The following is a 125677-nucleotide window of genomic DNA, read 5'->3' as shown; positions in this document are numbered from 1 at the left end:
TCAATCTATTTCTTCTAGGGCAGATATGGAAGTATTTCCCTTCTGGGAACATGTAACTCTGCAGCACCACGTGCAACATAAATAGTTTCTCCACAGACACAGGGAGCACTTTATCATGTGGAAATTAGGCACTGGTTCAAAAGGTGTAGAGGATCGCAGACTTCTATGGGAGAAAACTAAAAAAAATATGTGGATTAATATGAATAATAACCTTCACACAGCAAGGTTTGTCACGTGTTTGAGAAATTGGAGAGGAAAACGACAAAACAAACAAGATTTAGCTTGTACTCACAGGAAAGTTCAATCTGATAAGATTGGACCAGTATGTATCAGCGTTTGCTGCTTTGTTGTTGTTGGAGGAACACAGTGGTGGCTCAAGTATGTGACAAGAAAAATGCAAGCATGCCATTAACAAACTAGTCGACATTATCGCAAATCTCTCAAGACTGTTGTTAATCAGTGTTGTCATGCCTGTAGTCGGGTCAGATCAACGTCTTGACCTCTATAAGGTCATTACATTTCAGGAACCGTCTCACTGCTTTAAACATGAAAAATAAGACTAATACGATTAAGTCTGGAGTAGTTGGACGTTCATTTACTGTTCTTGAAGCTGCAGTGTTGTTACAGCAATAGTGGCACCATGGCGCCATCTGCTGGTCGTACTGCAAAAACTGGCTGTGCAGCATTTGGGTTCTGATTTTTGTCTGAGACTGAAAATTACAGTATTCTCAAGAAAGGAGAGTGTGGCTCAAGTGGATTGTCTGCTAAATAATGTTTGCCCCATTTAATAAAAAGGTGTTTTGAAAGAGCTTCACACTTTATTTTTAAAAATAGTTATTTAAGGTAAACAACAAGACAGTCATTAATGCGTTGCGTCATTGCACCTGCACCACGATCATCATGAGTTTGCAGCCATGGAGCCTTTATCTCCCTCTAACTGTACATGCACATTATCTTCTTGTTTAACTTCACACTACACCAAGAACAGGAAACGAACCAAAGTTCACAAACCACATGGCCTGTTTGCACACTGCTGCCAAACCAAAAGGTTATCTGATGTCATCGTCTGAAAAGCCTTTGATCAAACGGCCTTGATGATGAGGTTTCCTGGCAACACATGCACAGCTGAATGGCCCAGAAGTGCTGAGGTTGAGCTCAGCCAAGTAAACCACAGGCCAAATGGCCTCCGACATGGTTTGATCAATATATTAATTTTTTGTTGGATCCATCATTTTCAACATGACCACAAGAGGGTATGCAATGGGGAATGCAGTCATGTCCATAAGTAATTGGACAGTGACACAGTTTTTAGTCACTGCCTCTGTACACCAGCAGATTGGAGTTGTAAATATAACGTAAAATACCCTAGGCCGTATGAGAATAAAATAGGAAACAGAATGCAACCTTCTGATCTCTTAAAATATGTCAAGGTCAGTCTTCTTTGAACTTGTCCAAGGACCATGTCCCAAGAATGCTACATGTGAATTTGAAGGCCGTGGCAGTAATAGGACTGGACTTACACTGTCGGGTGTTTGAGTATAATATTAGGAAACAGAATGTGACCTTTTCACCTCTTAAAATAGGTCAAGGTTAGACATCTTTTTACTTGTCCAAGGTCTGTGTCCCAAAAATGTTTCTTGTGAATTTGAAAACCATGGCAGTAATAGGACTGGACTTATGCTGAGCACAGACAGACTGACGGATGTAAGGCCTTTGCAAAACCTGATGGTCATATTTTGGCCTCGAGTAATAATCAATCAATATATGATTTTAGTGTAGAAATTTTACTTTAATTCAAAGTTCATCCAGGGTATAGCATGAATTGTGCACTGACAACTTGATGGGTGTGTGTGTGTGTGTGTGTGTGTTAGCTAGTTAATAGCTTGTCTTACGTTGTTCAGCATCATCCAAATTTAACAGACAAACACATTCAAACAGCTGTTAGCAGCAGTGAGAAAATTATATTGTAATAATTACAATTATAGGTAAGAGGGATCAGAAAATGTTTCACTCCCAGTTGTTGATTTTATGTCTTTTGGAGAGTTCCATGTGTAATTACGGGGTTCAGAACCCTTGTATTATTTGAACCATGGCCATAACTATTCATGAATTGCGGCCAAAAAAAACACCCAAGACAACGCTGAAGGAGTTATTGGCTGCTGTGATTGTTATTGGAGAAACTGTACTTTGTGTAGCTTTTGTTTGTTGTGCCAGCAATCACTTCTTCACGGTGGACTGAAACAGAAAATGATTTTCATACAAGAAAGACCAAGTCTCCCAAGCGCCTTCTGGAAATCTGTAGCTCTAATTTCACAAAACTGATAATTTATATTAAAAATCATTATATTTACTTTGCCCAATTACTTATGAGCTTTGAAAATGGAAGGACTGTGTATAAAAATGTCTATAATTCCTAAATGGGTAATGCAATAGTTTTGTTATGCCCTTTAAATTAAAGCTAAAAATTCATTGCGTTGATGCACAGATTCAAAATTACATAGGTAAATCAGGCTGTGTCCAAATACTTATGGATTGAACAATGTCAAGTCATACTTACAAAAATCCGTTTTCTCCATCGGCTGTGAATTTTTGATTAAATTTGTTTTGACAGAATAAGCGACACGATTGTGTTTACTTGTCTTTAGGGGAAACCAGGACACGGTGAGTCATGGGGCACAGTGAATCAGTAGCTATATCTGCAAAACTACATCTGTATTTGCAGCAGTTATGCCATATTTTTATACATAACGACATCCCCCTTACAAATTAGTGTTTTGTTTTTGATACATTAAGGGTAAAAGTAAGTGGCAAGTGAAGTCAGTTTTTTCCTATCAAAAGTCAATTTTATGGACAGTTTCAGTTTCTTTGTATTTATTTCTCACAACAGAGGAAAGGTGGCCCAAAAATTATTTGTTAGCTACCCTGTCCAACTGATGAGTATGTGTTATGTCTTCTCCAGTCAATCAGTTATTTGATAACATGACTCGTGTGTCACATGCACCTGGGGCACAGTGAATCGGGGCACAGTGAATCAGTCTAGAAAGTGATTTACTGAGCCCCAGTATCAAGTGGATGACAAATGTTACTTGTTGAAGCTTATGCATTTATTTTTCCATGAATTATTTCTATAATTTGTGTATATAAACAACTGTTTTCACGTTTGAACAGAAATTATGACAGCTGTATTTATATAGTTTCACTATATAATACACTCACACATTACATAGCTAGTTTGCTCGATTATAGTTTTCATATGCATTAGCATATATTTAATAATTCTGAAGAAATCTTTATAATCATGTGTTTTTTCATTATATTCTAAGTGGATTCACTGTGCCCTGTGAATTAGTGTCCGGGGCACAGTTAATCAAAAAATTTTAAATTGATTTTAAACACCTGTAAATTACACTTGGGGAGACATAAATAACACAAACTTATAAACAATAACTTGCTGAATTAAATCCACAATAGAATGACCTAAACCTATACATAATCTGTTTATGATGCCACAAAACAACATTTCTGATCCACTGTGCCCCTTTGATCCTGCATCTTCAGATGCGGGACCTTCATCCTACCCAAAGTTTTTACACGAGTTTCTCAGTCTAACAGGAATTTTGCCACACTGCTGAGAACATATCTGCCAATCCATCTTCTTTAACGTGTCCACAGAACACATCGGCAGAGTGTTCAGACTGTACTTTTAACCACCTGGATCAGATATGAAGCTACAAGAAGAGAAGGGTTGGCTGACTGGTTAGAATGTTATGAAATGTTCCTCAGGATTCCTCTTTGCTTTGCCAAAGGCCGCCATCCTGGAATGCTGCAGTGCTGTCTGATATCACTGTGATCAAGCCTGAATAGATGTCTGGTCTTGTCAGCTTTCATTGTTCCATTTTTTAAAATCAAAATTCTTAATTTCATGTGTTCACAGACCCATTTGTTTCTATCAGACTCATATGTCGATACCAAAACACAGTCACACATTATGAATGAAATAATTTACTGTGAATTAATTTTGAAGAAATAAAATTTTCAGCACACTTTAACCTGATATATTCATGGTAGTACTTTTTTTTTTGATGAAAAACACAATACTTGTTGATTCTATAAGCAAGACAGACACTGACTTTTTGTTTTGTTTTGACATTTGTAAAAAACCTGTAACTTCTTGCAAAAATCCTCTCTTTCATGTCATCTGTGTCACCAAATCTTGATAACTCATGATGATGACTCAGGATTGCACAAAACATCACAGACGACCTAATCCATAAACCTCTGTGGAAAAATATAAAAAAGAAAACATCACATTGAAACATAAATTAAAAAAAATATATATTTTGTAAAAGTTCTTTTGTTTTGAATTTTATTAAGTTTTTGCATATATCTGTTTTAATAGGCTTTATTTATTTTCATTTGTGTGTATGAGAAAAATCTCATTTGAAATGTTAATATATATCATCGTATTTCCAACAAAGGTCAAATGTGAAATTTTTTTTTCACCCATTTTCATTACAGAAACTAATCATTTATCAAGATGCAATACTCAGAAAAAAATGTTCCATTATAGCTGTATTGCTCAGTTCACAATAGTTACTGATGATTAGTCAGTAAATAAATAAATAAATATTGCAAAGACTTGATTAAGTACCACCGTATCTTTAACAAACTGCTGCATATAACATGAATGAAATTAATCACCATGAAGAAATTATGAAAAAGTGGTCACATAACTGACTAATTAGTACTGTTTTTCATATAGGTATACAGTGGTATGTAAACGTTTGGGCACCCCTGATGATTTCCATGATTTTCCTTTATAAATTATTGGTTGTTTGGATCAGCAACTTCAGTTAAATATATCATATAGCAGACAAACAGTGATATTAGAGAAGTGAAATTAAGTTTATAGGATTTACAGAAAGTGTGCAATAATTCTTTAAACAAAATTAGGCAGGTGCATAAATTTGGGCACCCCAACAGAAAAAAAAACATCAATATTTAGTAGATCCTCCTTTTGCAGAAATAACAGCCTCTAAACGCTTCCTATGGCTTCCAATGAGAGTCTAGATTCTGGTTGAAGGTATTTTGGACCATTCTTCTTTACAAAACATCTCAGGTTTGATGGTTTCTGAGCATGGACAGCCCGCTTAAAATCACACCACAGATTTTCAATAATATTCAGGTCTGGGGACTGATGGCCATTCCAGAACACTGTACTTGTTCCTCTGCATGAATGCCTTAGTAGATTTTGAGCAGTGTTTAGGGCCGTTGTCTTGTTGAAAAGATCCAGCCCCGGCACAACTTCAACTTTGTCACTGATTCATGAACATTGTTCTCAAGAATCTGCTGATATTGACTGGAATCCATGTGACACTCAACTTTCACAAAAAATCCCAGTACCTGCACTGGCCACACAGCTCCACAGCATGATGGAACCACCTCCGAATTTTACTGTAGGTAGCAAGTGTTTTTCTTGAAATGCTGTGTTCTTTTTCAGCCATGCATTCCACCCCTTGTTATGTCCAAATAACTCAATGTTAGTTTCATCAGTCCACAGCACCTTATTCCAGAATGAAGCTGGCTTGTCTAAATGTGCTTTAGCATACCTCAAGCAACTCTGTTTGTGGCATGTATGCAGAAAAGGCTTCCTCTGCATTACAGCATCATACAGCATCTCTTTGTGCAAAGTGCGCCGTATAGTTGAACAATGCACAGAGACACTATCTGCAGCAAGATCATGTTGTAGGTCATTGGAGCAGGTTTGTGGGTTGACTATGACTGTTCTCACCATCCTTCACTTCAGAGATTTTTCTTGCCACTTCGGGCCTTAACTAGCACTGTGCCTGCGGTTTTCCATTTCCTCACTATGTTCCTCACAGTGGAAACTGACAGTTGAAATCTCTGAGATAGCTTTTTGTATCCTTCCCCTAAACCATGATGTTGAACAATCTTTGTTTTCAGGTCATTTGAGAGTTGCTCAGAGGCTCCCATGTTTCCACTCATTAGAAGAGATGCAAAGAGGGAAATCATTTGCAAATGGCCACCTTAAATACCCTTTCTCATGATTGGATTCACCTGTGTAAGGAGGTCAAGGGTCAGTGAGCTTACAAACCAATTTTGTGTTCCAATAATTAGTGCTAAATGTATTCAAATCAATAAAATGACAAAGGTGCCCAAATTTATGCACCTGCCTAATTTTGTTTAAATAATTATTGCACAATTTCATGTAAATATTAGAAACTTAATTTCACTTCTCAAATATCAATGTGTTTATCTGCTATATGATATATTTAAATTAAATTTCTAACCCAGACAACCAATGATTTATAAAGGAAAATCATGAAAATTATCAGGGGTGCCCAAACTTTTGCATACAACTGTATATGTGCTGATTCTGCATCAAATGCTACTGTCTGGTGTCTAGATAGTGTTTGGTGCATATTTGGTCAGCATTATACTTAACTACACCAAACACTAGGTGATATCATCAATTTCTAAGCAGATACTGGATACTATACTAGCTAGTATCTTGTGTTCAGAATTTTTTTTTAATTTTATGTCCAACTGTAGACAGATATTTTTTCTGCTTATAGCAGCTGTTTTCATTATTTTGAAAAACTTGACGCATGTAAAACATGTTTTGCATTGTACTAGTTTGTATAGTAGCCAAGACAGAGGAAAATGAAACTAAACCCACATTCTTCACAACAGGCAGTTGCATAAAAAATGCCTTGCAAATTGGAAAAAAACTGTTGTAAAGACAAATAATCCAAACAAATATAACCTACATCACGTACAATTTAACTGATAGCATGTTTGCTGCAAATTCACACAATGCACTCAAAAACATAGACCTACTAACAACACAAACTGCTTTTGCTATCATATCAAATTGTTACAGGTACTGTGGGCTATATTTGTGATCGCTACTATGACAACTGCTTTCTCAATTTTTAACACATTTTTAATGCACCTACCTGTTGTTGAATTGATGCAGGTTTTTTTGTGTTTTTGTACGTGTTTTGGACATTTGCCTGACTCTAAATGTTGTGGCCTTTCTCAGCCACTGTACTTCTGGCCCGTAGTCCAAGAGAAGAATTTACCATTCCCATGTCCTACTTTCAGAACACCACTGGAGTGTCGACCTTCAGATATATTAATTCCAACTGCTATTCCAATCCCTCACCCATTAAACAAATAAATATTGAAGTTAATGCACAATTTTTTCTATGTCTAGTAATGTTGGCGAAAGTGAAAAAATTTCTCTGGATTTGGATTAACATCAAGGTTTTTTTCTTTCTCTGTGCACGTCCTGTCCCTTAAGCCAATGTTATCACCAGTGACACTCAGGCTTTTGCATTTTCCCGCTGACAATTGAACAAATCAACATATACAGGTGCAACATAACCCCCTTGGCGGTGGTAATAATGGCAAATGTAAATGGACACAATGACCCAGGTAAGTACTGAGGTGTTTAATAAATAACAACATGAACAACACAACAACAATAACAACATTAAAAGCTTGATTTCATTTTGTATATACACACACATACCGTATATATTTTCATATTTGACTGTATAAACCATAAATATGACATGCGGTCCTCATAATTTAAAACAACCAGGACTTCTCGGGCTGAGGTAGGGTCGGGGGGGGGGGGGGGGGGGGGGGGGGGCAAAGGGTTTGGATAGATGGATGTTGTGTGTCTGTTGTGAAAGCTTTGGAGGTGATGATGTTTAAGGCTGTGTTGTGTGGTTGTGTGTCTGTGACTGTGTATTTGGAGCTGGGGGTTGGGGGGGTTACAGTATTGGCAATAAAGCTGCAGCTGCTGTTTATGAGAAATATGTGTTTGGTTTATAGTTCAGTGGTCAGGAGTTGTCCTCCCCCATTAGCCCCTCGGAGTTCGTCCCCCCCAAGACTTCCGGCTTAGAACACACACACATGCGGCGTTGATCCGGATGAAACGCCAGGCTGTCCGTTCCTTGAAGGTGGTCATGGCGCTTACGAATATGTGTGTGTTGGTGCAGTAGGAGTTCCAGTGGCGACTGTCGATGCCCAGACAACCTGAAATGCCTGATTTGGAGCCTGATTTTCCACCTCGGCCCCCTGACTTTCCCCCACTGGTAGTCCCGGAGCCCCTGTGCGTGGGGGACCGGCAGGTGGTCTCGTAGAAGAACTGTCTCTTCACCACATTGTTGATTGTAACGTTGGGCAACACTGTGACCTCATTCCCCGCTAGGTCTGTGGCTTTGGTCATGTTGCCCACCCAGTTGTTTATGCTGTCACATACTGAGTACTCTCCTCGGTGCATGGGGTGAGACCCTGCCCTGCGCCGTACCCTCACCCCTCTCACCCCCTCAGTGTCATAGCCCTCTCCCTCGAGGGCATCATGAGATGGGGGCACCTCACTGAAAACAACACGGGGTGAATATCTGTAACGTTTCTTCGAGAACAGCTTGGGGTCCACTGCTGGAATGGAGGGGTCGGAGGGTAAATCTGATGTAGCTGGCTGGGAGTGTGAAGCTGCGCGGTGGGTTCGCCGGGTCCTGTGGTGCTCTTGTGAAGACTGGTGTTCAGAGAGGCGGTCCCCAGCTGCTGTCGGCTGATGTCCTGATCTGTGATTGGCTGTCATCTGCTGTCCTGCTTTGTGGTTGGCTGCCCGAGCCCATCCACCTCCCATGTTCAGTACAGCCTGGACGCCGATCAGGAGGAGCAGGACCAGTGATGACGACCTCATGGGCACACGTCCTGAGCCAGAGAAAAGCATGTTACCATGTGCAATGTGTATATACTCTCTTTTAAAAGCACAGCCTCACTGGACTCACATCTAGAACATATGGCCAGTACAGCTGTAGTCGACTCTGTGTTTCAGAGCAGCTCAGGATTAGGGCTTTACTCGAGGGCACTACAGTGGTGGTAATGAGGATGGAATACTGCAATTTGTTCACGTTCCTAACTCAAATGATAGGGGTTGCAGCGATAACTCTTAAATCCCAGTCTCATTTCTTTGACCTTTTGACCACTGTTCTTGAAAGTGGAAATTTGTTTTTGTGATCTGTGGTTATTTTTGTTTATTTACATAAAAAATTTAGCTACATTGGAAAAGTAATCAGGTCGTAGTGTAACATTAGTTGAGCTTGGCCTCATAGAACGTAGGTCAATATAGGCCACCGCAGTCTCATTTGAACCCCACATCATATCGCAGGATTTGACCACTTATGGGGACCTCTGCTCCGTTGTGTAATATATACACAGCATAACTTCATATGGAAAAATGGTGCACTGTTTTATTTTCAATTGCAATCACAGAAGTAGCCGCAAAATGTATTTTTTTTGGTTCCCAGTGGAGAAGAAAAGACGAGTGCCTAAATGTTAGCCTACACCACTAACCAGAGCAGCTATGTTCTCTCACCTGTAAAACTGCCTCAACACATTTGTGCTCCAGGTCATAAACAAACCGCAACACATATCCACTTTCCCACTGCGTCGTCACTTTTTCTTTGCATTTTCACTTTGTTTGCGTGAAATTTGCTGAAAAACCCATTAAAAATGCAGTGGATTCTCCCTGGAAGTAGAGAAATTACATCATATGCGTCATATTTTACCCCTTTACACTGAGTGTGAAACTACTGGGATGAGGGTCAGAATCTCCAAATCTGAGACCATGATCCTTTCTTGGAAAAGCATGGATTGTCTCCTCTGGATCAAGGGAGAGTTACTGGCCCAAGTGAAGGAGTTCAAGCATCTTGGGTGTTGTTCTTGAAGAGGGGCGTGAGATTGATAGCTGGATCAGTTCTGCTTTTGAAGTTCTGTATATATTGTACTGGACTGTCATATTCTGAGTACTGTGATGAACAAAGAGGTAAGCCATAAGGCACAGATTTACCTACCTATCGTCACGTGTTTTGGGTAGTAGCTGAAAGAATAAGACTGGGAATACAAGGCCATGTTAAAATGGCCTAAACAGTGGGTCACCCCTTTGAGTCTGGTCTGCTTCTTCCTCAATATCATCAGAGGGAGTTTTTCCTTACCACTGTCACCTGTGTACTTGCTTTAGGGGTTGGTAAGGTTTGACCTTATTTGTGTGAAGCGCCTTGAGGCAGCTTCATTGTGATTTGGCACTATATAAAATGAAAAAAAAAAAATTTAAATTGATAAATGCAAGCAACAGAAATGAGATTCCTCAGTAGGGTATGTGGCCTTTCACCCAGGGTTAGGGTGAGAAGCTCGAATATAATTGAATGAATGACTGAAGGAATGAATTTATTCTGCACACAGATCAACAATAACAAAAACTCATATACAGAACAACTTAACAGTGTACTTGTGTGGCTGAAAGGGTGTAAGCAGAAACAAAGCTTATAAATACCCACCCATCAGTGGTAAGCAGTAAATAGTGTAAAGCATTTATGTTCATGAACAAACCACAGATATGAATGAAAATCATCTCAAATCTGGAGCTCAGTTTTGTATCCCAGTTATAAAGGTTCATGATGAAGTGGTACAGAGGCGGTTTTCTTTCACCAAAACATTAAATCTGGGCTTACATATCAGATGCACCTTCTGGCAAACTGTCGCTGAACTTTTCAGGTCTTCATTTTAGTAAAACCCTCCTCTATACCTCATACAAAATGCAAAACATGCACTGTGCACAATTTCTCCAATCACAGTCACAGAAGCCTATAACTTTTTCTGGGTTGTCTGGATGTCTTGGTGGCTTTCCTCACTCTTCTCCTTCTTGCACAGTCACTCAGTTTTTGAGAACTGTCTACTCCATGCAGATTTACCATAGAGTACCATACTGTTTGTATTGCTTCATAACTGATGTAAATAAAGTTCAAGACATATTCAGTGACTTGGAAATGTTCACGTATCCATCCACTGACTTGTCTGAAGAAAACTGGCAATTAAACTGATTATTTACAGGTATTACACCAAAGGGGCTGATTACAAATGCAACCCATCATCTTGGATTTTATATTTTTAATTAATTTATATCATGTTGTGGAGATTTACTTTCACTTCGACTCTAAGGAAGATAATTTTAGAAATTTTTATATTGAGAAGCCTGATTTACTTTTTGTATTTGAAACACCATAAACAAATTAAACTGCGTGAAATACCAAGGGGTTGAATACTTTTGCAAGCAACTGTATTAGTTACAGACTTTCCTGTTAGTTGCATACAAATGTTTTTTCAATTTTCACCACTAATGGAAACTCTTTTTGTCCTTGAACTATACGCGTGTGTTGCTGTAGTTTGTGTTTATGTGTACCTGTGGAATGTGTCCAGTTGAAGTGTGAGCCCCTGTGGACTCTATAGCCAGACTCCAGTGCAGGCCGGGCCCCACATGCCTACCATCTGGACCCCGTGAACCACAGCCCTGTAACACACACACACACACACACACACACACACACACACACACACACACACACACACACACACACACACACACACACACACACACACACACACACACACACACACTAAAGCCTTAAGTTAAACAACAGACTACACTTAACCTTGAAAAGGCTTCACTTTACCTCCGTGTGATCTACATTTACACAGTTTTCAAACAACCTGAACGTCACGTTTTAATGTACGAAGCCTACAAGTGAAATGTCGGCGAAAAAGAAATATGAAACGCATTCATCAGTGCAGATGAAATCAGTCTGTGAGAACTGCAAAACCCTACTGCTTTCACAGACATTTACCTTTATCTGACCTTATCTCACACCCAGAACACACAAACACTCATGATGTTTAGCTCTTGCAGCTTTGCATGACATAACTTGGAATGTTTGGTATTTATACATATATCCTGAAAAATACAGCGTGTATTTATATGGCATGTGCACTGGTCATGCATGCGAGGTTGCTTCCATGAATGGTCTGCATGCTCAGATCAGACGCTGTGGGAATACACACACACACACACACACATACACACTTTCATTCATATATATATATATATATATATATATATATATATATATATATATATATATATATATATATATATATATATATATATATATATGAATGATAATGTGTAATGGTTGTTTTTGAGCTTGTATTCTTTAATAAATTGCATTGCATATAACAACCAGAAGAGGGCAGTGTTGCTTGCATGCTACAATTCAGACAGCTTCATGCAGCTGAGATGTATCAACATGTCACTGGCTCCATTCCCATCAGACATACAGCACCATATATTTCAAAGGTTTTTCAGGTAATTTTCCTACAAACTGAGAACACTCACCTCTGTGACATGATCAGTGGATCAGTTTTGTGTCAAGTCTACACAAAATCTAATAATCACAGGCGATAAGAGAAAGTGTAGAGAAACTGATACCCTTCTGGCCGTAGTCACGTTGCGATTTAGATGTTCACGCACATATGGAGCTGATCCAAACAGGCAGTGCGTTGACTGATCCAAGCTGATGGGCAGCTAACTATTTACATGGCTCGGGGTTAACCAGGAGGATCCTAATGTTAAAAATATGTGGTTTGTGTTAAATGCCAGTGAACTCGGTGTAAATACTTGCAGCGCAGGAGCACAGGGGTCAGAGCAGTTTAGAAAGCAACCCTGACTTACAGGATCATTTTAGTGCTGGATCACAATCTAACCAGCTCTCCCATTAAACATAATGCGCAAACACTGTTAACGCACACATCACCGTGCACGTGCAGACACTTCACAGTTGGGTTTTGCTGTTTGACTTATTTATAACAGCTTTATGAAGCAAGATTTAGCTGAACTGTAAAAAGTGAGGCCTAGAAAGTTGTAGATTTGAGCCAAATTGAAAAGGTGCTGGCTGAGCTGGAGTTGAAAAGGTAAAATGAAATGGGGCAATGAATTTTACATACATTCAACTGCTGAGGAAAGGTGATCCATATGGTACTCATAAAGCCGCAGGCTCACAGCACGTTGACTCACACAGGGTGGTGAGCACATTTCCTCTCTATAGTTCTTGTACAGTACTAGTTTAAAGTCAGGCATTTTTACGAGGTCTATTAGATAAGAAACCGACACTTTTATTTTTTTTTTAACTATATGGATTTGAATGACGTGCGATTACACCAATCATGCTTGAACCCTCGTGCGCATGCGTGAGTTTTTTCACGCGTGTCGGTGACGTCATTTCCCTGTGGGCAGGCCTTGAGTGAGATGTGGTTCAGCCCTCTCGGCTGAATTCCTTTGTTTCACACGCTGCTCGAGACGGCGCGCGTTGCTTTATCAAAATTTTTTCTGGACCTGTGAGGAATATCCGAGTGGACACTATTCGAGAAATTAAGCTGGTTTTCGGTGAAAAGTTTAACGGCTGATGAGAGATTATGGGGTGTTTCTGTCGGTGTAAGGGCTTCCCACGGAGCGGGACGTCGCGCAGCGCTTCCAGGCGCCGTTGTCGGCCTGTTTCGACCTGAAAACATCCTAATTTAAGGCTTAATTCACCCAGGACGTCGTGAGAGAACAGAGAAGATTCAGAAGAGGCCGGCATGAGGACTTTATGCGGACATTCCACTGTTTAAGGACATTTTTTAATGAAAGACATGCACGCAAATTCGCCGAGTTGTTTCCGTGACGACTCGGCGAATCTGTGTGCACCGCGACAGGAAAAACACCTCCGTGTTGAAAACCATTTGTAAAATTCAGGCGGCTTTTGATGGCTTTCAACAAGTGAGTAACTGAGAAATTGTTTAACAGCTTGGGCATGTTCCAACTTGCCCGTTAAGGTTTCCAACGGAGGTGTTTTTCCTGTCGCGACCCCCCGCGGTCGGGTCCAGCCCAACATGCGACTCTGCCCGCACGTTCTTTCATTACAAAATGTCCGTTAACAATGGAATGTCCGAATAAACTCCTCATGCCGACTTCTTCTGAAAGTTCTCTGACGACTTCCTGGGTCAACAGAGCCTGAAATGTGGAAGTTTTCAACTTGAAACGGCGAGATGCTGCCGCCTTGAAGCGCAGATCGCCGCCAGGCGCCGTGGGCCGTCCTTAAAGCGACACTACCAAACCAAAATCTCTCATCAGCTGTTAAAATTTTTTACCGAAAACCAGCTGAATTTATCGAATGGTGTCCACTCAGTTGTGCCTTACAGTTTTGAAAAAATTTTGATCAAACAAAGCAACAGTCTCTGAGCCATTCCTAAACAATGAAAAAATCGACGAGAGGGTGGGCGACTCCTCACTCAAAGACTGCCCACAGGCGAATGACGTAACCGACAGGCGTGAAAAAACTCTCGCATGCCCACGAGGGTTCAAGCATGATTCAAATCCATATGGTTTTTGAAAAAAATAATAAGGTCAGATACTTTTCTAATAGACCTTGTACAATCAAGTATTCTGCTAATTATTTTTATGATTATTTTGACCAATCAAATAATAATCTGGTTTCCACCAATGATCTATCACACATCAGTTCAATGTCATACCACTGCTCCACATTGGCAATCAATGAGAAAAATGGTTCAGAACTATATGAAAATCTATATGTTTGGCCATCTTCAATGCTGCAACAATTTGACCAGTTAACGCTCAGCCTCGGCTCGTGTGTCATACATCACAATGACAAACTGCGGAACCTTGGGGTAATTTTTGATCCTACATTGTCCTTTGACCTCCACATTAAAAATATTACTAGGACTGCTTTCTTCCACCTGCGAAATATAGCAAAGATTCATTCCATCCTGTCTGTGGCTGATACTGAGACCCTGATCCATGCATTTATCTCTTCTAGATTGGACTACTGCAATGTTCTATTTTCTGGTTTACCGCAGTCCAGCTTTAGAGCTTTCCAATTGGTTCAAAATGCTACTGTCAGATTTTTGGCACGAAGCAGAAAGTTCAACCACATTACACCCATTTTGGCATCTCTTCACTGGCTTCCTGTCCCAGTGAGATCAGATTTTAAGGTTCTGCTACTAGTCTATAAAATTGTTCACGGACTGGCACCTCCCTACCTAGTTGACCTAATTAAACCTTACGTACCGGCCCGGGCTTTGCGTTCTCAGGGCGCAGGACTACTTTGTGTTCCTAGGGTGAATAAGAAGTCTGCGGGTCATAGAGCTTTCTGTTATTGTGCCCCTGTTCTGTGGAAAGATCTCCCTGCGTCAATAAAACAGTCAAGCCAGACTTAAGATGCACTTATTTTCCCTTTTGTATGGGTAGCATCCTGGTATAGTATAGTTCTACGCTTTTCACTCTTTTAATTCATTTTATTAGGAAACGGAGCGTGCCACAGCCTCAACTTTACCTAAATTCTGGGTCTTTTAGTGAAGTTAGGGCGAGTGGCCGGTGATCACCTTAGTATTTTTTCTGTTTTTCTTGTTGTTTAAGGCTGACAAATTATACTGTATTTCTTGTTTTTCTGATGCCTGATTCTGTTTTTTCTCTCTGTTTAAGGTGCAGCTCCATCCAGAGATGGGTGTGGTATTTGTGCTGGAAACCCTCCTGTCCTGTGCACCAACAGCATTTCCTGTATATTCGTTTTGTGAATTGTTCTGTACAGCCCAAGCAGAGGGTCACCCCTTTGAGTCTGGTTTGCTTGAGGTTTCTTCCTCAGAGGGAGTTTTTCCTTACCACCGTTACTCAGGGGGTTGGTAAGTTTGACCTTACTTGTGTGAAGCGCCTTGAGGCAACTCTGTTGTGATTTGGCGCTATATAAATGAAAAATTGAAACTGAACAAATTTGTAGTGAAACTACAGAATGATTTTATGGCCATGTTAAACGTCCACCAATATATAACATTGCATTTACACAGTGTGTCTGCTGGGCTTACAATAGCAGGCCCCTGTCTACTTATGTACAGTATTCCTGCAAAGTGATTTACCTGTTTTTCCTACAGGAATGATGCACTGTAGACTACATTACTCGATGCTCTGTCCTTTCAGGTGCATGTATGGATGTCACAACACGATCAACAAAATGACACCATAATGTCACGATTCAACATCAGTACATCATTTTTGCATGGTGTGCATTTATATAGTGCTCTTCCAACTGAATCAGAAGTTAAATGGCTTTACGTTGATGCCTCACATTCATTCACACACACAGACCTGTGTGTGTGTGTGTGTGTGTGTGTGTGTGGATGAATGGTGCTGTTTTGCAAGTCGCTCAGCTGTACACTGGGAGCGTCTGGGGGTCTAAGGACCTTGCCCAAGGGCTCTTAATTTTCCTGGTCTGGCAGGGATTTGAAACAAGGAGTGTCTAGTCTTAAGCTCACTGCTTAACCACTAGACCATCACCTCTCAGCAGAGATGCCATGACATGACTAAATCCAAACCAAAACCCTGATGTCCTTTAGCCATCACATGTTTGCTGGGCAGGAATACTACTTGCAAAAACTGTAAACTGTGAAATGCTTTATGCCACGTCACACACCAGACCAGCTGATGTCTGACAGATTTGCCATGTCTGCTTATCATATATGACTTTGGGCTTTACTTTTTGTGATGTCATATGGTAGGGGGAAAGAATCACAAGTTGTGGGTGGTGAATTTGGATTTTGTGGCTTGTATTTAAAAATACAGTTGCTTGTTGCTGATGTATTTTATCACTAACGTGACAATTACGGTTCCACACATAAGATGATATAATCATTTATTTTTTTTAAGTAAATGCTGTTTTTGCCTTTCAAACTCTGCGTGGTTTCAGTTTAACATGTTTTTAACATATTAACATTGAGCCCATAACATAGCGTAAAATAACAGGCTTGTTTGGGGCTTCCATTTGAAGCTGTGGTTACTTACTGGTATTTCAATACCTGACAATACCAAGTTTAGCAAAGCTGAAATTAGCGCATGAAGCTAGCTTGTCACTAGTTTGATAAATAAATATGCAAGTGTTTGTTCCCAGCTGTGGTCTATGCAAAGCCCTGGAGTGGTTGACAGCAAAAAACCCAAGAAGCGCTGGAAATGCTTCTGTTTGTTTGCATGATTTCATTAAACAGTTGCCACATTTCATTTGTTTAAGCACTGTGACACTGAGTGTGCACAGGCATACAGAATGCACTGAATTGCTTGACACTGACTGACTGTGTGTTTATGTGGATAATACATGTAGCTTTATACACCTGGAGACATAACCAAGTCCTACGACAACTGGCGATTGCACAACAAGGAAGGACAACTACCAACAATGCTCTCCCTCCCCCAGAGCCCAGACACTCAAACATCACCTCTGTCATGAGAGCAGAACAACATCCAGTAAAACCACCTGCAAGAGTGGAAGCAACCCTTCCAGACACAGCCAGGGACTGGAAAATGCAAGTTGATTTAGATTGGAAACGTGTTCTCACCTGAGAGCATAGCAATGAACCTCAGGCTAGACCTGGTCTTGGGGTGAACCTCCCAGAAGTTCATTGTTGAACTAACTGTACCATGTGAGGCTGCAGTTCGGGAAGCAAACAAATGGCAGTGACTGAAGAAAGCCGACACAGCCGCCGAGGCAGAACAATGTGGCTGGCTTGCCCAAATTTTTCCGGTTGAGGTTGGATGTAGAGAGTTTGTTGCCATGTCCACTACCAAGCTCCTCAAGGGAATGGGAATATGAGGACAGGCTTACCAACAAGCCATCAAATCACTGTCGGAAGCTGCCGAGCAAAGCAGCAGATGGCTGTGGATCAAAAGAAAGGACCCCATCTGAACTGCAAAATGATGACCAGGGGGTAAAAGCAGAGGGGGGCACACCTGGAACACCAGATGTCACCGTTGAGCCCTGTGGAGGTGTCATGGGCCTATCAATGAAACACCAATGAAGCAAGGTGCCCACCTGAAGACCCCAGTGAAGCGCTTACCCCTACCCCACTCAACACCAAGTGCTGATTAATATATAAGGGATTGTACTACCAAATCCTATGTACTACTAAATCAATTCAATTCAGTTAAATTTAATCAATTTATCACATGCCAAATCACAACAAAAGTTGCCTCAATGCGCCTCACACTAAACAGTTCAAAATCAAATTTAAAATAAGTGAGTGAATTAAAAGATTCAAATACACAATTAAAAGACACAAGTAAAATAATAAAACAGATAAAAAATAAAACTATTCATAAGAAAGGGAGTTAAAAATATGTTTTTAATCTTGACATAAAGATGTCCACGGAATCTGAGTGCCTCACGGTCGTAGGGAGACTGTTCCATAGAGCGGGTGCACGATAAGAGAAGGCTCCCTGACCTGCTGACTTCTTCTTCACCCTAGGAACACACAGTAGTCCCGCATCCTGTGACTGCAGAACCCGAGCTGGTACGTAGGGCTTCACCAAATTGGCTAGGTAAGAAGGCACCAATCCATGAACAATTTTATAGGTTAGCAGCAACACCTTAAAATCTGCTTTACAGAGACAGGAAGCCAGTGCAAAGAAGCCAGAATGGGTGTAATATGTTCAAACCTTCTGCTTCGTGTAAAAAGACTGGCAGCAGTGTTCTGAACCAGCTGGAGACCCCAAATGCTGGACTGCGGTAACCCTGAAAATAGGACATTACAATAATCCAATCTAGAAGAAACAAAAGCATGAATCAGAATCTCAGCATCAGTCATAGACAGGATGGGATGAATCCTTGTTATATTTTGCAGATGGAAAAAAGCAGTCCTGGTAATATCGCTAATATGGAGGTCGAAGAACAATGTGGGATCAAAAATTATGCCAAAAATATTAGTTTAACAATCTTTATTCACTCTAGCGACCCTTCTCGAGATATGAGAGTACACAGAATAAAATATACCAGGGTTCATAAAACAAAATGGAACTACAAAATTAGAATTGGTATAACACCCAGTTCTAATTAGCAGTTATAAGTTAATAATGGTGTCTTAGTGTGCTTAATCATTTTCCTTTAGCTTGTTAAAAAATGCACATGTGCTGCTGGTCAGGCTCACATACTCAAAAGGAGAATTATGATTCACACCTGCAGGGGGAGGCCAAGAGTAACTGTTACGAAGAAGTGCTTTAAAATTTCAGCTCTTTAGGCTAGTATTTCAGGCTTTTAGAGACAAAAAGCAAGCCAAAACTAAATTCATGTAATAAAAGTTAGTAGTAAGCAGTAGTTCTGCTAAATGTTTCATCCATGTATCAGTTTAGTCCTCTCACAACTTTTCAGTTAGCAGATTAGTGGTTATCAAAGCTAAATTTTAGGTTTGCTGTGCCACCACTGCCCATAGTTTATTGAAAAACTGAAAGTAGTGCTGTAGCCAGTCCAGAATCAAGTGGGACATCTTAGTTTACATGAAAGTGTTTTTCCATGTATTAAATACATTTAATACCTAATGCTAACAGTATCCACTGAAGTTGGACTCCTGAGTGAGTGTTCTAAGCAAATATGCCATATACTATATTGTACTACATTAAGTGCACCACATCAGGTGGGTTTTGGTTGGTGCTTCTCTACTGGATGTTACCACTATGCTAGTGATGAGTTCTTTCTGGCCAATAAGTAAGCTGCAGTATTTTCCCATCACCTTTTAGTATCTCCTCAGTTCACTTGGAACCGTGATGAATGGAAAACCAATAAAGGTGGGTACGGTCTAGTCATGAAGGTACCATGTAGTGGGAAAGCACCATGTGCAGTGTCCACCCCAGTCTTGCGTTTTTTTTTTGTTTTTTTTTTGTGCATCCCTTACAAAATGAGTGACATTTTCATGACATGGTTTCTAATTTTATTTTACTATTTCTAACCCTACCCCTTCCCCTAACCCTAACCCTAACCATAACCGCCACACTCCCCCCGTGTCACCCACATTTTGCACTCCCGTCACAAAAATGAGCTCCACATTTTCGTGATGGGCATGAACCATAGATTAATTTACTTTTTGTGATGCCATCATGAAATGGTGTGAAATAGGATTGTGTTAAAACTGTGTTAAAATTGTGTCAATGTGTTAAAATCACCACAAGAGGGAACTACAAGTCTGTGACCACCAAAAAACAAACAAACAAACAAACAAACAAAAAACACTGCTGTCACATTTTAATGATCAGACTGTTCGGGAAAAAAATGATTTCAACCATTTGGGGAGGTGATGGTCTAGCAGTTAAGCGTTGGGCTTTAGACCAGAGAATCCTCGGTTCAAACCCCAACCTGACTAGAAAATCATTAAGGGCTCTTGGGCAAGGTCCTTAATCCCCAAGTTGCTCCCGGTGTGTAGTGAGCACCTTGCATGGCAGCACCCTGACATCGGTGTGTGAATGTAAATGGGTGAATGTGAGGCATAATTGTAAAGCCCTTTGAGCATCTGATGCAGATGGAAAAGTGCAATATAAATAAATTTACCATTTTTCTTTATTATTTCCTGTTTGGATTATTGTGTTTAATTTTGCATTGTTCAGTTACCATTTTATGTCATCGCTGTTATTCAGTATTTAGTAGAATGACAATTATAAACCAGTCTTAGCTGCAGTTCAATAGGACAAATAATTTCCAATGGTGAAAGATAGCCTATTATTTTAGAATTATTTCAACAATTCAAGTCCACAGGAGAAACCCAAAGTAAGCACGTGGTCAGGCCTCTCTGATTCTGTATGAACATTTTGGAGAAAGTGGAAAAAATTGGGTGCGCACAGGTTTTAAATTCTAGTTACTTATAGGGTTGTGGTAGGATCACAAAGAAAGTTAAAATGTGTTGGCCAGCACCAAGCTAAAGCAGTGTGCCTAATTTCAAGAAAATGCACTATAGAGAAGTTAATGAGGGAAAAAGACATTAAACCCAATAACCTTTAATGCTCTGCAGGACCGATACAATAACTAAATAGGCACTGGCCAACACAGATCAGTGTCAGCAAACCATGGATTTTATATCTCCCCATCTAGTTATCTACTTCATACCATACAGGGCACATGGCAACAATGCAATTAAAGAACAGTTAAAAAAAAACAAAAAACAGCCTTATTCACACATGGAGGCTTCCGACATATATGACATTTAATTTGAGCAAATTTGCCATAAGTGACAGGGAGTGTATTCATCACGTTCCCAGACACACACATGTACAGTATTACACATTGCTGTTATTTTATCTCCTGTTCTGCTTCATGCCTTTTATAGCTCTCCTGCAGTCACCAAGAATGATGTTCATGTGAATGGGTTTGGTGTGGCTCAGCATCCCCTGGTCTAAGGAGGATCGCTTTCTCACAATAGGCTGACTGTCTGCCAAACTGTAAATCTAGACCTTTTGTGTAGAGACATTCATCACTGTCAAAGGGGAGGATGACTTGAGCATTCGAGGCAATACAAGGCACTCAGTGGTCAAACAAGATCATTGAAATTGATGAAAGCACATGGAAAGAAGGCGTAAGTCAAACAGCTGTGAGGTTGTGACCTGGAAAAACCAATCATTAGGCAGCATGAAGGGAAAAAAAACTAATTACTTTGCCTTGAGCAACATCGCACAGCCAAGCGTGTGCTGGCGCTGGCTCATTAAACAGCGACACATCTGAATTTAGTTTTAACCCTATCTAGACTGGGGGGCTTTAAAAGTGCCCGCGCCAACTTTCACATCGTGTAATATCTTAACAACTTATGCTAGTACTACAAAACCTTTCCTACAATTTAGTTGGCTACAATTTGGTACCAAAACCTTAAGTCCATCATCTTTGCCGTTTCCATGGCAACAGTTTTCTGACAGGTATGGCTAACCCAAAATCACCAATATAAGTTTCATTAATGTACTTTCCATATTTTCTACTTAACATATTCTTATTCCACTATATTAACATAACTTTGTATAAGGTTATTCTATAATGACTGTTTTAGTCAATAAAATAGAATATGTGACATCATTATGACGTCTAAATTAGTAGTAATAACACCAATATATCTGTAGTGATTATGTGTTTGTACATCATAACCTGAAAATTTGGTAGTAATATATCATGTTATTAAGTACTTACAGTTTACGGTGATGTTATGAGAAATTGAAGCCACTTTGCCATATCTATGACGTCATTTTGATATTTTTATTGTTGACATTTGCAGCAGAAATCATTGTGAACATTTAAGTGCTCTAAGGCACAAAATCAGTAAAATTGAGATGCATAACCTAAATTTGTAGGAAAATTGTAGGAAAATACATTATGATATTTTGGGCAATAGAATCAGATTATGACATCATAATGACATCATATTACATTATAATGATACCAAAATGGCGCTAATGATTAAGTTTCATGTGTAGATCATCTCCTGCAAATTTGGTGGTCATACGCTATACCGTTCACTAGTTATGAGGGGGGAGCCGAAAGAGCCTCCCTAGGAATCCCCAAAAAGCACGGTCTAGATAGGGCTAAAATATGTGCAACATACCCACAAGCTCCCAATTTTACGGTGTGTGGCTGCAGAACAGCGTGTCAGCTGTGACAGAGTTACAAGGAGACAGGTGAGCCAGAACACGAACAGGATAAAGAGCATCGCCTGCCGCCACAGCGAGGTTAGTTTACAGTAAGCAAAGGCTTTTTTCCGTTCCGTGTCATGTTAGTCATTAGTTACAAAACCTTGCGAAAAGATGTCCAGCAGCACCGTGTCAACAGTTCTCTCCAACAAACACACATTTCTCTCACTGAGTGTTGACACCGGCATCAGATTATGAAGGGGTGAGAACACGAGGCTGACAGTTGCACAGATACAGAAAGGAAGAGAGAAGAGAGACTGACAGAATAGAGATAAATAAAAGTAAACACTGTCTCTGTGTCTCTCATCACTTTAGTGTAGTGCAGTTCCTGCTGCTGTCATCTACTGGAAATAATTATCAAGAGGGAGGACGTGCAGGTCAGGTTGCTCTCTTTTTAGTTAACACATGTCCAAATGTTAAGTTTATCTTATTCTTTTAAAAGTAATCTGTTGGCTTGTTGGTGTGTTAACAGCAGTACTCAAAAACCTTCACGCCAATCTCATTTGAAAGTCAACCTACCATCCCTGGTTCTCAAGTCCAGGCGCCTAAGTGGCTCTACTCTTCATTTTTTGTTTTTTTGTTTTTTTTAGAAGATATACCTTACTGAATTTTCATGGCTTCACATCTGCAGCCCCAAATCAGAAATGGAGAAGAAATTGAAAATGAAAGAAAACACCTTTTTTCATTGATGCTTTCATTTCTATTTCATTGCAAACAGTAACATAGTTAATGTTTGTTTGTGGTCAAATTATTTCATTTGTTAAAATACAGTTGTGTTCAAAAGTTTACATACTCTTGCAGTTTTTTTTTTTTTTTGGCCATTTTTCAGAGAATATGAACAATAACACAAATACTTTTTTCACTCATAGTTAGTGGTTGGATGAATCCATTTATTGCCAAACAACTTTTTAAATCAGAATGATGACAGAAACTACCCAAATGACCCTGATCAAAAGTTTACATACCCCTCTTCTTAATACTGTGTGTTGCCCCCTTTAACATCAACGACAGCTTGGAGTCTTTTGTGGTAGTTTTAGACGAGGCTTTCTGATGGTAACGTTGGGACTGAATATGTTTGGACTTTATTTACGTTAATTACAAAGAAATATGAAAGAATATGGCAGTTTATGGTAAATCTGCATGGAGTAGACAGTTCTCAAAAACTGAGTGTTTGTGCAAGAAGGAGAAGAGTGAGGAAAGCCACCAAGACACCCAGACAACCCAGGAGAAGTTATAGGCTTATGTGACTGTGATTGAAGGAATTGTGCACAGCTCTATTGAGCCGAGTATTCCTTTAACTTTAACTAGTAATGACTTCATGACTTTCTTTGCTAATAAAATTTTAACTATTAGAGAAAAAATTACTCATAACATCCCAAAGACGTATCGTTATCTTTGGCTGCTTTCAGTGATGCCGGTATTTGGTTAGACTCTTTCTCTCAGATTGTTCTGTCTGAGTTATTTTCATTAGTTACTTCATCCAAACCATCAACATGTCTATTAAACCCCATTCCTGGTAAGTATGATCAATCTATCTTTATTAGTTGGCTATGTACCACAGGCTTTTAAGGTGGCAGTAATTAAACCATTACTTAAAAAGCCATAACTTGACCCAGCTATCTTAGCTAATTATAGGCCAATCTCCAACCTTCCTTTTTTCTTAAAAATTCTTGAAAGGGTAGTTGTAAAACAGCTAACTGATCATCTGCAGAGGAATGGTCTATTTGAAGAGTTTCAGTCAGGTTTTAGAATTCATCATAGTACAGAAACAGCATTAGTGAAGGTTACAAATGATCTTCTTATGGCCTCAGACAGTGGACTCATCTCTGTGCTTGTTCTGTTAGACCTCAGTGCTGCTTTTGATACTGTTGACCACAAAATTTTATTACAGAGATTAGAGCATGTCATAGGTATTAAAGGCACTGCGCTGCAGTGGTTTGAATCATATTTATCTAATAGATTACAATTTGTTCATGTAAATGGGGAATCTTCTTCACAGACTAAGGTTAATTATGGAGTTCCACAAGGTTCTGTGCTAGGACCAATTTTATTCACTTTATACATGCTTCCCTTAGGCAGTATTATTAGACAGCATTGCTTAAATTTTCATTGTTACGCAGATGATACCCAGCTTTATCTATCCATGAAGCCAGAGGACACACACCAATTAGCTAAACTGCAGGATTGTCTTACAGACATAAAGACATGGATGACCTCTAATTTCCTGCTTTTAAACTCAGATAAAACTGAAGTTATTGTACTTAGCCCCACAAATCTTAGAAACATGGTGTCTAACCAGATCCTTACTCTGGATGGCATTACCCTGACCTCTAGTAATACTGTGAGAAATCTTGGAGTCATTTGTGATCAGGATATGTCCTTCAATGCGCATATTAAGCAAATATGTAGGACTGCTTTTTTGCATTTGCGCAATATCTCTAAAATTAGAAAGGTCTTGTCTCAGAGTGATGCTGAAAAACTAATTCATGCATTTATTTCCTCTAGGGTGGACTATTGTAATTCATTATTATCAGGTTGTCCTAAAAGTTCCCTGAAAAGCCTTCAGTTAATTCAAAATGCTGCAGCTAGAGTACTGACGGGGACTAGAAGGAGAGAGCATATTTCACCCATATTGGCCTCTCTTCATTGGCTTCCTGTTAATTCTAGAATAGAATTTAAAATTCTTCTTCTTACTTATAAGGTTTTGAATAATCAGGTCCCATCTTATCTTAGGGACCTCATAGTACCATATCACCCCAATAGAGCGCTTCGCTCTCAGACAGCAGGCTTACTTGTAGTTCCTAGGGTTTTTAAGAGTAGAATGGGAGGCAGAGCCTTCAGCTTTCAGGCTCCTCTCCTGTGGAACCAGCTCCCAATTCAGATCAGGGAGACAGACACCCTCTCTACTTTTAAGATTAGGCTTAAAACTTTCCTTTTTGCTAAAGCTTATAGTTAGGGCTGGATCAGGTGACCCTGAACCATCCCTTAGTTATGCTGCTATAGACTTAGAGTGCTGGGGGGTTCCCATGATGCACTGAGTGTTTCTTTCTCTTTTTGCTCTGTATGCACCACTCTGCATTTAATCATTAGTGATTGATCTCTGCTCCCCTCCACAGCATGTCTTTTTCCTGGTTCTCTCCCTCAGCCCCAACCAGTCCCAGTAGAAGACTGCCCCTCCCTGAGCCTGGTTCTGCTGGAGGTTTCTTCCTGTTAAAAGGGAGTTTTTCCTTCCCACTGTTGCCAAGTGCTTGCTCACAGGGGGTCGTTTTGACCGTTGGTGTTTTTCCGTAATTATTGTATGGCTTTGCCTTACAATATAAAGCGCCTTGGGGCAACTGTTTGTTGTGATTTGGCGCTATATAAATAAAATTGATTTGATTTGATTTGATAATGTTGCATTTTGCATCATCACTTTTAGCTTCATAGTGGAGTAGAGCAGAGGAGGATATTGTTTCACCAAAACACACACACACACACACACACACATATATATATATATATATATATATATATATATATATATATATATATATATATATATATATATATATATATATATATATATATATATATGTATGGTGCAGCCTGAAAGTATTCACAGCACTTCACTTTTTCCACGTTTTGTTATGTTGCAGCCGTTTTCTAAAATGGAGTAAATTCAATTTCCCTGTCAAAATTCTACTCAGCACATAATGACAATATGATTATACACTCATATTCAACCACTTACGCCAATTCAGGGTTGTGGGGGGATGGAGCCTATCCCAGCAACCATAGGGTGTGAGGCAGGGTACACCCTGGACAGGATGCCAGTCTGTCACAATGACAACATGATTTCTTTTTTTAAATTTTGCTAATTTAAATTAAATCAAAAAACAAGAAATCACATGTACATTAGTATTCACACCCTTTGCTCAATATCTTGTTGACGTACCTTTGGCAGCGATTATAGCCTCAAGTCTTCTTGAATATGATGCCACAAGCTTGGTGCACCTATCTTTGGGCAGTTTTGTCCATTGTTATTTGCAGCACCTCTCAAGCTCCATCAGGTTGGATGGGGTTTGTCGGTGCACAACCATTTTCAGATCTCTCCAGAGATGTTCAATCAGATTCAAGTCTGGGCTCTGGCTGGGCAACTCAAGGACATTCACTCCTTTGATATCTTGGCCTCTTGGTTGTGTGCATAGGGCCATTGCCCTGCTGAAAGATGAACTCTCCCTCAGTCTGAGGTCAAGAGCGCTCTGGAGCAGGTTTTCATCCAGGATGTGTCTGTACATTGCTGCATTCATCTTTCCCTCAATACTGACGACTCTCTCAGTTCCTGCTGCTGAAAAACATCCCCATTGCATGATGCTGCCACCACCATGCATCACTGTAGGGATGGTGCCTGGTTTCCTCCAAACATGTTTTCTGACATTCACGCCAAAGCGTTAAATTTTTGTCTCATCAGACCAGAGAATTTTGTTTCTCGTGGTCTGAGAGTCCCTCAGGTGCCTTTTCCCAAACTCCAGGTGGGCTGCCATGTGCCTTTTACTAAGGAGTGGCTTGCGCCTGGTTGCTCTACCATACGGGCCTGACTGGTCAGTTGCTGTAGAGATGGTTGTCCTTCTGGAAGGTTCTCCTTTCTCCACATAGGAAAGCTGGAGCTCTGACAGAGTGACCATCAGGTTCTTGGTCACTTCCCTGACGGAGGCCCTTCTCCCTCAATTGCTCAGTTTATACATGCGGCCAGCTCTAGGAAAAGTCCTGATGGATCACAGCATCTTCTATTTATGGATGGCGGAGGCCACTGTGCTCATTGGGACCTTCAAAACAGCAGGAATATTTCTGTACCCTTTCCCAGATGTGTGCCTCAAGACAATCTTGTCTCAGAAGTCTACAGACAATTCCTTTGACCTCATGCTTGGTTTGTGCTCCGACATGCACTGTCAACTGTGGGACCTTTTATGTAGAGAGGTGTGTGTCTTTCCAAATCATGTCCAATCAACTGAATTTACCCCAGATGGACTTCAATTAAGTTGTAGAAACATCTCAAGGATAATAAGTGAAAACAGGATGCACCTCAGCTTAATTGTGAGCTTTTTATTTTTTAAGCAATTTTTAATAAATTTGCATTTGTCATTATGGGGTATAGAATTTTGAGGAAAAAAAATAATTGGAAATAAATGGAATAAGGCTGTAACATAACAAAATGTTGTAAATTTAAGCTCTGTAAATGCTGTCTGTTACACGCATATTACACACACATATATATATATATATATATGAGGCATATGATTTCCCACAGATGTTGCACGCACACATGCATACGAGGTCTGTCAATAAAGTAAGGGTCCTTTTTATTTTTTTCAAAAACTATATGGATTTCATTCATATGTTTTTACGTCAGACATGCTTGAACCCTCGTGCGCATGCGTGAGTTTTTCCACGCCTGTCGGTGACGTCATTCGCCTGTGAGCACTCCTTGTGGGAGGAGTCGTCCAGCCCCTCGTCGGAATTCCTTTGTCTGAGAAGTTGCTGAGAGACTGGCGCGTTGTTTGATCAAAATTTTTTCTAAACCTGTGAGACACATCGAAGTGGACACGGTTCGAAAAATTAAGCTGGTTTTCAGTGAAAATTTTAACGGCTGATGAGAGATTTTGAGGTGATTCTGTCGCTTTAAGGACTTCCCACGGTGCGAGACGTCGCTCAGCGCTCTCAGCCGCCGTCGTCAGCCTGTTTCAAGCTGAAAACCTCCACATTCAGGTTCTATTGATCCAGGACGTCGTGAGAGAACAGAGAAGTTTCAGAAGAAGTCGGTTTCAGCATTTTATCCGGATATTCCACTGTTAAAGGAGATTTTTTTAATGAAAGATGTGCGGACGGATCCACACGTCGGGACGCAGCCGGCGTGGTGCGGCGGCACAGGAAAAACACCTCCGTGTTGATAACCATTTGTAAAATCCAGGCGGCTTTTGATGGCTTTCAGTGGAGTGAGTATATGAGAAATTGTTTAACAGGCAGGACATGTTCCAACTTGTCCTTAAGGCTTTCAACAGAGGTGTTTTTCCTGTGGCGGAGCGTCGCGGCGGCAGCTTTTCTTTCTTAATCTGCAGATCATTTTTTGTAATTAATTTGTAGTCTGGTTGATGATGATCCATTCATTTTCTATACCCGCTTGTTCGAAATAAGGGTCACAGGGGTGCTGGAGCCTATCCCTGCAGTCACTGGACGTGAGGCAGGGTGCACCTTACTGGGGCCACATACTGACTAACAGACACACTCAATCACACCTATGATCAATTTAAAGTTACCAAATGGCCTAACCAGCATTCCTCCAAGTGGGAGGAAACCCATGCAAACACATACTGCACACAGAAAGGACAACTTCATGCATTCAATCATTTTACATGGGGAAAGTACAAAAATATCATACAGAGCCTTTTAGTGGCCACAATGAGAAATAACATATTTATTGGGACCACATTTAACTATACTGATCATTGGAAATGCTACTGCATGTGTAGAAGATACGAATTGTTCCCACGAGTTACCAACACATTTGAAAATTACAATTACCAGAGCAGGTGCAGATACAGTGAACTTTTTTGGGGTGTGTGGGGGGGATGCTCGTTTTATAGAGAAATATTTTGTTTTCCACATTTTGTTATGTAATGGCTCTATTCCAAAATTGAGTAAATTCATTTTTTTTTACCCTCACAATTTCTCCAATCACAGTCACATAAGCCTATAACTTCTTCTGGGTTATCTCGGTGGCTTTCCTCACTCTTCTCCTTCTTGCACAGTCAGTTTTTGAGAACTGTCTACTCCACACAGATTGACTATAGAGTGCCACACTGTTTGCATTTCTTCATAACTGATGTAAATGAAGTCTGGCTATTAAGATAAGATAAGATAAGATAATACTTTATTGTCAGATCAGAGATCTGAAATTTGTCTTACATATTCAGTACCTCCGTTACAACACAATACATAAACCTAAACAAGAAAATGCACATTAGTGACCAGATGATCTAGTCTAAGCCCCCTGTACATATCTCCTGAAGTCAAACCCCCCAAATCATGCAATTACACTCCAAAATTCTGCCTGGCAATGACAGAGCCTGAAAACTAATAAAGAAAGTGCTTTTAGTAATATTTTCTTTAATCACACACAAAAATTTTCAATTCAATTTATTCAATTTGTAAAGCGTCAACTCACAACAGCGTCACCATAAGGTGCTTCACACAAAACAACACAAAAATAAATTAAAATGAATTAAAAGATTAAAAAGCACAATTAAAAAACACAATTAAAAGAGAAAAGAAATATTAAATATTAAAATAAATTAAAAGCATAATGACAACAATATAAAGCATAATAACAAATATGCTAACTAAATGAGAGGGAGAATAGATGCATCTTCAATTTGGCTTTAAGTGTCCACAGAATCTGACTGCTTTATAAACACTGGAAGACTGTTCCACAGAAAGGGAGCACGATAAGAGAAAGCTCTTTGCCCTGCTGCACACTTTTTATTCACCCTATGAACACAAAATAGTCCTGCATCCTGTGAGCGCAAGACCCAGGCTGGAACGTAGGTTTTTACTAAGTCAGCCAGATAGGAAGGTGCCAGTCCAAAATAATATTACATGAACATTGTAGATATTGTGAGGTTCAAATCATGTGAGTATTTATACCCATAATGCTCTTTTTCTCAACTTCAGAAACAAAGTACAGTATATTTGGGGGGTTTCAACTTCAGGGGGTATGTTCAGGGGGGTTAGACTAGATCATTTGCTCATTGATTTGTTCATAATAACCGTCCTCATATTTTTAAGGGGGTAATAAACCACAATGTTGAATTATACAAAATAATACCCCCTATTTCCAACTGCAAGGATAAACACTTTCATAAAATCACTGTAGCAGCCTTACATGACCCAGTGAACACATATTAAGACAATGTATTATATTTTTACATTTTAACAGACTCATTCCTAATTGAGACATTTTTACTAGTTAAGCTAGCATGGAGAGCCACTGTAGCGACTGGGCTAAGATAATACAACTGGTTTCCAGATAAATTATCAGTTACATGGATGAGTGCAGTCAAACTATCAAGTATTGTCTTAAAAATGTAAGTAGATTAAGGCCTTGTGTACTGTAAACCCACTTTGGAATCACATTGTTAATGCAGGGACAGTTCATGTTTAAGCCTGTATGTGGTACTGCTATATATATGTCTGCCTATTGCATAAATACTGTACTTCGCACACACAGATAGCATCAGAGCTCAGGACTTGACTTTTGTAATATTGAGTAGCAGCTTATACTGTCTTCTTTCCCTTGATATTCACATTCAAAAGACATTTATTGTGAGAAGCAAAGCACCTGCTGTGCAGATGCTTCCAACAAGAAACTGTGTTGCTCTGGCATGAGGACAGATGAAGAAAGAACGGACAGCCATACCAAAGATGTTAAATCACTTGACTCCATTCTGTGAGAAATGAAGCAAGATAGCAGGGAACAAAATTATAACTGCACAAAAAATTGTGCTATTAAATTAACTTGTGTAATATGGACAAATTGGCAGCACGGTGGCTTAGTGGTTATCACTGTTGCGTCACAGCAAGAAGGTCATGGGATCGATTCCCACATGTGGCCTTTCTGTGTGGAGTTTGCATGTTTTCCCAGTGTTTACGTGGGTTCCTTCCAGGTGCTCCGGCTTCCTCCCACATCCAAAGACATGCAGGTTCGATGGATTGGAAACTTTAAATTTTCCGTAGGTGTGCATGCAGGTGTGAATGTGTTTGTTTGTCTATATGTGGCCATGTGACAGACTGGCATCCAGGGTGTACCCTCACACCCTATGACTGCTGGGATAGGCTCCAGCCCCTGTGACCCTTAACTGGAGTAAGCATTTGAAGATGAGTGAGTAAGTGAATATGGAAAAATAACAGATGCACATTGTTTCACATCAGCTTGTATTAATACGGCTGTGTACATGGCGCAAAACCATTTAGGGAGTGTCCGAGTGTAGCATTTAAGCACTGGAAAATACTATGTGCAAAAGGTTGGATATACCACGTTAATTATTGATGGGTGATTGTTGTCTAAAAATGATAGTGAATCACAGCTGCACAGTGGCACCTATCCTTCTCTTTAAAATCGTGTGTAACGTAGGCTAGCAGGAGATGCTGTGCAAAAGAAGTTTGTAAATCCTCACTCTTCAAGGCCAAAAGCCACTTTAGCAACAGCCACTGGAGCCCATGGGTTCCAACCTCGTGGTTGGAGTGCCGGCAAGTGCACCGCGCTGTGGTATCTAGTAAGTGAAAGTATTTCTGGTTCAGTAATTGGCTTATTGGATTAGTGCCAATGGGCCAGAGTGCAGAGGCATGACTGTGGCTACCATAGCTCCCTGAGGTGAAGCATGGTGAGATTTTTTCTTGCTGGGTGTTTATTTTTTTCCTTTTTGATGTTTTCAGTTCACTTTGTGTATCTTATGGTTATAATGTCACCTCTCTCTGAGGTAGGGAGGGAGAGAAAGATGGATGGAGTGAAAGAAAGAGAGAAAGAGGGAGCAGTTGTTGGTTGATCCACCTGCCACCTCCTGTGTGGGAAACATTTGGGTTCCCCATGAGCTTAGGTGGCAGTGGAGTGCGAATTCTGGATAACACAAACAGACATACCTTAAACTCGTTATCACACACCCAAAGGCATCACCCAGATGTAGCTGTCACTGGATTGAGGGAAGAGAAACCTGGAACACTATTTCTTACTGTAGTTGCTTTTAAGCAGCCATTAAATTTATGAGTAACACAGATCGGACAAAAACAAAACAAACAACCCCCCCCCCCCCCCCCCGCCATAAAAAACTAACAAACAAACAAAAAACAAAACAAAAAAACAGTTGCTGAACTCATACAAGCTATTTTCATTTTCCAGGATCAACAACACCCCCCAAATGGAGCAAAATTGACATTTTTATCAGGCTCGATGGTCAGGACTTGCAGGACACGAATGCACGGCTCAAACAAACAGCTCTGTTTTTTAGAAGGCTTTACTGTTGAGGATAGCAGAGGTCGGTACACAACTAAGCAGTGCAGGAAAAGCAGCAGTACAAAAATTATCAGGCAAACAGGTGTGGTCGAAACAACAGACTGGAGGTCAGGTACACACAAAGAGGCAGGCAGGACTATGGAACACAGGAACAGAGCTGGAATGAAGGCACAAGGCATGACAAACTGGTGAGGAACAAACACACCCAGTGAGTTTAAATAACCGCAGGTGGTAATCAGCAAATCAGGAACAGGTGTGCATGGAAAGCACCAGAACCAAGGCGTGGCCACAGAGATAGAGAAACACCAACCACCAAGACCCAAGAGAGAGAGAGAGAGAGAGAGAGAGAGAGAGAAGAGAAATAAAGACAGGCAGACCCAAGCAGAAAAAACCCAGCAAGAGAAGAAACCAACCAAACCCAATGAAATGCAAAAATAACTAACAGAACAAGAGAACAAAATAAAAAAGAACACCTTCCAAAACTCAAACACTGACAATTTTCTTTGTGAGGGACTTTCCACTTCTTATCCAATGACAGATAATTTTGGACATTTATGTATAGAATGAAGACAGCAATCATCTAACTGGTGAGTGATTTGATTTTACATGATTTTACATTTATTTTCTTTTGGTAAACCCATCTCTACCACTAAAGCAGTTCGCCCACATGAATAAAGGTGCATTTTCAATAAAGATTTTAATAATTTTCAAAAACTGAACTTGTTATCAAACCGTGATGTCTAAATCAGGGAATGAACTGAACCGTGACTTCTTTGTTCTATGACACCCCTAATATGTACAAGGAATGTAATTGCAACTTTCAGATATATTCTTCATGAAACAAGTAAAAGTAAGTCCCTTTGGCTGGTCGCTTGTTTTCATGCAGGGTCACCACAGTAGTTTCAAGGTGGGTCTGCATGTTGATTTGGTATGTTTCACACCGGATGCCCTTCCTGATGCAACTCCATATTACATGGAGACATGTGGCAGGGGTTGGGTTTGAACTGGGAACCTCTCCTGTGAAACCAAGCACACTAACTAAGTGACCACCACCCCTGCACATTTCTTATGAAACAAGTATTTTCCAGTAATATATTTTTCTTTCTATTAAATTGGCTGCTGTCATTACCAGTTTCCAACGGACAAGTCGTCATTTTCACACCAAGTGCCGATGACATGCAGCTACCACATACAACTGTATTCATCTGTGCGTTCATGGGCATGTTGGACTTAAAATGAGGTGCAGTCTGGTACATTGGTATCACAGGGAAGCAGAAAGCAACTACACCAGGCACCAAAAATCTGATCTAAATTCAACTGCAGGTTTTATTTTTTTTATTTTGCCCTTCATATGGTGCAATGTTCATGTTGCATTGGTGGGTTCACAGCGCACATGCACTCTCCTTGTACACAAGTGATGCATAACAGCACTTAGATTCCACATCTTCACTCATCAAACTAAAACTGAATTGAAATGAAAAACCAAAAATTTTAAATAAAACTAAAGTCTCACTGCAAAAAAAAAAACAAACTCAAATAACTCTGGTGTGCGTCAGTTTTTATTTTTTGTGTTGGTTTTCTATGTCCCCATGTTGGCAGGTGGATAGCATTAAGACCGGATTGGCCACAGTATCCAGATATCCAGATGTAGCGAGGATTAATGATTGTGGGATGTCTGTGCCCAGTGGGACATGGAGGAGGATGATGAGAAGGAGATGTTGAAGGAGGCTCAAATGATTGACCTTAGGGAGCAGTGGTGGATGACAGCTGCTCCCGTGTTGTCACGCTTTCAGAATAGAAACTTTTCCAAGCAGGAAAACATCTAATTTCTGAGTTTTCCATCTAAATAGCAGTGCTGGCACACCTGCCCCTGCCTCTTAATGGGAATGACAGATGGTTCATTTCTTCTCCTTTGGTTCTGCTTCTACCACTTTCTCTGGATCACCACAACAAATGGATCTGATTGCTAATTTGGCACAAGGTTTATACCAGATGCATTTTGTCACAGAGCTTCCCATGTTTATGGGTGAACAGGTAAGGTTATGCCCTAAACACCCATAATTAATTGAACAAATAGAAACCTTTGTGCCTGCCTCCATACTTTGCACTCAGATTACAGGTCATTCAATCATTCATTCATTTTCAGCCACATATCCAGGTCCAGGTCATGGTGGCAGCATAGCAAGCAGCTCATCCCGCACTTCCCTATTCTCAACCAAGTCCTGTGGCATTTCCCGGAGGATCCCAAGGTGTTCTCAAGCCATTTGGGAAATATCATCTCTCCAGCAAAATGGAGTTGGACATGCCCCAAATTTATTTGCACTTCATGCTATAAATTGTACAATATATCCTCAAGGTAGAGGAAAAATCACCCGTGTGAGCTGAAAGAGGTAACAATGGTGCATTATTACCCTGGTGGTGGAATACATTGTCTGAAGGGCCTTTTGTTTTTTCTCCAGAAGATGAAATTTAAAATTTTCAAATAAATAAGCTTTTGACTTTTTTTCTGTAGAGATGGTTAATAATAACAACAACGATTATTATTTGTCACAGCAATTAAAACAATAATTAATAATACAAAAATGAAGATGTGAAACTAAACCAAATGATGAATTAGCCTAAAGAAAAAAAAATACATGAATAAATCAAATCAAAAACTATTAAAGATTTCTGATAAACCAGGTAACAATTTAAAGAGATAATACATTTTGCTTCAACCTTTAAATCAATGCAAATGTATCTATTGGACTAGCACACCAATCCAGTGCCAAGCCTATAGTTGACAGTTTGTAAAACCTGTGCTACCAGTATTTTACAAAGATTTGTGTTAAAATAAATCACCAGTGTTTTTATGTCTGTGTTTTTGTGTTAAAATTAAACTATCTTTTTTAAGACTCCAGATATAAGATGAGCCATCTTGCTGTTAGTCGATCTTGAGAATACCAGGAAAACAACGGTGCAAACAGTAAAGTTATCACAATCACAGCTCTTTTGTGACTTATTTCTGTTTCTCTGTCTGTCTCTGTTTTTGTAACCAGAGAGGCTGATTGCACGTGGTTCTTTACTCACAGGACAAAAACGTGGACGTATCACCTTGGATATGTTACTCTTTCAAACTGAAAACTGATTTCTGCACTGTGGAAGTACAAGGATGCAGGTGCAGAGTGTTTCTCTTGGTGACCAAACCATCTCTATTAAATCCTTGTGTTTGTCTCTGGAAAAAAATACACAACCGTTGTGTGATCAAAGCCGTAGCCCCGGACCTGCAGATGTGATCCCGTCTTCTCGATTTCATCTTGGTGCATTTGACATCAATTGTGCATCTGTGTTTGTTTGTGTGTTTACAGGTCTACAAATAATTGGCTACTTCTTCAGAAGCTGTGAAATGATTCTTCTAAAGGCATGCCAGACTCAGGGATTACAAATTAGCAATCTCTATGGAAAGAATTTTCATTGGAATACTTTAAACAAGAGGACTGTCTGCCTGCATATGGATCCACTTTTAATATGTTGCTTCACGCAACGTTCCCAGAAAAGTACATAGATATCAAAGTCAAGAGGGAGAAAACTGCTCCAGTGCAGCTAAACGGAACACAAACATGTCCAATGTAGCTCCAAAGCAATGGTTTGATTCATGCCTACTTGCAGTTCCCTGCACATGCACTCTTTATACCTTTCCTTCTGGATTTAATGTGGCAAACCTCAAAGGTTTTTTAGCACTGACAAGCCTCTGATTCCCATCCAAGGCACTAAAACGCAATGCCAGTAACCACAGGCCTCATGCTTGGCATGTCTCTATCTCTAACCGATCAAAATCTTATTTGCATTTGAATGACGTTATCACACATCTTCACCAATGCACAGTGCAATTTACGGTAAAAAGAAAGTGAGTCCTTTTCCAGTTGTTCCCGAGTCACTTCTTATTTACAAGCATAACCACGAGACAAAACAGACATGACTAGAATGTAACCTCAGTGTTTCCCTACTGTCACCCATTGTCCTGCAGGCGCACCAAGACGAACAATGATTCATCACAACAGGAGGACCGAATCTTTGTAGTGTTTGTGGCAAGAATCGAACACAAACAATATTTAAACTGAAAACAGGATTTCAGAGATAATGACATTTGGAAGTGGAGGATGAGTAGTAAATGAAAACTCCAAAATGAAACAATGTAGCTCTTTGTTCTCAAAGAGATTTTTTTTCCAGATTTTTTTTCACAGATAAATTACATTTGTTTGAGCTTATATTGAGCTTAACCCTTTCTGGAAGTGTGCTTGTATACAGGCTTTATATTGGTTTAACACAAAGAAAAGTTTTTTGTTACCTTTTTTCTTTTGGCTGCTTGAAAGTGAAGTGAAAGTAAAGTGTCACTGAAACATAAATGAGCTGGTTTCTGCACAAATAAACTGATGCATTGGATGAGCTCAATTCAATTATGTGCAAGATTTCTATCTAATAAATATATGTAGCCCCAACTCGAATAAAGCATGCCATCCATGCAAGATAATTCAATTTAATTTAGTTGGGACTACATATATTTATTAGATAGAAATCTTGCACATAATTGAATTGAGCTCATCCAATGAGTCATTTGTTTGTCAAAAAACTGACTCATTGATTGGATTCCATCTACATAGTGTAACACCACTCTGACGTTTTATTTGACTTTCATTTTCATATTTCCATTGAAAGTTGGGTTCACTGAATGTGTGCTTCAAACATTGTTGGTATTCATCTCCAGAGGTGTACACTGACTTTTTTGGTAAGCCACACATATGTCTGGAGAGGTTCCATGTGTCAGTGTGCTACAGGTGTGTAAAATCCATGCTCTTTTTGTGTAAAATCCATGCTCTTTTTGTATTTTTACAATATTGAGGGATGGTGTTAAACTGAAAAATGTTATATTCAGTCAGATACTTCAGAACATTTTTGGTCAATTTTGTGTTGTCTATTGTATATGGCGTCTGTTGTAGAGAAAAGTCTACCCGGTTAACTGGCAAATGGATTTCTATAAAATTCTTTGTTCCCGGAGTTCTGACTTTTTGCATTGTGCTGATAAATTCTGCTACCTGCATCAACTGGCAGCAGGAACTGACAAAGATGTTCTGCGACCGCATATGCTGATGAAATAAATGTGCACACAAGCATGTGTTAATATTAAACCCACAAAACAACAAAAATGTCACTGAAAAACAAGGGAGACTATGAATTATTTGTGTCTGACTGGACAAACATAACTAAAATATTTTTACTCAAACCTTTACTTTGGGCAAAGCCTAATGTTGACACCAACTGAAGGGGGCGACACAAACTAAATGTTGCCACATTTCTCTATGCAGGAAAACCATTGTTCAACTTTGTGTGGAAAAAAAATGCCAAGAACATCAGGTAGTAAAAATAAACAACTGAAAAAAAAAAATCACTGTTTGATCATTAAAAAAATAAATAAATAAAAAAGAAAGTTGTGTTGAGTATGACAACTCTTGTTCATGCATACTTAATACTTCATAATTTCCTACTACAATGAATCTCAATTCTGAGGCTGTTCAGTTATTCATTCATACACTTTTTCATGTTCTGAGTTGATAAAAAAACTTGTTCTGCAACTATTTCTCTTACGTTCGTGATCAAAATCAATGATTTTAATCTCAATTTTGAGGCTGTTCTGTAAATATTCACTCATACACTTAAGAATATTCATGTTCTGAGTTCATACAAAACTTGTGCTGTAAATAGTTCTCTTACTTTTGTGATCAAAATCACTGATTTGAATCTCAATTCTGAGGCTGTTCAGTTATTCATTCATACACTTATTCATGTTCTGAGTTGATAAAAAAAAAACTTGTTCTGCAAATAGTTCTCTTACTTTTGTGATCAAAATCAATGATTTGAATCTCAGTTTTGAGGCTGTTCTGTAAATATTCATTCATACACTTAAGAATATTCATGTTCTGAGTTCATAACCTACCATCCCTGGTTCTCAAGACCAGGCACCTAAGTGGCTCTACTCTACTCTTTTCTACTCTTCTTTTTTAGATAATTAGACATACCTTAGTATACTAGCATAGTTCCACCTTAGAACTGGAATATAATATATAAGATTTACCTTACTGAATTTTCATAAAAAAAAAAAAAACCTTCTGCAAACAGTTGTCTTACTTTTGTGATCAAAATCATTGATTTGAATCTCAATGTTGAGGCTGTTCTGTAAATAGTTTTCAAATAAACAATAAATATAGCAACTTCTGATCAATCCATATCAATTTCAGACTTAAAATAATGTACCGATTTAAGCCCCACCCATTTACAGTTAAACCATGCCCACTTCCTGTTTAGGCCCTGCCCACTCCGAGTACAGATACAGATAGAGATCATTTAGATGGCTGAACAGATACAGATACAGATACAGATAGTGGTGTACTCGCTGATACTACTGATAAAAAAGCAAACAAATATTGCATGCATGTATAAAATAATTCATGATTTATTTATTTTTTAATTGCCCATGCAAAACAAAAGTTATTGTGGGTCACCCAGTACAATTACAGAACTTGAGAAAGCCAAGCCCACACTGATGACATTGTCACAGGTAAGGGGCCCTTCACAGATAACCCGAAAGACGCAGAAACTGGAAGAAAAGCCGCAAACCAAACACGAAATTGGGAACCATGAAACATTCCACCTGCTGTTGTGAGGGATGCATGGTCGAACAGGCATGCGCGACACACTGGCGACAGTTTTGTGCATGCGCACGAGCATGCACAAACACAGTGGGAGCAGCTGGAACGTGTTGCATCACATCATGCCACTGCTGTGGAGAAAACAAAATAAAACCACACACCATAACAAAACACCGCATTTTATTGAATCCCTCTTATCAAGCAGACAAAACAAGTATGAACCATCTGTTCCTCTGTAGATGACCAATGGTCACAGACGTACAGTCATGACATGACATGAATGAAGCAGTGCGCTCTGATCATGTCCACATCTACTGGCCTAGCATGTCCCCTCATGTGTGTCCAGCCTGACACACATGTCCTGTGGGCAGCGCACCACAGGACAGACACCGTGTCATGTGGAACAGAGCTCACGTGCATGACGTGACATTCAGATCGCCCGCTGCATGTTATGATCTGATGGTCCATTTCACCTTGGACGACCTGTCAATGTGCACGCCATGCGCTTGTTCGCTGCAGCCCGTTGCAACAGCGATATATGTTTTTATGTATTTCCATGTGAGGGCAGCAAGCAGACACACAGGCGTCACAGTGGGCACTTGTAAGTTCATGTCCGTCAAAACACGGTATGTGTTCTCCAGCCATGACATCCAGAACCAGAGATCTCAACAGCTGTGCTGTCTGCGGCCATGCCCCCTGTCTGTTCAGCGCACACACCAACGTGTCACTCTCTGTTTCTGTGTTATGTGATCATTTTTTTTAGTTATTTGTTATGTAATTTTGTATGTAGTTAGTGTAGTACTTATCAATATACCCGTCCTGGCTGTGGTCTGTTTTTTAATGTGACACGTCGTGTGCACTGAGTTGTCATTTGCAGCTGTCAGTGAGTCTCTGGTCAGTGATCAGCTGGGAGGCGGCTCGCCGTGCTGTGTGCGCTCAGACGTGGCTGGCCAGTCCCCATCTGTACATACATGTCAGCAGTTCATGCAAGTGCACTCCCTGGCATTTTCTAAGCGTCCAACGAGCGGTGTTGGATGTTCGTGTGTGTCACCTGGAACTTGGCTGACACCTGCTGCGATAGGTCTAGAATGAGCACTCACAGGGCACTCTCAGACCACTTTTGGCCACTTGTGTGCACAAATAGTTGCAGTGAGAGGTGTACGAGGCATTAGAGGTAGTGCCGATTTTTCACGACTGGCATGCAATTCCTCCTTTATGCGCTAGTCGGCTTCAATCGTGTAATATGTGAAGGGGCCCTAAGATATGGATGTGATGAGAAAACCTTTGTGAAAACATTATTTTTGCTTTTAAATAATGTGTTGGGGGTCACAAAATGTATTTAATCTAGGGTAGGCGTTTAAACAACTTCATTAAAAAAGGGGGTGGTCGTATACTCAAGGGACGGTGTTCCAGTGTGCGGATACGGATTAGGCTCTGCAGGCAGCGAATGACCTGGACCAAATGGTTGGAAATAGTTGCTGATGTCATCACAACTTAGACGATGCCATGGAATGAAATCCTAAGACATTTTTATTCCTCTACCGAAAAGGACAGGGGCATTGGGCCTCATGTATCAATGCTGCGCACTTGAAATACACCAAAGTCGACGTGACGTATCAAGCAGTGCGCACCTGCCCATTTCTGGCATACGCCTGACATGATCTTGATAAATGCGGTGGGTGGAAACGATCGTAATTATAATAAACATGCCCATAAATATTCAGACTCCGCTTCAGACACACCCTCATTTTACGACATGGAAGCCGGGAAGACGGCAATGAAAAAGAACTCCACCAATCACGACGCGTGCCAATAGAGCGTCAAAAGCGGCTGTCGTATCAATTGTTTTGTAGTATATAATCAATAAAGTGTTACAGTGGTCCCTCATTAATCGCTGGAGTTACGTTCTAAAAAATAACCCGTAATACGCGAACCGCGACGTAGTCAGCGTTATTTTTTACATTATAGACGTTTCAAAGCTGTAAAACCCATCACTACACAGTTGATACACTTTCTCAATCAGGCATGAACATTTTCTCACTTTTCTCTCGTGTGTAAACACTCTCAAAGTTCAAACCTTAGTAGGAAAATAAGACCAAACTGTTTTCAGGCCCAAACATTTGTTTGAGAAATAAAAATAGAACTTTTTCCTATAAATAATTATGATGGCATTTAGAACTAACGAATTAATTTTAACGATCAACGAACGAGGTCGGACACATAAGAAATTATTAATAGTGACTCACCAGTATTTCACAGATCGGGCCTCTGCGTCCTGGCGCTGCGCCTTTTCCCACTCACATCTCGCTGCAGCAGGTGTCTGTGTCCGTGTGACAAACACAGTTATGAGTAGATGTTGGCTCTCTTTTCTCTTCTGGGCAACATGATTCTTATAAACAGATACGCAGAACACAGAACACTGTAAAAAAAAAGGCATGCAAAATTGGACTAAATACTCCGCGAGACTCCGAGGCCACGACAGGTGAACGGCATTATAGCGAGGGACCACTGTATTCTCTTTTCACATGTCAATAATTCTTGACATGTGGATATTTGCTCGCTCAATTAATAAGACACGCCTAATCTGTCAGATTTCTTTATTTTTTAAATGTATTTCTGTATTTATTTTATTGTGACAACCGAATGGAGACGACAAAACCTGGTTGCAGCACGGACGAATTAAGGGAATGACGAAACTACAGTTGTTATTATCAATTTCATTGTCTAAAACAATCACACCACATGAAGTTAAGCTCAGCACTGCTCTGGCTCCAGGCTCGAAGTCTGGAGAAAAAGCCACGGATCGTGCTCCATAACAATCCTGCAAAGGAGGGATTTGTATTGATTATTATGTAATATAATCAGGAAAGTGTTATTTATGTAACATATGCATTGATTTGTATAATGGCACTGTTTATCATGTTGATCATCTTCATTTTTATGTGGATTCCAGCGCTGGTTCATTTTGGTGTATAATTTACACCACCTCTCGACCTGGTGTATATTTTCAGCGCAGCATACGCCAACGACCACATTGATAAATGCCAAGTAGCGCAGCCGTTTTGGTGTACACTCCATATACGCTCAAATATCGCTGTACGCAACGTTGATACATGAGGCCCATTATGCCAACATCCATTCATCTGTCTGTCCATTTGTTCGGCAGTCTGATGGCATATTTTGTCTGTGCAGTATCACACAAACTGCTGTTGGGATTGTTTTATTCCTTATTTATATCATCTATGACATTATGAGAGGTGTATTTCAAAGTTTCATTCAATTTTATGTTTCAATTTTTTTACTTTTGTATATCAAATTTTAAGAATTTCCAGAAAAATATATCCATCTGATTTTACAAAAACTATTCAAGCTATTCTTTTCAAATAACACATAATCTTTGCCAGCAGAGGTGCACAGCACATTACATATAATTTTATGAAGGTTTGTAATTTTCATTTGTCTTCTCTTTTTCAGATTGTAAACTCATGAATTTTCTGATAATTAAATTTGTCCACCTGATTGTATCAAGCAGTTCTTGTTCAATTAAAGTAAGATAATATGTGGCATTCGATGACGTGCGCTGCAAAGTGTCTTTCAATTTTATGAATATTTGACCTGGAATATTCTTGAAAGTTCAGGCTCATTTCAAGTGGCTATTTCGTGGACTTGGTAACAAATACCATTATGGTTACTATTAAACACCAATATAAAGTCATATATCTCCTTAGTGCTTGTCACATGACCTTTGACTTTTAGTGACCTTGAAAGGTCAGACTCTTTTAAATGGGCTATTTTGAGAAAGTGGATAAAGATATAGCTCCACTTCCTCCTCGTGGTCACGTGGGTTCCCTTTGGGTCCTCTGGCTTCCTCCCACTTCAAAAGACATGCCAGTTAGGTGAATTGGAAACTTTAAATTGACCATAGTTGTGAGTGTGAATGAGTGTGTTTGTCTATATGTGGCCCTGCAACGGACTGGTGAAATGTCCAGGGTGTACCCTGCCTCAAGCCCTATGATTGCTGGGATAGTCAAAGTCAACTTTTTACATGACATTTGACCTTGTTTGGCCTTCAAAGTTAAAATTCCAAGTGAAAATGGTTTATCACAAACTGCTGGATGTTTGTGTTTGCATAAATTAAGGTACTTATAAATTTTGACCTATCAGGGGAGATACCGAGTTGAAAATTTTAGTGGATTTGGGTATGAATCAACCCCACTTACTTTTCTGCTTATTCATTTTGAACAGGGGAAAATTGAGGTATTAACAAAATACATCTCAGTCTACTAATGTTTACAACTAAAAAAATGTTTAGTGTTGACTATACATCAGCAGTGGTGGGTACAGCTAACCAAAAAGTTAGCTTTGGTAACCGCTATTCAGCTAACTGAAAAGTAAACTTTTATACTGCTAAACCACTAAAAAAGAAATAGTGGAAGCTACAGCTAACTTTCAGTATTGTCTCCAGTACACTCTCAGCTACTGACAAGCCGGTTTTGAGGTTAAGCACTGCCAACGCTTCTGATTACAATTAAAGACAATCACAAACCCAATACATTCAGCGAGTCAGTCTTTGTGCACCCTGCTCATTGCTGTAAGGAAGAGTCATTTACATTCAACAAACAGTGGTCCAGATGTGAGGTGAAAGTGAAAAAGAAAGCAGGTTTGACTTGTGGTTTTGAATTATAAACCAAATGAATCCAGATAGTTTAACTACATTAATGCCAACTTTGTCAAGTGAAAATATAACACGTCTTTTAATTTTAAAATAATGTACTAATTCTGAATGTTTGAACATTAACACACACAGATGCCAAAAGGCATTATGGATAAACTGAGCCTCCACTCATCACTTTGTTGATTTATTATATGTAAAAACCAACACACAAGTTACTGTAATGTGTGTGTTGGATTTTTACAAATAAATGTGTATTTGTAAAATACGAGGTCTGTTAGAAAAGTAACGGACCTTTTTATTTTATGAAAAAAATATATGGATTTGATTCATATGTTTTTACGTCAGCCAAGCTTGAACCTTCGTGCGCATGCGTGAGTTTTTTCACACCTGTCGGTTGCGTCATTCGCCTGTGGACAGGCTTTGAGTGAGCAGTGGTCCACCCCTCTCGTCGTTTTTTCATTGCGAGGAAATGGCGGAATGATTTGGGCTTTGCTCCATCAGAATTTTTTCAGAAACTGTTAGAGACAGGCAGCTGGAAACCATTCGGAAAATTCATTTGGCTTTCGGTGAAAATTTTTTGGGCTTCACAGAGATTAAGGAGTGTTACTACCGCTTTAAGGATGGCCCACAATGGCGCACGGCGCGCCGCGCTCCAAGCCGCGATCGACAGGCAGAAACGACCATTTCATTTCTAAACGGATGGCTGTATGGCTCCGGGACCATCATGTGCAATTTCTCTGGTTATCACAAGAGCTGGACATTAACCATTTTCCGGCAGATTTCACTTTTAACAAGAGATTTTGTCATGGAAAGCCGCGCGGAGGCTTCGCGCGTCACGACGGATTCGCTGATGGAGCGAGACAAAGAACACCTCCGTTTTGGAGTGTCAGAGGACAAGTTGGGACATGCCTATCTTGGCTTTCAGTGGCTTACCAGTCGAGTGAGTATAAGAGAAATTGTGGAGAGCTGGGCATGTCCCAACTTTTTTTCATTTGTAAAAAAAAAAAAAAAAAAAAAATCTCGACTTAAACAGAAATTTTCAGTTTTGCAAATGCTTTTTTTCAGATTATGAAAAATTTAAAGACAATTGAGCTCATTTTTTCAAGAACTTTATAATGTTGGGCATTTCCCAGAAAATAGGTTGTTACATTTTGTGGCATACCAGGTTAAAAAATCCAGTGGTACATTTTCAAATATTACCTAATTACTGTGAGAAGGTACATTTTACTACTTTATGAACACTTGATGAAAACGTTGAACTGGGCCTAGACTGGAAGCCAGTGGATTTTACACCCCCTGTCCACATGTTACATTGTGATGTATGTTAGGTTGCAGTTGGCTTCCTAATAGAAAAAAACAAAAACAAAATGGCAAACTCACGGGAATATCACCAATCCCACTGCAATCCAACCGCAAGCATACATGGTCGTCCTGCAGCGTGCCACCCACCCAATTTTGGATGGTTCAAAATTTTGACGGCAATAAAAATGATCGGAAACCCGACCGGGTCACCAGAAAGCTCGCGGAATCTTAACCAGCTGTCTGCAATGCTCCTGGAACCCTGCTGCAAGCTGACAGCATTAGATTTGCACCAAACACTGATGCAGATCTGTACCCGATCTGTTATCCTACAATGAAAAAAGTGAAACACAGTGCACTTCATTCAAAGCACTTTTTACATTGGTCTAATGGAAAATTGTGGTTTCCAGTTTAAATCTGTTGGAATCACTTCACAAAATCATAAATATACTTTGTGAGAAACTAAAAAAATTAGCTGTAACAAATTACATCAATTTTTTTAAGTTGATCCAAAGTATCATTTTTTTTTCAGTGTAAAGCTCACTGCAGCAGCGCAGCAAGCAGGCGGCAAAATATTCCATCCCATGAATAGGTGTCACCAGTGGCAAGGTCACTGCCACCTTCAGCTCCGCCCCTTTTTGTGGCTTCAGATGGTGTTTGCTTCCCGATTTCAATCTGGAGCCCACCTGAAAACTGACTGGAACATGTGGACACAAGACTTTAGACTGGAGCCAGGAAATTTGAAAATCAATTTTCAAATTGTAAAATGAGGTGTTTTGGGCCCTGAGGTCAGTATGTACTGCAACATGTTTACTTACCAAATACCCCGATTAAAACAGTTACAACATGTGTCGGTGACCTGTGGCAAGGTTTATGAAACCCTGAACCAGTCAGGAAATTTTACTACACTTAAAGAGAAGCAACAAGGCTATAATTGGCTTCTGCTCAGCTCTGCAGATCTCTGCTCTTCACACAACAAGATGATGATCCCAAAAATGACTCTGCTTGGACATCATCAGAGCCTTTCCTGTCTCTTGTCTCTCTTGTCTGCTTTCAAACCTGTTGGACTGACCATCCCAAGCCAGATTTTCCATTATTACCACGACGTAGAGAGCAGCCAAAACAACACATTGTGCGACACTAAGTCTTTATTTGCTCGTGCTCACAGAATGTGATGTTTAATAGTGAGACAGCGTTCAATGCCCTTATTATGAACTCCCAGCTGCTGTCCTGGAGCCTGAGCTCCAGGCATGTGGTTCCTTTGGCAGTCAGGCAAAACCACAGCAAGAACATCATGACTGTTAGCGAAAGGCCTTCTGCCTTCTCTTGTCTCCTTCCCTCCCTGCAGCCGGACCCATCCCCTGTCACCCCACCCTTTTCCTGCACCGGACCGGCGGACGTGGGAGACCGGTCCTTCAGGCCTTGAAGGCAGGATGAACACAATGATTAACTGTTTTCCAGACCCCGAGTTTTTGTGACCTTGACTTTGAACAGTCTTCTCATGACAAGTTGTTAACGTTTTGGCATGGCTGTGGTAATAACTCCCGTTACCTGGTGTGAATCTAAAATCCCACAGCGAAGCAGTGAGAGGAGGATTGAGGCAAATATGTCTGTCTGGCCGTGGAGACATATGTCATCAGGAGGATGGAGATCAGAGACTTTTAGATATAGGGAGAGGCAGAAAGAAATGGAGGATGACTACAGGTGGGCAATGAGATGTGTTGGGGATCGAACAAATAAAATAACATGTCACAGAGGGAACCAGAGCATGGATTGAAAAGGTATGTAGGTGTGCACAAAGGGGGAGAAGGAAAAAATTGTCAGTGAAGGAGTGACGAATGAAGGGTAGAGGGAGTTAAAGCAAAGAGTGGAGTGACACTGGGGTTTTCCTTTCTTTTCTGTCACTGGTTTAAACACAAAAATATAGTGGGAGTTGAACAGAACTCAGACTTATGCTATTTTTTTAATGCAGTTGTATGTCAGTTATCCAAGCAGAAGCTCACTCAGTTTGATACAGAAATATCAACATTATAGAATTCAAATGTCTCATCTTAATTAGGTGAAATAAATCAGTTCCTGTTGCTATGACTCATTTCAATCCTGTTCTGATGTATTTATTGGCTCATTTTACAATCTGATATCTGTTGAAAAGTGCCTGCAAACACATCTGTGTTTTGCCACCATCGTTCACAGCATAGGACTTGGAGAACGGCAACTCCAACCTATATGTGTCTATATATATATATATATATATATATATATATATACACAACCCCAATTCCAATGAAGTTGGGTCGTTGGGTAAAAAGTAAATATAAACAGAATACAATGATCTCCAAATCCTCTTCAACTGACATTGAATTCAAAAAGTTGGGACAGGGCAACAAAAGACTGGGAAAGTTGATGAATGCTCAAAGAACAAAAGTTCAAACCTCTTCACAAGCAAAGATGGGGCGAGGATCACCACTTTGTGAACAACCGCATGAAAAAATAGTCCAACAGTTTAAGCACGTTTCTCAACATTCAATTGCAAAGATTTTAGAGATTCCATCATCTACAGTCCATAATATAATCAGAAGATTCAGAGAATCTGGAGAACTTTCTACACGTAAGCAGCAAGGCCGAAAACCAACATTGAATGCCCATGACCTTCGATCCCTCAGGTGGCACTGCATTAAAAAGCAACATCATCATGTAAAGATCTTACCGCGTGAGCTCAGGAACACTTCAGAAAACCATTGCCACTTAATGCAGTTCCTTGCTACATCTACAAGTGCAAGTTAAATTCATGCGGTTAAGTTCATGAAGTTGTTCACAAAGTGTTGATCCTCACCCCATCTTTGCTTGTGAACAGTTGAGCCTTTTGGGGATGCTCCTTTTATACCCAATCATGACACTCACCTGTTTCCAATTAGGTGTTCTTTGAGCATTCATCAACTTTCCCAGTCTTTTGTTGCCTCATCCCAACTTTTTGAAATGTGTTGCAGGCATCCATTTCAAAATTAGCAAATACTTTGAAAATTTGAAAGTTTGGAAATTAAACATCTTGTCTTTGTGGTGTATTCAATTGAATATAGGTTGAACAGGATTTGCAAATCATTGTATTCTGTTTTTTACATTTTACACAATGTCCCAACTTCATTGGAATTGGGGTTATATATATATATGTGTGTATATACACACACACAGTAGTGTTCAGAATAATAGTAGTGCTATGTGACTAAAAATATTAATCCAGGTTTTGAGTATATTTCTTATTGCTACATGGGAAACAAGGTACCAGTAGATTCAGTAGATTCTCACAAATCCAACAAGGCATCCAAGCTGCCTGTCCAGCTGATGGTGCAGTTCTACACGGCCATCATTGAGTCCATCCTCTGCTCCTCCATCACGGTGTGGTACGCCGGGGCCACAGCCAGGGACAGACACAGACTGCAGCGCATTGTGGCCTCTGCTGAGAAGGTGATCGGCTGTAGCCTTCCATCTCTCCACGACCTGCACGTCTCCAGGACTCTGGGCCAAGCAGGTCGGATCACAGCTGACCCTTCTCACCCTGCACACGGTCTATTCAAACCACTCCCCTCGGGCAGGAAGCTACGGTCCATCCGGACCAGAACCTCCCGCCATAAGAACAGTTTCTTCCCCTCTGCCGTTAGACTCATGAACACCTCATAACTCAGTCACCTTAAGCTTAACTCTGTCACTTTATCATTTTATCACGGGTCACTTTAGACAATGTACTTTGATTTTTAATTGCACTCCTCCCACTGCACTGTTTTTTCTGTTTCTCTGTTTTTCTGTTGCACACAGCCTTTCATATTTCTTTTTTTTATCTTATATTTTATCTTATTTTGACACATATGTTATATTTTATCCTAGCATTTTATCTCTTCTTAATGTACCGAAGCAAATTCCTAGTCTGTGAATCCTGTTCACTGGCAATGGCAATAAACTTCTTCTCATTCTGAAAAAAAAAAAAGACCAAGCATTCATGATATGCACACTGTTAAGGCTATGAAACTGGGCTATTAGTAAAAAAAAGTAGAAAAGAGGGTGTTCACAATAATAGTAGTGTGGCATTCAGTCAGTGAGTTTGTCAATTTTGTGGAACAAACAGGTGTGAATCAGGTGTCCCCTATGTAAGGATGAAGCCAGCACCTGTTGGACATGCGTTTGTCTTTGAAAGCCTGAGGAAAATGGAACGTTCAAGACATTGTTCAGAAGAACAGCGTAGTTTGATTAAAAAGTTGATTGGAGAGGGGAAAACTTATACGCAGGTGCAAAAAATTATAGGCTGTTCATCTACAATGCTGTCCAATGCTTTAAAATGGACAAAAAAAAAACAGATGCGTGGAAGAAAATGGAAAACAACCATCAAAATGGATAGAAGAATAACCAGAATGGCAAAGGCTCATCCATTGATCAGCTCCAGGATGATCAAAGACAGTCTGGAGTTACCTGTAAGTGCTGTCACAGTTACAAGATGCCTGTGTGAAGCTAATTTATTTGCAAGAATCCCCCGCAAAGTCCCTCTGTTAAATAAAAGACATGTGCAGAAGAGGTCACAATTTGCCAAAGAACACATCAACTGGCCGAAAGAGAAATGGAGGAATATTTTGTGGACTGATGAGAGTAAAATTGTTCTTTTTGGGTCCAAGGGCTGCAGAAAGATTGTGAGACAACCCCCAAACTCTGAATTCAAGCCACAGTTCACAGTGAAGACAGTGAAGCATGGTGGTGCAAGCATCATGATATGGGCATGTTTCTCCTACTATGGTGTTGGGCCTATATATCGCATTACCAGGTATCATGGATCAGTTTGGATATGTCAAAATACTTGAAGAGGTCATGTTGCCTTATGCTGAAGAGGACATGCCCTTGAAATGGGTGTTTCAACAAGACAATGACCCCAAGCACACTAGTAAATGAGCAAAATCTTGGTTCCAAACCAACAAAATTAATGCCTCGCAGATGTTAAGAAATCATGAAAAACTGTGGTTATACAACTAAATTCTGGTTTAGTGATTCACAGGATTGCTAAAAAAAACAGTTTGACATAATAGTTTTGAGTTTGTAGCGTCAACAGCAGATGCTACTATTATTGTGAACACCCCCTTTTCTACTTTTTTTTTTAATAATAGCCCAATTTCATAGCCTTAAGAGTGTGCATATCATGAATGCTTGGTCTTGTTGGATTTGTGAGAATCTACTGAATCTACTGGTACCTTGTTTCCCATGTAACAATAAGAAATATACTCAAAACCTGGATTAATCTTTTTAGTCACATAGCACTACTATTATTCTGAACACTACTGTATTATATATATATATATATATATATATATATATATATATATATATATATATATATATATATATATATATATATGTATATATATATATATATATATACACACACACACAAAATGGTTTGCGTGCTACTTTAAGCAAAACAGTGATCATGAGTGAGTCACGCAGGTAAATTTCGCATGCGACATGTGGGTGTAAGCAGACAGATGTGACAAGTTTTCCATTACACCTAGTTTGTGCGCATTGCTTTCATGTATCGCCACGAGCATGGGTGTGGAACGTGCACCCAAATTGAGTATATGATGCGTCATACATTAGGACGTGCATGTACAGTGCTCTTTAAAAAGTACCGTTCCCTGTATTCTGATATGTACATTGGAAGTCAGCACATGAAAGATCAAAATCGGTAGAAATGTATGTTCTCGATAAGGTGGGGGAGTGTTATGACAACAGACAGTGTTTGACAGGAGGAAACACAGTAGAATACCACTCAGGCTGCAGATACATTTTATCCATTCATTTTTGGGTAATATAGATGTGTTTTGATTAAAAATAAAAAGATCATAGGTTTATTCTCTTTACATTATTGTGAAGGGCCAATAAGCCAGTGTGGAAATTCTGAACCAGTAAGTCTTTATAAGAATAAAAACTTCACTGGAGATATTTCAAACTGAAGGACTGAGAATTCCAGAAAATCTATTCCACTTATCTCACTGAGGGGGTCTGGAGTGTTTTCAAATATGCATTAGTTTAGGGAGTTTACAAGCTGATCAAATTCAGACTTTCGCTTCAAACCAACAGTCAGTTTCAGGATCATTCTTTTGACTGCTACCATTTTTTTTGTTGTTGTTTTTTTGCTTGTGGTTGTAGATCTGATATGGATATACATGCTGATCTGACATAAGTTTTACCGCGGATACTCTTCCTAACATAACTGTACATGAAAATTGGGTCATGGGTGGCCTGGACCTGGAGACCTTCTGTTTGTGAGGTAAGCATGCTTGTGCCACTTTGCTGCCCTGTTACGACACTGGCTGTTGTCATAACACGTCCCCACCTTATCAAGAACATATATTTCTACCGATTTTGATCTTTCATGTGCCAAATCATTGATGTCAAATACTGTATGTAAGATTAGATTAGACAGAACTTTATTAATCCCTTGGGAAGACTCTCTCAGAGGAATTGAGGTTCTAGCAGCATTGTACAGCAGCACACAGCATAAGAAGCACACAGAGCATCAAAAGTGAAAAACAGTTTGCAAATATAAATATAAATAGCAGGTATACTGATCACTACTGGTTTACTGGCTACTACTGTTACTCTCATTCCTGTCCCCTGTCTTCCTGTTACTCCTCCTCCCCCTGAGTGAGGAGTTGTACAGTCTGATGGCCTGAGGGACAAAGGAGTTTTTCAGTCTGTTGGTCCTGCACTTGGGAAGGAGCAGTCTGTGGCTGAAGAGGCTCCTCTGGTTGCTGATGACGGTGTGCAGACGGTGACTGGCATCGTCCATAATGTCCAGCAGTTTGTCCAGTGTTCTCTTCTCTGCCACTGTCACCAGAGAGTCCAGCTTCATGCCAACCACAAAGCCAGCCTGTCTGATTAGTTTGTCCAGCCTGGATGTGTCCTTCTTTGATGTGCTGCTCCCCCCTCCAGCACACTACGGTGTAAAAGAGGACGCTGGCTACTTGGGACTGGTAGAACATCCACAGGAGTTTTCTGCAGATGTTAAACGACCGCAGCCTCCTCAGATAGAGGGAGTCATTTCCAGCATTCTTTTACTGCACAATTAAAAATGAACACAATGCATTTTGGAATGGCAACACCTGTGCAACCTTGGGGTAGTTTAACCACACAGGCAGTGTAAGAAGGATGAGGCTACGCAGAAAGAAAAGCAAAAAGAGAAAGTTTGAGTTTGTCAGAGTTTTTGAGAGATCATCAACAAAACAAAGGAAACAGTTCTACTGTCAGGTGGCCAAACTATACCCTGATCAAAATTAGCTTGACTGTTTGATGCCTCAGATATATTCTGGGCTGTGCCACGGGTTATTATTTAGGCTGGCCTATTTCATATCCCAAAATATACCACGGGGTATAAACCAGCCAGGACAATTTGGTACACTGGAGAGTCAATCTGGCCTCTTACACATAACAATGCACCAAACATTTATACATCACACTAAAAGATCCTAGGTTGGATTTAAAGCAGTACCCATCTTGCTTCAAGGCAAAAGTGCTAAACATTGCTGTACCATACCGTGTAAAAGATAAAGGTAAGTTACAAATTACCTTTGGTTAGTTGTTCATCATCCTCACGTGCATTTCAATTCATTTGTCTGAGACTAAACATGACGATACTAAAATCACTTTGTGTTCATTCTTACGGAAGCAGTGAGTGCAGCTGAGTTTATTTAGCAGCTATACATTCAGATCATGTCAGGGCTGCATTAGATCTTCTAAAGAGCATGGACGAAAAAAAATCTCATGTTGTCGTCACTCCCAACATTTGTTTCATTATCGTCTCACCCCTCTCACTAAACATCTGACACGACCATTTTCTATTCTGTGTGGTCTCCACATCTTTCTGTCAGCTCTCTGTGTCTCACTGTTTCTGTCTCTCTCCCTCTCCGTCTGCCTCACTCCTCCCCCCCCCCTCGAGCTGATGTCAACCACCTGTCTGTGTGGGACCTCCCAGACCCATCGTCCGTCTGTTAGCGGCACGCCATGCTCAACGTGGTGATAGAGTGCTTACTTTCCAGCTCGTTTGGAAGCATGTTTGTGTTTGGATGAACTCCACCGCAAGGGTGTAGGTGAATTAATATTTACCGTTGAGCTAGATATTTGGGTTTAACAGGGAATTCAGCTGAGAGAAATGGCTTCCTACAGCACCTCCGGGCACAAGACACACCATTTATCCTCCACTTTAAACAAAACTTGTTGACAGATCAAACCGACTGTTTAAAAAGCAGAAGTGGGGGGAAAACTGCTTGTGAAATCTTTCACACCTCACTAATTTTTGGGATCCTGTCTGGCTAAAGCAAATGTAAGAAAGATTTCGCCCCATTAATCTTGTCATTGCGTAGGAGACCAATCTGTTACAACTAGCCAGTGGCTCGTACTCCTGCATGCTGTGCATTCCCAAATCGGCATCATCCGAATAAGTGCAGAATAAATGGCTTCACTTGTATCCTTGGGGCTAAGGCGTGTGTGTGTGTGTGTGTGTGTTTGATGGGTATCCAACACAAACACATGCACGCATGCACGCGCACACACTTACAAACCACATTCCTCCAAAGCTGCTGTGGTTCATGCATCTATTTCTTCTGTGGGTTGCACTGGAGCAATTACAGAGATGTCGGATTTGTCAGATCATAAATGCAGCGCATTGTTATCCGCAATGTAATACACATTTCAAGATGCTATTTTAGAATTTGACATACACTAATTAAAAAAAAAAAAAAAATCACATTTTCATGTATTGTGCACAGAAATGAACAAGATTCATGTTCAGACAAGACAGAGTCACTGGGCCGTTTCGAGAAAAAGAGAGAGCAAGGCGATGTCATCACGTTGATCCGAAAGTACACAAACGCAAGTCGAGAAAAATTAGTTTTTGGCAAAACAACACACAATGAGACTGCAGCGATGTTATTTTAACAGTGAAAACAGTGGTGGTAATTTGTGATCTATCAACTACTGTGTGTTGCAGCTGCACACAAAATCCACTAAAGTAGAGCAAACCATAGCTGAAAGTCAAAGGCATTTAATGTGGAATGAACAGGCATGTCTGCACATTTACGTATCAATTTTGACATATATACAGTACACACACACACACACGCATGCACAAACACACACAAACCTGTAGACACAGGCTGATACAATCTGTTGAACTTGGAGCTTCAACAGTTACAGAGTCATACTTGTATTAACAGTCCTGGGTTCATTTTTCAGTCTTCAGAAAACTCCAAACACTTCCTCTTCTTCTTCTTCTTCCAAACACAAGACAGTATTATTGTTAATTTTACACAGGGTAAAAACCACATCCATATGGGGAAATGGTGGCGTTACAATGGAATACCGTTTATCCTACCCAAAGTCTCTCAAAATCCTTTAACTTCCAAATGTCAAACAGTGTTAGTTGTGATTTCACATAGGTGAAGTAATTCTCAAACACTGTGAGAAGGTGTTTGTAAAAGACACTCAACAAGAATAACAGCAGAAAGTACAGTACCAGTCAAAACGTGTGGACACACTTTCCCATTAAATTGAATGCAAAAGTGTGTCCACACTTTATGACAGTAGTGTAGTGAACAACAGTAAACAATGGACGATGATAATTACATTCTGGACACACATGCCATTCCAGTAGGGGGTGGTAAATCATCTATATGTTAAAACCGTGGTGGCCTCTGTGTACACTCTAAAAATATTTAATTTGCCCTATTGAGATATCTCATAATCCCTTGCTCGCCAGAGAATCACTGCAGTCTAAACAACATAGAGAAACCACATAACGACAATTGCAAATAAACATTATACTACCAAAATATATAAATTTTTATGCTTTTCATCACATTAATAACAGACTGCTGCATGAGACCCTGAAAAACAAATATTCCAAATAATCTGTGTCTGCTACATTTAATCTGCATGGAATTTAATGAACACAAACTGAATTTCAGACATCTTATATATATTGCTCTGGAACAAACTGGACAAACAGTGTTGTAAAAGACAATAATCAGGACGTTAAAGAGCAAACTTCACTTTCCCCCAGAACGACATGAACAGGAAGTGATCGCAATTCCCATTGAAAATAACGGAGAAACAACCTGAGGTTCTCACATGTTTACATAAAACAAACACAATAACAATGTCTATAAACCCAGATAATATATCCACAAGAGTTTTAGGCACAAAATACAAAGAGTTTTATTTTGCAATGTTAATGCTGTTGTCCGTGTGCAGCGGTTAAAGTGCAGCATTATCAGACGGTCTCAATGCATTTCTCAGTGTTAATGACATCTCGCAGAGCTGCGACCTCTTCGAAGTTTGGCGAGATTTTGTGGGATTTGAAACCTCAATAGGGCGAATGGAGTTAGTGTGTACAGGCTAAACTGGAGAGCCTTTTTTTATATATATCTACACGTTTCAGCAGTGGTGGGCACAGTTCCGCTAATCATCGAAGATAATGTTTTCATTATCAGATTAGCTTTTCAGATAACTTTGAAAACCATCATCAGACCAAGTATCTTCCGATAAGTTTTGGTCCGATCATTTTTAGACCATTAACATATTTTTTACATATGTGGTAAACAAAGCTTAACAGTTAGAAACACTTATTAAGTCTAAAATCAGTTGAGTACTTACCTGTTAAATGTTTTGTAGTTGATGCGTAGTTCTATTCTCTGCAAACAGAGCAGAGCTGGTTCTAGAAGAAACCGCTCTATCCTCTGCAGGCAAAGGAGAGCTGGTCACAGAAGAGAAAAAAAAAATTCTTTTGACCCCATACTGATATGCTGGCAATATCACCCAAGTCATCCAGAGGCATACCGTTTTAACTTATGGTTGTAATTTTAACCAAACTAATTTTGGACAAGTTATTTAAATTAACATCATGTCTGAAGTTTTATAAAGTGAAAATATCAGATATATGTTTTAGTTTTAAAGTAATTCACTAATTCTGAAGGTTTTAGTGTGGACATTCTGTGTCAAGAGGTGCATTATGGGTACCCTCAGTACATTCACAACAGAAGAAATGTATTTGAGATGCTCTGATCAGGCTCCACACGGACAACAGCATTAAACTCTTTGTATATTGTACCTAAAACTCTCATGAATATATTCTCTGGGTTTATAGACGTTATTGTGTTTGTATGCATCTTAAACGTAGCAGACACAGATTATCTGGAATTTTGTTTTGGCAAGTTTTCACAGTCTCTACTGCCATCTACTGGCCAGTAGTGTTCATGGCAGTATGAGTGCCTGGACGCCAGGAGATGGAAGTATTCTATTTATTTTGACACCAGTTATATCAGATGATTATTTAATTACAACTTGACTTTTTTTTTGCAAATGTACAGAGCCCGCCTGGGGACATGGTGGTTAATTTATTTTGGCCCAGATTATTGCGTTCCCTTGCAATACTTTTGCGTTCCCTCCAATATTATTGCTTTCCCTTGCAATACTTTTTGCGTTCCCACGCAATAGTTTTTGCATTCCCACGCAATAACCTAATATCATATTAAAGCTGATGCCTATCACAGCACACAGTGACTGAAATCAGGTGCGGGGGGGGGGGGGGGGCACTGAACGCTTATGCGCCCGCGCACACACATCAGACAGCATCAGGATTCATGAGAGGATGGTAAAAAAGAAAACATAAACGTTCATAAGGCACATTAACAGGTATTGCTACTTACTACCACTGCTATATAAATAAACTATATTTCACACGGAGTCTTACAGCTGGGCAAGGTGTAGCAACTTACTCCCTCATCTATCATGAATCCTGTTGCTGTCTGCTGTGTGTGTATGTGTGCGTGCATATGCGTTCAGTCTTCCCCCACCTGATTCCACTCACTGTGTGCTCTGACAGGCATGAGCTTTAATATGATATTAGGTTATTGCGAGGGAACGCAAAAACTCTTGCGAGGGAATGCAATAATATTGCAAGGGAATGCAATAATTTGGGGAAAAAAAAATAAAATAACCACCATGTCCCCAGGCGGGCTCTGTACAAATGCCTTTTTTAACAAATAAAAAATGGCATATTTTACAAAAGCACATTTTTATATGTAAGCACCCAACACACACATCACATTAGCATGTTGGTTTTTACATAGAATGAATGAGTCAACCAATCAGTGTTTAGCGGAAGCACATTTTACCCTTAATCCCTTTTGTATCTGTCTGTGTTTGTTACAAAACTTCAGAATTAGTGCATTATTTAACATTAAAAGATATATGTTATATTTTAAGTTTGTACAAATGACAGAACTGACATTAATGGAGTTATTCTATTGGTATTAATTTTATTTTTAAATCCAAACCATAAGTCAGCACTGCTTTATTTTCCAAGACATCCGCCTTACGGTGAGGCTGTTATTGATTACAAAGTTGAGCTTCACTGCTCCTCTCAACCGCGTCTCTGCTGCAAGCTATGTAGTAAACAGGAGCTTCCAGCAGTGGGCAGGGCACTCAAAGACAGAAGTGCTGACTCATTGTTTGTTGGGTCTGTGGTCGCCTTTGATGATACCAGAAGCGATCGTGGTGTTAAAACTCAAAATCCACTTGTTAGTAGTTGCAAGTGTATCGGAGACAATACTGGAAGTTATTGGTTAGCTGTAGCTTCCGATAAATTTTTTGGTGGTTTATTAGTTTAGCTTTATAAAAGATAACTTTTCAGTTAGATGATTATCTGTTATAGAAGCTAAATTTTTGGTTAGCTGTGCCCACCTTTGCGTTTCACTAAGCTGAAACTTCTTACAAGATGTTGCAACAAAATTATTCATTGTTTAAAAAACAGTTAAGCTTTAGCTGACAGTCATTTTAAAATAACTGCTTTTAATAAGTTACTAATCCTCAAAAAATAAAATAAAGTAGCATTTTCCAAAGACACATATATATACTTAAATAAAAAATAACTTAAAATAAATAATTTGATTATTTAATAACACAAAATCCTTTGAATGAAGTTGGTTCAACTTCCCTGGGATCCAAGGGCATTTTTTGGACAGGTCACTCACCTGGCATAAATGTTTTATTATTGCTGTTAAAAGCTCACCCTGTATCTCACAATCAAGTAGGATGTCTTTTTTTCAGGACAACCTGTACTTTCAGAATATATATGCTATAGTGGTGTTTTATAAGTGTAATAAAGGTTTACAATCAGAAATAAAAATGGAAAAAATAAAGCGGAAATAAAGTAGAGAAGCTTGAAGCTTCGACTGGACTGGGTTGCTTGACGTGAGGACGTTTCGCTTCAAATCACAGAAGCTTCCTCAGCTAAAATTCTTGCTCTGGTAGTCTGACTTCTGTCTTGACTCTTGTAGAGAAGAGTCTTCTCTACAAACTTCTGTGATTTGAAGCGAAACGTCCTCACGTCAAGCAACCCAGTCCAGTTGAAGATTCAAGCTTCTCTACTATGGAAACCACCTGGACAACTGAGAGCCTACACAGAAACAAAGCGGAAATAATTTTCACACACATTTATTCAAAACACACAGCAAACTATAATAAACAACTATTTTGACACTTTATAAAGGTCATTTGGGATTTGCACAAAAGAATGTACAAAGTAAAGGTTCTAGCAATAAACACAAATGCACATTTTGAACAATATATACAAAATGGTCTATGCGTTTTGTTGGTCTTCATGCCACATCTCAAAGCAATTTCTGTCTGTTATTACACAAAGGGCCACATCATAAACTTTGCACTTCCATGGAGCTGACTGTTCTTTTTGGAGTGTTTTCCTACACTGAAAACAACATTTTCACACTTTGAGGGACCTCTCCCCCTTGTTCCATTCATATGCGTAAACGTTGCTTTACGCGTGAATTGTTGGAGTGAGAGAGCTTGCAACAGGCTTATTCAATAACATTCACAGGCCAAGTAGTGAAGCATCTCTTCTACTCACACTCTTTGGTGCACCACGTGAGATTGTATGAGGCCATCTTACTCTGATCACTTCCATTCATATGCGTAATGGTGCTTGACACGTTGGAGTGTTCATTCGAGTGCTGTGTGCCCTCCTGCCATTCCCCCGCCGCTCGCCCGGTGTGTAGATGGTGGTCCTGTTTTTCTGTGCGCCGGCTCCTGGCTTCTCACCGTCGTGGGTGCGGTTTTCAATATTTGGTTGATTGGGAGGGGTATGGCCCTGAGGAGTGGTCTTGGATTCCCTCCCGCTTTATCTTGGATCCCAGTCTTATTCGCATTTTTCATGCTGCTCACCCTGCCTTGCCTGGGCCGCCCGGGTCGGCCGGGGGGTGGGGGGGGTGGGGGTACTGTCAGGATGTGAGTTTGCTCGGTTTTGTCTTTATATGTTTTGGTTGCTCTCCGTTTTATCTGTTCCTCTGTGTGATCTTTTCCTGTATTGGTTTCTCTGTCTCTCGTGGTGGTGGGTGTGTTATATGGCTGGGGGGGCCTGGCTGCCGGTTTGTTTGTCTTTTGGTTTCCTCCCAGGTGGCGTGCATTTGGGACTGAGTGGCTGTGTTGCTGAGGCTGTCAGGACCTCACCCTGATCACCTGCGACTCGTCAGGACTCACAGCTGTGGTGCATCTGGATGGATTGGAACATGTTGGCATTTAAGACTGGAGTGCACAGTGTGTATTTGCCAGAGACTCGACCTTGTGACCAGACGGGTGAGATCGTCGTCTCGGGAGCCATCTCATCAGCAGCGGATGCTGAGAACGTCCAGGTTTGATGCACAGTCTGTGAAAGAGGAGGGGGTGAGGTCTCACGCTCGTCAGCACACTTCCTGAGGTACGTTAGATTTTGTGACTAACAGTTATACAGTCAGTAAATGTGGTGTCCCTCACACCTTATTGTATTGAGCTGTTTGTTAGTCATGTATCAGCTTCCACTGCAGTGGAGTTTTGTGAACTGGATGTTCCATGCCTGCAGGTTAGGAAGCTGATCAGTAATCAAGCCAGGAAGTGTTTGCTGTTTGTACACCTTTAAGTGTTCTGTGTGTAGAGTGTGGACTCACATAATGGTTCCTTCTTTCACAGACTCGGTTGTTGCGGCCACCTGGGGGGTGTCGGCGGGGTCCTTGGGTCCGAAACAGCTTCTGGCTCTGGACCGTTAGCGCTGCTGGGAGCGCACCACGCCAGGCCGCACCTTTTTGTTATTATATTTTCACTGTTATGTATTAAATTCAGTTAGCCTTTGTACCGTGCTCTGCTTATTTCATACTGGGTCCTTCAAACGCTGGTCGGTTCTCCGAGCTGCGTCCGACACATAACAGGGTGTGTCTCTGCTCTCCTGACCACGCCCTTGTTTTGGGTTCCTCCTCGTGCACCTGCTGTCAATCTGCTGCTAATCACTGGGATGTATTTATACTTCTCACTTTTCATTTTTCTTCGCCAGATTGATGCGCCCTGTGCCTTCTTTCCAGCTCTTGTTCCTGTGTTTTCTAGTACTTCCAGCCTCATCGTGTTCTCGACCTCCAGCCTGTTTAATCCGACCATGTCTAAGTCTGATGATTTTTGTACTTTTGTTGTGTATCTTGGACTGCCTTCCTGTGTACCGACCCTTGGTATTATTATCACTGAAGTCTTCTAACCTGAGCTGCCAGAGTAAGCTTTGCATTTGTGTTCAGTCCTTACATCCTGTCAGCATGGACTTTTTTTCAAGTAATTCCAACTCAGCCACGACTGCGTAAATACCATGAAACATTGACAGTCAGGCCAATCAACGTAATTAAAGGTTTTGAGTTATTTGGAAACATTATTATTATATTATTTCACTTAAGTTATTCTAACTTATTGATTTTACCTCCATTCTAAATGACCATGCAAAGTGTTACCTCACTTTTGTGATTTTTTTTTTTAAAGTTTTTAAAACTTATTTCACTGAAGTCAGAATAAATTTTACTGGAATTTTACAATAAGGCTGCTTATTTTAAAACCAGTCAATCTATGTCCACCTATTTGTTTTAACTCTGAACAAATCTGTATTAACATCTTGTACATTATCAATTACTAAAATGTGAACATGCAGAAACTGTAGTTTTTCCATGTTGAAAATACTGTTTAAATTATACAAACTGACCTCTTGAAGCATTTTTTTACAGTGTTGAGTTAGTCTGACTGTAGCCTCAGTTTTTAGCTGAGACGGAATTAAACACATTCATGCAAAATGTTACCTTATTTATTGTTTTAAGTTGAGCTGTGTTCTTTTAGAGTGTAAGCGTGATGACATGTTTCCGCCGTTTCCATTCTGTTCTTTGCTTTCTGCTCATGTGCCATAAATATGTAACCCTGACCGTGAACTCTGACCTTTAGCTCTCACTGTGGTTCCAAGCAGAACACCAGCTGGTTCGCTTTACAACAGATGTTCGTACCCCCTTCTGTGCACTGACCTGTATTGACTACTGCACTAATGAAATGATAAGCAAAACAGAGCTTACTGTTAAATTTGGCTCATAAAGTATTTCCATCTCATTTCATTCCCAAATCTAAAACCTTTGTCCTCGATTGCAGATTTAGTATTTTCCTTACAGGGGCAGAGAAAGCTTAAACCTCTTTATACAGCCAGGCTGCTGTCATCACCACCAGAAAGAAATCTCACAGTATGTAGTTGTTTATCACATAGATGAGAAATTCTGGCTCATTTTCAGTTTTATGAAACAAAACAACATAAAAAACAGGAATGACCATTAGGAGCTGGATGTGGATTCTGGGCTTTATTTATTCGTTTATTTATTTATTTTTGTTATGATATTTTAAATTCAAAAAGTGACAAATGGATTTCAGTAAAAATTTGGTGGAGAGGTAGGTTTTGAGTCAAACAAGAATAAAACCCCCATCACACATGGCAAGACTGTGCAGGACATGGCCTGACACGGCAAATACTGCCATAATCCAACGCAGTCGGGAGGGAAAGAGGCGTGGTTAGCAGTGTCAGAATGCATCCAGATTACCTCGTCCACACCTGCATGTTGGCATCCAAAGCATATGTAGACAACAGGTAGATGACACAGACTGCAGTCTGATGGCTATAAAAGGCACTGAAGACTGCCCGATGTCCAAACGTCTGGATGGTAATCACTGAGCCGGAGTGGGAGGGAGCGCTGTGTTAACTCCCTTTGCACAATCCCTGCCGGTACTGAACATCGGTGTACAACCAACGTATGGACTGGACTCACACCATATGTGTTAAAACCGGCATGGTCCGGTCATGCACTCACTCATACAATCACATCTGTGCTCGTCCACCCCTTCACAGCACTATTGACCTTACGTACTGGACTTGAGGTACTGGACTGATGATGTGATCGCTGGGTGTGTGTGTTCACAACGACTGAATGAGCAGCTGTGTGTGCACGCATGTTATCAATTTGATTTATAAATGAAATTAATCCGGATAGTTTAATTACATTAATGTCAACTCTTTCATTTTTACAATGTGAAAATATAACATATATTTTTTAATTTTAAAATAATGCACTAATTCTGAAGGTTTGAACATTAACACACACAGATGCCAAAAGGCATTATGGGAAAAATGAAAAACCAAAACCAACACACACGTTACTGTAACGTGTTTGTTGGTTTTTACAAATAAATGTGTATTTGTAAATTATGTCATTTTTTGCAATTGTAATAAAAAGGCATTTGCAAAACTGAATATTCTGTTTGTTAAGTTGTGATTCAGCTCAACGGTCGTGGGATATTTGGGCAGGCGCTATTCACACTGCCATCCAGTAGATGGGTCAAAATGCATAGAACACTGCCATTGACTGGCATCTACTGACATGGCGTGTAGCACACATGCCATGTCAGTGTCTCTTGTGTGTGGACTGCTTGAGATTTGAGACCATATTTTCGCTGCCACTCCGGATGGCATTCAGGGAATAGTCAGCCACCATGCACGCACCTGTGGGGAGGAGGAATTCAGTGACATTCCACAGGAGAAAGTTATTGCCTTTTGCCTGTTTTCACATGGTTTTTTTGGTCTGTGCCTACTCTCCACCAGTCACAGACCAAAACTTTGATCCACAATCATTTTTCAGGAATTTTTTTTTAATTTGTCGTATTCATTTACATGATTTTATATTTCAAAAAGATACCACTGGATTTCAACAAAGCATAGTCATGAGAGGCTTTGAATCAAGGAAGGACAGATTGTTTGACGGAAGTTTGATCCAGATGCAGATCCAGAATATGTTTTGAATTAGATTTTTAGAATGTCTCCTTTTTGCGTTCAGTTTTGTTTGCATTTTTGAAAAACACCGTCATCACTTGCACGTCAGCTCAGTTAAATACATAAATATGATGTTGCCTTTGCTAATGTTATACTCAAACTCATTTTTTTTTGTTTTTTTTTTGTTACAGCAAAGTGGCTATTTGCAAACTGAATTGTCAAATATATACATTTTGTGCATTAACAGCACATTCTTAGGGCCCCTTCACACATAGTATGTATGTGGCTGAATTGCACATGACGCAGGAATTGCATGCAATTCATGTAAAATTGCTGCTGCTTCCAATGCCTCGTACAGCTGTCGCTGCAACTATTTGTACACACCAGTGGCTGAAAGATAGAGAGTGCCCTGTGAGAGCCCATTCAATCCACACGAGCGTGCACGAAACCATTGCAGCGGGATCGTTTGTACCTGCCCGACCATGTGTCCCTCCCGACGTCGGCTTGATGTTTTCGTGGTTCACTCATTCATGCTGTTTTGCTCTGATTTGCCCTGGTTCATACTTATTTGTAGTATGTGTGAAGGAACCTTTATCTTTGTTCACTTTCAACACAGAAAATGACTATGGGAGCAAGTAAACACATTTATATACATTTATATATATGGTCATTTTGACTGATAAGTCATTTAAAAACTGTCATTCACATTCAAGAATGTATGCCAACACATACAATTCCTCGACGCTTATTTAAAATAACCCTCTAGCTGGAATGTAACAAATTTCCTTTAGGCATAAGGTAAAGTAGATCTTACCTTACACTACCTTACCTTATCTTACTTGACATCAGTGCTATCCAAAGCAGAGGTAAAGCAGAGCACCTTGGGGCAACATGTTGTGATTTGGCATTATACAGTATAAATAAAGCACCTTTGACTGACAGGTCATTTAAAAATTGTCATTCACGTTCGGAAAAGCACCTTTGGAGTTGCACTCTAATCTCGTTGCAGTGTAAATTACAGTGACAATAAAGGCGATTCTGATTCTGATAAACTGAATTGAAGGTATAGTGGGAAGAGGGTGCTGAGGCAAAGTTATTTGGTTTGTTGCAAATAAATTGTTTGTTGCTGTACGATTTTTATGTATGCTTTGGCTGCATTGCTATATTAATTAATTTATATTTGGTTAAAATATTATATATATATATATATATATATATATATATATATATATATATAAACATTTTAAATAACTCATTTTTATAGTTATATAGTTTGTGTGCATGTTGGCAGTTTTGAACAGCTTTGGACTGGAAACCATCAGTTGTATCTGGCAGCACGGAAGATGATCATGATTGAGATCTACCAACAGAACATGGACGTTTGTGAGTAGGAACTGTAATAATAATAATAATAATAATAATAATAATAATAATAATAATAATAGAAAATTAAGATACATGATGCTTGTCACATTTAATAATTACACTGTAAAGGTAATTTGTCACTTTATTATGTTTTATTCAATCAGAATTTGTAGTTTTCTATAAATTAGTGTTTAAAATAAATGAAACACTTGCTGATGCTACTGTAAATCATTCACCTTGTCCCTCCATGAAGGAGAGCAAAGTAGTGCAAATAATGACTAAAGCTTACAAAGGCAGCAAAAGGACTGATGAAGGCTGATATGCATGCAACTCAAGAAGTGAAAATAAAATGGGAATAATAATTTAATATAGAAATTGATTATATGGATTGGCTTGACGTGGAAATTTCATTGTACAACTACTAGCTCTCAGACATGGAGGGAATTTGCCTGGAAAAAATTTATACGATTCTTTATTACACCTACGTTAAAAAGTAAATAACTACAGATGCATCTGAAATGCTGGAGAGAATGTGGGAGTATAGATGGGGACCACTCTCACATTTTCTGGAAATGCCCAATACTTTTGGATTTTTGGAAAGCTGTCAGTAATGTCTTGTATCAAGTTTTGGGATATGTAATTCCATTGAAACCTGAATTTCTTTATCTGAATAATTTCCAAGATGGCACCATTGACAAATGTGATGAATATTTGGTAAAGGTAATGTTAATAGCAGCAAAGAAATGTATAATGAGGAAGTGGGGGAAGGCAGACGTGGCATCAAAGGACCAATGGATCAAGACGACAGAGGACATATTCTTAATGGAAAAATTAATGCATAGATTGAGACTACGGGAACCACAAATGGCCAAAAAATGGAAAAAATGGACATTGTTTAAACAAAACAAAAAAATGATAATACCGTATGATACGGTTTATTAAAATTATAAGTTAAAAAAAGAAAATCATTCACCTTACTGAAGCAGGTTTTTTAGGAATTATTTGCTTAAATGACTGGTTGATTTAGAGTCCTGGTTATTTATATATTTAGTTTTCAGCTCTCAAGCTTTCTGGTTTACCATTGCTTAATGAAGGAAGGAACCTGCATTTTGGCTAGTTTGCCTCTTGTTTGGCCTACACATTGTCACTCTCAAATTGTCACATTTTTATATTTGGTCAGTGCCTCTTTCAATGACAATGTGACAAGGGTGGGACGCCCGCTGGGTCATTTTATGACGGGTGGGGAGACGTGTTTTTATAAACAGCTCAGCACTGAACAATCTGCTTCCTTCTGTGTCATCAGGGAACATTTACTATGTTTTGGTTATGTTTAGGTGTAGAGTGAGCGATTCAACAGGACCCGACTCATCACAGATTGACATTCAGTCGTGTACATAAAAATGTGACATCTTGGGTGTGAGACAGCTTTGGTTTCGTCATTCCATTCAGTGCAACATCTCTTTTTCAGAATAGTTCAAAATGATCAAACCTCATTCATTCATTCATTTTCAATGTCTGCTTACTCTAATCAAGGGTCATGTGTTGGGAAAGTGTAGGTACACGGACCCACAACAGGGGGCGCAAATGAACGGACAATGGAGTAGGTCAAATAACAACACTTTACTGTTGTGAATGTGCACAACAAATACAACAGATTACAACAATAGACAGGTGTCAATTCACAAAGGTGTCGTGTGGGCGGGCTCGAAGATAGGAGACGCCTGTCCAAAGCAGAACCGGAACCACACGATTTCCTCCGCCACCAGACCCCGGGAATAATGGAGCCGCCAAGTCCCAAACTCCCAGGTGGCCACTGCCTCCGCGTGTCGGACCTGGTACTGCTGGCGAGGAACAAAAAAGCAATTAAAGGAGGGCGCGTTTGCACCCAGGAATCCGTACGGCAGGAAAAACTACCTCCACCTCTCGTTGGAAAAGTAGTCCACACTACAACGCACAAAGTCACAAAATAGCACTGTCAATCAGTCAGCTGAGGTACGTTACCTTCCAGGTAGAACGATATCTCGGCAAAGAGGTGGAGACGTCGTCCTGCTGATATACCCCTGCCGATCAGATGATTGGTAACAGCTGTTGCAGGTGATGCGTGACAGCTGTCACCCTGGCTGCTCCTGTGAGGCGGCTGCGCCCTCTGGTGCCTGGAGCCCGCACTCCAGACAGGTCGCCCTCTGGTGGTGGGCCAGCAGTACCTCCTCTTCTGGCGGCCCACACAACAGGATCCCCCCCTCAACGGGCGCCTCCTGGCGCCCGACCAGGCTTGTCCGGGTGGCGGCGGTAGAAATCGGCCAGGAGGGCCGGGTCCAGGATGAAGCTCCTCTTCACCCAGGAGCGTTCTTCAGGTCCGTACCCCTCCCAGTCCACCAAATACTGGAAGCCCCGGCCCATCCTACGGACATCTAAGAGCCGGCGCACAGTCCAAGCCGGCTCGCCATCGATGATCCGGGCAGGAGGTGGTGCCGGACCGGGAGTACAGAGGGGTGAGGTGTGATGGGGCTTGATCCGGGACACATGGAAAACGGGATGGATCCGCAGTGAGGCCGGAAGCTGAAGCCTCAGGACTGATGACCTTGATGATCTTGAACGGACCGATATACCGGTCCTGCAGATTAGGGGAGTCCACTTGAAGGGGTATGTCCTTAGTAGACAACCACACTGCCTGCCCTGGCCGGTACGTAGGGGCCGGGGTCCGCCGACGGTCTGCATGGGCCTTCGTCCTCATCCGGGCCCTCAGCAAGGCAGAACGGGCGGCACGCCACACCCGACGGCACTTCCGTAGGTGGGCCTGGACCGAGGGCACACCGACCTCTCCCTCAACCACCGGAAACAAAGGAGATTGGTACCCCAGACACACCTCGAAAGGGGAGAGGCCGGTGGCTGACGACACCTGGCTGTTATGGGCATACTCGATCCAGGCCAGATGGGTACTCCAGGCCGCCGGGTGCGCAGCTGTCACGCAACGCAGGGCCTGCTCCACCTCCTGATTGGCCCGTTCTGCTTGCCCGTTGGTCTGGGGATGATACCCGGATAAGAGACTCACCGTGGCCCCCAGTTCCCGGCAGAAGCTCCTCCAGACTTGCGAGGAGAACTGGGGACCGCGATCGGAGACGATGTCTGTTGGGATCCCATGCAGCCGGACGACGTGGTGGACCAGGAGGTCCGCTGTCTCCTGGGCCGTCGGGAGCTTCGGGAGGGCCACGAAGTGGGCCGCCTTGGAGAATCGGTCCACTATCGTGAGGATGGTGGTGTTGCCCTGGGACGGCGGGAGGCCCGTGACAAAATCCAGGCCAATGTGGGACCAGGGGCGATGGGGCACGGGCAGCGGCTGGAGCAGTCCCGAAGCCCTGCGATGATCAGCCTTGCCCCTGGCGCAGGTGGTGCAGGCCTGGATATAATCCCGGACGTCGGCCTCTAGGGACGCCCACCAGAAGCGCTGGCGGACAACTGCCATGGTTCTTCGCACCCCTGGATGACAGGAGAGCTTAGAGCCGTGACAGAAATCCAGGACTGCAGCCCTAGCTTCTGGTGGGACGTAGAGTCTGTTCTTCGGCCCAGTTCCGGGGTCCGGGTTTCGTGCCAGGGCCTCCCGGACGGTTCTCTCTACGTCCCAGGTAAGGGTGGCCACGATAGTGGACTCCGGGATGATGGGTTCCGGTGGATCCGACAACTCCGCTTTGACTTCTTCTTCATGTACCCGGGACAAGGCATCCGATCTCTGGTTTTTGGTCCCGGGATGGTAGGTGATCCGGAAGTCAAAACGGCCGAAGAACAGTGACCAGCGGGCTTGCCTGGGGTTCAGCCGCTTGGCGGTCCTGATATACTCCAGGTTCCGGTGGTCAGTGAAAACCGTGAATGGCACAGACGTTCCCTCCAGCAGATGTCTCCACTCTTCAAGAGCCTCTTTCACCGCGAGGAGTTCTCGATTGCCGACGTCATAGTTCCGTTCGGCCGGGGTCAACCTGCGGGAAATATAGGCACACGGGTGAAGGACCTTATCGGTCTTCCCGCTCTGGGAAAGCACAGCTCCTATCCCTGAGTCCGAGGCGTCCACTTCAACCACTAACTGGCGACTAGGATCGGGCTGCACCAGAACGGGTGCAGACGAGAAGCGCCGTTTCAACTCCTTGAACGCGGCATCGCAACGATCCGACCAGGTGAAGGGGACTTTTGGTGAGGTCAGGGCTGTCAGGGGGCTAACTACCTGACTGTAGCCCTTAATGAACCTCCTGCAAAAATTAGCAAAGCCGAGGAACTGTTGCAGCTTCCTACGGCTGGTGGGTTGGGGCCAGTCTCTCACCGCCGCGACCTTGGCCGGATCAGGAGCGACGGAGTTAGGGGAGATGATAAACCCCAGGAAGGACAAAGAAGTGCGGTGAAACTCGCACTTCTCGCCCTTCACAAACAGCCGGTTCTCTAATAACCGCTGCAGGACCTGACGTACATGCCGGACATGGGTCTCAGGATCCGGAGAAAAGATGAGTATGTCGTCCAGATATACGAAGACGAATCGGTGCAGGAAATCCCGCAAGACATCATTAACCAATGCTTGGAACGTCGCGGGGGCGTTTGTAAGACCGAACGGCATGACCAGGTACTCAAAGTGACCTAACGGGGTGTTAAATGCCGTCTTCCACTCGTCTCCCTTCCGGATCCGAACCAGGTGATACGCATTCCTGAGATCGAGCTTGGTGAACATTTGGGCTCCATGCAGGGGCGTGAACACTGAATCCAACAAGGGCAATGGGTATCGGTTGCGAACCATGATTTCGTTCAGCCCCCTGTAATCAATGCATGGACGTAGTCCGCCATCCTTTTTCCCCACAAAAAAGAAACCTGCACCCATCGGGGAAGTGGAATTCCGGATCAACCCGGCAGCTAAAGAGTCCCGGATGTAGGTCTCCATTGATTCGCACTCAGGTCGTGAGAGGTTGTACAGCCTGCTGGATGGGAACTCAACGCCTGGAACCAAATCAATGGCACAATCATACGGATGGTGGGGGGGAAGGGTGAGCACCAGATCCTTACTGAACACATCCACAAGGTCATGGTACTCCACCGGCACCGTCCCTAGATTGGGCGGGACTCTGACCTCCTCCTTAGCCTGGGAACCGGGAGGAACCGAGGAACCTAAGCATACCCGATGGCAGGTCTCGCTCCACTGCACCACTACCCCGGACGGCCAATCGATCCGGGGATTGTGTTTTAACATCCAGGGAAATCCTAAAATCACACGGGAGGTAGCAGGAGTCACAAAAAACTCGATCTCCTCCCGGTGATTTCCTGACACCCCCAGAGTTACAGGTGGTGTCTTATGTGTGATTGGAGGGAGTAGGGAGCCATCTAGTGCCCGCACCTGCACAGGCGAGGTAAGCGCCACCAGAGGGAGCCCTATCTCCCTGGCCCATCTGCTGTCTAACAGATTCCCTTCAGAGCCCGTGTCCACCAGTGCTGGGGCCTTCAGGGTTAAATCCTCATAAAGGATTGTAACTGGGAGTCGTGTGGCAATGTGGGTGTGTCCCACGTGAATGTCTCGGCCCACCCCTAGCCCAGTTTCTAGGGGCGGGCGTTGGTGTTTAACCGCTCGGGGCAGTCTCTTACCTGATGCTCTATTGAGCCACAAACAAAACACGCTCCGCGGGCCAGCCTCCTCTGTCTATCTGGTGCCCTAAATGTGGCCCTGCTCGTGTCCATAGCTTCGTCAGCAGGGGGAGCTGTAACCACACGGAGCGTAGGGGCCGTGGAGCGTGGGGAGGGCGGAACGCGGTCGGAACCGGAAGGGAGAGGGACGGCGCATGCCCGGCCACGCCCTTCGCCTCGTTCCCGACGGCGTTCTTCTAACCGATTGTCTAATCGTATAACGAGATTGATAAGCCCATCTAAATCCCGCGGTTCGTCCTTAGCCACCAGGTGCTCCTTTAGAACCAACGACAGTCCGTTTACAAAGGCGGCGCAGAGGGCAGTGCTATTCCAGCCGGACCTCGCAGCCGCGATGCGGAAGTCGACTGCATAGGCAGCTGCGCTCCGGTGCCCCTGTCTCATTGACAGCAGCACGGCTGAAGCGGTCTCTCCTCTATTTGGGTGATCGAACACTGTTCTGAACTCCCTCACAAACCCATCATATGTCTGAAGGAGCCGTGAATTCTGCTCCCAGAGCGCTGTAGCCCAAGCGCGTGCCTCACCGCGAAGCAGGTTTATTACATAAGCTATCTTGCTGGCATCAGTTGCGTACATGACAGGACGTTGTGCGAAGACGAGCGAACACTGCATAAGGAAGTCCGCGCACGTCTCCACACAACCTCCGTACGGCTCTGGAGGGCTTATGTATGCTTCCGGGGAAGGTGGGAGGGGTCGTTGAACGACCTGTGGAACGTCACTGTTACGCACAGGGTCGACAGGAGGGAGAGCCGCAGCAGCGCCCTGAGGGCGCGCTTCCACCTGCGCGGCGAGAGCCTCCACCCTGCGGTTAAGGAGGACGTTCTGCTCGGTCATTAAATCCAACCGAGCCGTGAAAGTGGTGAGGATCCGCTGCAACTCACCGATCATTCCTCCTGCGGACGCCTGTGCGCCCTGTTCTTCCATTGGCCGTTCAACAGCCGGTTGACGCCCCTCGGGATCCATGACACTGGCCGAGATATCCTGTTGGGAAAGTGTAGGTACACGGACCCACAACAGGGGGCGCAAATGAACGGACAATGGAGTAGGTCAAATAACAACACTTTACTGTTGTGAATGTGCACAACAAATACAACAGATTACAACAATAGACAGGTGTCAATTCACAAAGGTGTCGTGTGGGCGGGCTCGAAGATAGGAGACGCCTGTCCAAAGCAGAACCGGAACCACACAATTTCCTCCACCACCAGACCCCGGGAATACTGGAGCTGCCAAGTCCCGAACTCCCAGGTGGCCACTGCCTCCACGTGTCGGACCTGGTACTGCTGGCGAGGAACAAAAAAGCAATTAAAGGAGGGCGCGTTTGCACCCAGGAATCCGTACGGCAGGAAAAACTACCTCCACCTCTCGTTGGAAAAGTAGTCCACACTACAACGCACAAAGTCACAAAAATAGCACTGTCAATCAGTCAGCTGAGGTACGTTACCTTCCAGGTAGAACGATATCTCGGCAAAGAGGTGGAGACGTCGTCCTGCTGATATACCCCTGCCGATCAGATGATTGGTAACAGCTGTTGCAGGTGATGCGTGACAGCTGTCACCCTGGCTGCTCCTGTGAGGCGGCTGCGCCCTCTGGTGCCTGGAGCCCACACTCCAGACAGGGCGCCCTCTGGTGGTGGGCCAGCAGTACCTCCTCTTCTGGCGGCCCACACAACAGTCATGGGTGGGTTGGAGCCGACTCCAGCAGTACTAGGGCATGAGGTGGGGTCGCCATGGACAGGACGGCAGTCTATCGCGGGGCCACATATAGACAGACATTCACACTAACACCTGCGGTCAATTTAAAGTTTGCATTTAACCTAACCTGCCTGTCAATGGAAGAGGCAGCAAGCCAGCGCACATTGAGGGAACCCACTTGAGCATGACAAGAACATGCAACTTCCACACAGAAAGGAACATTCGGGAAATGATCCCAGGACCTTCTCACTGTGAGGCAACAGGGCTAATCACTAAGCCACCACTCCACCCCAAAACAGATCAGTGTTTACTGCAATCACTGGTTCTGTAACAGCGTTCACATCATTCATTAAGCCCATTATCACTTTCACAGATATCACACAAGATCTTGTTTTGCAACCTTGTTCTATGATTGGAAAACCTTGAGGGGTCAGGGATGGTGCCCTTGATGAACTGTGATATTCCATCATTGTAGTGTGGTTTTGTTTCAGTTGTAGTTGAATTTTCTTAAGTTTGAAAAACTTTCATTGGGGATCTTTGACATATTTTGGTAATCCCCTGTATTTCCGTGGAGCCCAAATGTGCTACACTGCCTAAGGATATGTTGTGGTTGGTTTTGCACACATTACATGGTGCAAGCCTGGTGTGTTACCACAGCAAATCATCATTATCAAACCACACATTTGTCACAGCTACAGACCGTGTCCTTCCTGGATGCATATCCATGAAAGTGAGAACAGGACTTTAGTTATTAAGACTTCCCATCACAGTACATCAGAATATATGTAGTGTCACACTTGTGTAATTTATCATTTAAACAACAGACTCAGCTGTTTTCAGTCTTTCTTCCACTCTTAAATGAGCTCTTCACCTCAGCTGTTTGCTGCATTGGCCCTTTCCAGGTTGGCCTTCTTGCTCAGCAGCTCATAGTCTCACTGATCTATTCTCTGACACTATGATGCTGTCTACAAAGCACTTGGCTGCTCTTGTCACTTGACTTTTTGGTTTGAGACCACAGCAGTGAGTTTTCAAATGAACTAGGAGCCAGTGGACCAAATCACAAATTTTCCATGTATTTCAGACAGTTTTACACTGGATGCCCTTCGAGGCACAACTCCAGAGGTACAGGGCTATTCCACAGGGTGCCATTCTACTATGAACAGCCATGATCCAAAAAAAAAAACTGCAAAAATGGGATGAAATGGCTTAATCCCCCCTGTACTAGCAGCTGCAGGCTTGCCTCCACTACCCTTGTGCCCATTGCCAGACATGATCGAGCTGTCCAACTTTGAACAAAAAATGCAGCAAATGTTCATCAGGGCTGCTTGGGCTTCAAAGTTTTACCTCGATCAAACAAGTTTCAAGCCATAGTCACTATGAATACCCCATTTAAAGACGTTCAAACATGATTTAAGCCATTAAGACTATGAATACCCAGAATTTCGAGAATCGGAATTAAACGTTTGAAAAATTCAAACATTTGATCCCGATTTTAAACCTGGTGCCGATGATGGCCATAATGACTACGTTTATCAAGTTTGTTCAAGAATGAAAATGATTGATCAAGAAGTTACTATGATGCTTTGAAAGCATCCAATTTGCTATTCAGCATTAAACGGAAAGCAACGGCACTCTGTGGAGTAGTCCCATTACTTGTTGAAGCACACACACACCTCCTGATGTTCTCAAGTGGTCTTCCAGCCAAATACTAATCAGAAACTACTCTGAGTTAAAAAAAAAAAATTGACATCATCAGGTATGCTTAGAGTGGTATGGTTGTACAGATAAAACATTATTGTTCACTTTAATTATGAGGTCTTTAAGGGCCCCTTCACACATAGTATGGATAAGTACAACTCAGGGCAACTCATGGCGGAACAGGTCATATGAGCAAACCACGAAACAACGAGCCTACGAGTAGGCATGCACGATGCCGCAACTATGGTTCGTATATGCGGGAACACAGTGCGAGCAGCTGCTGTGAAGAAAAATAACTAAAAAATTTAAAAATACATGCTGTGACGCTTTTGTGCACGTGGGAACACAGTGCGAGCAGCTGTGCGATGTTGTTACGCACTTTACCACTGAGCTACTATAGCTGTCCTGTGAAAAGTGCGGGAAAATGCCTGATATCAAGAAGAACATGGACATATTTAAAAAAATAAAACCACACACCATATAAAAACACCGCATTTCATTGAATCCCTCTTATCAAGTGAACAATACAAGTATGATCCATCTGTTCCTCTGTAGACGACCCATGGTTGCAGATGTACAGTCATGAAATGACTTGAATGAGAAGTGGGGTGCTCTTATCATGTCCACATCTACTGGCAGCGTGTCCAGCCGGCCACATGCGTGTGCCCTGCCTGACACAGGTATCTTGTGGACGGCGTACCGCAGGACAGACAACGTGTCATGTGGAACAGAGCTCACATGGGTGGCATGATATTCAGATCGGCCGCTGCGTGTTATGATCTGACGGTCTGGATCACCTGGGGTGCCTGCCAATGTGCGCAGCGTGCGTGTGATTGCTGCAGCCCATTGCAACAGCAATATATGTTTTTATGTATGTCCACATGATGACAGCAAGCAGACACACGCACATCACAGTGGACAGTTGTTAATGTATGTCTGTCCAAACACAGTACATGTTTCCCAGCCGTGACATCCAGAACCACAGATCTCTCCACAGCTGCTTCTGTCAGTGGACACACCCCTGTCAGTTCAGCGCACACACCAACATATCACTGTGTGTTTGCAAAGCCACACTCCTATGAACGGACCATAGGATTTGTTCATTCATCAATAACAGGTCATAAGTGACTCTATAAGAACAGTCTATGGGACATGGTCTGCACCTCATAATGAAAATGTATTTCAGACAACTCCAACTCCACTTTGCTATTTACAAATTTAAGTGCCAGCTAAGACACAGGACACAAAGGGGTTGTATTTAGTCGCCATAATTAGTTATTAGTGTGTTGGGTTGTGTTCCAGCTGCACCATTATGTATTGCTGTGCAGCAAATAGGCAACAGGCTTCTTTTGGATGGATGTTAGAGCTGAAACCTAAATGAATGGCAAATTCGATTGTCAGTAATCACATTGTCATACCCCAGCACAGCAGACTTACCCATTTTAGATTAAAAAATAATCATGGAACAAATTACTACCAACCAAAAACCAACAACAAAGATGAAATCAGTTATTCAGGTTTAGTGTTTTTCCATCCATGTTTCTTTAATTAAATTTTTCTTTTTTCATTTCAGCTTAGTTTTTCTTAGTTTGATGAGTGAAAACTAGGAATCTGAATGCTAGCTACTGTGCATCAGTGCGTATTGTGGGTATCTGAATAGTGTGTGATTCAGTATTCCATAAATGGCAGAGAAACTCGGCACTTGACTTTCAACCTTTTTTTTTTTTTTGGTGTCTGATGATGCATTCATTTATGTTTCTCCATGATAGAAATGCACCAATGTGGCACCTCCTTTTAAGACTGACATAAAATTGGGTGTACAGATTAAGTCACACATGCACCCATACAAGTTTTCAAGCAAATAAATTTGCATACTCATATTTTAGGGCTGATTTTATTTATTTATGTATTTTTATTCATTTCTGTTGTTTTTTTAGATTGGGGTATAGCAGTGCATGGTTATGCACTGTATTATGATACAAATATGACAATATGTGTTGTTAATCTGAAAATGGATTGTGATGTGATTTGAATGAAAGTGGTCCAATCCTAACCCAGTCCTCAGCATCCTTCTCCCTATATACCAGGGTATATAGGGAGAAGGATGCTGATGATTGGGTCCTGCCTCTGTACATGTCCAAACCATCTCATTCTCACAACTCTGACTTTGTCTCCAAACTATCCTCCCTGTGATGTCTCCTAATCCTAATTCCTAATCTTGTCCATCCTCACCGCTCCCAAAGAAAATCGCAGCATCACTTGTTCCATCTGCCCACTTCCAGCTCTGCCTCCTGTCTTTTGTTAGGGCTACCACCTCTAAGCAACAGAGCTGGTCTCACTACCGTATTGCAAAATTTCCCTTTCCAAGCCACTGAATATATCTTAAACTTCATTTACATCAATCATTAAGAAATACAAACAACATAGTTCTATAGTGTAAATCTGGTTGGAGAAGGTAGTTCTCAAGTACTGGGTGAAAGTGCCAAAAGGAGAGTTGTGAGGGAAACCACCTAGGCAAACATGACAACTCTGAACACTGTGCAACTTTTGTCTGTTACATCACCATTCAAAGCTTCATGGTAGTGTGGAAAAGAGTAGGATTTAAAAAAAAAAAAAAAAAAAACCTCCTCAAATCTAGGTTCATGTCTCCAATAGGCTTTCTGGTAAACTGTAGCTGAAATTTAACATCTTCATTAAAAAACAAAACAAAACAAGCAAAAGCAAAACAAAGAAATCCTTCTTTTTGGCAGGTCGCCCAAGAGACGTTTTTGCATTGGCTAAAGCCATTCTCCCATTGCCCATTTTTGACTTCCTGATTCCAAATCTATTTCGTGCTCCCATGACGAAATGAGTCAAATTTTTGTGACTTTTTTTTTTAACTCACTATTACTAACCCTACTCCTACCCCTGACCCTAACCTTAACCATAACCTAATCTTACTCTTTCCACCCACCCGACCCCCCCCCACTTCACTTTTAATTTCATGCAGCCATCACAGAATGAATTAGAATGAATTTGTGCTGCCGTGATGAAAATGAAGCGCTTTTCGTCACAATATCATGAACCAATAGATTAATGTATATTTTGTGCTGCTGAATCACGACTTGCTGTGAGACCAGGTTGTGCTGCCACCACATGCTTCACTGTAAGGATGGTGTCTGGTTTCCTCCAAACATGACACCTGGCATTCATGCCAATTCACCTGGCATTCATGCCATTCATGTCTCATCAGACCAGATAATTTTGTTTTCTCATGACCTGAGAGTCCTTCAGATACCTTTTGGTAAACTCCAGGCCAGCTGCCATGTGCCTTTTACTAAGGAGTGATGTCTGTCCAGCCACTCTACCATACAGGCCTGACTGGTGGATTGCTACAGAGATGGTTGTCCTTCTGGGAGGTTCTCCTCTCTCCACTTAGGAATGCTGGAGCTCTGACAGAGTGACCATTGGGTTTTTGGTCATGTCCTTGACAAAGGTCCTTCTCCCACGATCGCTCAATTTAGATAGCAGCCAGCTCTAGGGAGAGTCCTGGTATATCCAAACTTCTTATATTTATGGATGATGGAGGTCATCATCCATCAGTGATTGAGATCATTGGGACTGTAAAAGCAACAGAAATGTTCCTGTACCCTTGCCTAGATTTGTGTCTCGAGACAATCCTGTCTCAGAGGTCTACAGACAGTTCCTTTGACTTCATGCTTGGTTTGTGCTCTGACATGCACTGTCAACTGTGGGACCTTATATGTAGACAGGTGCGTGTCTGTCCAAATCATGTCCAATCAACTGAATTTACCCCAGGTGGACTCCAGTTAAGCTGTAGAAACATCTCAAGAATGATCAGTGGAAACAGGATGCACCTGAGCTCAATTTTGAGCTTCATGGCAAAGCCTGTGAATACTTATGTACATGTGATTTCTTATTTTTTTTTAAATAAATTTGCAAAAATGTAAAAAAAAAAAAAAAAAAAAAAAAAACTTTTCATGACATTGTCATTATGGGGTATTGTGTGTAGAATATTGAGGAAAAAATGTATTTCATCTAATTTGGAATAAGGCTGTAACATACTAACATGTGGAAATAGTGAAGTGCTGTGAATACTTTTCTAATGCACCGTACTTTGGCCCATTACTTATGGTGCATGAAAAGGGAGGCTTACTGGTCCTTGTATTCCACAGTGCAGAAGTCTAAAACTCCGCCAGGATGAGACACCAGACTGGCACTAGTCCTTTATAGCTGGGTGAACTGGGACAATGTAAATGAAACATCTTGTCCAAGGAGACAGACAGGTAGCTTGACTGGGAATTAATCCACAGTCAACATATTGGTAGCAGAACTCATTTCACTGAGCTACCTGCTCTGCATAACATGGACTGTAGAGGAACTGCATAAAAATGGTTATAATTCCTAAGTAGTTAATGAAATATTTTTATTAACACCCCTAAATTAAAGCTGACAGTCTACAATACAAATTAAACTTGACTTTCATTTCAAATCCATTACTGTGGTGTGCAGAGGTAAAATTGCAAAAACTTTATCGCTGTCCCAAGAACTATGGAGACAAGTTTTCTGAATGTGTCCATGATTCAAGTGTGTTGCAGAATTCTCTTCCTATATAAGGGATCGTGAAGTTGGAGAAATGTTACAACACAAAGCTTCTATGCATGTGTACTTGTAGAAGCAAAATGCTACCACACCTCGAATCATCTCCGTGAGATTGGGTTGCTGATCATCACATGAGTTAGCTTATGGAATTCATGATTAAAAAAGTACTTTGCAGACACAATCAATTATTTTATCATAAATTTGTATTTATTAGTTTTGCATGTTATGAGTTTTTACACTGACATGTTCACATTTTGGTGTGATTTTCACAGTCACTGAAGTTGGTGGATATTGTTTTCAGGCCCTCGGGATAAATGACCACAACTAAAGTAACATCCAGGTGTGCTGCAGCCCAGGTGTCCTAAAGTTTATGACAATGCGTCCTGTTTTTTTTTTGGTTTTTTTTTGGGGGGGGGGGGTAAGTCTGAGTCTCGGTTTCATAGATTTGCAAATGGTTGCTCAGATCATTAGAATATCAATCACAATAACTTCAGTTCATATTCATCATATGTTTGACATGGCATGCAGAAATATTTATGACAAAGACACAGTAACAAATCAAATCACAAGTCAAACAAGTCAAATCACAATATGCATCAGTGTGCATGAACACACTACTACTCTGACCATGCACACACATCCCTAAAATATATTATATTAGCAGCTCCCTTTGAACATAAGAATTGACAGTTAATTGCCAGATTCCTTGCTTCTTATGAAATGTCTACATTCTCCTTCATTCAGTAATTTAAAACTAAAGTCTTCTGTTTAACTTATCTACAGTTTTGCTGGTATCACTATCTACATTTAAAGTTTGGAATTTGGCACCAAGCTAGATAATCTATATGTTGTTTGTCTTTCAGTTGGTGCTGTTTGTCCTCAGGTCACCACAGCAGATGCAGCACAGATTCGCAGTGGGATTTGGCACACGTTTTGTACTGGATTCCCTTCCTGACGCAACTCCAGTTTTAACTGGAGAAACAGATACTGGTCTTCTTAAGAGATCTCCCATCCAAGTACTAACCAGGACCCATTCTGCTAGCTTCTGGAGACTGACAGTACCAGAATTACACAGAGCACACAAGTTATATAACCCATATAGTAACTGTAAAAATAATACAAAAAGTTTTTTAAAAAGCAACAGTTCCATTCATAATTTAAAAAATTAATTCACAGTTTTAAAAAGTAGTAAGTGGTAAGTGCTGGTTGTTGGTAGTGATACTCGATCTATTCAAGGTCGCACCCTGCCTGTTGTGCAGTGTATTCTGGGATAGGTTTCTGCACCCCCTGCAGACCATATCAAGATAAGCTGTAGAAAAATGGATGGATTGATGGACAGATAGACAACACTTCAAAAAATCAGGGCTGGACTCGGGAAATTTTTCAGGCTGGGCATTTTTAACCAAGACCAGGCCACCACCAGGTATCGAAGGGGAAAAAATTAAGCCTGCTGTGACAGTGTGTTTTTTTTTTTTGGTCCCTTAACTGATCAATGTGCACCAGGAGACACATACATTTTAACACTATAAGAAGCATTATGAAAAGTTCTCCCGAAATACAGTTATCATAGGCTTATCAAAAGTACGATCTATTGACAGTAGGTCACATTACTTTTTAGACATAATAAGCCGTCATTTCATTCAGCCTTGTTACTTAAATTTAGAAATAGAAATTATATAAAAACATTTGTTATAGAAATACAGTAGGCTATACTATAAATAATATATCATTACTTGTGTGATACAATTCATCATATAAAACAAGAAATGACTGGATGACAGGACCAATGACTGGATACAAAGGTTGAACTTTTGAAACTGCAATACACAAAAAGGCCACAAGATGGAGACAGTTGTCTATCACACTACAAGCTACAAGTAACATCAAGGATTTCTTTTATTACCAGTTTGTGTTGCTAATCAACTTAGAGAATGACTCAATTTAAAGTAAAATGTTAGGTATGTGAAATTATGCCAGGACTTGGGAAAATACATTTTAGACAGGGATGCCGTTATACCACGCCACCGCACCGCACCGCAGACTGTGCAAAACAGCATACTTTGTATGACCAACGCACGACTGTCACACAAATAGAATAAAGAAACAACCTGGCAGCGACAGCATGGTAGCTAGCCATGCACACCATTTGCACAGGTTACATTGCTAGGCTAGGTTACGTGACTGGAAGAGTTAGCACAAACGAAAATAATATCCAACCTTAATTCATATCTGAGTGACGCAGTTAGACAGCACTTTACTTCGGACCAGAAGATCAGAATGTCTCTCTCACACACAGATGTCTGATTTATGAACAAGTTAGGTTGCTGTTCATCAATTAATAGCTGAAGTTAACCTTCACTTACCGTCATGGCCGTAGTGGTCCCCGCCTCACTTTATAGTCACCCTTTCTTGACTTCAATGAAAATATATACTTGTTTTATAAAAAGTAAAGACCTCTTTCTTGACCTCATATTTAACTGTTGACAGCACTGTAACAGTAAAACTTGTAATTTTTAACCTACATTGTTAATAAATGTAACTATTAAATTCTTTCTAACATTTTTCTAACATTTAAATTTTCTCTAAACATTTTACTCGTTGAAATTATTATTATTTTAAGTAGTATTAGAAGTTGTACTAAAAAAAGGCTTCAAAACTGGACCTTTAATATAGGGGTGTTGTGGGGGGGGGGGACATCCTTGCCCCACGCCCCCATTCCATCTAGATTCGCCCCTGCTTTGGCGTTTGAGCACAAAGAATGGATAACATTTATTTATGCAGAAAACATGACCAGATTTACAGGTCAGAAAGTTTTATTGCGTTTTCACATCATGTGGTCCTCAGAAAGAGAGTTTAGGTGCATTTGAGTGGAAAATAGTGTTAGTTGTTGACGTCGCGGAGGATCAGCTGTTTTAACGTGCAGATACTGAGCGGCTCAACTCAGCTCTAAATAACGGAGGAAAAAAGCATAAAAATGTCTTTGTAAAGCTCAGTGCAGGTGTGCTGTTGTCACCGCGCTTTAAGAGGTGAGGACGAGTCGTAGCTGCTACAAAAAAAAAAAAAAAAAACGCGGATGAAAAGCTCACAGCTCGCTTTACTTCGTTAAAAAAAAAAAAAATCCGCAGGCCAGTAGGCCATCAGGCCAGCGGGTAAATGCCCAGTGTGCAATACTATCAGTCCAGCGGTGCAAGAAATGTATTTCATATGTTCAATGTTTGAAAAGAGATTAATGCTATAATGGTTTTGATTTAAACAAACAAACAAACAAAAGATATATGTCATGAAAATAATTTTCTTCATCACTTTAATATTTTTCTGTAGTTTTCAAAAGATTCACAGCCTTAAAAATTAGACACTGGAGCCATATAGGTAAAAACTGTGACGCAAAGTGGCAAAAATTGGTGGAAAATGGAAACATAAAGACAGCGACGGTCACAACTAATCACTATATAGAACTACAGCTAAAATCTGGACATACTGTATTTGAACAAAGGTTTTGCTGGATATCTGCTAGAGAGAGATATGAACACTGTCACACAGGTCTGCTGTGCTAGTTTTGAGATTTACATTTGTTACAGTTACAGTGTTTTGACTTAGGTTGGTGAAATAAGTCAGTTGGGAAAATGATTTATCATTGGTTTATTAAAAGTATTTTTTTACTCATTGAAAGTTATAATTTTAGAATTCCTAGTTTCAGTCGAATGCAGCATTAACTTTGAACTTTGCAGAAGTAATTCTTCATGTCAGTGGGACAATGTTTTGGTGTGAAATCATATTTTCAGCGGAATCACCCAAAATTTTGTGATATACTACCATGGAAAGAAAAGTACTTCATAACAATTAGACTTCACCACATAGTAAATGTAGTCAATTTTGTGAAAGCCAACCTTTTAAGTAACAGATTGTGAAATTACACCAGCAATTCTTACATTTGATACATGATTTATATCAGTAAAATTTCCTTGAGAGCTCAAGTCTGCATCAGTGGATCACATTTCCAGCAATCAGAAGACTAGAGAGTGATGATGTCAGATGTTTTTGTGTATTGTCCACAATCCATTCAACCAATAAGCCATGCCACACTCTCAGGTGACGCACTGCAGTGTGGGAGAGGTGAGAGGTCATGTGACCCAAACACAGCCAATGCATGTGAGTGGCTATCTAAATCCAAGAATTTTCTCTCTCTGTTTATCAGTATTTGGTGTCTCTGTTGCCAGCAGCTGCCGTAATTCCAGCTCCAATTGTGTATTTTAAAGTTGCTGCAGTTAAAAAGCTCGTAGTTGGATCTTGATGCTCTTCACTGAGTGTCCCGTTGGGTCCAAAGTGGGTTTTTTTTAGGACTTTATTAGAGCAAAACAGAACAAAGGAATACACTGACAACTCTCAGTATCTACAACAAAGAATCAGATGTAACAATGAAGCAATGATGAAACTCCAAAGAAAATACAATCTGCATTATGGTCCGAAGTGTTTACTTTGAAAATTAGAGTGCTCAAAGTGGGCCGGTGTCACAGACCGAACGGTCCACCCCTAAAAATTGGTCCGCCCTGCTTTCACTGCGCATGTGTCATTTCGGAGCTCAGCCACTTGTCTAAGACAGAGTCTCTTCACCCAAAGCAATCAAATTGATTAATGTGATTATTAACCATCAGATGACAAGGTAAAACCTCTTAAAACATTCTAAAGTCAGAAACGAGGCCATTTTAAACAGAAACGAGGCGACACTCTGTGATGCTTTGAAAGGACCGACGCGCAGTGAACGCATCAGCTAGCAGCTTGTGTAGCCGCAGCGCTCTAATCGCTACCTCCGTCTTTTATGATGAAACAATGCTAAATATATGTGGAAATGATTGCTGTACAAAAGCTTCAGATATCTGTCGCTGAGATAGATGATGACTAGAGTGCAGTTTGAAGCAGAAACAAGGTGATACTCCGTGAACTGCGGCTAATGATGTAGGTGCAGTGAAGGCAGGGCGGACCGATTTTTAGGGGGAAGCCATTCGGTCTGCGACACCGGGTCACCCAAATGACCTAACTAGGAACAATGGAATAGGATTGCGCTTCTATTTTGTGGGTTTTCTTCTCTTAACCAGGGCCATGATTAAGAGGGACGACCGGGGGTTCAAGGTGAAATTCTTCAACCAAGAAGAAGAATGAAAGTCAAAGGTTTGATGACAATCAGATACCGTCATATTTCAGACCATAAGTGATGCCAACTAGTGATCCAGCGGCATTATACCCATGACCCACCGGGCAGTGTCCCACCAGAAAGACGGGTGGAGACGGAAGGGTACCGCCAGGAGCCTGCGGATTAATTTGGCTCAACACAGAAAACCTCACCTGGCCGAGACACAGAAAGGACTGACAGATCGATCGCTCTTTGGCTCCCACCAGCTCCTGTCAGTGTTTAGTCTCACTGTTTTTAGTTGGTGGAGCGATTTGTCTGGTTAATTCTGATAACGAATGGGACTCCGGCATACTAAGTAGTTACGCGGCCTCATGTGGTAGACAAGAGGGACAAGTGGAGTTCAGCCACACAAGATTGAGCAATAATATTGGGAACTGTGACAGGAGTGAAGAAGAAAGCAGACATGCAAACTCCAGCCTTATTGTTTAAGCCTGCAGCAAACTGCTATTTGGATCTTGTGACCGCTGACCCAGAAACGCTATAGGCTCTCCCAGACATGTCCACTTGAAACTGTGAAATGTCTTATATAAGGTGGAATCCCCCCCACACACAAAATGAATTGGATGTTACAATTACTGCTGTCAATCTGCACCCAGTGCTTTGCAACCAACGGGAAGACATCTTACATACATACAGAAGTTAACAACTTTGAGTTGACAAATATTGCAAGACAATGAAGCATCTCTTCTTGAGCATTTTGTCATGGTTGGACAAAGCTTTGAAGCAGCTCTTTCACCCATTTGATAAGGCTGAGAGTGACGGCTGGCTGGAGTGTATGTATTACAGCATACACTGTACGAAGTACGAAGGTTGACGTGCACCTAAAAGATAACACATACAGACGGTCTCACATTCACACTTGCAGTCACTTTAAAGTCACCAATCATTTTTTATTATCTGTCTTTATCTAGACTGAGGTAGGAAGTGAATTATGTATCTGGAAACAGCCAGCAAAAGAACAATATACAATATTATATGGTTGCGTCGCTATGCACGCTCTGATTGGCTGATTACCGGTCGGATCTTTTCCCATATCCAGACTGGTAACCATCTCAATTGGTCTGCAACACGTACTTTTGTTACAAACCAGAAAACTAAAAAGACAATTAGAAAACCCAAGTCAGACATGAATGTACTCCATAAATATCTAATCAGCATCAGAAAAAACACAAGAATTGAAAGTTTACCAGTTAACAACCGGACCATCCGTTAGCAAGTTCTTCATGGAGGTGGAACGAGCTCAAGACTGTTAGCAGCATATTTGGGTGATACTGTAAGTTTGTGTGTTTATATATATAATAACCATATAATATATGAATTATTAACCTTGTTAGCTCGGTCTGTACGGGAATATCAGACCTCGGTGTTTATCGCACTGACACCTCAGTCTGATATTTCCCCGTACAGACCTCACACTCGGTTAATAATCTTTTAATATTCACACAAACATTCTAGGTTGGAACTGACCCAGGACTATTCTAACCACCATGTGCAGGAGATGCAGAGAACAAATCACAAATGTTTCACAATGAAAGTTGTTGAAATTCAGAAATTCACTTGATAAGTATTAGGTACCAATTCCACAGAAAAAAAAAACAACAAAAAAATCAGATTCATCCAACAGTCCTTGTTTGTTCCTCGTTAGTGATACTGTAAATGTTATCCCTTCCCTGCATCCGTCTCACACACACACACACACACACACACACACACACACACACACACACACACACACACACACACACACACACACACACACACAGTGGTGCTGATATCGAGAAAGCTGTAATTCAGCTTCAAAAGGAAACCTGAGAGGGTCATGAATAATCACATGCATCTTTGTCTGCAGGGGAAAACAGCACTGTCCATCTGCCCACCGAACACACCGCTCCACTTTATGTGGCTCAGCCTGTTTTTCACTACATCTATTCAAGACACATCAAATCTGTCATCATCATCATATTTTTAGTGGAGCCATGGTCACATAATCATGTACAAGAAGTTTTGAAACAGTGTCATAGCTGGCAGAAAGGTGTTAGTCGTGTTCGGCTTGATGAGCACGTTAATGATACATGACTACATTACTGCAGATGATAAACTCGGCACCTCTCTGAACATGTGTGTGTGTGTGTGTATCAGGGTAGAAACTGCAGTCTAACAGCAGAAACGTTAAAACCTACCTACACTCCAATCAGAGTTTCAAGGAATAGATTCTCTGAATAAGCAAGACCTTTATCATACATAACTTCCTTTCTGTGATGAAACTACATATTACCTTTATGTGCTGTTATTAAGAAAATTAAGTTCTATTTATTGATGCTTTTGCAATTATTTTCATGATTATGTTATTAGTGTTTTTCATGTACTGGACAGTACTATAAAGGATATTTTTTGAAAGTAATCTTTGTAAGTTGCAAATGAGTTCATTTTATGAAATAAAAGGACTGCATGGTCTAGTGGTTAAGCAGTGTAGTTGAAACCACAGGATCCTCCGTTCAAACCCCCACCAGACTGAAAAATCACTAAGGGCCCTTGGGCAAGGTCCTTAATCCCCCATTTCCTCCTGATGTGCAGTTGTGTGTCTTGGCAGCACCCTGACATCAGTGTGTGTGAGCATGTGTTAATATGAGGCATCATTGTAAAATGCTTTGAGCTCCTGATTCAGTTGGAAAAGCACTCTATAACTGCAGTCCATCATACAGAAAACAAATAAGTTTCACTTTTGATTTTTGCTGGAATATGAATTTTTTGATCTTTCAACTTTGATCTTCCACTGATCTACTGATGAAGACCAAAAAACAAACAAACAACAACTCTGTGACTGTATATCTCAATAGAGATCTGAAAATGGTTGTTCACCGACACTCCCCATCTAACCTGATGGAGCCGAAGAGGTGCTGCAAAGAGGAATGGGCAAAACTGCCCAAAGATAGGTGCGCCAAGCTTGTGGCATCATATTCAAAAAGACTTAAGGCTGTAATTGCTGCCAAAAGGTGCATCAACGAAGTATTGAGCAAAGTGTGTGAATAGTTATGTACGAGGTCTGTTAGAAAAGTACCGGACCTTTTTATGTTTTGCAAAAACCTGATGGATTTGAATCACGTGTGCTTGCATGAGCAAACCTTGAACCTTCGTGCGCATGCGTGAACCTTTTCACACCTGTCAATTGCATCATTTTCTGGTAAGCAGCCTTTGTGTGAGGACATGTGTAGTGCGCTCGGTGGATTTTCATTTCAAGGAAAAAGATGGAACTGGAGCAGCGCCGCATGAAATTTTGCCAGAAACTGGGCGACAGCCAGGTGGAAACCATTCGGATGATTCAGACGGCTTTCGGTGACTTTTCAGTGGTGTGACTATCCCAGAAATTGTGGACGAGGTGGGCATGTCACAGCATGTCTTGTGAGACTTCAAGACGGACGTGCTTTTGCACCGCCGTCAGCAGCAGCACGAATTTCACCGCCACTCTTTTCATGGCCAAATCTTCTGTCACAGTGGAATGTACCGAAAAACAAAGTACCTCTTCCGCAATTTCTCGGACAGTCACACAACGGTCCCGCATCACCACAGTGTTCACTTTGGAAATGATCTGGTCATTTCAGCATGTTGATGGCCGACCGGAGCGTGGCTCGCTATCCACTGTTGTGCGGATGTCTTTAAACCGGTTGTACCGCTCCTTAATCTGTGTGATGCTCATAGCATCGTCACCGAAAGCCGTCTGAATCATCCAAATGGTTTTCTCCTGGCTGTCGTCCAGTTTCTGGCAAAATTTGATACGGCGCTGCTCCAGTCGTTCCGTCTTTTCCTTGAAATGAAAATCCGCCGAGCGCACAACACACGTCCCACACAAAGGCTGCTTACCAGGAAATGACGCAATCGACAGGCGTGAAAAAGTTCACACATGCGCATGAAGGTTCAAGGTTCAAATAATAAAAAAAAAAATACAAACAAAAAAAACCCAAAAAAAACTTTTTTTCTCATGTTGTCATTATGGGGTGATGTGTGTAGTATTTGGAGGGGAAAAAAAAAGAATTTACTCCATTTTGGAATAAGGCTGTAACATAAAAAAATGTGAAAAAAGAGCAGCGTTGTGAATACTTTCCGGATGCACTGTATTCCAGTTAAGGGTCAGAACGACTGAAGCCAAACTCAGTGGTCACTGGTTGAGAAGCGGGGTACACCCTGGACAGGCCGCCAGTCTATTGCAGGGCTACATACAGGCCGACAAAACCATTCATGCTGAGACTTTGATTCATGCATTTGTCATTCTTGACTGGACTATTGTAATGCTCTATTTTCTGGCTTACCGCAGTCCAGGATTAGGGGTCTTCAACTGGTTCAAAACGCTGCTGCCAGACTTTTGACACAAAGCAGAAAGTTTGACCACATTACGCCCATTTTGGCGTCCCTGCACTGGCTTCCTGTTCCTGCAAGATCGGATTTTAAAGTACTGTTATTAGTTTATAAAATTGTTCATGGACTTGCACCTCCCTATCTGGCTGACCTGGTAAGTCCCTATGTACCAGCTCGGGCCCTGCGTTCTCAGGGTGCAGGACTTCTGTGTGTTCCCAGGGTGAATAAAAAGTCTGCCGGTCACAGAGCTTTCTCCTATCATGCCCCAGCTCTGTGGAACGATCTGCCGGCACACATTCGGCAGTCGGACACTGTGGAGACTTTTAAATCACGTTTAAAGACTCATTTGTTTTCCCTGTTTTATCATTAGTGTTATGATGTGTTCTTATTCTTGTATTCTTCTATGGTTGTCTTTCTTTTATGGTCGTTTTTATTGTGTTTTAAATTTTTAATTGTTTTTTATGTTGTGTGAAGCGCCTTGAGACGATTTTATCGTGAATTGGCGCTATATAAATTAATAAATTTGATTTGATTTTGATTTGATTTGATTCACACTCCCACTCATGCTCACACCTACTGTCAATTTAGACTCACCAATCCACCTAAGCTGCATGTCTTTGATGGTAGGAGAAAGCTGGCACAACTGGACTGAACTCATGCAAAAACAGGGAGAACACGCAAACTCCACACAAAAAGGACCATTCAGGGTTTTCATGTATCCCATAATCCCTTTCACGCCAGAGAGTCGTTGCAGTCAAAACAACATAGAGAATCCACATGATGACAATTGTAAATGAATATTATACTACAAAAATGTAATTTTTTATGCTTTTCATCACGTTAATAAGAGACTGCTGCATGATACCCTGAAAACTTGCTAAAACAATTAGAACAAATAATCCGTGTCTGCTACGTTTAATCTGCGTGGAATTTAATAAACGCAAACCAAATTTCAGACATATTATATATATATTAGTCTGGAAAGAGGATAAACAGTGTTGCAAAGGACAATAATCAAGACATTAAAGAGCAAACTTCACTTTCCCCCAGAACGACATGATGAGGAAGCGAGCGGAGCTCACAGCAACTCCCATTGAAAATAACGGAGAGACAGCCTGTGATTCTCGCATGTTTACATAAAACAAATGCAATAACAACCTCTAAAAACCCAGAGAATATATTCATGAGAGTTTCAGGCACAATATAAAAATGGTTTTATGTTGCGATGTTAATGGTGTTGTCCGTGTGCAGCGGTTAAAGTGCAGCGTGATCAGAGCGTCTCAGTGCAGTTCTCAATGTTACTGAGATCTCACAGAGCGGCGACCTCTCTGAAGTTTTGCGGGATTTGAAACCTGAAAAGGGCGAATATCGTAAGCGAACCCGGGACCTTCTCTGTGTGAGGCACCATGCTTGTCTTACTTGTACATATAGATCTTGTTGGAATGGCAATAAATCCTTAAATACTTCATGTTGAACTGTTCGCATTTGCTGTCGGTCAGCGGTTGCATTGCTTTTTTTGTGGCAACTGTCAGTCAGTGTCATTAACAGAATGAAGAACATCACAGGGTGGACATGGTGACACGGCACCAAAGCATGCTCACAGACCTGACTTGACATCAGATGGTGCACTGATAGATGAGTGGCAATGTACTCTCAGTGTTCCCCGATTCAATTCCCAAACTGTTTCATGTCCCTGTGTACCATCCTCTGTAATAAAAGATAAACATGCACACAAACAGCATTGCTACAGTGGTCATCAGGATCCTCTGATTTGCAAAAAAGATTTCACAAGTAAATTAACAGACCCATTTGTCTTTATTTTTAGTTGAGGTTACAAAGCATTTTAAAAGCTGGTGACAAACCTTCAGAGCTGAATATGCAGCATAGAGCGACTGAGACACATACTTAGTGTGTGTTTTTTTAACATGATTTCATATTTTGACTTCTTCGTAACTTCATGAAGTCAGTTATAAGAATCGATCAGTAATATCGTACTGATCGATAAAAGCTTTTGGTCAAATCTCTAGCCATGTTGGTAGAGGTAAGATTATGGTAAATGTGATTTGGAGTTAGGTTTTGCTCAACTTTGATGTTGTTCTTTAACAGTCTGTTCTAAAAGTTACCCCAAGTAGGGGAAACTGGGGCACGGTGAATCACGGGGCACAGTGAATCAGTAGCTATATCTGCAAAACTACATATATATTTGCAGCAGTTATGCCATATTTTTATGCATAAAGACATCCCTCTTACAAATTAGTGTTTTATTTTTGGATACATTAAGGGTAAAACTAAGTGGCAAGTGATTTTTTCTATCAAAAGTAAATTTTGTGGATGTCAGTGTCTTTCTATTTATTTCTCACAATAGAGGAAAGGTGGCCCAAAAATTGTTATTATTTAGAAGACTACCCCGTCCAACAGATGAGTATGTGTTATGTCTTCTCCAGACTATCAGCTATTTGTTAACATGACTCATGTGTGTCACATGCACCCAGGGCACAGTGAATCAAGTCTAGAAAGTGATTTACTAAGCCCCAGTATCAAGTGAATGAGAAATATTACTTGTTGAAGCTTGTACATTTATTTTTCCATGAATTATTTGTATAATTTGTGTATATAAGCAAGTGTTTTCACATTTGAACAGAAATTATGACAGTTGTAGTTATAATAGTTTCTAAAGGACTTATATCACTATATAAGACACTCACACATTACATTTTTTTTTTTTTTTGCTGTATAGTTTGTATATGCATTAGCATATAGTTAATAATTTTGAAGAACTCTTTATAATCATGTGTTTTGTCATTATATTCTAAGTGGATTCACTTTGCCCCATGAATTAGTGTCTGGGGCACAGTGAATCAAAAATTATAAAATCTATTTTAAACACCTGTAAATTACACTTGGAGAGACATAAATAACACAGCCTTATAAACAATATCTTGCTGTATTAAAGCCACAATAGAATGACCTAAACCTAAGCGTTGCGTGTTTATGATACCACAAAACAACATTTCTGGTCCACTGTGCCCCGGCTTCCACTAATAATCTCACCAAGTTTGATGAAAACTCATCCAGCCTTATTTTAGTTATTTGAAAAATACATCACATTTATCTGACGGAGAAGGTACACAAATTTTAAATTCCATTGCTTATTTTTTCCCCACCCCTGAAGACATCTATTTTATATGTCTAAGAACACGGGGAACTCAATTCGGTTAAGATGACTTGCTTTGAATTGTGTTTTGCTTTAACCACAAACATATCCAGGTATCTGTTGAAATACCACGTTGAATATGCCACACTTTTTTTTTCCTCCCAACTTCCTCTGTGGATCAACAGATCAGCTTCCCTTCAGCACACACTGACAGGCAGACTGAAGCTCGTAAACAATTTTTAAAATTTCTTTCTGCACAGACCGGAGCACATTTTTCTCTTGAGAGAAAGTTGCAGCCTGGCACACGTTCAAAGTTTGCTTATCCAACACAGATGTGGACAGAAATACCTAAATCTAACACAGAAAGAGAAGTTACGAGATTGAATTATCTGATGAATCATTTTTATCGTGCAGTTATTTTATTGAATTTTCACCAGGTTGAAGTTTTAAAGGCCTGAAGGCTGTTGATCGTGTCACTGAACCTAAGCTGCTTCGGGTTTGAGTGCGTTTTGTTTGTTTGTGTGCGTAAATGTTGGTTGGTTGTGACATTCCTCCTCTGTCAAAGCCTGAAAGGAATTCCCTGGTAGGAGTGGCAGGCATGAGGTCTGTGTTTAACACGCAGGCTTCCACACAAACAAATACACACGATTTGTACACACGCCAAATGTGAAACGTTTGATCAGCCGCTCACATAAACATGCCCCAAGCCGCGCCCAGACGTGAGGATAACCTCAGCAACATGCTCCACGTTGGACACTGGAGATCATCAGAACCTCCAAGTCCTTAGAGGGTGGTGTAACATGATCAGAGAGAAAGACAGATAGAAAAAGAGGGGGGTTAGAAAGAGAGAGAATGATGGTAACCTGATGTCCCATGAGTTTTCTGAATAGTGAACTGGTTCCCATTGAAGTTTGGAGAACCCCTTTTTTTCTACTCCTCACATCTATTCTCTCATTCTAAACCCCCTCCTCCAGCAGCAAGCAGACATCTCTGAATGGAAAGATCAATCAAACTTTACAGTCATCACTCATTTCAACTAACCTCACTACCTCGCATGAGATGTGTGCAGCTGGATGAGTGGATCTCCCACTGCACCAAGACTAAACCTCTACTACTACTACTACTGCTGCTGCTGCTGCTGCTGCTGCTGCTGAGCCAGATCTCTATTTATGGAAGCTTCGCTTTCACTTGATGACAGGTGTGAATCAAACTCAAATTTTTCTGGCACACTTGTCTCTTTTTTTTGGCACTGAATTATGAAAGTCTTCAAAGAACAAACTTACCACCTTGTTGTGCTTCCTCTTTCTGCTCCCCAGTGAGTGAGAACTTGATATATTCCACCTCACTCTTCAGAATTATCCCAAACTCCGGAAGCTGCTTTTAAAGCTTTGACTCCAGGTCCTGGGCCATCCACTTCTGTCTGTCTCCCTCCCACACTCTTTGGGAAATAGATTGTTCCAAAACTTTAGTAAGAGTCCAAAAGCTGCTCCCTCCTGTGCAGCTCGCTGCAGGTCCTAGTGCCTATACGCTTTTGACCCACTCCCATGACAAAAATGCACAGCTGCTGATAATTTGCATCAGGCTGCTGTTATTCATTCTCTCCTTTTGTTCACCCTTTCATTTAGTTTTGGCCATTTTTGAGCAAATCTGTGGAAATAAACTTTCATTCAAAGATGATTCAGCTCCTAGTTTGTGCAAGGCGTGACGTCACCTGATGGAGATGTCAGGCATTGCCTTGAATTGTGAAGTTTTTGCCGTTGTTACACACCTGGGTCACTGCTAGCTGGGCTTTTACAGTACAAAATTTCCTAATTTGTGTGTTTGGTGATTTGTTGCTTGTGAGCACAAATTAATAAAAATAAATCAATCAGTTACAGTAGAGGAGGGGTGCCCAAGTTCAGTCCTCGAGATCTACCTTCCTGACACTCTTAGTTGTCTCTCTGCTCCAACACACCTGAATCCAATGAAAGGCTCATTAAAAGCCGGAAGGTAGATCTCGAGGACCGAACTTGGGCACTGTAGAGGATTTTGCACAGGCCATGTAAGCATCCAATAAATTTTGATGAGGATCCAGATCAGTAGTCAGTTCCTGACTTTGATTGCTATTTGTAGACTTTGACAGATCATGAATGCAAAGCAATCATGATCAAAGATCTGTAAACAGGATTTAAAAATGTAATTAAGCATTCAATTTATCGGTGGTCATTGATTAGGTAGGTGGATAGGATCAAATATGAGTGATCAGAATCAAATTTTACTGTTTAGGATCAAATATGAGAGATCAGAATCAAAGTTCAGCAATCAGGCTGTGCATCTGAGCGATTATAACGAGATGTCACATTTATAATGAACATAATTTTACAGATACATTATCTAACTCATAAGAAGGAATGAAAATGCAGCTGTTTTATATACGTGGTCTGTTAGAAAAGTATCCAACCTTTTTATTTAAAAAAAAAACAACATATGTATTTGAATCACGTGTGATTGCATCAGCCAAGCTTGAACCTTCGTGCGCATGTGTGAGTTTTTTCACGCCTGTCGGTTGCGTCATTCGCCTGTGAGCAGGCTTTGTGTGAGCAGTGGTCCACCCCTCTCGTCGTTTTTTATTGAGAATAAATGTTTGAACGATTTGGAGCTTTGCTGCATCAATTTTTTTTCCAGAAACTGTGAGAGACCTCCAGGTGGACACCGTTCGAAAAATTAATATGGGTTTCAGGGATAATTTTATGGGGATTAAACAGATTACAGAATGATCCAGACGGTTTAAAGACCGCCCACAACTGCTGAGAGCGCGCCGCGCTCCGAGTGCCGATCGACAGGCTCAAACCCCGCTGAAACAACCAGATCATTTCCAATGTGAAGGCTTTGTTGATCTGGGACGTCGTCTGACTTTCACAAAAAGGCAGAAGGCGTAGACATCAGCACTTTTTCAGCACATTCCACTGTTACAGGAGTTTTTTTCATGGAAAGAAAAGCGGAGGGACGCGCCAAGGAGCCGTTCATTACGCGGCACAAAACCACCTCCGTGTATTTCTCACAGGACGGCTTTCAGATGGATTTCAGACGGCTGTCAGTTGCTTTTCAGTTGTGTGATTATCTGAGAAATTGAGCATGAGCTGGACATGCCCCAACATGTCCTGTGAGGCTTCATCACGGTGTTGCTTTGCGCCATGCGGCTCCACCGTGATGCGCGGAACTCCGCTCCTCTTTCCATGACAAAAACGCCTGTAACAGTGGAATGTGCCGTTCATTTCTAAACTGGACGCTGTCTTGATCCGGTATGTCGTCTGACTAGCACAGGAATTGTGAAAAGACGTGGACATCAGGACTTTTTCGGCACATTGAGACAGACGTGCGGAGGAGTTCCGCGTGTCTCGGTGGAGCCGCATGGCGCAAAGCAACGCCGTGATGAAGCCTCACAGGACATGTTGGGGCATGTCCAGCTCATGCTCAATTTCTCAGATAATCACACAACTGAAAAGCAACCGACAGCCGTCTGAAATCCACCGCATAATGAACGGCTCCATGGCGCATCCCTCCGCTTTTCTTTCCATGAAAAAAAACTCCTGTAACAGTGGAATGTGCCGAAAAAGTGCTGATGTCCACGCCTTCTGGCTTTTTGTGAAAGTCAGACGACATCCCGGATCAACAAAGCCTTCACGTTGGAAATGATCTGGTTGTTTCAGCAGGGTTTGAGCTTGTCGATCGGCGCTTGGAGCGTGGCGCGCTCTCAGCAGTTGTGGGCGGTCTTTAAACCATCTGGATCATTCCATAATCTGTTTAATCCCCATAAAATCATCCCTGAAAGCCATATTAATTTTTCGAACGGTGTCCACCTGGAGGTCTCTCACAGTTTCTGGAAAAAAATTGATGCAGCAAAGCTCCAAATCGTTCAGACATTTATTCTCAATAAAAAAACGACGAGAGGGGTGGACCACTGCTCACACAAAGCCTGCTCACAGGCGAATGATGCAACCGACAGGCGTGAAAAAACTCACGCATGCGCACGAAGGTTCAAGCTTGGCTGATGCAATCACATGTGATTCAAATCCGTACGGTTTTTGAAAAAAATAAAAAGGTTGGATACTTTTCTAACAGACCTCGTATAATATATATTACAAATAAATACCATTGAGACTACTATAAATGCGCTCTCCGCTGCATGACGCGCACAAGACAATGAAGCTGTAGATGATTTCTCTGCGATTCTGGGAATGATGAGAGATGGTTTCATCAGCCAAGTTCTGAGAGCAAATGCTTCATCAGCTATGAAATGATTATTTTATTTTATTTTTATATAGTGTGGCATCAAATGGGACAAAAAGGGGTTCACATTGGCGTTACGAGTTGCGTGGCCCAGTGCGGGGATCAAATTCGTGCAAGTGTCAAGGTGGCTTAACTTGCTTGGATTATGACATGTTCAACTTCAACTTTGGTACCTTGATATTGCCTGGCAGTGCCTGGAATAAAATGTGACTCATGAATGATCATCCACAAAGGAAATGGTTGAAACTGGAACAGATCGGATCCATGGAAACTTTCAACACTAATATTTCTGAATGAGTGGGCGTCAGGGTAAGTTTAATACTTTCCTTACATAATTTAATGTAAATTAATTTTACTGGCTTGATATTGAGGTAAGAACGGTATTTTAACACAGATTTTGCAAGCTTTTTTCCGTGTGTGTTCACTTTGTGTCCGCATTGAAAATGCACACGAAAACATTTCACATCCGGGCACATCAATATTTTGCCCGGTTAAAAAATGCTGGCTCACTCTTCATGAAGGAACATTTGCGTTAGGCAGGCATCATTGTAATTGCGCCCCCTGGTAGTCAAGTACGGCACTATGACGCAAATCCATCTGAGCACAATATCAATACAAATCAAGGAACTAGGCACTAGATGAAAAGGGCTTGGATTTACCATGTTCATTAGCCATGGGAGTGGTGTACTTCAAACAAAATATCAGTATTAGGCTATGTGCAGGTAAGCTGGGTGTCCATGTATTGTGAAGGTGCATCTGAGTTTTTTGTTAAATAAAGAATTACACAGTGCTGGACTGTTGGCTTGTTTGATGGTCTAATTTATAACATTTTCTGATTATGGAGGACATGAATTCATTCTGCAAATTACCACACCTTAGTTTTTAAGCCAACATGTCTACATAAGTGTTTTTGCCACTTTGAGGATGAAGGCATGAGGCTTTGCACCAGAGAGAAGACGAAGCCCTTAAACATAGATCACTGAATTTACAATACACCATATTAAACACCACTGAATCACTGCTTTCAATTCATCGAGGCGTGAAATATGAGTGCACTGACCACAGTCCTGGCATAGCGCCATAGACAGAAATGTCACCAACCCAACAAAAGGTGAAAACAAATTGGATCAGCATTCATAACCCAATGAATCTTACATATTTCTTCAAAAATAAATAAATAATAAAATAACATAAAATATAAACCCCCAACAACTTGGAATTAGTTTTTGCAATGATGGTTTCAAAAGAATTAGTTGTCTGTAACATGTCCCAAACGTCAGGCTTTGTCTGACTCTTCCAATTTCAAAGCACCACACTTATACCACCAATAAATCCTGTCAACACTGATGATTTAAAAAAAAAAAAAAAAATCTGGTTTGGATATTACTGGCAGAATAAGAACTTCGGCTACCAGCAGGCATCTTTGCAGAGATTCTGGTTTTGGCTTCTTCGGGAGCTGTCGTCAGCATGGTTTTAAACTGCAGGTGGAAACCAGACACAGGAAAAAACATGGAAACCAAAAACAATTCTAACCATGGACAGTTTCGGAGATACATAGAGTGCATAGCAAAAAATGTGCTTTCACAACTGAAACATCTAAACTGTGCATGCTGCAGTGAACATTAAGGACATTATGAAAATTATGGAAGAATAGAACTTTGATGGTCTGTTGCAATCAGGAATTGAGGCTCTGCTACACATCAGTGATAAACAGAGATAAAAAGAGAAATGGAGGAAGAAGAGGAGTCAAACCATGCAGCTATGATATTCCCGACCCTGTGTGCAGATCAGCCACGCCCTGCATTCAGCCGGGCCCCCAGGCTCCAGTCTCACAACAGTCACTCTGACTTTTTCTCACTCTCTTGTTTATCTTTATTTTTCTGTCACTCCATCTCGCCTTTTCACCCTTTTTCTGGTCCTATGCGTTTCTGTCTTTCAAGGCTCCGCTCTGACCTGAACCGTATCGTTGTCAGAGCCCCTGGCACTGAGCACACAGACGTCCCACCGATCTGCTCCAACAGACAAAGAAAAAGGAAGGAAAAAAAATCCAAAAAAGGAAGGACTGTGTGACGGTGTTATCCCTTCCTCAATCTCTTGGGAAAATGGAATTCTTTTGTTTTTTTGTTGGGATGCTGATGGTTACAGTGTTAATGAGCAACATTTATCGGTTGCTCTTGAAGACTGTAGCCTGTCTGTCTGTCAAAATTACACTGTTATCCAGTCAGAAAGGGAAAACCCTTGAGCGTGAACAGTGACCCTGCACCCTGCCGGGGGTTGGACAAGGGTTAGAAATGCCAAGAAGCAGTTTGGACTTGGAGGGTTGAAAGGTCAAGTGTGCCCCAACATCGTTACATGTCAGGCATTTTTGACATAAAGACTGACCTTTTCATGGCATTGCTTCTAAAATACGCCTACATGCAATTGCTTTTTATGAAGCATTTTTTTTTAGCATGGTCAGGCTTTCAACCTTGAGAAACTGGAATACAGCATAAGAACTACCAGTTGATCAAATGTTAAAATTCAACATTCATTGGTTGAAGGCCTCCATTGTTGAGGTGGCTGCTTTGAGCTTTGCCCAGAAGGTTGTCGGTGCTTGTTGTGGTGGTAACCCAAGAGCAGCTAGTAGACGTCTGCAGTAAGGGAAACCATCAGGCAGAAGAAGGCCTTTCGTGTCTGGTTATCACAGAGGTTTTCAGAACCAGCGGAGAGGTACCTGTTGGGCCAGAAGGACTGTAGCCTCAGTGGTGGCTTAGGCAAAACTCAGGTGTGGGAGGAGTTTGGAGAGGCCATGGAGAATGACTATGGGTCAGCCTCAAGACCGTTCGGAAAAACTATCAGGCGACTCAGGAAAGGGAGGCAGTTCTTATCCCAGACTGTGTTCAGCAAGTAAGGAGAACTGCTAACCTGGAGTAAGGATATCATCAGGTGATGATGAGAACACTTTGAGCATCTCCTCAAACTATGCTAGCATACCCTCCACTGAGGAGGCAGAGATGGATGACTCTGGTGGATCTGGTGCCATGACCCTAGCGGAAAGCACTGAGGGAGACAAAAAAACGTCAGTGGCAAGTGGGAGCAGATGCGATTTTCCCCAAGATGCTGAAGTCTCTGAATGTTGTTGGGCTGTCATGGCCGATAGATCTATACAATGTTGAATGGAAGTCTAGGATTCTAACTATGGATTGGACAACTGGGGTGATGGTCACCATCTTTAAAAAAGGGGTCAGGAAAGGGAGTTACATTTATAGAGGAATCACACTTCTCGGCCTCCCAGGAGTTCAGACATCTGGTGACGATGCCTCCTGGTCATCTCCCGAGCAAAGTCTTCCAGGCACATCCAATTGGGAAGAGATTCCAGGGAAGACCCAGGACACACTGGAGGAATTATACAGTGCATCTAGAAAGTATTCACAGTGCTTCATTTTTTACACATGTTATGCTACAGCCTTATTCCAAAATGGAGTAAATTAATCCCCCCCCCCCCCCCCAAAAAAATAATAATATATATATACTCAGAATACTTCATAATGACAACATTAAAAAGTTTTTTTGTTGCAATTTTTGCACATTTATTAAAAATAAAAAAATAAGAAATCACAAATACATAAGTATTCACACCCTTTGCCCAATTCTTTGTTGATGCACCTTTGCCAGCAATTACAGCTTCAAGTCTTCATGAATATGATGCCACACGCTTGGCGCACCTATCTTTGAGCAGTTTTGCTCATTCCTCTTTGCAGCAGCTCTCAAGCTCCATCAGGTTGGATGTGGTGCATCGGTGCACAGCCATTTTCAGATCTTTCCAGAGATGTTCAATGTGATTCAGGTCTGGGCTCTGGGTGGATTTTGTTTCTGAGCTTCATGGTAAAGGTGAATCCTTATGTACATGTGATATCTTAGTTTTTTATTATTATTATTATGATTTATTTTTTAATAAATTTGCAAAACTCTTTAAGAAAAAAAAACTTTTCACATTATCATTATGGGGTATTGTGTGTAGAATTTTGAGAAACAAAAAAGAATTTTGTTGTGTGGGCCGCCAGAAGAGGAGGTACTGCTGGCCCACCACCAGAGGGCGCCCTGCCTGAAGTGCGGGCTTCAGGCACGAGAGGGCGCTGCCGCCACTGACACAGCCGGGAGTGACAGCTGTCACTCATTAACTCCTGACAGCTGTCACTCAGTCTTCATCATCGCACTCCATAAAACCCAGACGTCATCTCCACCTCATCGCCGAGATATCGTACTTCATTGGAGGTAATATCCTCAGCCTTTGTGGTATTTTCTGAATCTGTCTATTGTGAGTGTTTGCAGGAATATCGGTCCTTCGTTTGTGGAGGCTGTGCAGGACGGCACTCTTTTTCCTCTGAGGGACCGCTGCAACACAATATTGAGTGAGAGGTGGAGGTGGCATTCCCACCATTGTTACTGGGTGTGCACACACCTACACTTGACTGTCTTTGTTCTCGCCAGCAGTACCAGATCCGACAGTCGGGGACGGTGATCACCTGGGAATTCGGGACTTGGCGGCTCCAGTATTCACCAGGTTCAGTGGCGGCGGAAATCGTGTGGTTCCGGCTCTTCTCAGGACAGACGTCTTCTATCCTCGAGCCTGCCCACACGTCACCTTTGTGAATTGACTGTAATTATATTCTGAGATTGTCTGTATTTCGTTGTGCACATTTCACAACATTAAATTGTTACTTTTTGGCTCATCTATTGGCCGTTCATTTGCGCCCCCTGTTGTGGGTCCGTGTCACTACACTTTCACAACAGGATATCTCGGCCAGCGTCATGGACTCCGAGGGGCGTCACCCGGCTGTTGAATGACCAATGGGAGAGCAGGGAGCGCAGGCGTCTGCAGGAGGCGTGATTGGTGAGCTGCAGCACATTCTCACCGCCTTTACGGCTCGGTTGGATCAAATGACCGAGCAAAACATCCTCCTGAACCGCAGGGTGGAGGCTCTCTCCGCGCAGGTGGCGGCGAGTGCTCAGGGCGCTGCTGCAGCTCCTCCTCCTGCCGACCCTGTGCAGGATATGAACGTTCCAGTGGTGGTTCAACAACCCCTCCCACCATCCCCTGAAGCATACATAAGCCCTCCTGAGCCGTACGGAGGTTGTGTGGAGACGTGCGCAGACTTTCTCATGCAGTGTTCGCTCGTCTTCGCACAACGTCCCGTCATGTATGCGTCAGACGCTAGTAAAATAGCTTATGTGATTGCTCTGCTTCGGGGTAAGGCACGCGCCTGGGCTACGGCGCTCTGGGAACAGAACTCACGGTTGTTATCAGCATACACTGGGTTTGTGGGGGAGTTCAGAACAGTGTTTGATCACCCTAACAGAGGAGAGACCGCTTCAACAATGCTGCTGTCAATGCGACAGGGGCGCCGGTGTGCAGCCGAATATGCAGTCGATTTCCGCATCGCGGCTGCGAGGTCCGGCTGGAATAACGTTGCGCTCCGCGCCGCCTTCATAAACGGACTGTCGTTGGTCCTGAAGGAGCACGGGATTTAGATGGGCTTATCGATCTCGTTATACGGTTAGACAATCGGTTGGAGGAACGCCGTCGGGAGCGAGGCGAAGGACGTGGCCGGATACGCGCTGCCCCTCTCCCTTCCGGGTTCGAAAAGGGGCCGCCCTCCCCACGCTCCACAGCCGCAGCGCTCTGTGGGGCAACAGCTCCCCCTTCTGACGTTGTTAGGGAAACGCACAGGGCCAAAATGGGGAGGCTGATCCGCGGGGAGTGTTTTCTCTGCAGCTCAAAGGAGCACACACAGAAAAACTGCCCCAAACGGCCACAACAACAACCGCCCTCAGAGACTGGGCTAAGGGGGGGGGTCAAAACATTCACGTGAGACACACACAGATTGCCACACGACTCCCAGTTACAATCCTGAGCGGGGATTTAACCCTTCAAACCCCAGCACTGGTGGACACGGGGTCAGAAGGGAATCTGCTAGACAGCAGATGGGCAAGGGAGGTAGGGCTCCCTCTGGTGGCGCTTCCTTCGCCATTGCAGGTGCGGGCACTAGATGGCACCCTCCTCCCTTTAATCACACACAAGACACAACCAGTAACTCTGGTGGTGTCTGGAAACCATCGGGAGGAGATTGAGTTTTTTGTAACTCCTTCTACCTCCCGCGTGATTTTGGGTTTCCCATGGATGTTGAAGCACAATCCCCGGATTGATTGGCCGTCTGGGGTGGTGGTTCAGTGGAGCGAAACCTGCCATCGGGTGTGTTTAGGATCCTCGGTTCCTCCCGGTTTACAGGCTAAGGAGGAGGTCAAAGTCCCTCCCAATCTGACGGCAGTGCCGGTTGAGTACCACGATCTTGCTGACGTCTTCAGCAAGGATCTGGCACTCACCCTTCCCCCGCACCATCCGTACAATTGTGCCATTGATTTGGTTCCAGGCGCTGAGTTCCCATCCAGCAGGCTGTACAACCTCTCACGACCTGAGCGTGAATCAATGGAGACCTACATCCGGGACTCATTAGCTGCCGGGCTGATCCGGAACTCCACCTCCCCGATGGGGGCAGGTTTCTTTTTTGTGGGCAAGAAAGATGGCGGACTCCGTCCATGCATTGATTACAGGGGGCTGAATGAGATTACGGTTCGCAACCGATACCCGTTGCCATTGTTGCATTCAGTGTTCACCCCCCTGCATGGAGCCAAAATCTTTACTAAGCTGGATCTTAGAAATGCGTATCACCTGGTTCGGATCCGGAAGGGAGACAAATGGAAGACGGCATTTAACACCCCGTTAGGTCACTTTGAGTACCTGGTCATGCCGTTCGGCCTCACCAACGCCCCCGCGACGTTCCAAGTCTTGGTTAACGACGTCTTGCGGGACTTCCTGCACCGATTCATCTTCGTATATCTGGACGATATTCTCATCTTTTCTCCGGATCCTGAGACCCATGTCCAGCATGTACATCAGGTCCTGCAGCGGTTATTAGAGAACCGACTGTTTGTGAAGGGCGAGAAGTGCGAGTTTCACAGCACGTCTTTGTCCTTCCTGGGGTTTATCATCTCCTCTAACTCCGTCGCCCCTGATCCGGCCAAGGTTGCGGCGGTGAGAGATTGGCCCCAACCAACAAGCCGTAGGAAGCTGCAACAGTTCCTCGGCTTCGCTAATTTCTATAGGAGGTTCATTAAGGGCTACAGTCAGATAGTTAGCCCCCTGACAGCCCTGACCTCTCCAAAAGTCCCCTTCACCTGGTCGGACCGGTGCGAAGCCGCGTTCAAGGAGTTGAAATGACGGTTCTCTACTGCGCCTGTTTTGGTGCAGCCCGACCCTAGCCGCCAGTTTGTGGTTGAAGTGGACGCCTCTGACTCAGGGATAGAAGCCGTGCTATCCCAGAGCGGAGAGACCGATAAGGTTCTTCACCCATGTGCCTACTTTTCTCGCAGGTTGACCCCAGCTGAACGGAACTATGACGTCGGCAATCGAGAACTCCTTGCGGTGAAAGAGGCTCTTGAGGAGTGGAGACACCTGTTGGAGGGAGCGTCTGTGCCGTTCACGGTTTTCACTGACCATCGGAACCTGGAGTATATCAGGACCGCCAAGCGGCTGAACCCCAGGCAAGCCCGCTGGTCACTGTTCTTCAGATGTTTTGACTTCCGGATCACCTATCGCCCCGGGACCAAGAACCAGAGATCGGATGCCTTGTCTCGGGTACACGAAGACGAAGTCAAAACGGTGCTGTCGGATCCACCGGTGCCCATCATTCCAGAGTCCACTATCGTGGCCACCCTCACCTGGGACGTGGAGAAGACCGTCCGGGAGGCCCTGGCACGGAGCCCGGACCCCGGAACCGGTCCGATGAACCATCTATACATCCCACCAGAGGCCAGAGCTGCAGTCTTGGACTTCTGTCACGGTTCCAAGCTCTCCTGTCATCCAGGGGTGCGAAGGACCGTGGCAGTTGTCCGGCAGCGCTTCTGGTGGGCGTCTATGGAGGCCGATGTCTGGGAGTACATCCAGGCCTGCACCACCTGTGCCAGGGGCAAGGCAGACCACAAGAGGTCCCAAGGGCTTCTCCAGCCACTTCCTGTGCCTCATCGCCCCTGGTTCCACATCGGCCTGGATTTTGTCACGGGCCTCCCGCCGTCCCAGGGCAACACCACCATCTTCACGATAGTGGACCAATTCTCCAAGGCGGCCTACTTCGTGGCCCTCCCGAAGCTCCCAACAGCCCAGGAGACAGCAGACCTCCTGGTCCACCACGTCGTCCGTCTGCATGGGATACCCACCAACATCGTCTCTTATCGTGGTCCCCAGTTCTCCTCACACGTCTGGAGGAGCTTCTGCCGGGAACTGGGGGCCACTGTGAGCCTCTCGTCCGGGTATCACCCGCAGACCAATGGACAGGCAGAACGGGCCAATCAGGAATTGGAGCAAGCCCTGCGCTGCATAACGTCTGCACACCCGACGGCCTGGAGTGAACATCTGGCCTGGATCGAGTATGCACATAACAGCCAGGTGTCCTCTGCCACTGGCCTCTCCCCGTTTGAGGTGTGTTTGGGGTATCAGCCCCCATTGTTTCCCGTGGTGGAGGGAGAGGTCGGTGTGCCCTCGGTCCAGGCCCACCTGCGGAAGTGCCGTCGGGTGTGGCGCTCCGCCCGTTCTGCCTTGTTGAAGGCCCGGATGAGGGCGAAGACCCATGCGGACCGCCGGCGATCCCCGGCCCCTGCTTACCAGCCCGGGCAGGAGGTGTGGCTGTCCACGAAGGACATCCCCCTCCAAGTGGACTCCCCTAAGTTGAAGGACCGTTACATTGGACCATTCAAGATCCTCGAAATCCTCAGTCCTGCCGCAGTGAAGCTCCGACTCCCAGCTTCACTGCGGATCCACCTGGTTTTTCATGTGTCCAGAATCAAGCCTCACCACACCTCACCCCTCTGTGCTCCCGGTCCGGCTCCGCCTCCTGCCCGGATCATTGACGGGGAGCCGGCTTGGACAGTGCGCCGGCTCCTGGACGTCCGTCGAATGGGCCGGGGGTTCCAGTATTTGATGGACTGGGAGGGGTATGGACCCGAAGAATGCTCCTGGGTGAAGAGGAGCTTCATCCTGGATCCGGCCCTCCTGGCCGATTTCTACCGTCGACACCTGGACAAGCCTGGTCGGGCGCCAGGAGGTGCCCCTTGAGGGGGGGTCCTGTTGTGTGGGCCGCCAGAAGAGGAGGTACTGCTGGCCCACCACCAGAGGGCGCCCTGCCTGAAGTGCGGGCTTCAGGCACGAGAGGGCGCTGCCGCCACTGACACAGCCGGGAGTGACAGCTGTCACTCATTAACTCCTGACAGCTGTCACTCAGTCTTCATCATCGCACTCCATAAAACCCAGACATCATCTCCACCTCATCGCCGAGATATCGTACTTCATTGGAGGTAATATCCTCAGTCTTTGTGGTATTTTCTGAATCTGTCTATTGTGAGTGTTTGCAGGAATACCGGTCCTTTGTTTGTGAAGGCTGTGCAGGACGGCACTCTTTTTCCTCTGAGGGACCGCTGCAACACATATTGAGTGAGAGGTGGAGGTGGCATTCCCACCGTTGTTGTTACTGGGTGTGCACACACCTACACTTGACTGTCTTTGTTCTCGCCAGCAGTACCAGATCCGACAGTCGGGGACGGTGATCACCTGGGAATTCGGGACTTGGCGGCTCCAGTATTCACCAGGTTCAGTGGCGGCGGAAATCGTGTGGTTCCGGCTCTTCTCAGGACAGACGTCTTCTATCCTCGAGCCTGCCCACACGTCACCTTTGTGAATTGACTGTAATTATATTCTGAGATTGTCTGTATTTCATTGTGCACATTTCACAACATTAAATTGTTACTTTTTGGCTCATCTATTGGCCGTTCATTTGCGCCCCCTCTTGTGGGTCCGTGTCACTACACTTTCACAACAGAATTTCATCCATTTCTGAAGAAGGCTGTAACATAACAAAAGATGGAAAAGTGAAGCACTGTGAATACTTTTAAAATGACAATAAAAAGAAAAAAATTAAAAAGTATAACCTCTTACAACCCCTGAACATAAAACATTTTAAAGCATTACTGCAATGAAATCTGCTGTTAATCATTATTCCAGTGCATGTGGATGTGTGTGTTATAATAATAGTGATGAGTCACGATCTGGCTGTAGTGTGTGGTCTTCACTTAACAGCTCTATAAATTGCCTGCAAAGACACGAAGTCTTTCTGTGACGCTACCACACAGTGCCTAGTTATTATCACACAGTTTACACAATCTTCCATCTCCTTTAGACCAGCTGCAACAAACATGATTTTCCTCCTCTCAGGAAAGCAGTCAGAAGCTCCAGATCTTCAAGACAATATAGGTGAATTTTTAAAAAATTCTAATTCCACTCTTTTCAACATAATAATCTGAGGCAAGTGGTGGGACAGGTTTATCTGTAGAGACACTTTTGTAAAACACACACACGCACGCACGCACACTTTGCTCAGTCTCTACTGGTCCAAGAATGATGTCATGCTTCTTTGGAATTCAGTGTCAATATTCTGTCTAGTTTGATTACTTCTTCATATCTAGGTCACAGAACATCCACATATAAAGTATGCAAATAACTTAGAATTCCTTATGTGACAAATACACAAATAAATAGAGGCACAAACAGACATAAGACAAGAGGAACCTATTAGAAAAAAAACACACCCTATGACTTCTGGGATAGCCCCCAGCTCTTCTGTTATCCTTGATTGGGGTAAGGGGGCATAGAAAATGGGATGAAACATAAACCAATAAACTGCCTAAAAACGTATCAGAAGCTACCGATAACCGATAATTTTAAATTTTGCCTCCCAAACACTCTCAGCTACTACGAAACTGATTTTGAGTTTAAACACTGCCAAAGCTTCAATTTCAATTTTTCAATTTATTTTCATTTATATAGCACCAAATCACAACAGAGTTGCCTCAAGGCGCTTCACACAGGTAAGGTCTAACCTTACCAACCCCCAGAGCAACAGCGGTAAGGAAAAACTCCCTCTGAGGAAGAAACCTCAAGCAGACCAGACTCAAAGGGGTGACCCTCTGCTTGGGCCATGCTACAGACATAAATTATAAAACAATTCACAGAACATTTCAAGGACGAATATACAAGAAATGCTGTTGATGCACAGGACAGGAGGGTCACCAATACAAATACAACTCCCATCTCTGGATGGAGCTGCACCTTAAACAGAGAGAAAAAAACAGAATCAGGCATCAGAAAGACAAGAAATACTGTATAATTTGCCAGCATTAACAAGAAAAATGGAAGAAATACTAAGGTGATCGCCGGCCACTAGCCCTAAACTTCACTGAAAGACCCAGAATTTAGGTAAAGTTGAGGCCGCAGCTCGCTCCATTTCCTAATAAAATGAATTAAAAGAGTAAAAAGCGTAAAACAAAGCTTCTAATAGAACCAATAGCTATCGCAAACCCAAACAGCCAATGAGCCAGTGCTTGTTTTTGTGTGCTCTGCCCCCTGCTGTAGGAAAACATCATTTACCCTGACAGGATACAGTGGTCCAGCAATGAAGCAGAGGTCTTGAAATAGAAAGCAGGTTTGAATTATGCTTTTGTTTTAAAAATAAAATTATTCCAGATAGAATAACTACATTAATGTAAACTATTAAAATGTACAAAGTGATATATAACACATATCTGTTGATTTTAAAATAATGCACTAATTCTGAAGATTTGAACAATAACACAAAGATGCCAAAAGGGGATTATGGGTAACTAAGCCTCCGGTCATACTGATTGGTTTATTCATTCATTCTATGTAAAAACCAACACAAGTGAACAAATGTAACGTGTTGGTGTTTACAAATAAATGTGCTTTTGTAAAATATGTAATTTTTTTTCACTCACTCACTCACTCATCTTCAACCACTTTTCCAGGTTCGGGTCACGGGGTCACTGCTCCAGCAGGGGACCGCAGACTTCCCTTTCCCAGGCCACATTGACCACCTCTGACTGGGGGATCCCGAGGCATTCCAAGGCCAGTGTGGAGATATAATCTGTCCACCTAGTCCTGGGTCTTCCCCGTTCATCTGGGTCTTCCAGATGAACGTGCCTGGAACATCTCCCTTGGGAGGCAGCCAGGAGGCATCCTTACCAGATGCCGAACCACCTCAGCTGGCTCCTTTCAATGCGAAGGAGCAGCGACTCTACTCCGAGCTCCCCACGGATGATCAAACTTCTCACCCTATCACTAAAGGAGACACCAGCTACCCTCCTGAGGAAGCCCATTTTGGCTGCTTGTACCCGCGATCTAGTTCTTTCGGTCATGACCCAACACTCATGACCATAGGTGAGAGTAGGAATGAAGATTGACCAGTAGATCGAAAGCTTCACCTTTTGGGGCAGCTCCCTTTTTGTCAAAACAGTGCGGCAGAGCGAATGCAATACCACCCCTGCTGCGCCGACTCTCCAGCCAATCTCACACTCCATTGTCCCCTCACTCATGAACAAGACCCAGAGGTACTTGAACTCCTTCACTTGGAGCAAGGCTGTATTCCCTACCCGGAGTAGGCAATCCCTCAGTTTCCTGCTGAGATCCACGGCCTCAGATTTAGAGGTGCTGATCCTCATCCCAGCCACTTTACACTCAGCTGCGAACCAATCCAGTGAGTGTTGGAGGTCACCAGCCAATGAAGCCAACAGGACCACATCATCTGCAAAAAGCAGTGATGAGACCCTGAGCCCAACAAACTGGAAACCCTCCTCCCCCCGACTATGCCTCGATATCCTGCCCATGAATATCACAAACAGGATTGGTGACAAGGCGCAGCCCTGGTGGAGGCCAACCTCCAATGAAAATGAGTCCACTTACTGCCGAGCACCCGAACACAGCTCTTGCTTTCCAAGTACAGAGGTTGGATGGCCCTGAGAAGGGACCCCTCACTCGATACTCCTGCAGCACCTCCCACAGGGGTACCTGATGATACACCTTCTCCAAGTCCACAAAACACATATAGACTGGGTGGGCATACTCCCAGGCACCCTCCAGGATCCTTGTGAGAGTAAAGAGCTGGTCAGTTGTTCCACGACCAGGACGGAACCCGCATTGTTCCTCTTCAATCAAGGAGAGTGGTTCCGGAGTTGAGGCTGTGCATGGAGGCAAGACCCACCAGATCCAACTGGTATCGCTCGCACGAGCTCCGGCTCCTTCCCCCACAGTGAGGTGACATTCCACACCCCCAGAGCTAGCCCCTGTTGCCCGGGTGTGGTCCGTCGAGACTCTTGACTTTCACTGACACCCAAAGGACAGCACACCCGACACCAGCGGGTCTCCCTGCGGGTGGTGGGCTCACAGGGTGGAGATGGAAAGTCCACATCGCTTTCTCGGGTTGTGCCCGACCAGGCTCCGTGGCAAGCCCAGCGACCAGGCGCTCACTGACAGGCCCTACATCCAGGCATGGCTCCAGATGAGGGCCCCGGGCTTAGCTCCAGGCCGGGTCATGTTTTCTCTACCTCATTCTATCATGGTGTCTTGTGAACCATTCTTAGTCTGACCAGTCACCTGAGACCAATTTGCCATGGGAGACCCTAACAGGAGCACAAAGGCTCCAGACAACACAGCTCTCAGGTTCATAGGGGCACACAAAACTCTCCATCACGATAAGATGATGGTTCCCAGAGAGGTAATTTTTTTCATTTGTATAAAAAAAAAGAAAGAAATTTTCAAGATCCCACTAGACAGCACCTAAGCACATGCGTGATGACATCACAACTGTATCAAGTTAGGGAGACAAGGTTTCTTTCAATAACAAGAACTGTCAAAAAACTTTCTCGTGTATGGTTGGAGTTGTGTGGCGATAGGAATCGCCTTTTGAATGCCTGAATAACGATGTCAGTTGCACAAAGAAATCAAATAATAGTGAAAACATGTTTGGTGCGGTGTCATAACAAATCAATCAGTCGCTCTGTGAGGCATCACAACGTCAAGCCTGGTTCACATGGCAAGATAATTAGGCTGATATCAGACCCGATCTTCCCCTTACAACAATCTTAAGGACGCCCTGCCAATCGTGATGATGCTAAATATAATCTTATCAGATATCCCTGCCGTGTGTGGTTTGTAAGAGCGCTCTGATCTGCTCAGAAGGATGTGAGGAGCTAAATGTGACATGCAGCCAATCAGAAAGTGAGGAGTCTGACCTGGGAGTGTTCCTGTGTGAAATTTGTTTGTGTGTGTTGTTTTTACCATGTGGCTGACACCACACACTGTACAACTAAACATGTCAGATCTATGATTTTTTTTTTTTTTATCTTCACGTGTGGGGTCTCTTAGGTTTTGGAAACCTACAGATAATTTTAAAATCCTGCGGTCAACAACACTGTGATTTAACCGATCGCCAGTGGCAGTGTTCTATGCATTTTGATTCCGGTTATATCACATAGCTTGAATCACAATTGAACAGACTTTTCGGCTTTTGGAAAAGCAACCTGGGCTTCTTCTGGCATTTTTACATAAAACAAACACAATAACAACATCTATAAACCCAGGGAATATATTCACGAGAGTTTTAAGCACAATATACAAAGAGTTTAAAGCTGTTGTCCGTGTGGAGCCTGATCAGAGTTGTGAATACCCATAATGCATTGGGCACAGCTGCATGTCCACACTAACACATTCAAAATTAGTGCATTACAAATTAGTGCATTATAAAATGAAAAAATATATCTGATATTTTCACTTTATAAAACTTCAGACGTGATGTTAATTTAAATAACTTGTCTGAAATTAGTTTGGTTAAAATTTTAACCATAAGTTAAAACTCTGTGCCTCTGGATGACTTGGGTGCTATTGCTAGCGTATTAGTATGGGGTCAAAAGAAATTAGTTTTTTCTTTTCTATGACCAGTTCTCCTTTGCCTGCAGAGGATAGAGTGGTTTCTTCTGTAACCAGCTCTTCTCTGTATGTAGAGGATAGAAATGTGCATCTACTACAAAAAGCTATGTCTAGTCTAAAAATGATTGGAAGATAATTGGTCCGATGATGGCTTTCAGAGTTATCTGAAAAGCTCATCCGATAATGAAAACATTATCTTCAATGGTTAGCGGATTAGCGGAACTGTGCCCACCACTGGTCTTGGTACCTGGATCTTTCTTGCTGTTCCCACTCCCAGCACACCACAGTGTAGAAGATGGCACTGGCCACAGCAGGCACACAAACCATCTGCAGCATGGTGTTGCAGATCCAGAAGTATAGTCTACTATGACCCTTCTTATATGTGGCCAGTGAGTTCTTAAACCAGTGCAGCTTACTGTCCATGTGCACACCCAAATCCTGAACAATCTCCTCATCCACTCCCCTAATGGACAGGGAGGTGGGAACTGGTGACAGAACTATACTCTGTAACTCCAGTGCTGCACAGCACTGTGTCAGACACAACACTGTCTCCACACATTACAGTCAAGTAGTCCACATTTCCAGAAACTAAGGGAGTATCTTTGCATCGCAGACAGCTTACTTCCCAGCTGGACTAGTTGGAAGATGTTAAAAGCACTTGAGAAATCAAAGGATATAATCCCTAACGTTTCTTCTGACTAATCTCGGTGACTGTAGGCACAGTGCAGCAGATAGATGATGGCCTCTTCCACTCCAATCTTCTCCTGGTAGGCAAAATGGAGACTCGTCTAGTCCTGGAAATCCTTCCAGCCTGATCAAGGTCGCAATGTCAGTCTCTCAATGTCCTTTATGTTATGCAGGGGTATTCAACTCATTTTCGAAAAGGCCAAGAGGGTGCGGGTTCTCTTTGCAACCAGCCACTCCACCAGATGATTTCACTGATTAACTGATTTCAACTGCTCAAAGTCATGTTAATCAGTGAAATTACCTGGTGGAGTGGCTAGTTGCAAAGAGAACCTGCACCCTCTCAGCTCTTTCTGGAATGAGTTGAATAATACCCCTGTTATATGAGGTGAGTGCCACTGGCCTGTAGTCAGATGGGGTTCCACCTTTATTGGTACACGAATCAGACAAGATGTTTTCCAAAGTGCTGGCACCTTTTGTATGCTTGGGCTCATTTTGAAGATCCTGATTAATATTTCACAGAGGTGTGAGGCACAGATCTTGAGAACCTGTGGGTTGATGATATCAGGATGTACCACTTTGGTAGAATAAATGCATATTTCTCTCATGACTTTGTCATCAGTGATGGTGTTGGATGGTCTGTTGGTGTCAGTGTTGTGGGGAAAGGAGGAAGTGGAGGTAGGATCCATAAGTATGGTGTTACAGAGTGGAGATGCAACATCTTCTTCTCATCAGAGGCATCGCATCATCTTCTCCTCATCTCACCACCTCTTGTGTATTCCCTCCTGGTTGTTTCCTCTGATGTTCCTCCTCCGTATCAACCTCTTTTCTCTGTTTCTCCTTAATGCCAGAGGTAAATCTAGACATTTTTTATGCTTAGGTACGGCCTCAACATGATAAGCTGGATGCATGAGTAAACAAAGAAACAGTCTGAGTTGCTAGCCGTGTTAGCATTAGCGACATTCAGATAATCCAAGCAAAATGCCACAAAGAGTATAAAAATGCTGTCAAATTCCATGATAAGAGAGAACACCACTTAAAAAGACTAACTGATACTAAAAGAAACAAACCAGTTTAAGAAATACTAAAGTATGTAATTCAGTTCAGTTTATATAGTGTCAAATCACAACACAGTCCACCCAGAAAGTGTTCACAGCACTTCACTTTTTCCACATTTTGTGATCTTACAGCCTTATTCCAAAATGGAGTGAATTCATTTTTCCCCTCAATATTCTACTCTCAATGCCCCATAATGATAACATAATAATAATGTTTTGACATTTTTGCAAACTTGTTAAAATAAACTGTACATAAGCATTCACAGCTTTTCCTCAGTACTTTGTTGGTGCACCTTTGGCAGAAATTACAGCCTCAAGTCTTTTTCATTATGATGCCACAAGCTTGGTGTACCTATCTTTGGGCAGTTTTGTCCATTCCTCTTTGTAGCACCTCTCAGCTCCATCAGGTTCAATTGGATTTAGGTTGGGAGAGGTGATGGTCTAGTGGTTAAGGCGTTGGGCTTGAGACCAGAAGATCCTCAGTTCAAATCCCAGCCTGACTTGAAAATGAGTAAGGACCCTTGGGCAAGGTCTTTAATCCCCTATTACTTCCGGTGTGCAGTGAGCGCCTTGTATGGCAGCACCCTAACATCGGGTGAATGTGAATGTGAAAGTGCTTTGAGCGTCTGATGCAGATGGAAAAGCGCTATATAAATGCAGTTCATTTACCATTCAGGTCTGGGCTCTGGCTGGGCCACTCAAGGACATTCACAGAGTTGTCCTGAAGCCACTCCTTTGATATCTTGGTTGTGTCCTTAGAGTCATTATCCTGCTGAAAGATGAACCACTGCCCCAGTCTGAGGACCATAGGGCTCTAAGAAAGCGCATCACAAGAGTAAGGTCTAACCTTACCCAGCCCCCAGAGCACATTGGGAAGAGTGGTACAGTAAAACCATATCGACAAGGCACACAGCAGTAACTGTAACATTGCTGCTGCCATAAAAAAGTAGTGGCTCACAAATTTGCAAATTTGTTTCTCCAAAAATGCTTTAAAGGGGTCACGTACTACGTCTTTCCAACAATTAGACAGCCAAGAAGTGTTATGAAGGTTAGTCATCAAAAATGGCCCACAGCAATGAAGGTAATGGATCCTCAAAAGACTGATTTCAAGGTTTTTCTGAAACAACCCATTACTCTTTGTGCTGCTTTCAGTGGAAAGCCTACAGCTTGCTTTTCTTCCTCTTTTCTAGATAATTTGTGGGTGTTCAGTTCAGATATGGACCAATGCTACATATGTCACAAAAGTGTAAAATTTTCCTTTTCAGGCCTAAACTTTGCTTATTGTTGGTGAATTTTTACATGAAAATTCACACACACACACACACACACACACACACACACACACACACACACACACACACACACACACACACACACACACACACACACACACACACACACACACACACAGAATTCTGGAGTATTGAGAGTGATTAAGATAAACACTAGAATATATTTAACTGTGGGAAAAATGCACAACATGACTCCTTTAAACCATGAAACAATAATTGTGCAGCAATGGCACATGTTGAATGTTGACAGAGCATAATAATGAACATGAATGATGTGTGATTTGACACTAAACACGGCTGAAGCTGGCAAACACACACACACACACACACACACACACACACACACACACACACACACACACACACACACACACACACACACACACACACACACACACACACACACAACACCAATCGCAAGAGGTTTGCTGTATTTACACTCAACCATGATTAAAAAAAGGAAATATTTACATGGGATTTTGTGAATAAATCTCACTACCCCGGGTCTAGCTGGACCACATGAATCAGCTCCCCGGGGACAATGGCTTCACGCCAGCCCCCACAGCTTTGGGACTTCTGCCCTGAAGTCATGCAGTTTGTTTTGGTTTTATTAGCCCTCATTTTGAGTTATGAGGTTTGTGCTGTTCCAATGTAATGGAGATTATAGGGATTTAAATATGTGGTTCTTGCACTAAAAAATGACATTTGAGGAGTTTGACAGAGACAGGCCTCTTGCTAAATCTTGTCCGCACCACATCATGGTAGGGGTCCTGATGATTCACAGACATGGCAGTTTTCATTTCCAACCAAATTAATATTCCCTATGAAACCTGTTGACAGCATAGACTGAGACATTTCTTCTGCAAAAATGGGCTGCTGTTGAAAATTTCCAATGCTGTGAGCAAGCCAGATGAAATTCCATTAATATTTGAGTGTACGGCAAGTAGGCGGATCTGAAAATGTGCAAAGTGGAACGACAGGGGAGTGAATACCTCTGCAACGGTGCAGCATGACCTTCAACCAAATTAACACTAACCCGTACTCTGAGCTTTTGACCATATGTAAGACTTTTTTCTTTTACTTTTCTTTTTAAATTGAGGATCATGTGTTATTTTAAGAGAAATTAACAAAAATGAAAAAAAAAAAACTTGTAAAGTTAAAAGTAAAGATGATTTTTCTGAATCTATCCTTGGAACCTGCTCCTGGACTCCCATGACCAGCTCCCTGTGCTGGTAACAATGTAGAAATTGGGCAGAAAAAAATGCAGACCAGTTGCCGTCCGGTTCTGGGATCTCGGGTGCTCAAATACGGCTGCCAAGTGGGCGAGGGCTCCGGCACCCACGCGCTCGCAGCCAGAGAGTTGACTGATGACATGAGTTTTTTATTGACAGGTGCTCCACTTTACGCTCCATTCGCAGCCTTATAGGGAGAAACGATCAACAGTTATGATAAATCTGACTTCAGAAATCAAATCTACTTATATGAATTGACCTAATCACAAGTTTTCACGTCTTAAATGTAAATAACGGCGGAGAAGTCGGCCAGAGAATTGACAATGATTACAAGTGCAGAGCATGCATTTTCCACTGACAGCAAGAGACCGCTGCAGGTCGACCCTATCTAGTAAATCTGTGCTTGCATGGACTGGTGGCAAAAATAGGACCAAATATCGCGAGTAGCCACATACATAGAGCATGATTGATAAATGTCAAGTGACAGTCCCACTGAAGAAATGATGACACGTTTGCAGACAAAGTGAGCAGGATGGCTGTGGGCTGCTATTACTTGTAGTATGATGCTGTTAAGTGAAAAGAGGCTGTGGAAATTCCCCCGACTGTAGGAACAGGAGAAAAAGCACTAGAATTAATAATATTAATAATAAACCATTTTCTATAGCTGCTTACTCCAAGTAAGGGTTGGGGTGGTGGGGGTACACCATGGGCAGGATGCTTCTGTTGCATTGCCACTTATAGACAGACAAAACTGATTCACACCCGCACGCACACCTGCCGACAATTTTAAAGTTGCCAATTCACCTAACATGCACATGCATGCCTTTTGGATGTGGGAGGAAGCCAGAGCACCCGGGGGGAACCCAAACAGACAACAGAACATGCAAACTCCACAAAGAAAAGCCACAGGTGGGAAGTGATCCCGTGGCCTTCTTGCTGTGAGGCAACAGTGCTAACCACAATGCCACCGTGCTGCCTAACATGAATAATATCAAATAAAATAAATAATGAAATAATAATTAATAAATAACCATTAAAAATAAGCTTAGCGTGTCTCCACAAAGAAGGAAAAAAGGGAAGAAAAGAGTGGATGAGAGCGCACTCACCAATGGCAGACATGCTGTCCAGCAGTGACATCTGGCTGCGTCTGGACAATACAGTATGTAAAATTGCAGGGGGTAACACAATAAAGCACAAAATCTATTTCCATTGTTTTCCTCCATAATAAAATAAATAAATACGTAAAATAATGAATGTGGACCACTGTAACAGACTGACATCCTGTCCAGGGTGTACCCTCCCTCATGCCCTATGACTGCTGGGATAGACTCCAGCCCCTATGACCCTTATTTGGAGTAAGTGGGCATAGAAAATGAATGAATCTGGAGCACTGACATGGTCCTCCTTTCCCACACAGGTGTCATACAGTCCACTGCTCCTGCGTGCAGGGCCAGGCCGGCAACAGAAGTGGCACAACATGTCCGATCAAAAACAACCCCAATTCCAGTGAAGTTGGGACGTTGTGTAAAATGTAAATAAAAACAGAATATGATTTGCAAATCTTCTTCAATCAATATTCAATTGAATACACCACAAAGACAAGATATTTAATGTTCAAACTGATAAACTTTATTGTTTTTGTGCAAATATGTGCTCATTTTGAAAGTGATGCCTGCAGCACATTTCAAAAAAGCTACATCATCTTTCCTTCTAACAACACTCAATAAGCGTTTGGGAACTGAGGACACTGATTGTTGAAGCTTTGAAGGTGGAATTCTTTCCCATTCTTGCTTGATGTACGACTTCAGTTGTTCAACAGTCCGGGGTCTCTGTTGTCGTATTTTGCACTTCATAATGTGCCACACATTTTCAATGGGCAACACGTCTGGACTGCAGGCAGGCCAGTCTAGTACCCGTACTCTTTTACTATGAAGCCACGCTGTTGTAACACATGCAGTATGTGGCTTGGCATTGTCTTGCTGAAATATGCAGGGACGTCCCTGTAAAAGAGGTTGCTTGGATGGCAGCATGTGTTCCTCCAAAACCTGGATGTACTTCTCAGCATTGATGGTCCCATCACAGATGTGTAAGTTGCCCATGCCATGGGCACTAACACACCCCCATACCATCACAGATGCTGGCTTTTGAACTTTGTGCTGGTAACAATCTGGATGGTCTTTTTCCTCTTTTGTCCGGAGGACACGACATCCATGATTTCCAAAATCAATTTGAAATGTGGACTCATCAGACCACAGTACACTTTTCCACTTTGCGTCTGTCCATTTCAAATCAGCTTGGGTCCAGAGAAGGTGGCGGCGTTTCTGGATGTTGTTGACGTATGGTTTTTACTTTGCATGGTAGTGTTTTAACTTGCACTTGTAGATGTAGCGACGAACTGACAATGGTTTTCTGAAGTGTTCCAGAGTCCATGCGGTAAGATCCTTTACACAATGATGTCGGTTTTTAATGCTGTGCTGCCTGTTCCTGCGGTCACACCGGACGACACGCGAGTGACAGCGGCGACAGCTTGCCATGTAATCCCTATGGAAGGACGCGTTGTGGCGCCACAAAAGTCCAAGCCATGCAATGCGATGCGATGGACGCGAATGAAGCAATGCGAATGAAGTGATTTTGAGCGATTGGCGGGTTTGTGGTGCGATATCGCGTCGCATCGCCCTCTTCCCCAAGTTGAAAAATCTGAACTTTTTCGTCTTGTCGCGTCGCGATGACCAGTCAGGGACTGGATATGTAGTGACGTGGAGATGTTTGGAGTTTATACTTGATGTGGACATGTCCTGTCTCTGGCAGCCAGCCTGTGAGCAGGACTTATGTCCCCTTTGTCCTTTATTTCACAATTATGACAGAGTTTGAGGAGGGAGTGAGCCGCAGCAGCAGCAGCAGCCAGTATTTTTTTTCACGTGCGTGCGTGAATGAATCATCCATGAAGATAATTTTATTAACTACACAGATGTATAATAAAACAAATGGTGACTGGTTTATAACACAATTATGACAGAGTTTGAGGGGAGAGCAAGCAGCAGCACCACAGCAGCAGCGGCAGACAGTTTTTTTTTTACTTGTACGTGCGAATGAATCATCCGTGAAGATAATTTTATTAACTACACAGATATATAATAAAACAAATGGTGACTGGTTTATGTTGTGAACCCAGGGATGGTGCCGCTGGCGATGTTTGTCAGCTTTCCACAACAAATAGAGTACAGCACCTCCCTCCGTGTGATCAAGGTCTGGCATGTTGGCTTGATGGCGAGCGGAATGGAAGCTCCTCCTATTTGATGACACATTGGGGCGAATTTTCACAGCAAAAGCAGAGTGACACACCGGGCAATGGTGCCGCATCTATTACCAGGCGAGTGACGCAAATTTGTGGCATCATGTGTCGTCTGGTGTGAACGCGGCATGAGCGATCACAGGTCATGGGCATTCAATGTTGCCACTTACGCGTAGAAATTTCTCTGAATCTTCTGATTATATTATGGACTGTAGATGATGGAATCACTAAATTCCTTGCAATTGAATGCTGAGAAACATTGTTCTTAAACTGTTGGACTATTTTGTCATGCAGTTCTTCACAAAGTGATGATCCTTGCCCCATCTTTGCTTGTGAACGGCTGAGTCTTCTGGGGATGCTCCTTTTATACCCAGTCATAGGACTGTAGGCAGACACACCTACAGTCAACTTAAATTTTCCATTTCATCTAACCTGCATGTCTGTGGAAGTGGGAGAAAGCCGTAGCACCCGGAGAACACAGGGAGAACATGCAAACTCCACATAGAAAGGCCACAGGTGGGAAGTGATCCCACAACCTTCTTGCTGTGAGGCAACAGTGCTAACCACGAGCCAACATGCTGCCCCCCCCATTCAGAAATATGCGTCAATATTAAATTGTATTATATAAACATTTTGTTCTTTCCTGTAACGGTGAGTGAAAATTAAAGCCAGAGAATCAATCACTGACAGTTATCCATATGTCACAGAGACGCTGACAGAATGGATTCATTTCACCTACACCTTTGTTGCCTGTGTGTACCTACGGTCACATGCATGTTTGTGTGTATGTGTTGTCCTACAAGGCAACTGAATGGCTGTTCCTCCAACCATTGTTGAGTTTGATTGCCAGTCCTCCTACACACTCATCATGGCCTCACACTGACGCATCCCAGAAGCCTCTTCACTCATTGACTCTTCTGTCCCCTTCCTCCCACGTCCTCGCTGTGCAGAATCCTGCTATTGTCCCGTCAAGGACGGACCGCTAATAAACAGCCAGGCTCACATTTGTGCACAATATGTCAAATCAGACAGGAAAAAACCAGCACCTATACTAAAAAAGAATTATTTTGCCACATCATGTAAACGGCATCAAAGCTACATATTTTTTCTGTTTGTTCCCACAGTTTCAGGCCTAATATAACCTCAGTGGAAACTCAACAGTAGTAAACTGTCAGTGTGTGTTTATATGTGGCTGCGTCTATTATTGTGCGTCAGTGTGTTTCCTAAATAAGTGTATTAACCTTTAACTTTTCTCACCATTATTTCCATTGCTATTCCCAGAGATGTGGGCAAAATGTTGATTCTACCAACATCTTGTGTTAATTTCACATCTGGGTCTCAGCCAGCCTCGAAAGATGGGAAGAGCTGTGGGCATTTATAAGCTTTTGCTTCAGCCCATGCCCTTTCAGCCGCACCTAATTGGGAAATCGTTTGAGTTATTGTTGTATTTTCTTCTGTTTTTTGATTTGTTTTGTTTGTAAGAGATTTTTATGATGGTATTTTGTTTATGTGTGTACTGAATAAAACTTATTCATTCATTCATTCTTTCATCTCCGTCCTGGCTGCCACGTACGGGTGCAGGATCAGAGTGCACAACATGAGTACACTAAGATTCAGTTCATCACTGATTATGTCTTTAAAAATTAAATACTATATTAGAAATCTACTTTACTTTAGAAATCTACTTTAGTTGACTTGGCAAACCCACCTGTAATTTATTTTACGAGGTCTATTAGACAATAAACCGACCCTTTTATTATTTTTTTTAACTATATGGATTTGAATGACGTGCGATTCCACCAATCATGCTTGAACCCTCGTGCGCATGCGTGAGTTTTTTCACGCATGTCGGTGACGTCATTTCCCTGTAGGCAGGCCTTGAGTGAGATGTGGTCCCGCCCTCTTGGCTGAATTCCTTTGTTTCACACGCTGCTCCAGACGGCGCGCGTTGCTTTATCAAAATTTTTTCTGGACCTGTGAGGAATATCCGAGTGGATACTATTCGAGAAATTAAGCTGGTTTTCGGTGAAACGTTTAACGGCTGATGAGAGATTATGGGGTGTTTCTGTCGCTGTAAGGACTTCCCACAGAGCGGGACGTCCTGCAGCGCTTCCAGGCGCCGTCGTCGGTCTGTTTCGACCTGAAGACATCCTAATTTAAGGCTTAATTCACCCAGGACGTCGTGAGAGAACAGAGAAGATTCAGAAGAGGCCGGCATGAGGACTTTATGTGGACATTCCACTGTTTAAGGACATTTTTTAATGAAATACGTGCACGCAAATTTGCCGAGTCATTTCCGTGACGACTCGGCGAATCTGTGTGCACCGCGACAGGAAAAACACCTCCGTGTTGAAAACCATTTGTAAAATTCAGGCGGCTTTTGATGGCTTTCAACAAGTGAGTAACTGAGAAATTGTTTAACAGCTTGGGCATGTTCCAACTTGCCCGTTAAGGTTTCCAACGGAGGTGTTTTTCCTGTCACGACCCCCCGCGGTCGGGTCCGGCCCAACATGCGACTCTGCCCGCACGTTCTTTCATTACAAAATGTCCGTTAACAATGGAATGTCCAAATAAACTCCTCATGCCGACTTCTTCTGAAAGTTCTCTGTTCTCTGACGACTTCCTGGGTCAACAGAGCCTGAAATGTGGAAGTTTTCAACTTGAAACGGAGAGATGCTGCCGCCTCGAAGCGCAGAAGAGGAGAATATCCTGCTGGTCAGTGGGTGAGAGGCGGGTTACACCCCAGAGTGGATGCCAGTCCGGAACCAACGCATTCACATTGACAGTCAGTTTAAAGTTTCCAGTTCACCCAACCTGTATGTCTTTGGGGGTGGCAAGAAGTACACGCAAACTCTGCAAAGAACGGACCAGATTGGATTCCAACCCAGGACCTTCTAGCTTTGAGGCAGCAGCAAAAACCACTAAGCCACTCTGCTGCCCTTCATGTTTTCACTTGGAACAAAAACAATAATGTGAAGAAACATTTTGAAATGACTCATAGTACAGTTAGAATCAGAATCAAAATCACATTTGTGTTTTACTGGTCAAATATACTGACATATACACACACAAGGAATTTGGCTCTGGCTGGTGTCTGTCTAGCAGTACAGAAAACAATTAGGGAATAACCCCCTTGTGTCTGATGATTTGCAGACGTTCATGCTGGTTATACAGTCACAAATTGAGCTTTACCACGGTGCAAAGGATATTTACAACCGTATAACAGCATGAACATCTGCAAATCATCAGACACAAAGGGGTTACTCCAATTCTAATCCAATTCCGTTGTTTGCACGGTTTATTTTTCTGTAGGTAATTCGGTCGGCAAGGCTTACCATGAGGCAGCGTCGCTCCAACAGCGGTCAGGGCACGGAGTAATCCATCAAATGTGAAAATCCATCAAATCCATCAAATGTGAAAGAGTAATTCTGTGTTAAAATCCATATCAGTACTTTTGTATGGAATCTTAAATTCACCCATTTTGGTGGCGGTGGCGGTACGCGACTTTCTCTCGCTCTCAGCTAACAGTGTACGCAGCCAGTGTTCTGTGAAATTGTGTGTCTTGACAGTTCCACGTCCCGACAATATTGCACATGCATGCACATGCGCAGTTGCGCAGAGGGCTGGCCTGTCAACAGGAATGACATCTCGTTAGAACACCGGTCAGGGCATGGAGTAATACATGTAAATGTGAAACGGTCAAATACTTTGCCACTGTTACCCCGATATTATACGGTGTGAAATCTCACACGGTTAACCAATCAGATATGTGGAAAAAATGTAATTGGATTAGAATACATAATATACAAACCAGTGTAGACAATAGCACTTGTATGGTACCTGAACTAACTTGTATTATGATTGGTACTGCAGAAATAAAATGAACTGAATTGAAAATACACTGTACACAACATCAGATATTTACATATTAACTGCAGTGTTAATTTGAATTGGATATATACTGTACACAGTAGCAAACCATGTACCTATTATTTACAGACATTTAGCTGCTTACCTTAGCCTCTTGGTGGCCCAGTAGGTAAGTGTATATGTTTCCATTTTGGAAGGTTTCTGGTTCAAACCCCATCCCTGCCTATTTCTCCATGTAACATTGTGTCAGAAAGGGCAACCGGTATAAAACTTGGGCCAAAGCAACATGTAGATCTCCCTCAGATCTGCTGTGGTGAACCCAAAACAAGAGAGCAGCCAAACTTATTACTTACCTTTGCCTCTTGCCCATTTGGTGGCACTATTTCCACTCAGTCATGTCAGCTTTCAATGAGTGGCTTATTCTACTGTTTACAGCATGGCCAAAAGAGTAGTGACTTACTCTGAGTGTTGGCTTGTTTCATGCAATGATATGGTGTAGCTGTTTAGCACGTGATGGTGATGGCATTCTAAATCAGTACAGGCTCGAGGATTGTGCCGTGTGAAAAGTTTCCCAAAAGCATCTAAAAATGGAGCCCATGTAGAAAAACTCCCGAGTTCCCCTTTAATTTCAGGAACAAAAGCCTAAAAATCTCCAAAGAAACAAACAATCTGTTTCTTCAGCTTTGCAAAACTTTACAAAAACCTTGTAATTGTTAGAATGGCCCAAACAGTGGGTCACCCCTTTGAGTCTGGTCTGCTTGAGGTTTCTTCCTCAATATCATCAGAGGGAGTTTTCCTGTGTGCTTGCTCTAGGGGTTGGTTAGACCTGACTTGTGTGAAGTGCCTTGAGGCAGCTTTGTTGTGATTTGGCGCTATATGAATGAAAATCAAATGAAGTTGAAATTGAAACAGTGGTTTCAAATAATTCAACAATTTTAAATTACTCACTAAGATAACAGTTTCATTATCCTATCCACTGGCAGTGGATAACTGTATAACATCTCGGTGTCACATTAGCTCCACAGCCATAAATCAATCAATCAATCAATCAACTTTTTTTCTTATATAGCGCCAAATCACAACAAACAGTTGCCCCAAGGCGCTCCATATTGTAAGGCAAGGCCATACAATAATTATGAAAAACCCCAATGGTCAAAACGACCCCCTGTGAGCAAGCACTTGGCCACAGTGGGAAGGAAAAACTCCCTTTTAACAGGAAGAAACCTCCAGCAGAACCAGGCTCAGGGAGGGGCAGTCTTCTGCTGAGACTGGTTGGGGCTGAGGGAAAGAACCAGGAAAAAGACATGCCGAGAAGGGGGGCAGAGATCGATCACTAATGATTAAATGCAGAGTGATGCATACGGAGCAAAAAGAGAAAGAAACAGTGCATCATGGGAACCCTCCCACAGTCTACGTCTAAAGCAACATAACCAAGGGATGGTCCAGGGTCACCCGATCCAGCCCTAACTATAAGCCTTAGCGAAAAGGAAAGTTTTAAGCCTAATCTTAAAAGTAGAGAGGGTATCTGTCTCCCTGATCTGAATTGGGAGCTGGTTCCACAGGAGAGGAGCCTGAAAGCTGAAGGCTCTGCCCCCCATTCTACTCTTACAAACCCTAGGAACCACAAGTAAGCCCGCAGTCTGAGAGCGAAGCGCTCTAATGGGGTAATATGGTACTACGAGGTCCCTAAGATAAGATGGGACCTGATTATTCAAAACCTTATAAGTAAGAAGAAGAATTTTAAATTCTATTCTAGAATTAACAGGAAGCCAATGAAGAGAGGCCAACACGGGTGAGATATGCTCTCTCCTGCTAGTCCCCGTCAGTACTCTAGCTGCAGCATTCTGAACCAACTGAAGGCTTTTTAGGGAACTTTTAGGACAACCTGATAATAATGAATTACAATAGTCCAGCCTAGAGGAAATAAATGCATGAATTAGTTTTTCAGCATCACTCTGAGACAAGACCTTTCTGATTTTAGAGATATTGCGTAAATGCAAAAAGGCAGTCCTACATATTTGTTTAATATGCGCTTTGAATGACATATCCTGATCAAAAATGACTCCAAGATTTCTCACAGTATTACTAGAGATCAGGCAAATGCCATCCAGAGTAACGATCTGGTTAGACACCATGCTTCTAAGATTTGTGGGGCCAAGTACAATAACTTCAGTTTTATCTGAGTTTAAAAGCAGGAAATTAGAGGTCATCCATGTCTTTATGTCTGTAAGACAATCCTGCAGTTTAGCTAATTGGTGTGTATCCTCTGGCTTCATGGATAGATAAAGCTGGGTATCATCTGCGTAACAATGAAAATTTAAGCAATACCGTCTAATAATACTGCCTAAGGGAAGCATGTATAAAGTGAATAAAATTGGTCCTAGCACAGACCCTTGTGGAACTCCATAATTAACTTTAGTCTGTGAAGAAGATTCCCCATTTACATGAACAAACTGTAATCTATTAGACAAATATGATTCAAACCACCGCAGCGCAGTGCCCTTAATACCTATGACATGCTCTAATCTCTGTAATAAAATTTTATGGTCAACAGTATCAAAAGCAGCACTGAGGTCCAACAGAACAAGCACAGAGATAAGTCCACTGTCCGAAGCCATAAGAAGATCATTTGTAACCTTCACTAATGCTGTTTCTGTACTATGATGAATTCTAAAACCTGACTGAAACTCTTCAAATAGACCATTCCTCTGCAGGTGATCAGTTAGCTGTTTTACAACTACCCTCTCAAGAATCTTTGAGAGAAAAGGAAGGTTGGAGATTGGCCTATAATTAGCTAAGATAGCTGGGTCAAGTGATGGCTTTTTAAGTAATGGTTTAATTACTGCCACCTTAAAGGCCTGTGGTACATAACCAACTAACAAAGATAGATTGATCATATTTAAGATTGAAGCATTAAATAATGGTAGGACTTCCTTGAGCAGCCTGGCAGGAATGGGGTCTAATAAACATGTTGATGGTTTGGATGAAGTAACTAATGAAAATAACTCAGACAGAACAATCGGAGAGAAAGAGTCTAACCAAATACCGGCATCACTGAAAGCAGCCAAAGATAACGATACGTCTTTGGGATGGTTATGAGTAATTTTTTCTCTAATAGTCAAAATTTTGTTAGCAAAGAAAGTCATGAAGTCATTACTAGTTAAAGTTAATGGAATACTCAGCTCAATAGAGCTCTGACTCTTTGTCAGCCTGGCTACAGTGCTGAAAAGAAACCTGGGGTTGTTCTTATTTTCTTCAATTAGTGATGAGTAGAAAGATGTCCTAGCTTTACGGAGGGCTTTTTTATAGAGCAACAAACTCTTTTTCCAGGCTAAGTGAAGATCTTCTAAATTAGTGAGACGCCATTTCCTCTCCAACTTACGGGTTATCTGCTTTAAGCTACGAGTTTGTGAGTTATACCACGGAGTCAGACACTTCTGATTTAAAGCTCTCTTTTTCAGAGGAGCTACAGCATCCAAAGTTGTCTTCAATGAGGATGTAAAACTATTGACGAGATACTCTAACTCCCTTACAGAGTTTAGGTAGCTACTCTGCTCTGTGTTGGTATATGACATTAGAGAACATAAAGAAGGAATCATATCCTTAAACCTAGTTACAGCGCTTTCTGAAAGACTTCTAGTGTAATGAAACTTATTCCCCACTGCAGGGTAGTCCAACAGGGTAAATGTAAATGTTATTAAAAAATGATCAGACAGAAGGGAGTTTTCAGGGAATACTGTTAAGTCTTCTATTTCCATACCATAAGTCAGAACAAGATCTAAAATATGATTAAAGTGGTGGGTGGACTCATTTACTTTTTGAGCAAAGCCGATAGAGTCTAATAATAGATTAAATGCAGTGTTGAGGCTGTCATTCTCAGCATCTGTGTGGATGTTAAAATCGCCCACTATAATTATCTTATCTGAGCTAAGCACTAAGTCAGACAAAAGGTCTGAAAATTCACAGAGAAACTCACAGTAACGACCAGGTGGACGATAGATAATAACAAATAAAACTGGTTTTTGGGACTTCCAATTTGGATGGACAAGACTAAGAGACAAGCTTTCAAATGAATTAAAGCTCTGTCTAGGTTTTTGATTAATTAATAGGCTGG

The 125677-nt window shown here is 42.1% G+C and overlaps 1 protein-coding gene across 1 annotated transcript; it reads right to left on the bottom strand.

The window, feature by feature from the left end:
* Positions 1 to 7457: 7457 nt before the first annotated feature.
* Positions 7458 to 92429, bottom strand: ngfa (nerve growth factor a (beta polypeptide)). The gene is made up of 3 exons (XM_034172521.1): positions 92287 to 92429; positions 11282 to 11389; positions 7458 to 8754 (listed from the first exon to the last, which is right to left on the bottom strand). The coding sequence occupies exon 3, from the start codon at positions 8741 to 8743 to the stop codon at positions 7895 to 7897; it is 849 nt and encodes a 282-aa protein (XP_034028412.1). The 5' UTR covers positions 8744 to 8754; positions 11282 to 11389; positions 92287 to 92429; the 3' UTR covers positions 7458 to 7894.
* Between the last annotated feature and the right edge of the window lie 33248 nt (positions 92430 to 125677).

The sequence above is a fragment of the Thalassophryne amazonica genome, chromosome 6, assembly GCF_902500255.1.
Source record: "Thalassophryne amazonica chromosome 6, fThaAma1.1, whole genome shotgun sequence".
In the NCBI taxonomy this organism is placed as follows: Eukaryota; Metazoa; Chordata; class Actinopteri; order Batrachoidiformes; family Batrachoididae; genus Thalassophryne; species Thalassophryne amazonica.
The sequence above is the reverse complement of the archived record's forward strand: the minus strand, read 5'-3'. Positions and strand labels throughout refer to the sequence as shown.

What these genes read in the sequence shown, in the direction of transcription:
- ngfa (XM_034172521.1), bottom strand. Translation starts at nt 8,743, where the DNA reads ATGAGGTCGTCATCACTGGTCCTGCTCCTCCTGATCGGCGTCCAGGCT.